At 40.3% G+C, this 144179-nt stretch overlaps 1 protein-coding gene across 1 annotated transcript; it reads right to left on the reverse strand.

Annotated features, from left to right (window-relative positions):
- Positions 1–9030: 9030 nt before the first annotated feature.
- On the reverse strand, positions 9031–102236 carry LOC129776292 (lachesin-like). Its single transcript, XM_055781839.1, has 11 exons — positions 100554–102236; positions 45531–45572; positions 28156–28253; positions 27888–28095; positions 27611–27757; positions 27401–27529; positions 27175–27309; positions 11533–11685; positions 10070–10156; positions 9468–9575; positions 9031–9363 (listed from the first exon to the last, which is right to left on the reverse strand). The coding sequence occupies exons 1-11, from the start codon at positions 100642–100644 to the stop codon at positions 9200–9202; spliced, it is 1362 nt and encodes a 453-aa protein (XP_055637814.1). The 5' UTR covers positions 100645–102236; the 3' UTR covers positions 9031–9199.
- Between the last annotated feature and the right edge of the window lie 41943 nt (positions 102237–144179).

The raw sequence follows: 144179 nt of genomic DNA on the forward strand, positions 1-144179 counted from the left end.
CCAATTACATAATTAAGTGCTGGAATGGGCTGAAAACTTTCCTAGAGTTTCGATCTACAGCAAAGAATATTAAGAACATAAAAGATATTTTAATTATTTTATGTGACCCGAAAGGCAGCTCAGTTTTTTGCTACCATCCAGGATCGTGAAATATCAAGCAGTTCGACTTTTTTACTTGTAAAAAGTCAAATCGCATTTGTGGTTGTTGTCGTATGAAACAACTTTTGTTCAATTTCAACATTTTTTTGCTTTCAAAATATGGACAATATCAAAATATCGAATGTTCACCGAAAATATCAGCAGTTCACAAGCCTGACTTCGCCACCCACAAGAGGGCAAAGGTGGCTGAAAAAATGGTAGCGAAACTTCCAGATCCCTGTGTGTTACACATAAAACCCACTTTGCTTCTACGCGGTACTAAAAGAAGTTCGTGCAAGAGAGAACCGTATTATTTAGTGTTTAGTTAAGAATTCATTTCGATAAAGTTTTGATTTATGGTTCAAATTTTACTACTTTGTTTCACATTCAACACACTGATTATGTGGTCTTGCTTTTGTTCTCACTGAAAACCAGTTGAAAACAGAATTCAGCACGAGTAACTAAACTGCCGGCTAATAAACGGAACATTGAGAAGGATTTTGATTCTCATTCTTGTTTATTTTATTGGAATCTGATGGCGATAAGATTATTCTTTTCTGTTTTATGGTAATATGAGCGATTCCACGCCAATTCAGACGGCCGCTGACCCGACCTTCTCCGATTTTTTAAAACTTGGTACTTATGTTGGAAGCTTCCCAAAAACACAATTTTCATTATCATATGACCAGTTTTAATTGCTTTAAAAAAAAATCGCAACTCAAAATCCAGATGACTGATTAAAATGTTATGTTCGACAAAATTGTTGGAAAATGAATGAACTATTCAGGAAAAATAACATTTCAAATGCACTGTTGAAAATTTTACTCAAAAATTATATTTAATATTAAAAACTTTTATATCTCATAACTAATTTATTAACATGAAAAAATGCTCATTCATTTACTACAAATACTACATTTACATTTGCAAGTAATTCGTGTGTTTGATGATGCTCATACATAATTTTTCTGAATCTATTTTTAAAATTATTATTAACTCTTTGTGGTCGTTGGTCTGCTCTCAGCCACCACAACAAGAAACCATGCTAATCTTATATTTTACTCAACCAAGTATCAGTTTATGCTTTTCCTAAACGAAGCTTGACGTCTTGTGAACTTATTCACGAATCAATACGGTGCGCCTATGAGTAATAGATAACGGTACTCCGTATCAAACAAAGTAGTCACCCACACAAGACAACGCACAGTGCGTTGAATGCATATGATATAACACAGATATAAAGGATATTAAATTGAAAGTTTTTTTAAGTGCCGGTCTAGGAATTTTTCGTAAAGGAAATTTTCTCGATTTCTCTGAATGAGGGTATTCATAGTCAATCCAAAACAAGACTGGCGGTTGAACTTGTGCTCTGGTGGACCACTTGGCTGCAAGGGCCTCGTCGGGACCGTATCGGCTCTGTGGCGGACATAACTGAGTATTGGCTTTTTTTGGACATTGCAATTTCTTGAACTTATATCTGTAAATAAAATCAGTTCGTTTTTCATGTTTGCTAAACTGATTTCAATGTTGAGAAAAATAAATAAATTATCTTTTAGATAACTCGTCTTGCTCAAACCTCTGTAGGGGAAGGAGGCGGGACCATCATCATCATCATCATCATCATCATCATCATCATGTGGGACAAAAATCATAACAGCAGGATTTAGCTATATTTGTGCACCCGTGGCCGAGTGGTTAGCGTCATAACTAACATGCCGGGTGTTCGGGTTCGATTCCCGTTCTGGTCGGGGGAATTTTTCGTCAAAGAAATTTCCTCCAACTTGCACTGTGATCACACGTATTCTAGAGCTTGCCACTCAGAATGCATTCAAGGCGTGTTATTTGGCATAGAAATCTTAACTAAGTACTAATAAAAATGACGCAAGTAATACTACGTTGAGACGGCGAAGTTCCTCTAGGAACGTTAGTGCCATTGAAGAAGAAGAAGAAGAAGAAGGATTTAGCTATAACACTTTGCTGTGATGCAAAAGATTGCTCATAAACATCAGAACTACTGTGAACTAAATGTCTCATGTTATTTGAATAATCGCATGAGTGTCTCAAGCGACGAAATCTTTTTTATATAAAATCATCACATTAAAATACATTGTTAAGTTAATACATATATATAGTTCACAAAAAAATGTTTTTTTCATAATCTTGCATGTATCACTGCTTTTTCAAGAAAAAATAATTACGACCAGTACGACACCCATGCCCAAATTTAATACGACCGCAGAGGGTTAAAATTTCCGAGCTACCGCCACGATGTTTGATCAAATATTTTGACCTAAAAAAAAGCGTTCAAATTTAATAGCATAGGACATTGAAACTACGTAAAATTCCTCACAGATATTAGTGAGACTGATCAAATAAAAATCTTTCAGTTCTTCATGTAGCATCGTAAATTCAGGTTTTTCAGTCTGGAAAACAATTCAAAATTGATCTGGGCTAAAACGTACGTCGCACCGTCCGACACGAATCCTTTCAGACGATCCTTGTAAGGAATTCCGTCCTTATGAAACTGATCAATCATTGCATTGTAAATGCTTCTATGATCAGCAGCACCAAGCGATACTGCGGCGAAAAAGTCGTCATGTACCTCAGTGTTCAAATGTAAGAAATTTCACGCGTGGAAAAAATCTGTACCAATCTGTACTTTTTGACGAAAATCTTTACTCTGACCGTACAGAATCTGTACCAAAAATAACGAAAAAATGTGTACCATTCCAGATAAATCTGCACGTGTGGTTGCACGTGGATCTGCACTGGTTGCAGCTACTACAGTTGTGGGTCCACAGACGAATTTTGTCAAGATACTCCTCGCTGCATTGTAGGAATATTAGTATACGATACAAGCGTTGTCCGGGGCGTTGTTTGAATCTATGATGGGAATGATAGGATTCGGTTTTTCGATGCTAACGAAGGTTTCTTGGTTGACGGTGGTAATAGGTGAGGTGGCGTCATCGAACCTGCTTCCTATGAGTGGAAACAACCTCTCCAGTGGTATTCTTGATCCCTTGTTGGTTGTTGGTACAGCATCGAAACTTTTCGCGCGGACATGCCCGTCACACACGGTCAAAACAAAACTACAAGACCGATTCGGCTGAAATTTTGACAGTAGCCGTTTACGAGAATGTTCTACACGATAAGTAATCTCTCTTGCGATACTGACACCACCGGGCGATGAGGCTAAGTACTTATCGGACCGCCCTCGTATATCGTCAATAGTAAACAAATTTGATACAATTTATCAGGCCGGGCTGATGCCCGGTTGCTCGACGACGGACAAGATTTTACACTGAATCCGATCCTTCAAATGTACCGTGAGTATCAGGACATCCCCGGCAAACTATGAAAATGGCGCCACTTTATACCACTTTATTCGTTTTTTCACTAACTTTGAGTTTCTGATATTTTGAGAAAGCTACTCACTTATACCAAAGTTCACTTTGAGCAGTTTATCCGTATTAAGAAGGTTAGGAAAAATCATTACCAGCTTCGCTTATTCTCTAGTCAAATCTCTGCCTTGCGTGCTTTAACTGAAGCAAAATGATCCTTAATTGCATGAAAATCAAGATCTGCTAACAATTCATTTTCGATCTAAAAAATTGCCAAGCCATTGAGTCGGTCTTGGTTTATTTTAGAACGCAGATAATTTTCAATCAATTTACGATTGCTGAAACTGTGTTCGCATGATGCGCGGTCTGTGCCATTTTTAATTTAGTGTAAACCAGACTAGTAAGCTCTTTCATTCCATCACAAAAATTGCTCATAAATTGCCTTTCAATAACACAGACATTGTTTAGAAGTTCTTATAATGCAGCATAAGAAATAAAGTGTGTTTCAGTTAGAATTTAGTCGCTTATTTTTATTCACTTCAGCGCCCCTAGTTGTCACATCGAGAAACTATTGACAGCGTTTTGATCCGGGTGGTTTATTTATTCAGTAGTGCAAAATTCGTCAAGATTGAAGAATATATCCAAAAGTTATCGACGATGGAACGCGAAAGGCGAAAAAAAATCGCACAATCACATTAAGAACCCGAGGTGGTCTGGAGGAAAAATTGCAAAATTTCTCAAATTTCGACAAATCGACTGTAAATACCGTACTCAAACGTTACCGGGAGGCGTCGAACACCGATGAAAACTTATAGAAAGTGAGAGAAGTGGTGCTTGAAAATCGTCATACCAGCTTAAGAGAGATGTCTAGTGAATTTAGCATTGCATATGGAACGGCACAGCATATTGGTTTTGGGTCGTTCCGAAGGACCTGAATTCCGTGTAAAAACATTATCAACAGACAGTTGCTGAAGAGATGATTTCTCAAGCCCAAAGTGATCCAACCCTCCTGAAACGGATAATTACGGGTGACGAGACATGGCTCTATGAATATGACATAGAAACAGAGCAAGAATCGTCCGAGTAGCGCTTCGAAGACGAGAAAAAACCGCGTCAAATCCACTCAAAAGTGAAGGTGATGCCGACTGTTTTCTTCGATTGTCAACGCGTAGTGCACTATGAGTACCTTCCACCGGGCTAGACAGTCAACCAAGAATATTATTTATCCGTTGTGAAGCGTTTGAGAGATGCTGTACGTCGCCAACGACCAGAAATGTGGGCCGACAATTAATGGATTTTGCATAATGATAACGCGCCATCACACCGAGCACCGAGTAAAAACCACCGAGTAAGTACCGTATTCACCTGATGACCCCGTGTGACTTTTTTTTTGTTTCCCTAGTTGAAGTTGCCACTTCGTGGAAAAAAGATTTCAGTCGATCGATGAGATCAAAGAGAATGTGACGAAAGAACTAAAAACCATCCTTTCGTTGGCCTACCAGGGATGCATGGAGGACTGGGTCAAGCGTTGAAACATGTGTGTTGCTTCAGATGAATCGTATTTTGAAAGAGATAAAATAAATTTACCTGATATTTAAGTCTATTTTGTTTTATTTAAAAAATTCCGGTACTTTCCGATCATAGGGTACGTAAAAATGAATTTTTAGACAAAAAGTCGGTAACAAATTTTACCTTGTCAAGCGTAGGGTAGATTAAAATTTTGCCATTCATTCTATCACACAATGGTCCAGTGAAGTTCTGGCCTGACTTGACAAGCAGCCATTACAGCCGGGATGGCATCAAGTGGTATAAGGAGAACAAAATCGACTTCATTGAAAAAACTATCAACCCACCAAATTGTTCAGATTTTCGAGAGATATTGGACAATATCGAAGGAAAATTGAAGAAATGTGGCAGAACCATCAAAAATACAATTCAAATGTACCACTTTTCCAAGAAAATAACAAAAACAGTTACCAGCAGTAGGGTAGGGCGGGGCTAGTTGGCCATTTTTGAATAAATTTGGTACTAACTTTGCAGTACGAAGTTTTGTGTTAGAATGTTATATACCACAATGAAGCTTACCTTTTACCCTTTCAATGCAAAATAACCAGAGAATCAATTATTTGAGATTTTTCTTTTATTTAACGTCTTTGTATTTCAGAATAAATTGACCAACTAACCCCACACACGGGGTAAATTGGTCTATAATAGGCATGTTCTTTTTGAGCAAATAGTAAGCGTTTTCCCATTACAAGTTTCCTTCATTATAAATAAATTAATTAAATCAAAACAAAAACAGTTAACTAATATCATGAAGCAAGTAATAAAACAAATTAATGAAAATCTTCTTCTTCTTCTTTGTTTTAAGAGACTTTAAACTTTGCAGTTCATTCGCCTCTAAGGTAATGAAAATTTCAAATTATCATCTTTGAAAATTAATCAGACAATCTATTCTAGCGATTTCGTCTCTCTTGCACTTTGTGGCGAACCAGAGATGCCAGGTTTGAAGACATGTCTTCATTTTGAAGACATTTGATTTTGTGAAGACATTTTGAGACATTATGAAAAATGTGAATAAATTTCAGTATAATAGCGTACGTGGATTTTTAAAAGATATTATTTCCATTAAATTTCAACTATTTGCCGAAAATATCGTCAAAAAAATAGGGCTTCAGTCTCAGCGATCGAAACGGTTCGAATACATATTCTCTCTAGAAGACATTAGATCATTTGCGCTCGAAAATTCGAATGATTTTGACATTGAATTTCTATTATTTTGGCCCTACTATACAATAGATTAACCTAGATCTTTCAAACGACCACTTCACAAATCGTAGGTCTTCCGCTCATATGCCTTTTCTACAATTAGTTTCATGGATATAGTTTGTGTTACAACTAAAATTTCGAAGCTAAAATAAACAAATAGAGTTATCACAGTTCCGTTTTTGTGTGAAGAACTTTCCTCCTTTATTATGATGAAGACATTGTCTCGTACCATGTCAAGACTTTTGACAAAAAATCACCTGGCATCCCTGCGACGCACAATCGCTTGCATTTGTTTTGATGACATTTGTACCGTTCGCCCCAAAGTAGATAGAAATAGCCTCCAGGTATGCTACATTACTCAATGCATTATTGTGAGTTCTGGTATTCAATGTAAGCGTTTATTATATTTAATGAAAACTTTACAACAAAAAATATAAATATGACAATTATATTGCAAGTGGTTTGTGTGGTGGTTGTCTCGTTCCAAATACACTGGGTTTAGCATTAAAACATATACCTTCTATACTTGTTTATAGCTTGCGTAATGAAACACAGCATACCAGAAAATTTTATATACGTTGCTCTCAAACGATCAATTTGTGTGACCAACTAGCCCCTCTATATATGAAAAAGAATATTCATGAAAATTTAACAAAAATAATTTTGAAAGCGATTAACACTTTAACACTTAAAGCTAATACGTACACTAAAGCTTTGTTTTACGTTTGAGCCGATTTTTTTCATGGTTATTACCCAGTTTTAGAACACATTTCATAATGCGCAAACCGTGAATGATTTTTGGCGAAATCGGAACCATGTCCGTAGTTTTTAACCTACTTAATAAAAAGTTTTTCCGATTTGCTTATTTTTTTGTATCAGCAATTCGCTATTTTTCATCCATAGATCGCTAATTTTTTGGACGCTCAGATTCCAAGATATCGTCACTGACCAACTTACCCATATGACCAACTAGCACCGCCCTACCCTACTGTGCAGAAAACGATGGGTGGTATCACTCGAAAAGTTCGAAAATTCATCCGAACAGATGACGAATAGTGTTCATGTTTTTTAACCTTTCCGCCGAAATAGGTCATTCACGGCCTATTTCGGCGCCCCTCCGCCCCTCTGTATTGGCTCCATGCATCTGTTTTGCATTGCATGGAGAGGCGCCCAGGTATGCGTAGCGAACAATCAAAACGGTATTGATGTAATGTGGTGTTGGGTGTTTCAATTTAGCGAAAATCAAAGAGAGGTTATTGGTTGTATTAATGTACGGACGGAAGCAACTACTCATGATGGGTGTTTTTTCCTCAATTGAAAGATGAAATATAATAATTGGGAAATATAATTGTAAGAAAAAATGCTGTCCAAAATCTTGGATTTTGGCGCCCAAACGACCCCCGGCAAATGCCGGGTTTGCTGTCCGCACACTACGCCACTGCCTAAGACTACATACATGCTAGCAGGAGGGACTGATCTTTACAGAGCTCTTCTTGGTAGTAGTGTTGTGAACGACGACGACGAGCTCGAGGTGGTAGAAGTGTCTACCTTGGCTCGTTGATAACAACTGACGACAACAAGAACAACCGTGATACTTGAAGACGCATATTCACCGGAAGCCGCGCCTTTTATGGGCACCGCAAATCCATAAGGTTCAACAAACTCTGATCCCGTATGAAGTGTACCATGTACAAATCCCTGATTCGAACGGTTGTTCTCTATGAGCACGGAGCATGTACGATATCCGAAAGGAACTCACAAGCAGTTGGCGTTTTCGAACGCCGGGTGCTCAGAACAATATACGGTGGTACAGGAAAACGATGTATGGAAAAGGAGGAATTGAATTTGATGTTGTTTTTTGAAAAACTGGGAACACTGGGAACATGCATAAAAACATCGTTTTATGAAGAATGGAGTGATGCAACACTTTTGCAGAATATAAATCTCATTGTTATTAGGTATTGACTAACACTTTTGTTTTATTTTTTTGAGAATTAGTTTGTTCTTCCAAACCAGAAATGAGTGCATTAACCCGGCTGAAAGTGTGGTATTAAATTCTTGTACTTGAACCAATTTATTTATTATGGATCTACAAAAAATATATGGCGGAACAGTTATGCCTAGAATTTCAACATGGGCGATTGAGCTTGGTGTTGTTTTCTTAAAAGTTGGGAACGAACAATAACTTTTTTTTTGAGTTTTTCCATAGGCATAAAAACATAGTTTTATGAAAAAAAAGTGAAAATTGTCAAAAAGTAACATGGGACAACTATGCGTAGAACGGCAGAGTAGCCCTGCAAAGATGGTTTTGAATCGAATCCAATAGGAACAAGAAGAAGAGGAGCCCAGTGAGCGAGGTAGTTGGACCAGGAGGAGCTAGGTAACAATCGGTGTAGTCGGGTGTTGTCATTTGTCAGATAAAAGTCATTGGCAAAAAAAGACGACGATTTTGCAGGATTTTTGATTTTCACTTCTCCCATAGTCAAGAAATGCCGCGAATAGCTCATCAATTTTCCAAAAGTTATGCTTCTTACTCCGTTAAAGGTCATCTCATTTCTTCAGCCTTCATTTTCACATTCTCAAAAAGGAGACGAAATTCGAGAAGATACACGAGTAAATTGATAAGAATAATTTCATCATCCAACGTCGCTTTAAACTGACCTCATCTAAATTTGCTAACCGAGAAGTACACGTTTAATGCAATTCAATATTTTATGTGTTGGCAATCGGATGAAGGCTGAAATAAAAAGACTATATTTCCCTTTTAATAAAAAATATTTATTTTACTGTATAACATTGTTCACTGCATTGAAATTTCTCGCGTTTATTTTTTTTTTTTTTTGCTTCTATAATCTTTTTTGTTTGCACTTATCCGATTACTTTTAAGTAAATATCGCAATAGCCTCATTTTTAAATTATATTTTATGTGTTCACTGACGCAGCAAATTCGATCACCTTTGGTGACATAACACTGGCAACGTAACAAGCAATAGAAAATGCTTCAATTCCGGTTGTCGCGTGGCGTCAGCATTTGATTTCATGTCGTTATCGACGAAAGCTTCTTTCTCTCGTTGGTCTTCGAGATTCGCGGAATTTTCTCTGTACCGATCCCTATCTGTAATGAAGAATGAAAAATGATTTCAGGAATTTTGGATTGCTATTAGATTGCGCTAGTTCAAAGAAATTTGCTGACTTAATAGATCTGGTGAATTATTTTACCTTTATCTTTGGATGACTCCTTGTTCCATAGTTCACTACCATCGCTCACGTGAACTTTGTTTGAGGAAGATGAATATTCGTCCAGTGGTCGGTAAATTTTGTTTTTATCTTTAAGAAAAAAAAAATAGAAAGAAATGAACGGTTAATGATTATGTGTCTACAATAGATCATTTGGATCGGTTTTGATAATGGGTGTTGTTAATGAACGTATACCAACTTAAGTTGCAAACTGTCACTTCTTTTGTGTTTAGTTTGATTTACCATTTCATCATTAACAGGATGACACCTTGAATAACGCCTGCAAGTGCAGATTTTTGTTACGAAATCCATCGTTATGCTCGAGAAACTTATTGCGTTCGTCGTCAGTTTTACGGTCGACATAATCGTCCATCAGAGTATTTTGTTCGAGCAATTCACATAAAATATTCACTTGAAACATTTATTAGATGACTGATGTATGTTGAAATATCAACTTAGATGAAGGATTATTTTTCTGATACAAGATTTTTTTATTGAAAGTCGTTCTATTTGACCTTACTTTATAGTTCAAAGTTATTCAGTATATGATATTTGAATAAAAAAACATTTCATGATATACTTACAATTTTTACGATAAACAATTTCAGTCGATGTTGCTATCATTGTTGTTGATGGTGGAAGAGTAGGGGCCATTGTGGTTGACGGTATATCTGAATGTTGTGAAAACATTAAAAACATATGTATAATAATGTTTCTGTGCTTTAAATGTCTTTAATTCTACATATTCATCATCTGAATCGGTTCAGTAGTTCAAAACTTATGATTTAAAAAAAAAGTCAAAGTTGGGAAAAAGGGGAAAAAATGATTTTTTGAAAATGATTACATGAAAAAGGGGCACCCTAATGAAAAAATAAAAAACGGATCTAATATTTTGCGATAGGAAACAAAACTACCACATTGTTTTGTTTTTATCACGTACGAAAACATACATCAGAACAGATCGACGTATACAAAATAATTATGTATATTTTTCTTCATTATAAAAAATTGAGCTGTTTTCAATGCGAGTATGCTTTCATTCATTATTTATTTAAAAGCGGTTGCTCGTCACCGGCTCAACATGTCTTTATTGTCGCAACTATTCAATCCCCATTATCCATAACCTTGGGGCTTTCCATGGGTCATTAAAAGTCACTGCTCGACGCAGTAAATCTATGCATCCTGGTCGTCTCCACGAGCGAAATGCAAGCAAATGTTTGCAGCTCTCTGGTACACAATACACATTTAGGAGTTCATTTTATTGTTTGCAGCACTTGAAATTCATAACCACCTAAGCCGGAGTTATAGTCTGTCGACATGTCGAATAAGCTGGAAATAACAGATTCACAACATTAAACGAACCATGTTTACAGGACGGGTACTATTATACTTTACAAATCAAGTTTCATTTCTGTGGTATAAATATGAATGAAACAAGCCCAAGTACGAATGTGCAAGGAAATAGAGTCATATACATAAATATCTGAAAACTGCTTCTGCTGTTGGAATACTGAGAAACACTTCCTTCCTGCCTCGCTCTGTATACCTTTGTACCAGCAGCAATGATAGCATCAGGTTCATGATCCTCTTTGCGTTACCCGCTTCACAGCAGCAGCAGCAGCATACCACGCATAGCCAGAGTTCGGGGCAAATTTCGAATACAATGTGTTGCAAATACAGACTCAGCATCGCGAAGCAAGAGTAAATAATTTTCTGTACAAGTGGTTCTCTGGCGAAATAGCACAAGCTGTATCGAATTATTTTCGAAATAACACGAGATGCGGGATGTCGAGGCTGTTTCCCTTCTTCCTATTGATTCCCAGCAGAGCATTAATGCCCTCTGTTGTAGGTATGTACGATTTTATTCGACATCGAACAACTTCGAAATAATCAGGATCGGTCATTGCACGGTAATGGGCGACAAATTCATGCAATAATGTTTATGTATTATTTCTTCAAACCAAGAATGTTGAGAGATTATCTGATAGTTGGCATATTCGATGTTCATTCATATTGCGACTGGAAATAAAACCAATTGTTTACTTACGATACACTTTGATTGATCCATCAGTTTCGCCGAGGGAATTCTTAACAACGCATCGGTACGTGCCGAAATCACTGATATCGATTTCCTTGATTATAAGCTTCATCACCACCTTGTAGTTGTTCGCTTCGTGCGTTGTTGGCTCAAAACGTCGGCCTGCAATGGAATGTAAGAAACAAATGTCACTGTTTTTATTTAACAATATTTTTTATTGTCCTGATATATAAGGAATTCAATTCATTCGCGGCGATGAATACTTGCCTTGTTGAATGTAAGTATTTAAAAAAATTACAAAAAAGGGAAACATACTCGACAAGAAATTAGAGGAACACAATCCTGAAGGAAGGTCGGACAATTCGGAAAATTGAATTCCCACATGTTCGAAGATTACATCATAATAAGCGTTGTTAGTCCATTCGATATTTGCGCTATCGAAATTGATCCTTGTTCGTAAGTGGAAATGGATTTTCAGGCGAAATAATGAATTTCCATAGCTTATATCTATAAATAAAATGGAAGGCCAAATGTGTTGATAAGCGCAAAACCCGAGGAAGGAATGATTCAATTTGATTCATCTATATTTCGCTGTATTCGTCTCTTCCCGTAGATCAATATGGCGGAGAGAAAAATCGGAAAATTCGGAAAATTGAATTCCCATATGTTCTACAATAAGCTAAGCGTTGTTAGTCCATTTGATGTTGGCGCAAACTAAATTGATTTTTGTTCGAAAGTGGAAAAGGATTTTTAGACGGAATAACGCATTCCTATTTCCTCTATCTATATAAACAAAAATGGAAGGCCAAATGTGCCCCAAACCCGAGGAAGGAATGGTCCGATTTGAGCTGTCTTTATTTTGTAATATTTTCTGTATCAAACATGTATTTCATGCAATGGAGAAACATGTTATTTCCAAATGCTTGAAGAATCTTGAACGAGAATTTTGTCTGAAAATAATTTCATATTATATGGACGAATTTTTGTAGAAGTGCTAGACAATTTATAGTAAAAGGAATTTGTAAAGGGTTAAAAGGTAATCAATGAAGAGTTCAGTGATTGGACTCAGTAACGTTCACTTAGTAAGAAAACGTGGATGTTTGAAAGTATTCAAATCAAAAAATCTATTTTGGGCGGGACGAAGTTCGTCGGGTCAGCTAGTTTATACATAACAATGTTACGAATTAAACATTAATAGTATTCTTTCAAAAAAAACAATGTGGCCATCGTCCGATGTATGGAAAACTTGTTGGAAATTTTAAGGGCTATTCATAACTATTTTTTCAGAATTTTAAAAGCATATGTTTTCGAGAAAAATGAATTTTTATTTTCAAAATTTTTTTTTACAATGAAATTTTTCTTCAAAAAAATTCTTTGATAATTTTTAACGAAAACCTAAGTAATTTCCTACACTTCATTCTCTGACCAACTTTTTGTAGATCTTATAATTTTTAAATTAAGATTTTTCGAAAAAAAGTTGAAAAAACTCAAAATTAAAAAAAAAAATCTATCAGATCTACAAAATTTTAGTCAAAGAATGGAATAAAGGAAATTATTTTGGATTTCATTAAAACTTACTAAAGATTTTTTTGGAAAAAAAATTTCAGTGACAAAAAATATTTTCAAAATTAAAATTAATTTTTCTCAAAAACATATGCTTTTAAAATTCTGAAAAAAAATTATATAAATAACCCTTAACATTTCCAACAAGTTTTCCATACATCGGACGATGGCCACATTTACATTTTCGAACAACAACTTTTTCATTTTTTTTCTTTCAAAAAATACTATTAATGTTCAATTCGTAACATTTTTATGTATAAACTATCGCAGTTTACATGCTTTGCTAACTTTTCTCTATCTAAAAACATGTCAAGAACATGTCAAATGTAAGAATTTTAGCACAAAAATGTTACGAGCAAAACATTATAACTATAAACTATAGAATAACTATAACTATAAACTATAAAAGATTATAAAATAAAAGATTTCAAGTTGATGTCTTCGACAAAAGTTTATATTTTAACAAGATCAAAAACTTTGTGGAATACATTATATCGCTATCTTGACTTTAAACAAAATTAGGATGAGTTGTATTTTTTTCAAAGAAAACATGAAAAAGTTGTTGTTCGAAAAACTTTTTCCCTGTAAAAGTACCCATCTTCCGATGTATGGACGACTTGTTGGAAATTGTAAGGGCTATTCATATATATATTTTTGGGAATTTTAAAAAAATATGGTTTTGAGAAAAAATAATTTTAATTTTTTAAATAACTTTTTTGTCAGCGAAATTTTTTTCCAAAAAATTTTTGGTGTTTTTTTTTAAAATAAATAATTTCCTATATTTCATCCTCTGACAAGAATTTTGTAGGTATCATAGTTTTTAAGTTATAATTTTTTGTAAAAAATTGAGAATAACAATTTGGCTTTTTCCAAAAAGTAGTCTAATTATTTTTCGAATATTTCAGGTATGCAAAGTTGCTTAAATGACCCATGTATTTACACCCAAAACGTTTCACTCCTATCTGAGATGATGCTGCCAACTCCTAAGACGAGTTGGCATGAAATTCGTCTATGGTAAAATCGTTCAAGGAGACCCAGACGACCAACCGGTGAGCTGACAGTGGAAGAAAAACGAAAACGACCGACCCCGTGAAGGCAAGAAAGATGAGGGATTACTTCAAGCGCAATCAGACCCTTTCGATTCGGGACGTGGCCAAGAAGGTCGATTCTCTCGTCTGGTTCGCCTAGCAGACAATGAAGCGGGCCGGACTTCATGTTTTCAAGGTAAGCGGAATATGGTGGCCAAATCCCGCGCCAGGAAGCTGTATCGCAAGCAGATCCCCGACCTGGAGTTTTTCGTCGGCAAGTCCCGTCTGGATGTTTCAGAGAAGTTCCGAAGAAGATGGTCGATAATTTTGTCAAGAAGCACTTCTTGGTGTGGCAGGCGATATGTTGCAAATTCAGCAAGCCGTACATAACGACCGGCATCATCATTTGGCCGTTTGGCCGTATAAAGAAGAATGCCTTCAGAAGCATTTTCCAGGAACTTCAAGACCTTCCACGATTTGAAGAAAGTGTGTAAGAAAGATGACTCAAGTTATTCCCAGGATGTGATGGGTAGCGTTAAGTCCAAGAGGCGGTCGTATGGCCTAGGAGAGGAGGTTGAATAAATCAACGTTGTTAAAACATGTTAGCGCTTGTTTATTTTTCAAATGAACAGGTTATTTTTCAAATTAATTTAGTTTCAAACATATCTGACACAATGCGTTGAGCCCCGAATTGTTCTTGCTACGCTTCACATTCAGTCCGCATCAACAAAATTTGCACAATTTCAGTGTCAGTGTGTTTCAGTGGTTTATTTTGTAACCCTAGGGACCGACACTGGGTTCAAAGTGTTGAAAAAAAATTTTTGATGATTATTTTTGTCTGTTGCATTTTTCGGGAACAGTCTTTAAAAATTATACAACTTCCGAAGAATCATTCGAAAGAATGAAGCCATTCAAAAAATTGCAAGGGACGAACGATTATCTTGCGTTGCTTTCTTCAGAAATTCAAATGGCTTGCGCCCAAAAAAACAAAACAAATGGATTCAGTATTCTCGGACACCTTTGATTCAGTTTCAATAAAGGTCCTGTCAGACAAATTACACTCTCAGGGTCTGCGCCTCTATTGAATAACATTTTATATAACTTGCTTTGTATTTTAACACTTAAAATTTAAATTTCTATCATGGAAATTCGGCAGTGGTCCGGGTCTCTTACATGGGCCTCCCCCAGGACTCATGTTTAAGCACTCTTTTGTACAACTTCTACGCAAGCGACATTGACAAAATCAGTGCTTGGAAATATCTTAATCACATCAATCTTTTCAGCTGAATTTCCGGCCACATTCGATCATTTTACCATTGCATTCGAAATACCGAAAATGAACTAACACCAAACCTCACAATCACAGCAAGCTACTCACAGTTGATTCATCTAGTTGTCTTCATTCTGTTTTTCGTTCTGCTCTACGTTCACGGAATGTGAGCAAAAGAAAATATCCCTAGTTTTGTCATTCATTGACATTGATATACCACCTCATTCACTATCAGCATCGTTCTCGGACACCGACGAATCGAAGAAATTCGTTGAGGAAGATAAGACAGTACAGAATGCTCATAATAATGACAAGAAATTAAATTGTTCAAGCATGCAAGGTTTCCGTCCAGTTAAAATGCTTTCATTTTACATAGTGAATATGCAATTCCAATTCCACTTGTCAGAAATGCTTCAAGAGAAGAATTCCGATGTAAAACATACCGCCTTGACTCGAATTTGAAACATTTAAATTTTGACTCAAATTCTGAACACACGAACATAAAATGGTGGTGTCCAAGACACGACCGCAATGGGAATATTTCGAGTTTCCTATTGCAAACGGATCAAACTGTGCTATAGGATTAGTGGATAAAATTGTCAACATCCAGCTTTGGCTAAGCAATCCTTAGCTGTGAGTGTGCATGCAGATCTTGCTCTTTTGTTGGCATTTCCGCTTGCGCGGCCGATTTGCGTTGCCATTTCGGAGTAACTTCAAAAATAACTGAATAAGCAAGGCACTGACTCAATGAGAAAATCACACACATATCGGGATATTGAAAATGAACAGTCTCGACATTCCTGACAATTCAATGACAATGAATAAATGTGAATGAATTCTCATGACTCGAGCTTTAAGGAAAGCTCAGGTAGCACAAAATGAATATGAATGAACACAGTTGTAAAGTTGTTTGCCGTCGAATGAATGACAGCAGCATCGACAAACAAAATAAACGCGTTACACTGATAAAAATATATTTTCAATATTACTTAACAAGCTCAATATTTCCAAGCCTTGTTGACAATTACCTTACGCAAAATTGCAGCTTAGTCAACTTGAAGATGATGAAGTGGTGTCTGTCTGACCCTTACAAGATACTTTGAACCATTTTTCAACCTGGGCTATTGGTCTAGAGATTGAGTTCTTCACGGCGAAAACAGAGATGATCGACTTTTCTAGGAAGCATAGTCCAACAAAACCAAAGCTTCAACTTTAGGGTAAACCGATCACTATTGCATGATATTCGAAACATCGAAATTGAAAATCATTGCGTTCATCATTTTCACTAACAATTAAAGCATAAAAATTTAACGTCAACCAATTGAAAGTGAAATCGATGAAAGATAGGGGAAAGCCGTTCATCACATAAAATTCTTGTTTTTGGCAACTTTTTTATTTTATTTATTTATTTATTAATATTACATTTCATCCCACAAGTATGTCTTAATGAACAAAAGTGTAGTGAAACTAGCTGAACACGAAACGCTTAATTCTACTCTTAAATTTGTTTATCGTAATATTAAAATCAAACAAATGGGCAACATCGTTGAAGCATTCCATCATTGAACGTATTGGTTCGTGGAGGGAGTAGTCTCGACGTCTGAACGGCAGGCGAAGGAAGTCAGAGCGACGAAGAGTATAACCAGGAACATTGATGGCGATTTGCGCAAGTACGTTTGGAGCATCAATTTCGGCGACAAGAAGTCGAGCGATGAATATTGCCTTAGCCCGTTTCCGCCTTTGCTTCAGCGTTTCCAACCCTATCAACTGACATCGATGTTCGTACGGTGGCAAATTCAGCGGATCATTCCATGGCAGGAGACGTAGGGCGAATCTGACGAACCTTCCCTGAATTGATTCGATGCGAGCAGCCATAGTGCTACGATAAGGGTCCCATATTAATGAATCGGTTGCTAGAAACAAGGATCTCAGCGTGTAAGGATCTCGGGATTCTCTGCTCAATTTGCTCACAAATCCCAATTGACGACGAGCCTTGTCTATGATGTCTTCGTAGTGGTTCCTGAATGACAGAGCTGGATCAAGGAAGACACCGAGATCTCGAATCGTTTGAACTCGACTTAACACTTCGTCCCCGACAGTGTATTCGAACGACAAGAGGTTCATCTTGCGGTGGAAGCTTATGACAGAGCATTTTGGTATGCTTAGTTGCATCCTGTTTAAGCGACACCATGCAGCGAATTTATCAAGCAGTTTTTGAAGTTTACGACAATCTTCAATGCTGTTGACGACAATGTACAGCTTTAGATCATCAGCATATACCAGGCAACAGTCGGCTCCAAGATACACGATGGCATCGTTGATGAACAGTGAGAATAGCAGCGGTCCCAAATTGCTACCTTGAGGAACTCCGGAGCTGCTTTCAAACCAGGTTGCAAGAACCAATTTTGACTGCTAGTTTTCAAGCGAGGAAATATGAGCGAAGCCATTTAACGAGCCTTACAGAGAAACCAAGTTTTGCTAATTTGGCCAGAAGTATACTATGGTCATTAAAAAGTATAGTATGACTCTTTGACTTTGTTTTATGAACCTACTCCCGATTGTACGGAAATGACATATATCCTCAATTATATGGACAATGGGTGAAAATAACAGACGAGTGGAAAACGAACATAACCTTGTTTTGATTTCCGGTTTAATGATACTGGCTCTAAATGACCAGCAACGGCCAACACTTAACGATGTTGTTGCCTTTCCCGAATCACTGGTCCTTTTTCTAAATATGGAAATAAAAAACGTTTTCAATAAGAAATCACAGCAAGTGATGAAGTTCAACTTGACTTTCGTGATTATCACCTAGAATGATTCACAGTAAGGAAGTTACCTGAATGCAGGCTTTTCGAAATTCGTTCGTGCTGTTTTCGTTCAATATACTAGACAAAGTTCACGCATCTCGACTGTTGTGTTATACTCATTATGACAGATTTCGTGTTTAGTTCCAACAGAAGAGAATTCATTCGACACTGGGAAAAAATTAGTTCCACCATTCGTGAATAAATTTTGATAATTTGTGGCATTGCTTATTCTATGCGGGGCTCTGGCAATCCTATCCCAAGCAACACAAATTGAGCGTAGGCAGCATAAAGCAGGGCTCGCGCTCAGGGGGCCCATGTAGGGGTAGTGGGGGCAAAGTGATCACCTACTTTTTTGGGAGTATAACTATTAACTATAGCTTCCGTATTGATAATCACCTCATGTTTGAAGAATTTAATAACTTTTGAGTCACCATGTACTTCAGTAGAGCTGTCGCATGTCAAAATACAAACAAAAACATAAATTGCTCTCTCGATAACCATTCGGCCATAGTTCTGTGCGCATGGTATCTAAGGAATTTCTCGTGAAATTTAGTTTATTTAATCTGATATGTTGGACAAATCATTAGTTTGGACGATTGTTCACATATTCTAGGAGTGGTGAACAGATATTTTGTTCAATCTCAGCGATTAATTAGCATAGTAATCACTTTGATGTTTGGGGGCAAAGTGGTCATAGGTAAATAACAACTTATAATGTTCCGCTTACTAAAGCTGATATACCGCAACACATTCTGCTCTTGAAAAAGGTCCTTTTGTGGCTTTGACCCTGGATAAATATGCCACTCCAACTATACCAAGCCTCATTATGCGGAACGTTATGTGTTTCTTACTACGTTTTTGTATGCATGAAAAAAAAATTAAATTTAGACTCTAGGTGAATAGGCCAAGCTTATTTCATACATGTACCTACTATACCAAATATAATTCGAACAAATTTCGACGATAAAAACGCATCAATCTATCCCATTTAGCCTGATATGTGCGAGTGATCACTTTGCCCCTACTAGGTAACTACTTTTTTTTCACCTTTTTTTCTAATGATTAATTTTTAAAGTGTACTATTTTGAATTTTTATAGTAAAAGCCGTTTGCTATCTTTAAGAACAGTGAGTTGAACTGTATATTCTTCGAGAAACGGGAATTCAATCGGTGTGTAGACGCTGGAAATGGACATATTCCTTAGGGTGACCACTATGCCCCCACTGCTCCTATTGTTTACTGTTTGAAGTTTGGAACTTTCTTGGCGATTTGCAATTAAAATCACTACTGCAGGATCACGCGGAGCCATTCATTTTTAATTTCAGGTTTTGATTTCTATCCTCATGATTTTCTATGCTGGTTACGAAAATATGTCCGCATAGGACCCACTGATTCTATGTCATTCAAGTATCTTGGGGTCCGGTTCGATTCCAAATGTACTTGGGGGCCCATATTAGGTATCTGAGTAAAAAATTGTTATTATTGTTATTATGATTTATTTGTAACACTTTACCACTGAAGTGCATGGCATTCATGCCATTATACATTTCTTTTACATTTAGTTTTCTCATTAATTATTTATATCTCTTAAAAATTGCTATCACTTAAAAAATTTTAAAGGGCTTTTTATTTTTCAGTGTCGTTAGCAAGTATTTCGCCTAGTGATTCATTGATTCCGTATGATTTTCTTGTAGGTTCATATCCTCTGTAATCCATTAGTACATGTTATGGTTGGTGGCGCTATGATACAATAGATGAGTGAGCCGTGTATGTCCTATAGGTTTGGCCGATCTCGGATCGATTTTTAGAAGATTGATCTTCTCCATTCAAATTTCCGATTTTTTGGATCGATCTTTTGTACTCGAGAAAATCTAGAAAATCAATTTTTTTGCTCTCGATTTTTTCGATCTTGGAAATCTTTTTTTTTTCATTATACATCGATTTTAATTTCACCACGTAACACTTAACTTTTAAACATAATGTCATCATTTCGATCGCTTCTTCTATCATTTACTTCCGTACAAATTCTGACTTCGAACTTTTATCGGGTTTGCAAGCAAAGCACGCCGGCTGTCGCCAGGGGTTCATCGAATCGCTCCGGGACATCCCTGTTCGGGGTCGGCATGGGAGGCTAAATGCTTATCGTATCAGAATATGTTAAGTTTATCTTGCTGCTTGATGGTTTGATTATGAGACTGTGGACTTTATCGTTTTCCTCGACTGTTTGGGAAAGAAGTTTCGGTGGGTTGGCGGTCGATCTGAAGATTTGATCACGGGTTGATGGGAGACGTTCCGGGTCTCCTCACCAAGCAGACTCGCTTCCTCTCCTGGAGGAAGTTCTCGCTTTTTTAAAATGCCTACGGCCTCAGCTAACTCGCGTAACTTTACTTTACGATCGTTTAAAACGAGTTGATGCACTTGTTTTACGATTTCTGGATCAGTAGCCTCTTTGGGCCCTACAGAGCGAGGTGCATCTGCGGTGCTTGTACGGCCCATTTTTAATTCATTGTTGCTCTCGAAGGAGCAGCAGTGGGATAACATTCTGTCAACCACTGCATTGATTGTTCAGGAGCTCTTCCCATCAAAAACAAAGTGTGATCAAAAAACGATATTCCTCTTTTCCCAATTTTCTATACAAATGCTCAGGTAGTGACACTTAAACAACTGTAATTTTTGAACAAATAAACGAAATGTCATCAAACTTCACACATAAGCTAGTGACAGATGAACCTCTCGAAATGAATCTTGTTCATTTTTTAGTGGCGCCATCTGTTGAAAAATCCTGAGGCCGTGTAGTAAATGATAGTACAAAATTAAAAATGATGAAACGGCTTCATAGAAATTAATGTTATGTCCCAAACAATATGCCCATTTTTTCGTGTTGTTCTTTAAGATTTATAGATAACTAGCTGACCCGGAAAACTTCGTCCCGCACAAAATTTGTTTTTTTCTGATCAATACCTTTAAACATTCACGTTTTGTTACGAAGCCCAAGTTCATGAGTCCAATCGCAGAACTGTTCATTGATAGATCTTCTAATCGACCCCGTTGAATTTACCTTTTACTAAACAATTCCTAGTACTTCTACCAAAACTCATCATTATCATATCAGATTATTTTTTTCATATCAGATTATTTTTTTCAAGCACTTGCAAATAACATGTTTCTCCGTTAAATGGAATAACTGTTTGATACAGAAAATATGATAGAATAAAGACAGACCCCTCCCCTCTTCTCCCCTAAGAGAGGGTGGAAGAGTGTCTATTCACCATAGAAACGTTTCGTGCTCCCTAAAATCTTCACATGCCAAATTTGGTTCCATTTGCTTGATTAGTTTTCGAGTTATGTAGAAATTTGGTTTTCATTTGTATGCCAGCCCACCCTAAGAGAGAGGGGAGGAGTATCTAACCACCATAGAAACATTTATTGCACCCTAAAACCTCCAGATGCCTAATTTGGTTGCATTTGCTTGATTAATTCTCGAGTATTGCAGAAATCTGTGTTTCACTTGTATGGCATCCCCCCCCCCTTAGAGAGGGGGGAGGAGTATCTAACCACCATAGATTTATTAATTGCACCCTAAAACTCCCATATGCCATTGGACTCCAAGCTGACATTTCGTGCCCACATTTCCTACATCACGTCTAAAGCATCCAAATCGCTTGGCTTCATTTTCCGCGTTTCAAAGCAGTTTAAAGATGTGCATTGCATAAAGGCACTCTACTGCGCATTGGTACGGCCAATTCTTGAGTACGCTTGTGTAGTATGGTCACCATACTACCAAAATAGCATTCAGCGAATTGAATCAATTCAACGAAAATTTTTCCGATTCGCCTTGCGCAATTTGCCGTGGAATGATCCTCTCAATCTTCCTAGTTATGAGGACCGTTGTAGACTGATTGGGCTGGACTTATTACGTTTTCTAGGAGCGATGTTGCCAAGGCCCTATTTACGTCAGATTTGATTTCATCAAACAGTGATTGTCCTGAACTTCTTCGGTTAATAAATTTCAACATTAGCCGACGTTATTTGCGTACCAATAATTTCTTGTTCCTCCCACCATCACGCACTAATTGCGGTTATAATGAACCCGTTTCTAGTATGTGTCGTGTGTTTAACCGATGTAGTTCCTGTTTCGATTGTCATCTTTCTCGTTCGTCCCTTAAAGCTCTGTACTCTGTAGTCCTCACATAGGTTTAGTTTAAAAATAAGTTAGTTTTAAGAGGTATTTGTAAATTAGTTGTAAGTTTCGATCATTAGGGCACTCATGTAAAGCCTGTTGAAGTTTTGTAAATAAATGTAAATGTAAATGTAAATGTAAATGCCTAATTTGGTTGCATTTGCTTGAACAATTCTGGAGTAATGTAGAAATTTATGTTTCATTTGTATAGCAGCCACCCTCCCTTAGAGAGGGAGGTGGAGTGTCTAAACACCATAGAAACATTTAGTGTACCCTAAAACCTCCAGATGCCTAATTTGGTTGCATTTGCTTGATAGTTTCTCGAATAATGTAGAAATTTGTGTTTCATTTGTATGGCAGCCCCCCTTAGAGAGGTGGTGGAGTGTCTAACCACTGTAATAACAGTTATTGCACCCTAAAACCTCCAGATGCCTAATTTGGTTGCATTTGCTTGATTAATTCTCGAGTATTGCAGAAATTTGTGTTTCACTTGTATGGCGCCACAAACCCCCCCCCCCCAAGAGAGGGGGGGAGGAGTATCTAACCACCATAGATTCATTAATTGCACCCTAAAACTCCCATATGCCATTGGACTCCAAGCTGACATTTCGTGCCCACATTTCCTACATCACGTCTAAAGCATCCAAATCGCTTGGCTTCATTTTCCGCGTTTCAAAGCAGTTTAAAGATGTGCATTGCATAAAGTCACTCTACTGCGCATTGGTACGGCCAATTCTTGAGTACGCTTGTGTAGTATGGTCACCATACTACCAAAATAGCATTCAGCGAATTGAATCAATTCAACGAAATTTTTCCGATTCGCCTTGCGCAATTTGCCGTGGAATGATCCTCTCAATCTTCCTAGTTATGAGGACCGTTGTAGACTGATTGGGCTGGACTTATTACGGACTTATTACGTTCTCCAGGAGCGATGTTGCCAAGGCCCTATTTACGTCAGATTTGATTTCATCAAACAGTGATTGTCCTGAACTTCTTCGGTTAATAAATTTCAACATTTGCCGACGTTATTTGCGTACCAATAATTTCTTGTTCCTCCCATCATCACGCACTAATTACGGTTAAAATGAACCCGTTTCTAGTATGTGTCGTGTGTTTAACCGATGTAGTTCCTGTTTCGATTGTCATCTTTCTCGTTCGTCCCTTAAAGCTCTGTACTCTCTAGTCCTCACATAGGTTTAGTTTAAAAATAAGTTAGTTTTAAGAGGTATTTGTAAATTAGTTGAAAGTTTCGATCATTAGGGCACTCATGTAAAGCCTGTTGAAGTTTTGTACATAAATGTAAATGTAAATGTAAATGCCTAATTTGGTTGCATTTGCTTGATCAATTCTGGAGTAATGTAGAGATTTATGTTTCATTTGTATAGCAGCCACCCTCCCTTAGAGAGGGAGGTGGAGTGTCTAAACACCATAGAAACATTTAGTGTACCCTAAAACCTCCAGATGCCTAATTTGGTTGCATTTGCTTGATTAATTCTCGAGTAATGTAGAAATTTGTGTTTCATTTGTACGGCAGCCCCCCTTAGAGAGGAGGTGGAGTGTCTAACCATCATAGAAACATTTATTGCACCCTAAAACCTCCATATGCTTAATTTGGTTTCACTTGTTTGAATAATTCTTGAATAATGCAGAAATTTGTGTTTCATTTGAATGGCAGCCCCCCTAAGAGAGAGGGAGGGGGGAGTAACTAACCACTGTAATAACATTTATTGCACCCTAAAACCTCCAGATGCCTAATTTGGTTGCATTTGCTTGATTAATTCTCGAGTATTGCAGAAATTTGTGTTTCATTTGTATGACGGCCCCCCCTTAGAGAGGGGGAGGAGTATCTAACTACCATATAATCATTTATTGCACCCTAAAACCTCCAGATGCCTAATTTGGTTGCATTTGCTTGATTAATTCTCGAGTAATGTAGAAATTTATGTTTCATTTGTATGGCAGAGGGGGGAGGGGTCTCAAACTGAAAACCTTCCCCGGTCCCAAAAACCCCCCACACACCAGTTTTCATGTCGATCGGTTCAGTAGTTTCCGAGTCCATAAGAATCCATGTATATATATATATATATATATATATATATATATATATATATATATATATATATATATATATATATATATATATATATATATATATATATATATATATATATATATATATATATATATATATATATATATATATATATATATATATATATATATATATATATATATATATATATAGATCACCATGAGCTTTGGTTTCGGGTGAATAGTATTCGGATAAATGTTATAAAGGGTGTGTCACATCAAATTGCATCACGGAAAAAACGCTGTAGAAATTTAATTTTTAGGAATTATATCTTCAGCTTTCGCTTATAATCAGATAAGAGTGTATAGATCACGTTGGCCATGCTTCACTGTCAATTTTTCGTAAATTTGGAAAAATGTCGTCGAACGAAAAAGAGCGTCGTGAATTAATCCTGCGCACTGCGCCGGGCCTGTTGTTCTTCTCCGCAGAGGACAAATTCAGTGTTCCGGAGGAGATTCGCAAGCAGAAACTATCCAAGTTTGCCAAAAAGTACATGGTGTGGCAAGCGATCTGCTCTTGCGGAAAGCGGAGCACCCCCTTCGTGATGACCGGCACGGTAAACGGGCAGGTTTACCTTAAGGAGTGCCTACAGAAGCGCTTACTATCACTATTGAAGCAGCACGAGGGCCCGACCATCTTCTGGCCGGATCTCGCTTCGTGCCTCTATTCAAAGGACGTGTTGGAGTGGTACGAAGACAACGGGGTCACCTTCGTGCCAAATGAAATGAACCCGCCCAACGCGCCGGAGCTTCGCCCAATAGAGAAATATTGGGAGATTATGAAGCAGGCCCTCCGGAAGAACCCAAAAGTTGTCAAATCGGAGGCGGACTTCAAGAGAAAATGGATTTCTGTTCAAAAAAAACTACAACCTGACGTTGTTGCGTTGTACCTTATGGACGGGGTAAAAAGGAAGGTGTGAGCATACGGGCTTGGGCTCGAAGTATGAATAAAAAGAAAATGCCAAAAGTTGTTTAAAAGTTTTTATTTTACTGTCTAAATTTTTCAAAAGGATCGGTCTACTGGGCGAATTTCTACAGGGTTTTTTCCGTGATGCAATTTGATGTGACACACCCTTTATTAGGCTGTCAAAAAAGTCCTGCGGTATTTTTTTTTAATTTTCATTTGTTCATAAAATTAGTTACAATCATCTGTTTTAAGTCAAATATGCGCCGTTTTGTTCGATGACTTGTTCCCAACGAGATGCCAACTTCATAATACCCCTGTTATAGAAGCTCGCTTCCTTATTGGTAATAAACTCGGATAGCCAATTTTCACAGGCCTCTTTTGTGGCTAACTTCTGACTACCTAGCTACCTAAATATGTCGGATTTTCTCTTTATTTTTGCTTTGCAAACAAAACACTGTCAAGGACTATATTATAGCGCGCAAAAATACCTTTCCAACAAGCTATAGTATGACTCGATACAATGAATACAACTAGAACTACGCGCTTACAACGACACCTCGCGGAAATACCGCAGGACTTTTTTGACAGCCTAATATATCCACGCAAAGACGCGTTGACCGTAGAACCAGACACCGTCCATCCAAATGTCGTTGAATTGAGCCAAAGACGGTTTTTTCCAAGTGAAATCCGTTGCCCTGTATTGAATTCCTAAAAAGACCAATTTCTTCCAATTTGATTTATAATTAGAAATTCTGACATGGTTGGAATTAGTATTCTATTGAATTAATATTCTCTTCCTGCTATCTGTTCTGTTCTGAGATCGCAAATGTTCAACGATATTATAACAAACGCTATTGTTTACAAGAGTAGCGATAAAATATTCTCATTTCATCGTCGTTTCCATCAGAAATTTATAGAAAATTTATTTGTATTGTTCGGCTTGTATCTGAGCTCGATTATGTGCAACAATTCATCAATATGTTCAATATATTTGGCCCAGCGAAGGGGGTGAAGCAAAAATCCTCGAGAGCCGTATCGCATTTTTATGTGACTAAGCAACACGAGGATCACGCCAATCCAAGGTGAAAGCACCTCTCGGGGAAGCAGAGATTATATCCACTGTCCTGTCAAGAAATACGATAATATGTCAAGCAGCTTACGACTCCCCCATTTTTGTGTGTCAACAAGCTACTTTTTTGTTCTGGTTGACGAAAGCATAATAATGAATCCTTTGTAATTTGCCCTCGTTATAACCCTGTCACCGAGAGATTGAATGGGGAAGGAAAATATGTTTCTTCCAACCACTCGACAACACGAAGAAAAATATCCTGCACTGTTTCCTCGAACACGTCTTCTACTTCTCTTCACTTTGATTGAATAACAAGATGATGATTTTGTCACAATTTTTCTTGTTATCAGATTTTGTCATGCTTATTATTTTCATCCATTTGATTTTGTTTCGTTACGCTTAGTCGCCAATTTGCTACTTCACTACCCCAAGTTGTGTTGTGTACCAACGGAAAATAATTCTAGCGTTTCATGCTCCCACAGACATCAACAGCCATTCTCCACTTGCCAGGCGAAAGCGAAAGGGAAACCCGTAATGATGGATGTTGTATTCAGGTTCAAGAAAGCGTTCAGAAGACGAAATGGTCAAAAGCCAAATTTCTGTGTAGGGGCAAAATCCGATTCATCGGTTCATTGGAATTGCTTTGAGATCTGCGTGACTTTCACGTTGACGGATGGATGACGATTCTGTAGGGTTAGAAATCCCCATATGATTGAATCTATTAACCTTACCTTGTGTTATGATTGTGTCATTCTTCATCCAATAATTGATTGATCTGGGGAATGCCTCCGAGTTGCATTCCAGCGATAATCGCTGTCCCAATGCGGCTCCCACCAACTGATCCTGAATCCAAATCATCGGTGGAACTGGGGAAATGCAAAATAAATCACAGAAAAAAATATCAGTGATAATAGATGTCGATGCCAAAGGTAGGATCAGGATTTTTATCACACTTACAGTGAACTATCAGCATCACACGTTTACTCACTGATGGTGGAATTCCATTCGAGGCAATACACAAATAGGCTCCCATATTCAATCGATTGACTCGGGCGATTGAAAATGTTGACGTGTTCAAACTGGAGGCTATGAAAATGAAAATAACGACGAAATCACTGGCTGAATAATTGTTTCACTATGATGATGAATGGAATTTTCTCAAATTACCTCCTGAACTAATTGGCTCGTTGCCCTCTCTGCGCCATATAATAGTCGGTTGGGGCGATCCGGAAGCAGCACATTTCAACGTCACATTGCTGCCCTCTCTCACTACCATATCTGTGCTGGTTGGGTAGTCCAAAATATTTGGTGGCACTAAAATCGAACATAAAATACACATGTTGACCATGCTAAATACATATAATATTTCAACACGAGTTAAGCATGAAACTGAATAAACAAATGATTTGCATTTCAAAGAAAAAATCGCTTGCATTTTACTTACCAACAACATTGAGGAATCCAATCTGATTTCTCATGGGATCGGTGTTCACCTGGCACATGTACCATCCCTTGTCGGATTCCTTGACGTCTTTTATCCGCAGCACCCACTTGCGTCCCTCCACGTGCGTTATGGTCATTCGATGATTCTTGGTAATCACGTGCGTTTGTATCGTTAGAATTGTTTGTGTGTCAACTCTCAGCCACGCCACCTTAACGACATTATGTTTGGCTTTGATTAGAAGTCGACTATTGCTTCGGCATTGCCTTACCTTGTATGTCTGCAGATTATCAATCACGCAAATCAGTATTGCTTCCCTTCCCAGGGCAACTGTCAAATTTTGGATTGGTTCCCCAAACTTTGGCAAATCTAGAATTCGAGAGAAGAAAGGAGAAATATGTGGCCCAATTATTACAATTTATTTGTGAAACGCTTTAATTCGACATTCGCCTGACTGCGAAGCAACAATAAAACCGTTTGTTAATTGTAACCGACAAACATATGTTTGAGAGGCTGAAATGTTACAAGAATCGATTCATTTGAATAAGAGTGCCCCCGGAATAAATATTATAGATTCTAGTATTGATATTCATATAGAATAAATTGCTTTCACCCTTTTTTTTATCGGGATGTAGTTTATTAACTGTTTAATACCAAATTGAAAACACGAATATTTCAGCGGCAAATTGAAAAGTTCTGCTTCTTTCAACTTCCGGCGGAATAAGTAATCTGAACATCACCAAAGGAATGCTAAATAGAGCGTCTAAGTGCATTCATCTTTGCTCCTTCCGGATGGCGTTTTCAGAAGAGTAGCGATAGCAGCGGAGCTCTCGCCGAAAAGGTATCCGTATGTGAACTTTTTCAACGGTGGAAAGCGTGCGAAATAAGTGCCAAGTCGAGGGCACACGAAGGGATACCCTCGACAGAGCAGTGTCAGAACGAAATCCGGAGCAATTAAGTTTTTAACCTAGATTTTCGTAAACTAAGCACGTAATCTGTTGAAAGTTATGCAAATTAACGTTATAGAGAAAGTTTTGTTCCATCGTCGGATAGTAATTTCACCGGGGTAGATTTGGTTGGCTCATTCCGTATCGAATAATGCGGGAAACGGATGGAAAACTTCATCCCTGGAGCTTTTACATGAAAAAGATCGGTTGAGTTCCTTTATTCGTGAGAGGGGGCAGAGAATGGTTTGAGCATTTGATTTTTTCGCTCTTGTACTTGTTCTTTATTTTTCCTATAAAGCCAGGAAAAGTTATAACGAGGTATTGTAGATAAAAATCAGCTAACGTTTGTAGCTTTTTTTCTCATGTAATACTGATTGAACGAAGATTGATTTTGTACCAGCAAGGGTTTAGATGAAATGTGTAGGAATTTGACGAAATGAAGTGGAACAAGTTTAATTACATTTTACGGAATCGTTGTTGAGGGCTCACGTATTCATCAACGAGTTCAATCTTGTTCAGAGTATACTTCTGATGAAACTTTCGTTGTAAGTACATTTATTGGAGCTTTGCTCCATTGAGATCACTTTATCACTTTTTTATCAAGCAATGTTTTCATATCATTTTGAGTCGTACTGAGTGTAAGTTTTCGTAATTTCGTAATTTCTCTGTCTGTATGACTAATATCGAAGACAAGTATAAATAAATAATAAAAAACGAGTTGTAAGGAATTAATAAGGCACCAGACAAACATATACACATATACAGTTTTTTAATTACAACAATAAATTTTTAATAATTCAAAAATCATTATAAAGTATTATTTTCATTCAAGCGTGAAAAGCTTATGTCCTATCTGAAGTTTTAGTCGCAGTTCCGGGAGTGCCTACAGATTTTTACGCAGGACTAAAAATCAAAAATGCAGCACATGTGTTTTGATTTGTCGATTGGACTGCCTTAAATGTCCTTTCTCAAAATGTGCTTCTAAGAATGTTTTCAGTTTTGTTTTTCTTTGATGTTCCAACTTTGATTAATTTAGCTTCGCTTCTATGATCACACACAGAAAAGCGAAATCATGCACACTTCATTCATTTCTTGACTGTTGCCATTAATTTTCGGAAAAAGATCCAGGATTTTTCAAAGAACCTTGGTACGGCTCAGCCATTTAACTTCGGGCATAATAGTAATTCTCCGATATATGATTAACAATCCTCTTTTAATGTTTTGAATGTGCGTCTCTGCAAAGTGCTAACTACTTCTAACTGCTAACTATCTATTTTAACAATTTTGAGTGCCAATTTCAATATTTTTGCGTACAGTGTCTGCTTGTGGATACAATGGTAATTGATAGAATTTTATAAATCCATTATTACTTCTTTCATTAAAGCAATTATTTCAGACTCATTGTTGACATTTTCAAACAATAATTCTACTTCTGGTATAGAGCTTGTACTGACGTGCTGAAGCAGAGCAGAAGAGAAATATCAAACAGGACGTACCGCGTCAGTTTTTCATACCGTTATGTAGAAGGTGTTTGTGTATGATTGAGTCAAACGTAAGCATTTTTGATTTATGTTTGGTCAGGGGTATCATTAATGGGAGCGGAACAAATATAGAATCCTCTGTGGCTGCAGTAGGTGTCTTAATAAATTATAGAGGCTTTAAACTTTTTCAGTTCATTCGCCAATTGGAGAAAAGCAATTTGGAAAACTAAACTAAACTCTCGACCATGTGGAAGACCATTTGGGAAGCCGGATACGAAGAAACCTATATTCCAGCTGAGAAAGCTGTGTTCTTCAGTTGAAAACTGAAGGTCAAAATTGGAAAAAAATTTTTTGATTATTTCTTTGAGCAATGGCGATTTCGTGAGTTACATTTACAACTCCAACTGTAATTTTGTAAGAGGTACTAAGAAACTACTAATGCTGAGTTTTGATAATCTGTTCAAATTCGCTTTTTATTTCTATGCGAATCATTCGAAATGTCGCTCTAGAGAGCCAGCAATCAGTACATATCAATGCTGAATTACAATTTGACAATCCGCCTCAACTGGCATTTTATTGAGTTGAGAACTGCTCACGCTGAATTCACAGGCCCTTGTTAGTGCCATCAAATATATGTATTTTTCATTCTTTAATTTCCATAATGTTCTAGCCGGTGATAATTTCGTAGTCCTATGTTAACAATGCGGCCTTGTGTAGACATCATCCTTCTATTTTTTTCTTTGAATTCAGTTTTTAATGGATTTTTCAAATATCAGTGAGGCATTGTTTTGCAGTTGGGTTTCATCGCACTGTTTATTACAGATAAAGAGTTATTCGTGCCATGTATCAAAATGGATGTGTAGTTTTCATTACCATTTCATTATGGACGAACAACGATTACAAAAATACTCCCTCTCCCTCTCCCTCTCCCTCTCTCTCCCTCTCTCTCTCTCACTCGTAAGGTTGACGTCAAGATGGCACCTCTTGCTAAAAAGTACTTAACTATCACCAATCATCTTCTTTCAATGGATACGTTTCAAAATTTGAAAACAATCGGTCGATTGGTTCGTGAGTTACAGCATTGAGAGTGAAGCAACTTTTGTTATTGTGAACAAAAGGCAAAATCACAAATCAATGAAAAACAATGGCAAAATTGCATGGATTGGACTTCGAATTGCTTCCGCATCCACCGTACTCTCCAGATCTGTCCCCCAGCGACTATTTTCTGTTCGCAGACCTGAAGAGAACGCTCGCTGGCAAGAAATTTAAGACCGATGATGGGGTGATTACCGAAACTGTGGCCTACTTTGGAAAAATCTAAATAGTACTATTATAATGGTATCAAAAAGTTGCAAGATCGCTATAATCGCTGTATCGCCCTCGAAGGCAATTATGTAGAATAACAAAATTGAATTTTGCATAAAAAAAATATTTTTTACTGTGTTGCCTTATAAACTGTTCATCTGAACTGTTATTCCAAATTATTTTAAATTTGTCTTTGGTTGAACAAAAACACAGCCACAAGCAATACAAGAGCTGCCAATGCATCCCGAAAAATGTACTGTTTGGTGTGGTTTGTGGTCCGGAAGAATCCTTGACCCGTATTTCTTGAAAGATGAAGATGAGATCAACGTTACTATAAATGGTGATTATTATCGTGCAATGCAACAATGTGGGATACAAACCGTGTTAACGGTGGGATACCAACCGATATCGTCGAATTCTAGATATGTTCAATTCTAATCTCACTTTTGGGATGTGAGGGTTTTTGGGTATGAGAAATATTTCTATGATGGTATGGCACCCCTCCAAACATGATAATTGAAAATTTTCGGAAAACTCTGAAGAAAAAAGGGAAAATTCGGAAAATTAAATTCCCATATGTTCTACAATTTTTATTTTTCAATTCATCAACGGGCAGTAAGGGCCCCAATGATGTGCTTAAGGATATATAAAATTCTAAATCTACATTTAAATCTAAACATGAATCAAATGACATCGTATTACAATTAATTACATCAAATTACAGTCATCTTACTATAAATAAAATCGCTAAAAAATAAAGCGCGGTCGTCGTGAACAGTCGTAAACGGTCGTAAATGTTCGTGTTCTTGACGTAAACACAAACATAGTGAGAGAGTGAGCAGTGAGCAGCTGCGATGCGTTTTGTGTGTGAGAGAGTGTGTGCGTCTGCGTGTGTTCGTTTGTGTGTACATTTGCGTGTATGTGTTTGTGTGTGCGTGTGTGTGTTTGCGTGTACGTGGGCGTGTGCGTTTGCGGGAGTTAGTTGGTTGGTTGATGTAATCAAAAACAGTGTGAGAGAGTGAGCAGTCAGCCGCTGCGATGCGTTTTTTTGTGTGTGAGACTGTGCGCGTCTGCGTGTGTACATGTGTTCATTTGTGCGTGCATGTGCGTGTATGTGTTTTGTGCGCGTTATGTTGGAGGGCACTACCTAATCGGCGCTCCGTTGGGAAGCGAAATCCTGCGAGGGTGGCTGTGACGGGGCGCGTGTCAAGTTGGAGGGCGCTTCCTAATCGGTGCACGTCTCGACAGGTAAACGGATGCTGTCACGAAGAACAAAAAAATGCCTGCCTGTCAACGCCTTATCGTGGCCTGGATGGAGGAACACTGCGAACATTTCGAAGGAGCGAGCATCATGGAGGAAGCCATCGACAAACTGGAGCATACCCCACGAGAGTAGCTGTGACGGAGTGCGCGTCATGTTGGAGGGCACTACCTAATCGGCGCTCCGTTGGGAAGAGAAATCCTGCGAGGGTGACTGTGACGGGGCGCGCGTTAAGTTGGAGGGCGCTTCCTAATCGGTGCACGTCTCGACGGGTAAATGGATGCCTGCAAAATGGTCATAAGCGCAGTGGAGAGCAACGAATGGTGAATTAGAATATAGAGAAAAAGGGAAGGATCAACGCTAGCTTGCGTTGAAAACTCGTGAAGTGCATGAGCACAGCCGCCCCCTGAAGTAGTCGCCTAGATGTGGTCCCGGGGGGAATGAGGCTACGAGTAGAGGGCTTGGTTTTTGTGGGTGCGATCCCCACTCGACGTCTGGGTTATCCCTTCCCAGATAAGGCTGGAAGAGCGTTCCTCACCTCTATAAAAAAAAAAAAAGAGTAAAGAGATTAGAGAAAGTAGAGAGTAGAAAGAGTAGAGAGTAGAGAGTAGTGAGAGTGGAGAGAGAGTGGAAAGTTTAAAATAAAGAGCAGAGAGTGGAGAGAAGAGAGAACAAAGTACAGAGTAGATAGTAGTAAATGAAGAGTAGAGAGTTGACATTCAAAGTCAAAATTGGAAGAGCAACAATTGATCGCAGAGAAAGAGTAAATGTTCGAGACATAGAGATATTTGGACTAAAAAAGAAACATTGAATAAAAGAAAACAAAATAAGTTGCGAGAGTCTGTTTGAGTGCAACAGCAAAGCTATTCCAATGACTTTGCGGTAAACTTATTAAAACATAGAATTGGGCCGCTAGTCACATATTAAAGATACACTTAAAAACAATAATCACGGGACTGTTTGTTCTGTAAAAAAAGAGCTAAATCTCCGACGAAGAAGCGTTCGGGATAAATGGTAATCGAACAGCATGGCTACCCTGTTGAAGAGTCTTTGTAGACCATTTAATCCACCGAACATGCCGTAGTTTGTACGTAGGGCGGGCAATCGTAACATCAAGTTATTTCGAAGAGCCCGAGGTCGAACGTTGAAATTATTTTTTTCCAGAAGACCGGGACAATCGATGCGTTCTTGTAAGGTATCAGCTATCATCAAAGCCCTGGCTGTGTCTCGACGAACCGACAAAGTTTCCAAGCTGATCAGCTGACATCGGCTCTGGTAACTCGGTAATCGGAGGGGGTCAGTCCACGGCAATCTACGCAGAACATATATTATAAATCTTCGTTGAACTGATTCGATCCTTTCGACACCGTTGTTGTAGTGTGGAGTCCAAACAGCTGCACCATACTCTAAGATGGAGCGATCCTGAAGATGAACCCCAGAGTTCTGGATGCTTTATTCACCATGTATGTGATGTGCGGTTTGAAAGAGAGTTGCACGTCTAAAATGACACCCAGGTCCTTGACTTCACTGACACGCTCAATTTCCGTGCCGAACAGGACATAGTTGTGCAATATGGTCTGTCTCGTGCGCGAAAACGAGATGACAGAACATTTAGCGGGGTTAACCTCCATTCGGTTAAGAATACACCAATCGGCGAAAGCATCCATCTGTCGTTGAAAGAAGCGACAATCTTCAATCGAGCTGACCTGAAGGTAAATTTTTAAATCGTCAGCATATGATAGCCGTGGACCTTCAATTACCAGATTTACGTCATTAAAGTATATCAGAAATATGAAGGGGCCCAGATGGCTACCTTGTGGTATACCAGACGTAGCAGCGAAAAAAGGGGATTGGCAATCACCTATAACGACGGCTAGTCGACGGCCAGTGAGGTATGATTGAAACCATTGTAGAAGGTTGCCGTTAATCCCAAGCCTGTCCAGTTTGGCGACAGCTATACAGTGGTTTAATCTATCGAAGGCTGCAGTCACATCAGTATAAATAGCGTCCGTTTGGGCATGCTTCAACATGCTGTCGGTGATGTAAGAAGTGAGGCACAGTAAATTTGTGGTGGTGGAGCGGCCCGTCGTGAATCCGTGTTGGTCAGTACTTATGTACGGTTTGCTGAGAGCGTCTAGCGGTTCCAAAATAACGAGCTCAAATAGTTTTGCCAAAGCGCAAAGCGAAGGGATGCCGCGATAATTGTTAATATCTCGTCTATTTCCCTTTTTATGGACTGGGAACATATGTGACAGTTTCCAACAGGTCGGAAAAACACCGGTGGCTACAGAGAGTTGAAATATGTGGAGCAGCGGGATCAATAGGTCATTCATGTGCGTTTTGAGAAAAGCTGAAGGAATACCGTCGGGTCCCGGGTTGAACGACGTTTTGAGCTTTGAGAATGACCTTGAAATCATCTCCGTATTGATGTCGAACCTACTCAGAGTTTGGTTAGAACGGGGGAGGTAGCTAGCAGCATGCCTGATATAGTCGTCGGTTAATGTTTCATCGGTGAAAACACTGGCGAATTTTTCTGAAAATAAATAGGTTGCAGATATCCTGCTGAGTAGAGGCCGTATTTCCGTTGAACGTCATAGACGAAGGCAGGCCAGCTTCATGGCGCTGCTCGTTGACAAAATTCCAAAATTGTTTTGGGCGGGATTTGAGTTTCCTCTGTATTCTACGCTGATAATTCAGGAAAGATTGTTTCGCGACACGTTTGTATTCGTAATTGATTCTCGCATACTGGCATTGAAGAGTTTGTGTGCGGTATCTGGTGAACTTTCTTCATGCGGCCCTCTTTATGGATTTCATTCGTTGAAGTTCTCGTGTTTGCCATGGTTTTCGGGACGTATGGAGGCACTTCTTCTTTGGCACATGTCTATCGATGACATATGCCAGGACGTTGGAGAATGTTACAGCTGCAGACTCGACGTTAGCGGTATCTAATATGTCGCCCCAATTGAAGCTAGAGAACAACTGGCTGATACTACGATGGTCAGCATTACGGAAGTCGTTAGAAACGACTACAGGTGAAATATTGATATCCTGTAACAGTTTTGTGCCAACGGCAACCAGCAAGGGTGGGTGGTGAGGTGTAAGTTTCACGAGAGGAGCGGGAGCCTCGCATAAGAATGGGGCTGTATCCTGCGCACTCACAAAGCAAAGATCCAGGCTACGGCTACAATTACATAGTGACATGTGCTGTTAGTCCATTTGATGTTTGCGCTAGCGAAATTGATCTTTGTTCGAAACTGGAAATGGATTTTAATGTGATGAAACGTACTGCTATATCTTCTTCTATCTATACCAAAAAAAGAATCGCCGAATGTCAAAAACAAATTTTGGGAGGGACGAAGTTTGCCGGGTCAGCTAGTCATTGATAAAAAGTTAAAATAAAAGTGGTTCCAGAACGAAACCCTGAGGAACACCGAAGGGAATTGGCTTGAGGGAAGACAGTTTTTCATTGTAGAACACTGTTTGAGTTCTATCACAAAGATTCAAGTTAATCAAGCATGTGGCAGACCGAGAGAAACTAAATTTTTTTAAAAGTTTAGCGTGGAAAACACGATCGAATGCTTTGGGAAAATCAATCAACAGTAACATTGCCCTTTTCGTCAATAACACGAATAGTGTCATCATGTACTTTTAATAAGACCGTTTCTGTACTATGCCCTTTCCGGAACCCAGATTGAACACCACTTGATAAGCTCATATCGGCAATGAAATCAGACATTTGAGATTTAATGAGCTTTTCGAATGCTTTCGATGAAGCATTCAGAATGCAGAATGGTCTAAGATTAGAAACATCGGAGCAATTAGTAGACTATTTTATATTAGGCTGTCAAAAAAGTCCTGCGGTATTTCCGCGAGGTGTCGTTGTAAGCGCGTAGTTCTAGTTGGCAAAGGCAAAAATGCATCTCAAGCTGCCAATAAAATTTGTGCAGTTTATGGACCCGATACAGTTTCCATTTCCACCGCACAACGATGGTTTCAACGTTTTCGTTCTGGTGTAGAGGTCGTCGAAGATGCGCCACGCTCCGGAAGACCTGTCGTCGAAAATTGCGACAAAATCGCTGAATAAGCCGAGAAAGACCGGCATAGTAGCAGCCGTAGCATCGGCCAAGAGCTGGGGATAAGTCATCAAACCGTTATTAACCATTTGAAGAAGCTTGGATTCACAAATAAGCTCGATGTATGGGTGCCACACACGTTGACGCAAAAAAACATCTTTGACCGTATCGACGCATGTGAATCGCTGCTGAATCGCAACAAAATCTGAAGCGGATGGTGACTGGCGATGAAAAGTGGGTCACTTACGACAACGTGAAGCGCAAACGGTCGTGGTCGAAGCCCGCTGAAGCGGCTCAGACGGTGGCCAAGCCCTCTTTAACGGCCAGGAAGGTTCTGCTGTGTGTTTGGTGGGATTGTCAAGGAATAATCTATTATGAGCTACTTCCCTATGGCCAAACGCTCAATTCGGACCTGTACTGCCAACAACTGGACCGCTTGAAGGTAGCACTCATGAAGAAGAGGCCATCTTTGATAAACAGAGGCCTCATTGTCTTCCATCAGGACAACGCCAGGCCACACACTTCTTTGGTGACGTGCCAGAAGCTCCGGGAGCTCGGATGGGAGGTTCTTTTGCATCCGCCGTATAGTCCGGACCTTGCACCAAGTGACTACCACCTGTTTTTGTCCATGGCGAACGAGCTAGGTAGTCAGAAGTTAGCCACAAAAGAGGCCTGTGACAATTGGCTATCCGAGTTTTTTGCCAATAAAGAAGCGAGCTTCTAAAACAGGGGTATTATGAAGTTGGTATCTCGTTGGGAACAAGTCATCGAACAAAACGGCGCATATTTGACTTAAAACAGATGATTGTAACTAATTTTATGAACAAATGAAAATTTAAAAAAATACCGCAGGACTTTTTTGACAGCCTAATATAATTTCCATGCTTGGGAGAAAAAAGATGTTGAAACTATGGAATTAAATAGGTGATTGATCAACGAAAGTGCATATGACAAGATCATTTTATGAACTTCATTGGTATGCCATCCAATCCCGTTGCGTTAGAATAAATAGAAAAAATCGCATTTATAATTTCATAATCTTGTACTTTTCTTGAAAAAAACTATCAGTATTTTCGGGTGAATAAGTAGGGGTTTCATCATAACCCATCGTAAAATTAGAAGAAAAATAGTCACATATGGTATCAGCATTTTCATTGATGCTGGTAATCCTGGATCCTTAGAAGAAACACCCATTTTTTATATTTTTCCACAAATAGTTCTGTTAGTTCTGTTTTCCTATTTTAATCTTTGAGACAACTCTGTTCCTTAGTCTCTTGTAATGTACTCCATCGAACAGAGACTTACTCTTTTTCCAAGTTCTCTATGCAATGTCCCTATCCACGATCGCCTTTTCAATTTCAAAATAAAACCATGGGTTGAATTTATTACGCTTATATAGGCTTCACCGGAACACAAAAATCATTTTTCTTATGTTGTATATTACACAGTAGTCATTTAGGCGTAAGAGTATTTCTATCTCATCGATACACATTTTTATCTATTACAACACATTAGTCGTTTAGGCGTTAGAGTATTCCTATTCTATCGATTCACAACACACATCGCATTAGTGTTGAAATCGCCCATTATAAAAGAAGATTTATACTTCAATTTATATGCGTCAAAATGTAGAAATACTGCATCGGAACAATCCGCATTTGGAGGGTTATTGTAAACTCCAAGAAAAAAACGATCACTACCACTTAGAATTTATAGAAGCCAAAATTCAATCATGTATCGATGTCCATCTAATGTAACATTATTAGTTTTGCTAAACACTTTACAAATTAAACCTTTTTTTAAATAACTACACAGATTCCACCAACATACCTATTACGGTCATTTCTAATTAGAACCATCAATAGCAATCATAGAATCATGGATAGTGCTATTGAGCCATGTTTCAGTCATGCATATTATATCGAGCTTACTATTAAGAAGAAATTTTTAATTTTTAAACGTAATGTATAGCATATCAAAGAAATCTTTGGGAATTTCCGATACGATTAGTATGCAAATCATCAAAATCCGTTTGTGGCATTGTTCGGCATAAGCTTCGAGTAACCGGTCATGTGCTGTGAGCGTCTCCGTTAAAGCATTGTTTTCGGTTACCGTTGGCTGTTATTTTTTTTTATCGCCCGGGTGTGCATTTTTCGCGCGTTTTCTAACTGTTCGAGATATCGTAAAACGCAGTGTGAACTCGGAATTAGTGAGAAAAGCAGAATCATCAAAGCCTGGCAAGGCCAGCCGGCTTTCAGTTTTCGCCGATTTGTCGCCATCGCAATCGAAGTCGGACATCGGTGCTCAGTTGCACGCACACAATACCAGCGCGATTCGCTGCTCACTTACAGCAGTGTGAAGGAGAGCATCACTTCTTAGTGGTGTGTGATAGTGCCGAGCGCTCAAGCGCTCCGATTGAGAAGCAAGCAGCGGTTGCCAGTTCATCAGCACTGGGTGCATTGTGGTGAATAGAAATAAATAAGATATAAGATTTTTTTTTATTTTATTTTATTTTATTTTTTTTAATTATTATTATTATTAAAACAAATTATTAGATTATAAGTACCAATTACAGAATGGCAGAAGGAGGGGGAGGATCTCCAGATATGGAGATCTCTGATGATGACTCCCCTCTGGTTGAAAAAACAAATAAAGGAACAGCGAAGACACTTAAACGCGTTCTTACATCAGAGGATGTTTCGTCCGGGGACGAGTCTGCTAACTCTAGCAAGCCCCCCTCTAAAAAACCTGCAAATATCTCCTCTCCAACCCCCCTCGCTCCTACCCCAGCTCAGATTTCGCCTCCCCATCCTGTTGTCCCCGATCCCCTTCAATCCTCGTCATCTCCTTCTCCTCCTGTTGTCTTCTCTCCACGTGTCAAGGTCTATCCTGAAGATGCACCTGGAACGGGTCCGTGGGTTGTTTTCTTCAGGCCTAAGCCAAACGGAAAAGCACTTAATGTTATTCAGATCATGAAAGATCTGGCAAGATACTCCTCCGTGACAGAAATTACGAAGGTTAGACCGACCAAACTGCGTGTTGTCGTGGCTGATCGGAGAGACGCAAACGGTATTGTCGTCGACCAGAGGTTTACCCTGGAATATCGTGTCTACGTGCCTTCCCATGACGTAGAAATCTCGGGGGTGATAACCGAAACGGGTCTGACGTGCAAATCAATTATGGAAGGAGATGGCAGATTTAAAAAGCTGCCTTTGATTAAGGTTAAAATCTTAGAATGCCGACAACTCGGCAAAGTCTCCCAGGAAGGGAAAGAATTGAAATTTACGCCGTCCGACTCGTTTAGAGTCACTTTTGCTGGCTCCGCCCTCCCTAACTACGTTATGGTGGACAAATTGAGGCTACCGCTGCGACTCTTCATGCCAAAGCCCATGACTTGCCTGAAATGCAAGTCAGTTGGTCACACAGCAGCTTACTGCGCCAACAAGGAGCGCTGTGCCACTTGCGGAGAGCAACATGTGGACAAATCCTGCAGTGCGATTGAGCAAAAGTGTCCATATTGCGGAGGAACTCCGCACGTGCACTCGGCTTGTGAAACTTACAAGAGTCGCTGGGAGAAGTAGAAGCGCTCTTTAAAGGAACGCTCGAAGCGCACTTTTGCGGAAATTTTGAAGGGCGCTTCTCCATTGGCCCAACAGCAACAACCTTTAACCGCAAACAATGTCATCGCTTCGCTGCCAGTTGACGAAATGGAAGCGGATACAGCTAACGAGGGCACACCGTACATCTTCCAAGGGAATCCCCGGCGCAAAAATGTGACCACTCCCAAAGTTCAAGGACAAGCCCCTCCGGTTATACCCTCTGTTAGCATGCCTAAAAAATCGAGTGCAGCGGACAAGCAAAATCAGGTTCCTCCTGGCTTCCGTGGGAATAATTCACCTTCGAACGACCCAGCACTCGAAGGGACATCAAAAACCCCAACTGTCCCTATTTTACCGTCCAGTTCAACTTCCCAATCGGGATTTATAAAGTTGACTGACCTTGTGGCTCAAATCTTCACATGCTTTAATGTTTCCGACTCCATCAGAACCATTGTCATATCAATGCTTCCAGTATTAAAGACAATTTTGCAACAATTGATGCAAACATGGCCCCTCCTTGCAATGATTATCTCTCTTGATGTCTAATTCAAATAGAGAGGTCGGAGATATCACTGTTTTACAGTGGAATTGTCGTAGTCTTATCCCTAAATTGGATACATTCAAGTTTTTAATTCATAAGTTCAATTGTGATGTTTTTGCTCTGTCCGAAACTTGGCTTTCTTCGCGAGATGATCTCTCTTTCCACGATTTTAATATTATACGCTTGGACCGTGATGACAGATACGGAGGGGTGGTATTGGGGATCAATAAGTGCCACTCATTTTTTCGAATTGACCTTCCACCTATTGGAGGGATTGAAGCTGTTGCTTGTCATGCAAACATCAGAGGAAAAGACCTCTGTATTGTCAGCTTGTATTGGCCTCCGAGAGCTGCGGTTAGCCGCAAGCAACTTGTTGACATGTGCTCACTCCTTCCTGAGCCACGATTGATCTTGGGAGACTTCAACTCTCACGGAACTGCCTGGGGGGAACAGTACGACGACAATCGTTCACTGTTGATATATGATCTTTGTAACAGCTTCAATATGACACTTTTGAACACTGGGGAAACAACACGTGTACCTAAACCTCCTGCTAACCCAAGTGCTCTTGACCTCTCACTTTGCTCGAATTCACTATCGTTAGATTGCAAGTGGAATGTAATCCAGGACCCCAACGGTAGTGATCACTTGCCAATCAAAATTTCCATCACCATTGGGTCGAATTCTTCTGAATCTATAAACATGGCATATGACCTCACAAGACACATTGACTGGAAAAAATATGCGGACGCGATTGCTCTAGCCATCAATTCCAGAGATGGTTTAGCTCCATTGGAGGAGTATAACTTCCTTTCTCGTTTGATCTATGACAGCGCGGTTCGCGCTCAAACGAAACCCATCCCAGGCTCCACTATTCGTCGAAGGCCTCCCAATCCATGGTGGGATAGCCAATGTTCCAAGCTTTATCAGGATAAATCGAACGCATTCAAAGCTTTTCGGAAACGTGGAACCATTGAAAATTTTCAATCGTATTTTGACCTTGAAAATCAATTTAAAAACTTGATCAAAGGAAAAAAACGAGCTTATTGGCGAAATTTCGTGGGAGGTTTGTCACGAGAAACGTCAATGAAAAAATTATGGAAAGTGGCTCGAAACATGAGAAATCGCTCTTCAACAAATGAAAGCGAGGAATATTCACATCGATGGATTTTTAATTTTGCACGGAAGGTTTGTCCTGATTCCGCTCCTGTGCAAAAAATTGTTCGAGATATACCACAAGATAGGTGCGATCTTGATTCCGAGTTTTCGATGGTAGAATTCTCTCTTGCTCTCCTTTCATGTAACAATTCTGCTCCGGGATCGGATAGAATTAAGTTCAACTTGCTGAAAAACCTCCCTGATGTGGCGAAACATCGCTTGTTGAATTTATTCAATCGGTTTCTGGAGCATAATATTGTTCCAGATGATTGGAGACAAGTGCGCATTATAGCTATTCAAAAACCCGGAAAACCCGCGTCCGACTTCAATTCGTACCGCCCAATAGCAATGCTGTCTTGTATACGGAAATTGTTGGAGAAAATCATCTTGTTTCGCCTTGATCGATGGGTTGAAACGAATGGCCTACTCTCAGATACACAATATGGGTTCCGCAGGGGCAAGGGGACGAATGATTGTCTTGCGTTGCTTTCTTCAGAAATTCAAATGGCTTACGCCGGAAAAAAACAAATGGCTTCAGTATTCTTGGACATAAAGGGGGCCTTTGATTCTGTTTCAATAGAGGTTTTGACAGACAAATTACACTCTCGGGGTCTGCCGCCTCTATTGAATAATATGTTATATAACTTGCTTTGTGAGAAGCATTTGAACTTTTCTCACGGAGATTCGGCAGTAAGTCGGGTCTCTTACATGGGCCTCCCCCAGGGCTCATGTTTAAGCCCCCTTTTGTACAACTTCTATGTAAGCGACATCGACAATTGCCTTACACAAAATTGCAGCCTAAGACAACTTGCAGATGATGGAGTGGTATCTGTCGTAGGATCAACAGAATCCGACCTACAAGAACCCTTACAAGATACTTTGAACAATTTTTCAACCTGGGCCATTGGGCTAGGGATCGAATTCTCCACGGAGAAAACAGAGATGGTGGTTTTTTCTAGGAAGCATAGACCAGCAAAACCAAAGCTTCAACTTTTGGGTAAACCGATCACTCATGCTATGTCATTCAAGTATCTTGGGGTCTGGTTCGACTCCAAATGTACTTGGGGGGCCCATATTAGGTATCTGAGTAAAAAATGCCAACAAAGAATAAATTTTCTCCGTACAATTACCGGCACCTGGTGGGGAGCCCATCCCGAAGATCTTATAATGTTGTATAGAACAACTATTCTCTCAGTGATGGAGTATGGCAGTTTCTGTTTTCAATCAGCTGCCAAAACACACTTAATTAAACTCGAGCGAATTCAGTATCTTTGTCTCCGTATTGCGTTGGGATGTATGCCCTCAACGCATACCATGAGTCTCGAGGTTTTGGCAGGCCTACTCCCGCTAAAAGATCGCTTCAATTTATTATCTCTTCGGTTCTTCATCCGGTGTAAGGTCATGAACCTATTGGTGATCGGAAATTTTGAGCGGCTGATCGAGCTAAATTTTCACTCCGGATTCATGAGTTCATATCATGAATTCATCTCCATGCAGGTTGATCCTTCTTCGTATATTCCCAACCGTGTTTGTTTCCCTGACTACATCAATTCCTCTGTACATTTTGATCTGTCCATGAAGCAAGATATCCATGGATATTCAGATTACCAACGATCGAGGATCGCTCCAACGATCTTCGATGAAAAATATAGGGGTATCAATTGTGATAATATGTACTTTACTGATGGGTCCACTATAAATGAGTCCACAGGATTTGGAGTGTTCAACGAATTTTTTAGCACCTCACACAGTCTTCAGAATCCTTGCTCAGTGTATATTGCTGAATTGGCAGCAATTCATTGGGCGCTGGACAGCGTCGCCTCACGACCTGTTGAACACTTTTACATTGTAACGGATAGTCTTAGCTCTGTCGAAGCTATCCGTTCAGTGAGGCCGGAAAAGCACTCGCCGTACTTCCTTGAGAGAATACGAAAAATTTTGAGTGCTTTATCCAGACGCTGTTATGTCATTACCTTTGTGTGGGTCCCTTCTCATTGCTCAATTCCGGGTAATGAGAGGGCTGACTCATTGGCAAAGGTAGGTGCGATTGAAGGCGATATTTATCAGCGTCAAATCGCCTTCAATGAATTTTATTCTTTAGTCCGTAAAAATACCATCGCTAACTGGCAACGCAAATGGAACGAAGATGAATTGGGCCGGTGGCTTCACACGATTATCCCTAAGGTTAGCCTCAAACCATGGTTCAAAAGTCTGGACTTGAGTCGGGACTTTATTCGCACCTTCTCCCGACTCATGTCCAATCACTGTTCGTTAGACGCGCTACTCTTTCGTTTCAATCTGGCCGGCAGCAATATCTGCGTTTGTGGCCGAGGTTACCACGACATCGAACACGTTGTTTGGTCGTGTGAGGTGTATCTTGTTGCCAGATCGAATTTAGAGAACTCCCTTCGGGCTAGAGGAAGGCAGCCCAATGTGCCGGTGAGAGATGTGTTGGCTCGGTTAGACCTTGATTACATGTCCCAAATATATGTTTTCCTTAAATCTATCGATGTTCGTGTGTGATTATCCTTATATCCTTATACCCTCCATTTCTTCCTTTGTGAGTAATTGGTCCGCTTGCTATAAACAGGAGAATGAAATGTAAATTCACAACAGATGTACGAATAGATTTAAGAATTGAATTATCAACATTGTAATAATTTCCTTATACCCCATCCTTTTCCTGAGAAAATATCACCCTTTTAATCTCGAGTCCACCACGAGTAATCGGTTTCCCACATTACTAACCATAGATTTAAGAAAATTGTTCATATATATAGTTTTAAAAATATATTTAAGATTTCGGCTCCTTTAAACTTCTGTAACTGAGCCTGTAAAAATAAACGAATTTATAAAAAAAAAAAAATCCGTTTGATGCAAAAATAGTTATTGACGTTAACAGTATTTCATAAAAACATGATATGTTCTCTGATTTCGCATCCTTACTGAAAGACGTGCGGTTTTCAAACGTCAAAAGAATGGTTTTTGAGTTATCAGAATTTAATTTCGATTTTCATGGTTTTTTGAGAAAACTTCTTTTTCATTCTGTATAAGTCTTCGTTAAAAATCTTGAACCAAAATTAATCATGAAGAAATGGAGACCTCATTTGTGGCGATTACTCTTGTATGATGAAAGCTTCAGAAAAATTGAAGAGAGTTATGATAGCACAAGGGTGATCCTGCATTGGATTTCTCATGTGTTTACCACAATTGTAAAATAAAATACAATACAATAGCATAATATCGGGAAATTTTACAATGAAAGCCATTAATAAGATTACCTCTATCTAATATGTAAGCGTTGTTATCGTCCACAGCCTCTTCTGAAAAGAAAAAAGAAAAATAGAAATTAATTTATAATGATTAAGATCCTGGTATAATTTTAAATAATATTGACAACCCTTATGAGCAAGAGATACAGAAATATGGAACATCCACTTCCAGAGTGGATGCAATGCTGCCGAAACAGTGATCATCTGTTGTTTTTTTATTTGTGAGAAAGTAATGAAAACACAGTTGCTTCGCTAAATTGCGATTGTTGCTCCATTAAATAAAATAAACCTTCCGATTACCTAATATTATTTTGGGCAAATGATTGACTTACATTGATATGATATAGGAAAAAGTAAGGATAAAACCAACAAATGGTTCACCCTATAAACATGTTTTAGATTCTATTAATCATACAATGTATTGAAATTGAATATAAGTCCCAAATGAATTTGTAATTTACTTTTGGAGGAAAACATAAAAAAAGGGAAACAACACGATTGTGGGATAGTCTATGTTTGTCGTTGGAATCATTGGAACCATCGTCTATCATATATTAGAGCAAAATCACCTTTCAACTTACTGTGAAGCAATCATCGACTTTAGTTAAGCCAGCATATGGCATAAAGGATTGTTCTCGTAGGATTCTCTAACAGAATCTTGAAAATATGCGCGTGTCACTTTGATCCAAATGATCAATAATACAAATGATTCAAAAATACAACTCTATACTATGCAAAAAAAAATCCATTTTTCTGAATAAATTGAATTTTTTTTAAGTAAAAAATTAACCGCCGCTTAATCTTCCAACAGCTATTTATTTACGTGGTTGAATGAAAAATGGCGCCACGTACGCTCCATCGAACTTTCACCCACACATGGAAGCTAGGGGCATCGACAAGGTACTGGAAACCTTATCGAATAAGCACAATGAATTATTGAAATCCTTCAGATCACACATGCTCGGATAGCAAAATATTAGGCTGTCAAAAAAACCCTGCGGTATTTTTTTGAATTCCCTCCCAATTCACCTCCCATCCGAGCTCCCGGAGCTTCTGGCGCGTCACCAAAGAAGTGTGTGGCCTGGCGTTGTCCTGATGGAAGACAATGCGGCCTCTGTTTATCAAAGATGGCCTCTTCTCCATGAGTGCTGCCTTCAAGCGATCCAGTTGTTGGCAGTACAGGTCCAAATTGAGCGTTTGGCCATAGGGAAGCAGCTCATAATAGATTATTCCTTGACAATCCCACCAAACACACAGCAGAACCTTCCTGGCCGTTAATGAGGGCTTGGCCACCGTCTGAGCCGCTTCAGCGGGCTTCGACCACGACCGTTTGCACTTCACGTTGTCGTAAGTAACCCACTTTTCATCGCCAGTCACCATCCGCTTCAGAAACGGGTCGATTTTGTTGCGATTTACATCGAGCTTCTTTATGAATCCAAGCTTCTTCAAATGGTTAATAACGGTTTGATGACTTATCCCCAGCTCTTGGCCGATGCTACGGCTGCTACTATGCCGGTCTTTCTCGGCTAATTCAGCGATTTTGTCGCAATTTTCGACGACAGGCCTTCCGGAGCGTGGCGCATCTTCGACGACCTCTACACCAGAACGAAAACGTTGAAACCATCGTTGTGCGGTGGAAATGGAAACTGTATCGGGTCCATAAACTGCACAAATTTTATTGGCAGCTTGAGATGCATTTTTGCCTTTGTCATAGTAGTACTGTAAAATATGTCGGATTTTCTCTTTATTTTGCTCCATATTTGCGACACTATAACTCACGAACGACTTAACCAAACAAAACACTGTCAAGGACTATATTATAGCGCCTTTCCAACAAGCTATAGTATGACTCGATACAATGAATACAACTAGAAATACGCGCTTACAACGACACCTCGCGGAAATACCGCAGGACTTTTTTGACAGCCTAATATTAATCACACTATTGTCATCAATCTAGATAAATTATCAGCTGGAGAAAACGCGTATGATTCAATGATTCGAATTAATATTTATGAACATGTAGTTGCATGTCCAGACCAACAAGTCAAAAGGGTCTATCTTCTTTGATCGATTCCCTTCATATACATTCTCTTTCATCAATAACTCAGCAGTAACAGGATTTCCCGATGTGTTCGACGATAAGGAATGTGAAGAGGACTTCGTTTGTCAAACTACATGGGAAAACTGGAGCAAAATCTGTCTGAAAGGCCGTGGTTATCGAAAGAGAAAGTCGGTGAAGAGAATCGATCAAAGAAGATAGACCCTTTTGACATGTTGATCTAGATGAGAAGAAGAAATCCACCTGCGAGAAACTATAAAAAGCAACGCCGACACAGCATTTGCTATTGCCTGGCTGAAACGCAATGCATTGTTATGGAAATCGATAGTGTAATTGCCTCGAAAATTTCAGATCCGTCTACTGATCAACTACTAACCCATATTCTGGAATACGATCGGGTCAGAATAACTCTAACGGATCGCATTTTTCATTCTGTTATCCGTTGGACTCAATTTCAATCAAGTTGTGATAATGTGATAATAAACACACTTTTTGAAAGGCAAATTGCTTATAACGAATTTTTTCACATTCCTCGTCAGGACACACTCGTTAGTTGGCAGCGCATGTGGAGTGAAGATGAGTTCGGTCGTTGGTTACACACGATTATCCCTAAGGTTTCGACGAAAGCTTGGTTTAAGGGATTGAATGTCGGTCGTGATTTCATTCGCGTGATATCTCGGCTTATGTCCAATCACTACAACCTAAACGCGCATCTCTATCGCATTGGGCTCGCAGCAAACAATCTACCACGACATCGAGCATATTGTCTGGTCGTGTATCCGGTTCCATGCTGCTCGCTCTCAGCTCTCTAGAGCACTGAGAGCAAAAGGCAGACAATCGGAGGTCCCCGTCCGGGGTATCTTAGGTAGCCGTAATCCTGATCTTCTGCTTCATCTATACCTGTTCCTCAGAAACGCCGATGTCAACGTTTAATGATGTTTCCTTCGTTGTGTCCCTGTTTCGTATCCCTCCTATCCGATCTATAAACTTTTACTTAGTCGCGGCAATACATACACACACTCTTTACAGATACACGGGCCAAAGGTTGTGCAGTCTACTGATGATTCAACAAAAGCCAAAGGTTGTACCGCTCATGACAACTCTACACGAGCTGATGATTGCGCCGGCTAGTGACCATTCTATCCTGGATTCCTCGAGAAGACGCACCACGCTAGATATGGGGTACAGACTAGGGGGGCGTTGCTGATTAATGGTCAGCTGCATCCCAATAGGAAGTATCCCGTGTCGGGCACAGGTACAGATCATTGAAGACAGCAACATCACAATTACGAAAACACTTGTAATACTAACCTCGAGCCAACCGCGAGTAATCGGTTACATATTACTAACATAGTTATAAGGCAAACATTGTCGAAATATTGAACTCCCGGCCCCGTCAGGTTGACGCCATATGAGCCTTAATAAAAATATATATTTTGGATAAAAAAAAAAGTGATAATGCATTGCAATTTGACATAGACGACATTGAGCTTCGTGTTCTATTTCCGTAAAAATAGAAACGGATTTCCGGGTGGAATAAACACGCTTTTAGAACGAAAAATATTGGTGGAAATTAGCTATACCCTTTCGAATATGTTTTGTATGTAGCACAGTAACACATTTTCTGCAAGTGGGTAAAAATCGTGTACGAAAATTGTTCTTATATTATGAATAAAGTTTTAGCGGAATTGTAGTTGAAAAAATAGAAAAAAAAAGTTGAATTAGGGTCAGGACTATGTCATCTGAGTATTCAACTAACATGAAGTAATAATCTGCTAATCTGATAGAGAGTGAATTGTGCCACAACTTGTATTTTTCATAAAGGCAAGGTTGCCACCTTTTTAAAAATCGATTAAATTTGAGTCGAACAGATTTCAGAATGCAAAAGTCAATTTCGTTCGAATCGTGAAATCCGATCGCTTTCAGACTAATCGGATTCCGGAATATGGGTTAGTGTTTGGTATTGTTCCCACAAACATGGTTCATGGCCATGCGGTGATCTGAAGCTTTTACCACCATCCGTTGCAGATGGAAAACGCGATCACAAGGGATGCACCTACCCTTATATATATATATATATATATATATATATATATATATATATATATATATATATATATATATATATATATATATATATATATATATATATATATATATATATATATATATATATATATATATATATATATATATATATATATATATATGCCATACAAATGAAACACAAATTTCTGCATTACTCGAGAACTAATCAAGCAAATGGAACCAAATTTGGCATGTGGAGTTTTTGAGGTGCAATAAATGATTCTATGGTGATTAGACACTCCACCCCTCTCTCTAAGGGAGTGCTGCCATACAAATGAAACACAAATTTCTGCATTACTCGAAAATTAATCAAGAAAATGCCAAATTTGGCATGTGGAGGTTTTAGGGTGCAATGAACGATTCTATGGTGGTTAGATACTCCACCCCCTCTCAAAGGAGGAGCTACCATACAAATGAAAGACAAATTTCTGCATTACTCGAAAACTAATCAAGAAAATGCCAAATTTGGCATGCGGAGATTTTAGGTGACATAAAACGTTTCTATGGTGAATAGACACTACTCCCGTCTCTATGAGGGGGAAGAGGGGCTGCCATACAAATGAAGCATACATTTCCGCATTACTCGAGAACTAATCAAGCAAACGAAACCAAATTTGGCATGTGGAGGCTTTATGGTGCAATAAATGTTTCTATGGTGGTTCGATACTCCTCATCCCTCTTTTAGGCTGGGCTGTCATACAAATGAAGAACAAATTTCTACATAACTCGAAAACTAATCAAGCAAATGGAGCAAATTAGGCAAATTTGGCATGTGAAAGATCTTAGGGGGCACGAAACGTTTCTATGGTGAATAGATACTCCTCCACCCTCTCTAAGGGGAAAAGAGGGGAGGGGTATGTCTTTATTCTATCATATTTTCTGTATCAAACATTTGTTCCAAGTAACGAAGAAACATGTTATTTGCAAGTGGTTGAAAAATCTTGAACGAGAATTGCGTCTGAAAATAATCTGATATGATAATGATGAGTTTTGGTAGCAAAAACGAAGAAACGGACAACCATTGACAAATATCAGTAACGCAGACGCTGACGGACCGGAAATCATTGGGTAGAACCATGTTCGCCTCAGCTGAGCAAATGTTCATATTGATGTTGAGTTCCGCTGCTCGGCGAAAAGCAGTAAATACAAATAAAAGTCCGTGAATTAGGGAAGCAATATGGCTGTGATTCAAATTCAGAATATCGATGTGATTACTTCTCGATTGACAACGACGAAATATTGCGCCAACAAATCGAGCACCAATGAAGTTGTCTGTCATATCTTTGGTTTCACAATTCATGAAAGGGGCCCAACAGTCATGAACGTGGCTGTCCGTTCAGAAAATCTATTTTTCACTAACGAGATCATTGTTGAACAAAATTAATATTGATTTTCTTTATTTCATTTTCTATTTTATGACAAAAATATATTATTTTCTTTCACTTCATATTTTACATATAAACATTATTTACTTTTTTACTTGTTTACATATTAACACCTTACATCAAACACATCAGTTACGTAAATGGAGTACATTGAAATAAGATGGTTTGAATGATTTGATTTTTTTTATTGTAGTCGGCGGTCATCGTCTAAAAGCGCTCAATTCCTCTGTATGTCATAGCTCTTATCACCACATATTCCTTTGATCTTCATCGACGAATGGATCAAATACGGTAAACCATTCGAACATACAGGGTTTTCCATTTCGGGCTTCTGAAAGTATATAGCCCTGCACTGACAATCGTTTGACAATGCTGTCAACCAAAGCGTCATATCGTTAGTTGAATGTCTGCCATTTTAAAATAAGGATCGTTTTAGCATCGCACAACGTGTTAATTTTGTTAAATTATACTATAAAAATGATGAAAAACCGGCAAATGTTTTTCGAGCATTACGGACGGATTTTGGTCGTCATGGACGGCCTACAGAGCACACAATCGCTAATGTAAAGGGTGTGTCACATCAAATTGCATCACGGAAAAAACGCTGTAGAAATTCGCCCAGTAGACCGATCCTTTTGAAAATTTTAGACAGTAAAATAAAAACTATTAAACAACTTTTGGCATTTTCTTTTAATTCATACTTCGAGCCCAAGCCCGTATGCTCACACCTTCCTCTTTACCCCGTCCATAAGGTTCTGTACAAGGCAGGTTGTAGTTTTTTTTTAACAGAAATCCATTTTCTCTTGAAGTCCGCCTCCGATTTGACAACTGTTGGGTTCTTCCGGAGGGCCTGCTTCATAATCCCCCAATATTTCTCTATTGGGCGAAGCTCCGGCGCATTGGGCGGGTTCATTTCCTTTGGCACGAAGGTGACCCCGTTGGCTTCGTACCACTCCAACACGTCCTTTGAATAGTGGCACGAAGCGAGATCCGGCCAGAAGATGGTCGGGCCCTCGTGCTGCTTCAATGGTGGTAGTAAGCGCTTCTGTAGGCACTCCTTAAGGTAAACCTGCCCGTTTACCGTGCCGGTCATCACGAAGGGGGCGCTCCGCTTTCCGCAAGAGCAGATCGCTTGCCACACCATGTACTTTTTGGCAAACTTGGATAGTTTCTGCTTGCGAATCTCCTCCGGAACGCTGAATTTGTCCTCTGCGGAGAAGAACAACAGGCCCGGCAGCTGACGAAAGTCCGCTTTGACGTAGGTTTCGTCGTCCATTACCAGGCAATGCGGCTTCGTCAGCATTTCGGTGTACAGCTTCCGGGCTCGCATCTTCCCCTCCATGTTTTGCCTTTCGTCGCGGTTAGGAGCCTTCTGAACCTTGTATGTACGCAGGCCCTCCCGCTGCTTGGTCCACTGGACGAATGAACTTGACAAATTCAGCTTATTGGCGACATCCCGGACCGAACTTCTCGGATCACGTCTAAACTGCTTAACTACGCGCTTGTGATCTTGTTCACTGACGGAGCATCCATTTTTGCCGTTCTTCACCTTCCGGTCGATGGTTAGGTTCTCGAAGTATCGTTTTAGTACTCCGCTGACCGTGGATTGGACGATTCCCAGCATCTTACCGATGTCCCGATGTGACAACTCCGGATTCTCGAAATGAGTGCACAGGATTAATTCACGACGCTCTTTTTCGTTCGACGACATTTTTCCAAATTTATGAAAAATTGACAGTGAAGCATGGCCAACGTGATCTATACACTCTTATCTGATTATAAGCGAAAGCTGAAGATATAATTCCTAAAAATTAAATTTCTACAGCGTTTTTTCCGTGATGCAATTTGATGTGACACACCTTTTAGTGTGTAAATTCGAACAAACTGGATCCGTAGCGGATATTGTGAAACCTGTGCATCATCGTAATGTGCGTTCGGCCGAAAATATTGCTGCTGTTGCTGCCAGTGTGGAGGATGACCCGAATGTTTCGATTCCACGGCTCAGCAATTGGGCTTGTCAAACACATAATTGTGGTGGATTTTGCATTTGGACTTGCACCTACATCCATATAAAGTCCAACTGGTACAAAAATTAGAGCGTGGTGACCATGGAATGCGTCGGGCATACGTCGATTGGGTGAACGAACAACAGCAACTAAATGCTGAATTTTCGCATCAAATTTTCTTCAACGATGAGGCACATTTCGAGCTCGGTGGCTATGTGAACACCTAAAATTTCCGTATATGGGGCTCAGAAAATCCACACGTGATTGTTGAGAGGCCATTGCATCCGCCAAAAGTCACTGTTTGGTGCGCATTATGGACTGGTGGAGTCATCGGGCCGTATTTCTCTGAAAATGAGGACGGCGAGACGGTAACTGTGAATAGTGAGCGCTACGGCTGCATGTTAACCGATTTTTTTGCCAGCAGGACGGCGCCACTTGCCACACAACACGACCGAACATGGCCATATTGCGAACAAAATTTGAGGGACGCATAATTTCGCGTTTTGATGATGCCAATTGGCCGTCCAGATCATGCGATTTGAACCCGCTAGACTTTTTTTTGTGGGGTTATGTGAAAGATCGTGTCTATGCCAACTCTCCGCAAACTCTTGAACATTTGAAAGACAACATTCGTGAAGTTATGACCGAGATACCGCCCCATATGTGCCGAAAAGTCATAGAAAATTACCTGTTCCGGATCAAGGTGTGCGAGGAAGCCCTAGGTGGACATTTGAATGATGTTGTATTTCACACATAATGGCATAAACCAAACTTTAATTTGAAATAAAAGTTTAATCGAAATTCGAATTCTAAGTGTGCTTTATTTCAATTTTCTTTCGGAATTTAAAGTTGGAAAACCCTGTACTTACAATCAGTCTTCAGAAAACATACGCAGCGCTGTGCTTGAGTTTTATTTTCATCAGCGCGCGTTCAAGGCAAACACGTGTTCTCTCTTGGTGCGAAGCGCACAAAATTCATAAACAGGACAGCGCAAAATGTACCCGGCGCAGAATTCAGATACCAAGCATCTCTTCTCACTTGTGTGATGCGCGCCTCATTCTATACACACACATACACATCAAATCCTAGCGCTCGCTTCGTCTTCGCTCGCAAAGCATAAAAACAACAACGCGTCTCCATACGAACCGTCTACGCTTGTGTGAAGAAAAATATCTCAACAGAGAGGGCAATCCAGATTCAAGCGCACATTATAGAAATACGGCGCAAAATTCAGGGTAAACTCAGCGAAAAACTGGGGGCAAGAACGGCGCTGACAACCAAACATTTCATCTGTGAGTGTGCTCATTCGCCAGAGCGCAAGTGTACACAAGGAGTAGGAGCTCAACTGGGTACAAAAATCTTGTTGCGCATCAGCGAGTTGCATTCTGAAGACTGCTTACAATATATTAGTTATGGTTTATTCAATCACCAAGGTATTCACAAGAAATAATTTATTTGGCAGAACAACGTTTGCCGGGTCAGCTAGTAAATAAATAAGTAGGAGATGGTAACAGGTGGAATTATGCGTATAAGCCTGAAATTGAACACCAGTTTTCTGTATGGATGTTTCGAAATAAATAAAAAACAACAAAAGTCACGCGGCACGCAGTTAAGACGCATACAATAGTGTAAAAATCATAGAAGAGAATATTTTCGAAGAACAATTAAATTAAAAATTACGGTTGACCCTAAGTTAGAATAGTGACCATCGTAACACGGGATACCAACAAATAATGAGCACAAACATAATTCATGCGCAAGTAGGAGATTTGATTTATTTGTTTAGCCTAGACCACAATATCTATTGTGCAATATTTCCCTCAAAAGCACGAAGACTGTCCTCTGGATAGTCAAATTAAATAGCTAGCCAAAAGTTTTCCCCTCGCAAAAAAAAAAGAGTTTGTCCAGCGACAGCCTGTCACGGTACCGAGCACAGTTTCCGGGCAGTATTCTTTATTCACGTCTCACTGCTTTCTTTCCTGTTCTCTAGCTGCACACCATTTTTATGTGGGTGACCTTTTTATTAATACTTTTGAAATGTCCCGCGAAACAAACGATGAATACGAGTGAATATTATTCAATAAATTGGAGCCATAAAATTTGACAATCATAAAAAGTGTAACAGAGTGGGGAAAGCAGGAAAATAAGTGAAGGAAATTCTGTCGCGCTCTTCTAAATCAGCTCGAGAGCTAGGCTTGCAAATCGAGAGCATCACGGGAGGAGATATTCGGTATAATAAAAGAATATTAGACCTTTTATTTATGTTGACTCTTCTGAGTGAGCTTTACATTTCTTTCACTCTATCGTTTCACATGACTGTATAAAGGAGGGAATCCTTAGATCGAATCGTTTTTTAGCCGTTTGACGCGCTAAAGCACTTTTAGTAAAATTGCTTACACACGAACGAGGTCACAATGAAATTTAAGAATGAGGGGCCCGACATTTTTTTTATTGTGACCACTATTGTTGATGATTTTGTTCAAACAACTCAGTCTAGTGCCTATCTCTTCGACATTAAATTGTGTTATGAGAAAATTTATTTATGAGCGAAAATTACTCCTGGTTATACGGATGAGAAAGCTAGAAAGAGCAAAATGTAGATTCCTGTTATTGCAGAATGATCATTTCATCCTCTGGTTTTTTTTCCTTTAATGGTGATTTTAAAGTATTTTGTATCATACCAATATGGGTCACTAAAAAATTATCACCTGGTACCTACATTTTTTTTGTTTCACAGTTGGGTGTAGTAAACTGGTACCGTTACCACAGTGTTGTATTGTTAATTAGAAAAGGTTTGCGCGTAGAGCGTGTTTTTTCATTATTTTCGCCATTCAGTTTTATTATCACGTAAGTTCACAAGGGGAACAAATTTAAATACATCTTAGTAACAAATCATCTCATTATCTTCAACTGAAAATAGTAAATCCAACACATAAAAAACCTTCCTTCTTTTCCTTCTTTTATGAGCAAACATATTATTATGCTGCCAGTATATTCAAAATGAGTAATGAGCAATTAATGGTATGTAATACATACCCCAGACCTCATAATCCCATCGTTCCTATTTCTATCGAAACTACCCCACCTGTGCGAAAAAGATTCATACGATGTCGTTCCTAGTCCCCATGACATTCCACCGGTTCAAACATAATGCTAATTAAATCGATCACATCATTGATAAATTTAATTATTAGCCGCAAATTTTCCACCTGAATGAACCCAAACGAGTTGTTATGGGAAAGTTGGACCAGGCCGCATCAAAAGGAAATCATAAAATATAAGGCAGCGCTCTGGAAAAAGGCATGCCAAAATCCTTTATTCCATTTAATTAGCAGCTGGCGTGCAACAGGACCGAAACATCCTTTCATCATCACCGTCGGCAGGCAGCATCGTGCTGAGCTCCGGCGGCAGCGTCACCTGAATCACACCAGAGAAGACCAGATATTGTGGGGATGTCGGATGGGTGGATGTGTGGGTGTTTTGGTAGAGCCAAAACGTACCATTGCCGTAACTAATGATGTTTGTGAACAGCCAGTGATTTTGGTCGCTCCTGTGATGTGAAAACCGCGTTTGAATTTTCCTACAAACCATTTATAGAGGCAAGAATTTGCGGTTTCTACGGAGAAATTATAGCGGAATATTCAAGTAATCATTATAAACCAAAGTTTATGGTTATCGCGGGTTGCAGATTCCCTTTTATTCTAGCTTCCCGAGCCTGAGCGTTGATCGCGGTGTGACGTTTGAACTGCAAAATTCATTCTCGGTTCAGACGCATAAAGCCGGGTTCAGACGGTGCGAGTAAGCATACGAGTCGATCTAGTCAGTTACTGCAGTGCAGCTACTCACACCGTGTGAACACATCATGCCAGTTAGTGTCATGTGTGATTCGGCGTGCGAGCTACTTCAAAGTTTTTTGAATTTACTCGCACTCGCATCCCTCAAAACGTCAAAAAACAGAATTTAGCGTTCGAATCAGGGATGCCAAATGTAAACAAATGTCTCTATTTTTAAGATATTTGAAAATATGCGAAGATATTTATAGACTTGAAAAATATTGGAAAAACAAATAAAACCCTAATAGTTTCTAAACGGAATCGTTGTTATTTTGTTTGGCACACTGGCGGGGCACGTTTTCTTATTGAGACAGTTTTATTGGGAATCTAAATATAAAATCATCATCGGGCACAATTTTCATTCAAAATTCACTCACAACTTGCAAAAAAAAGTATTGTTCTAAGAAACAGAATACATATTCGATTTGAAAAAAGTATATTTTCATTCATTATTTTAGTTTTTGAGACGTATTTATTCCTCCGGCGAATCTACTATCATTTTCATTTCACAAATTGGTACACGAAGCTGCTGTCAACGCGAAGTAAATCAAATTTTGAAAAATCTTTTAGACTGCCATTTGTAGCACCACATACTTTCGGAATTAATTAAGCTATGGATGCTTTCGAGGTTCTAAAAAATAGCGACAATAATCTGATATATATTCCATATTCCAGAAGAAAGGCACATCATTTCTAGTTTCACTCATGAGTGTATATTGGCGTTGTATTTGTGGAGCAATTAAATCCAACAGTTTTTTCACTTTTTCAGGTGTTATTTCCAACACTGCTCTGTACTCTCGGGGATCATCATCGTGGAGTTACTCCAGTATTGTATTTGTTACTCCTTTTCTTTGCATCCAATTCCTGGCCCGAATCCTTTTTTCTTTCTGCTTTTTTCGGATAGTACCCTCAGTTCAAAGAAATTCAGCACAAAGTATTTGTAAACACGGCCAGCGTGTGTCTCGCGATAAAATTTAAAATTGTGTAATGATAAATTCAACTGAAAACCTAAGCCGAAAACAGCCAATAAATAAGTTGATTTCGGATCAATCATCTGTCAAATTCGGACCTGATTGCTGTTTCTGACTATTTGATGGACATTTGAAAAATCGTCTGGCATCTCTGGTAAACCCGTACTTAGTATCTAGTTTCTTGTCAGCAGCTCACATTGTGTGAACGGACAAGGCGAGTCAACCATTTGTCAAGCGAGTTCACCGGGTCAGTAGCTGCTCGTTGTGAAGTCAGCTACTAGCAACGTATAAATGGGCCTTAAAGTATGATCAATCTTGTATGCAGACTTGGTGTGCGATGTTTGGTACAGCTCGGATATGCAATCAACAATCTTCGTTCCTCTCTTTGTTTAATCATTTAGTGCAGGGGTTCTCAAACTATTTTGGGCAATAGACCTCTTCTCCAGAATTGGGGAGCATTTTCTTAAAGAGGCCTGGTTTAGATAACTTACCATCAACACGAAAGAACAGTTGGAAGTGCAACGAAGTACTTCAGAATCGTTTACTGCTGTTTTTGCATAAAAACAATGTAATTTGGCATCAATTCATATAATCCGGAATGTCGAGGCATTGTTTATTGAATGGGGGCTTCAGATTCTGGACTGGTCAGCTTGTTTAACAGATCAAAACCCTGTCAAGAACTTATGAGGAGTGATCGTACTAATAGTAGATGCAACTTACAAGCAGTATGGATGATTTGAAGAGCTTAAACTAGCAGTATCCTCTGCGTAGAACTAGATGTACACTACAACATGGCACAACATGGTCGAAACCACCCCGAATGGGTTATTTGAACTAATTGAAAACTAAAGATGACCTACGAATTAGAAACTTATTGCAATTCATGTGAAATTGACGTGATTTTATAAAGGAGTGAGAGTTTTTCCTTCTGGTTCTATAGTTAAGAAACACTGAAATTTAGGTTTTTTAAATGTTTCATGACACAACAATAAAGTTCAAATGGCCAGTCTTATAAATGAAGATAGTTGTTATATCCTACACTATATACATTAGGCTTGAATTCGTTGAGCCAATCAACAGATATTTTTTAATCGTTTACGTACTCCAGCCGTTGTCCAAACCTACACATTTTCCAAGCTCTCGTAATTTGTTGATCAAACGCAACTTTATTCAGATCTTTTAGCATTTGCATGAACTCATTTGTGAAACAAATATCCAATACTGTGCGGAAAAATCGTGAAATGCTCGTAGGTCTTTGAAATAGCTTGTTCATGTTGTTATTCACTTTGAGTATGAATAACAAAAACGTCAAATAAATATTAGTCTACCAGTTTGGCGTTCTCGACTTGATTAATATGTTTCACAAATACAATGTAGATTCGGAGTGGTTCGTATCTGTCAACCAACTTTTTGCACCACTGCTTCCAGTGAAAGCCATCTAGTCGTGCATGGATGCAGCAGTTTCAAGGGTTTAAATTCAAGAATTTCCTGAATCTCATCAGACTTACTAGTCCGGAAGGGACTGCATCCAAGACAGCTATTGGTTTGTACTATAGCAAATACACATCATAATGAAAAGCGATGGACAATCTATTTAAAGGACTAATCTCTTTGGTTCCGTCGGTTATTTCGATATTAACCGTTGAGGATCTATGTACCATACGTGAGAAAAAGCATTAATGTTAGAAGTTACTCCTTGAGTCATTTCCAAGCGATGACATGCGTTGGGAACAGTTTAAAAGCAAGAATCTTGGTTTCAGCATGATTCAAAGTCAATGGAAGAGCGTCATTTTTCTCATCTGTGATCAGCTGCTCCGGCAGAAAAGAAACTCATTGGAACTGCCCGGTCATGCTTATATGCTGTCGCATCGGCTAAATATTTATACTGCGAAAGTTATCTTGTGTAATTGGTAAGACCAAGTCGGTGTTATTTTTTACAAGCTGTTGAAACCGAACGAAACCATCTCTGGAGAACGGTATTGTTTTCAATTGAGCACTGCGTGAAGAATGGCCTGAATACAACCTTCGAAATCGGCTCAGCAACGATACAATGAACGCTATTTTGAGATCAAAAGATTTGATTAAACTGATAGCTGTGTATAAGCATCATCAAACACACGAATGACTTACAAATGTAAATGTAGTATTTATAGTAGTAGTGTACTATTTATGAGTATTTTTTCCATTCTATTAAAATTATTTTTTTCAACAACGATTTCTCTTCGATGGTACAGATTTTTGGAAGAAAAAGTACAGAAGGGAAAAATTTTTAACCCCTCTGGTACAGATTTAAATGTGGCAACACTGGATGGGAAGTACTACTCGACTCTAGGCAGTGGTTGGCCCAACCTACAAGCTAGTTAGATCTTAGATCTACTGCCACGCAGCAAGGTGTGAAAAAATAGAATGATTCTAAATTCCACTGAATGCTCAATCATATCATTCTCGCGTAAACACACTGCAGTAAAATTTGATTCTAAGTTGCAGTATTATATTAGGAGTACCGGTAAGTTTCTTCGTTTTTTTTCAAAAATTAATGCTTTGCAAAAATGCAAAATGGTTACAAATTTAATATTCAAAGTATTGCACATCGCCACATCACAACTTTTTCCCATCGTTCTGGCAATTCACGGATCCCTTTGCGGAAATAATCGATCGAAAAAGTTAGTAATCGGACGAAGTAATGTCTGGAGAATGCGGCGGGTGGTATAGGACCTTCCATTTCAGCGTTTCCAAGTATGTTTTGAACGGTTTCGCGACAAGCGGCCGAGCATTGTCGTGCTGCAAAATAACTTTATCGTGTCTTTGCTCGTATTGTGGCCATTTTTCCTTCAGTGCACGGCTCAAACGCATCAATTGTTGTCGGTAGAGGTCCCCCGTACTGGTTTCATTCGGTTTTAACAGCACATAGTACACCACACCCAGCTGGTCCCACCAAATAGACAGCATAACCTTCTGGCCGTGAATATTCCACGCGGCCGTCGATGTCGTAATGGACCCACCATTCATCGCCAGTAACGGTTCGATGCAAAAAAAAACCCTTCCTGTTATGCCGTTGGAGCAGTTGTCCGCACGTGAAAAAACGGCGTTCGACGTCTCGTGGCTTCAATTCATACGGCACCTAATGTTCTATCTTTCGGGTCATTCCCATTGTCTTTAACGATCGGATATGGTTTGCTGAGCTACTCCAAGTTCATCTGGAAGTTCTTGTTGCATTTGTGACGGATCTTGATAGAGTAAAGCCTTCCAATTCTTCAAACTTTTTTGGCGGTCCGTTCTTCGTACGTTCTTCGTCTTCCAAGTCAAAATTACCACTTTTCAACCGTGTAAACTACGTCTGAAACGTTCGCTCAGTTGGAGTATGGTCACCATAAACTTCCACCAAAATGTGATGACTTTCCGTAGCTTGTTTCTTCGTATTGAAGTAATGAAGTAACACTCTTCGCAAAAACACTCTCGTTGGTACGAAATTCGAAATATTCGTGTTGTTTACGCTTCAACTTTTTGACATTCACTGAAAAAGACGCGCAATGACAGTAGCTTTCCAACGAATGTCTGAAATAACAATCAAGTTACGCTATCTGTTATAAACCCGAATAAGCTTACCGGTACACCTAACATAATACCTACAAAATTTTGGTCAAACAATAGTAAATTGATTATATTTCGTGAAAAAAAAATACATAAAATTTTAGTTAAACAAGTTACACTGAGACAAAAAAATATTTTTAGAATTAATATTTATTTTTCTCAAAAACGTGTTTTTTTTAATTCTCAAAAAAAACTATATAAATTGTCCATATAATTACCAACAAGTCGTCCATACATTGGAAGATGGGCACTTTCACAGGGAAATTTTTTTCTAACAACTTTGTATTTTTTTGTATTTGCCAACAGATGATTTCCATCCCAATGACATTAGTACTTAAACTAACTTAAACTAACAACACAAATTTTAAAACTGACAACACCGTAAACTAACAAAAAAATCGTCTAAATTCGCGCTTATTCGATTCTTGTGACACATTGAAATCAAACACAAAGTAACACTTATTGAAAACACGACACATACTCCGCACTGGTTCATGTAGGACATAGTTCGTTCTAGCATGAGGTATGATGAGAAATGAGTGTGATCGTAGATGACGACGACGGGTATTAATGTGCAGCATACTGAGCAGTATAGGACAATCGATATTGCCCTGCAAGAGATTTGCAACGAAGCATGCTTTCGTTACCTTGCGTCTCGCGTCCAATAGTTTCAGGTTGATGAGCTTACATCGGCTTGTGTAGCTTGGCAAATTCAAAGGATCCCTCCAGCTGAGGTGACGAAGTGCAAACCTGATGAATTTCCTTTGAACAGATTCAATGCGTTGTGTTCCATTTTGGTAGTGCGGTGACCAAACAATGGATGAGTATTCCAGGATAGGACGCACAATTGAACAATATAAGGCTTTTAGACAGTAAACGTCCTTAAATTTTTTGGCAAAGCGAAAAAGAAACCCCAATTGCGAAGTGGCTTTAGATACAGCATATGTGACGTGATCTTTAAAACTCATTTTAGCGTCGATCAGAATCCCCAAGTCCTTGACTGTTGATTCGCGTTTGAGTTGTACGCCTGCCAATGTGTAGTCAAAGCAGAAAAGTGTGTGTTTACGCCCGAATGAAATAACGGAGCACTTCGACACGTTAAGCGACATACGGTTCGTTAGACACCATTCGACAAAAGCTTCCAATTGTTGTTGCAGGAATAATGCGTCTCGCGGTTGCTGTATCACGTAGTAGAGCTTCAGGTCATCGGCATACGAGAGTTTCAGACATTTCATAGTGAAGTTGACATCGTTCATGTACAACAGGAACAAAAATGGTCCTAGGTGACTGCCCTGCGGAAACCGAAAACGGTGATGAAACATGATCTCCAATTTTGACTGCCATGCTACGACCAGTGAGATACGATCGGATCCAGATGACCATTTGGTTACTCATTCCAAGTTTGTCAAATTTAGCTACTGCTATTCGATGATTCATCTTATCAAACGCTGCGGATAAGTCGGTGTAGATAGCGTCTACTTGTAGTCCATTCTCAATTTGATGTATCACGAACGAGGTGAAGCACGTCAAGTTATTGGTCGTGGAACGCTTAGGCATAAATCCGTGTTGTTCCAATGAGATATACTGTGAACACCTTTGCATTAACGCCTGAAGCACGATCAGCTCAAACAACTTCGAGGTGGCACATAATGCAGCAATACCTCGATAGTTCGAAACGCTCCGTTTGCATCCTTTCTTATATACTGGAAAAACATACGACTCTTTCCAGCATCTCGGGAATACACCGGATGATAAGGACAGATTGAACAGTGTCGCTAGAGGTGACGCAAGTGTGTCTACACAACCTTTCAAGGCGAGTGATGGAATGCCGTCCGGACCACATCCTGTGGAGGTTTTCATGTTCTTAGTTGCTGCAATTACCATATCGTCAGTGATAACAAAATCCAGCTCAGAAGCAAGAAGTCGAGGTACGTTTCTGGTAGAAGCAGCAACATCCTGCGGATCGATGTGTTCATTGACAAACACATTACTGAACTGAGAGCGAAACAGGTCAGCGATGTCGGTAGTCGTATCAGCTTCCAATAAACCGTTGGTCAACGTAGATGGTAGACCGGATTCCTTACGTTGGTCTTTGACGTAACGCCAAAATCCTTTAGGATTTACCTTAAGGCGTCTCTGCAGACGGTCTTGATAAGCACTGTAGAGACGATTATTGAGCTGTTTATACTCAGCATTCGTCTTTAGATATTTCGCTCTTGTTGAGTCCGTACGGTGCTTGCTGAACTGTCTTAAAGCAGACTGCTTCACTCTTTTAAGATACTTCAGGGCACCATTTGACCAGGCAGGCTTGGTATCCTCACGTTTCGTCTTCAATGGAACAAACTGATCGATTGCATACAGCAGAATACTCGACATGATCGATGCAGCGAGGTTAGCGTCACAGCCTTGAAAAACATCTATCCACTCGATTTGTGCGAGGAAATTGTTCATCGCGGTAAAATCAGTTTTATTGAAATCGTACGAAACACTTTCAGAAGCATCGTGAAATTGTCGGAAAGGTTTCAAATTGAGATTCACCAGTATAGGAGGATGATGTCGCACTATTTTAACAAGTTGTGATGGTCCTTGCATGACTGTGCAGTGCTCACATAGTTCTTTGTTGACGAAGCACAGATCAAGTATGCGATCGTTTTCATTTTTGATTCCTATCATTTGCCTCAGTCCAGCGGTGCAATAGGAATCAAGCAGTTCTTGTGATGTCAAGCATATCGAGGATTGAGAAGAAACCGGGTAGAGAAAACCATGCGAGTTATGCTGCCAAGAGATTGAGCTCAAGTTGAAGTCGCCCAGGATCATAATGTTGTCTCTCGGTTCTAGTTGTGAAACAACTCAATAGAGAGAGTCAAGATGTTGGTTGATCAAAGGTCCATCGTTTATCCTATCAGGAGGCATGTAAACTGCGCACAGGTAAAGTGTAGCGTCCAAAGTGGTAATAGCGATCCACAGATGCTCTACCGTCGAGCAACTCGGAGGATTGAGCGTACGGGATTTGATCCTTGAGTGAACAGCCAACAATACACCACCTCCCGTGCGTTTGTTACTATTCAGCGACGAACGATCCTGCCTGTAGAGGGAGTAAGAGTTGTCGAACAGCTGACTTGATGCAGTGTTTCCATTGAGCCAGGTTTCGGAATAGACGTGAATGTCGTAGGAGCCATCACTCAGAGCCAATTGGTACTCTACGAGAGAGCTGTTGATACCACCAACGTTTTGGTAGTAAATTAAGATATCCGAGGAATCAGGACTGCCATTTCTCTGTTGTTGCTCATTCCTGTGGGGTGAGTAGACATCAGAACAAGGTTTGCCGTTCCTTATGGAGTACTTGCCATGGGAGGCAGATCGGAAGACCCCTTCGTCAACACTATACTCAGGGCCGGGACGACTTGAAGGACAAGAGTGAAGGTACTGTGGCTGTTCGAAGATAGTTGGCACGACTGTGCAAGGTCAATCAGGGGCTTCCTTACAGCTTTGTGTCGAGCGTCCCGGGTCGGATAACGGTGTTCTTTCAAGATGATGAGAAGAATCAGAGGTGACATCTGTTTTTTGTTTCGCAGTCCTACTGGGTGAATGTACATCAGGACGAGAATTACCATTACCAAGTGAATACTTGCCATGGAAAACAGTTCGGAAGACCCCTTCGTCAACACTATACTCAGGGCCGGGACGACTTGAAGAATAAGAGCGAAGGTACTGTGGCTGTTCGAAGATAGTTGGCACGACTGAGCAAGGTGATTCAGGGACTTCCTTACTGCTTTGTGTCGAGCGTCCCGGGTCGGATGATGGTGTTCTTCCAAGATGAAGAGACGAATCTGAGGTGACATCTGTTTTCTGTTTCGCAGTCCTGCTGGGTGAATGTACATCAGGACAAGAATTACCATTACCAAGTAAATACTTGCCATGAAAGACAGTTCGGAAGACCTCTTCGTCAACGCTATACTCAGGGCCGGGACGACTTGAAGGACAAGAGCGAAGGTACGGTGGCTGTTCGAAGGTAGTTGGCACGACTGAGTAAGGTGATTCAGAGGCTTCCTTACTGCTTTGTGCTCTACGTCCCGGGTCGGATAACGGTGTTCCTTCGAGATGATGAGGCGACGATACGTAGAAAGTTAGTTGCTATGTAGAGTAATCAACCATTTTGTTACGTCTGTCTCGCTGGCTGATGTAAACCGGGCATTCGGTACTCCAGGCAGAGTGCTCGACGTCAATATTTAGCTTTCGTTCTACTCGTATTTTTTCGCAGTTAGCGCATTTTTCTGTACGAGATTTACACTCTTTCACTTGATGGTTTCCACTGCATATAGGGCAAGTCACAATTTCTGCCTTGCAGTCGGCCATCTTGTGATTAAACCCACAACACACCTAGTGATCTGAAGCCCATCTAAAACACGACAACGATTCCAACCGCAGTTCAATTTCCCAACATTCATAACTTTAAAAAATGTGTCTGCGTCGACAATCGCACTATAGTTATCATATCGCCACTTCTCATTGCAATATGTTTTACGAAGTTTGAAGTGTTTCAGACTAGTGAGAGCATCGTTCTGACTAACAAGTTTTTGCTTCAGTTCATCTTCATCAAGTTTGTCACTCATTCCAATTATTTTGATTGTAGGTTTCATACACTCCCTAACTTTCACCTCAAATTGACCCCCCAGTTGCTTGTCGATGTTTTCTTCAAGCAGTTTGATTAATGATTCATCCTTCATAGACATTATAACAGATCCGTCTTTGCCACTTTTCACTCGCCCAACGTTTAGGTTTTGACGTAGGACTACGTCTAACCGGAAGATATAGGGGGTGAAATGGAAATCTAGGCACTGAACAAGTAGGAAAAAATGCAAGATTTGGAACGCTTATAACTCGATCATTTCTCAATAGATCGCAAAGGTTTTTGCATCAATTGATAGGAAATATATCTACGCATCTATCATAACGAATAACATTTCATTTTTCTTGAGATAAATAATTGAATAATTGTAAAATATCAAGCATTGTCAAAATGCACTATGTGCCCATTTTTGATTGGTCCATTTTGTGCTCCTCAAATCGTACCGACCAAAACGGGTAACCAGAGCAGCAGCGAAATAGAATGAAGCACGATTGGAAAGGAAAAAGAAAAAAAAGACGAAACATTGGTCGCAGTCTCACACATGCGTAATTCTCGAGCCAGCCAGTCAGCTTAAAAATCCCCGCTCCGCTGCCGTAACGATCATTCTTTGTGTGGACACCGACTGGACAACATCGTTGCTGGACGGCGAGGAATCGAGTGCCTTTCTCAAGGCAAGAGGGCGGAGGTGGTAGCGCTGGAGTAGAGTAGAGTAGAGTTTTCAAAGGGCCTTCCTCAAGGCTAGAGACGAATGAACTGCAAAAGTTTAAAGTCTCTATAATACAATACCCACCTACCTACCGTAACAATCATTCTCGTTCAAACCGTACACCACATCGGTTCGCATCACAACACATCAACAAACCAACCCAAGCAGCCATGTCTGGACATGGTAAAGAAGGAAAAGTGAAGGGAAAGGCAAAATCCCGCTCGAACCGTGTTGATCTGGAGTTCCCCGCAAGGGTAGCTAGGCCGAGCGCGTTAGTACCAGTGCACCAGTCCACCTAGCCGGCGTTATATAGTTTCGGCCGCCGAAGTGATCGAGTTAGCTGGCAAAGCTGGTCGCAACGATAAGAAAACCCACATTCGGAACAGAACACATTCGGTTCGGTGGACATCAAGACAACAACAGGCAGTTGCGGCGAGTGGCGAGTGGCAAACGCAATCGCAAAACGGCATCAGGTAGCAGAAGAAAAAAGTTTGTTCTTTATACAAACTGCTTTGGTGGCAAATCCAGAACAAGGCGGCATCGAGGGCGCTCGAAATTGTTTTTTTCAAAACCACGAGTACTAAGTTTTCTAAATTGGAACCATTCCATAAAACAAGGCGCTTTTCAGGGCCATTAAACCTTCCAAAAAAGAGTTTAGGAAATACAGTTCAATGCTTTCTAAAACAATATCCAAAATAATAATAAAACACAAATTGATTTTTTCATAATTTGTTTGCCAGGATATGATGAGTATGTGAATTTGGTAGTTGTTCTGAGCTTATTGATTTTCACCAATTCTTAAATTGCTTCTAGATTGAAAGTACAGTAATTTACACTTATCTCGACATTTAGCTAATTGGACGGACCTGCAATGCGACATATTTAGTTGGACATTTTTGTAAACATAGAGTTCGGGGTCCAAATTATGACCCCACATTGAAAGTCGACACTGTACCACTGTCATCGCAAATGTTCAATTGCCATTGAATGTAATTTACTCTAAAATAAGTCACAAGCTGGATGGGAAGAAATTTTCCAACTGTGAAAGCTGTGGCGAGTGGCAAATGCAATCGCTGAACAGAAAGGTTTAGCCGAACAAGATGGGGATATCGAGTGATAACAAAACAATAAACTCTTTAGATTGAAGATAATTTTGTGATCCTAAAAAGGACCCTTTTTAGCCTGCATGTGAATTAAACGAGCGAACAAATCGTAATGAATGTATTTTTTTTGCCATCGCTCCCTTTTAACGCTCATTCGTTCGTCTCGTTGGACTCGCCCCTCTGGCTGAGTTTGCCGATTTGTCTCTATCCTGTGAGTGTGTACCGCTAGAGTATAAAACACGCGGACCCCAAAAAAATATCTTATTTTCTTTCAAACCGTAAACCCGTGTGGTTGTACGGCATCGGCATCGTGGACGTAACAAAGGAGGACAAGTTAAGGGAAAGGCAAAGTCCCACTCGAACCGTACAGGTCTCCAGTTCACTGTTGGTCGCATTCACTGATTGCTCCGCAAGGGTAACTAGGCCGAACGGATTGGTGCCGGAGCACCAGTATACCTAACAGCGATTATAGAGTTTCGGCCGTCGGAGTGCTCGAGTTGGCTTGCAAAGCTGCTCACGACAATCAGAAAACCCGCATCAAGAACAGAGCAGCTTCGTTTCGGCGCTCATCAAGACAACAATTAGTTTCAGTGAGTGGCAAAGTGTTTCTCCGGCAGGTCGCATTAAATGTAATTTACTGAACAATATGTCACAAGCTGGATGGGAAGAAATTTTCCAACTGTGAAAGCTGTGGCAAACGCAATAGCTAAACAGGAAGGTTTAACCGAACAAGATGGGACTATCGAGTGATAACAAAAACACAACACCAAAGGTTCTTTTCAGAACCATCAACATATTCATAAAGAGTAAACAGTAAACTAATCCATTTTTCAGGTATATAGGTAGGTATTCACATAGGAGAAGAAAATAAAACAATATATTTAAAATATATATTTAACAAAAGCTGTCCCCTTTGTATAGTCCTACGTCACTCCGGTTATGTCCCCGACATTACCCACCCGTCTTTTTGATATCCATTTTCTCCCTCAATTCAGCTCTAGCATCTTCAATTATTACACCTTCTTTCGGTTTAATAACGATAACGGTGTCTGGTTTATTCTTCGGTTTCTTTACACGTTCTGTTTCAGTTACTTTTAGATTTTTTTAGCACATTCGCGAAGCTCGTTTTTGGGGTCTCGATCATATTTTCTTTATCCACTACGGATTCAATTCGTCTTTTCTTTGCAGCAGAACGTGTAACTACTCCACGAGTTACATCATCGTTAATGTCAACAGCAATATTAGACATTTTATTCACTCGCACTAATTCGTTTCTTACAATTTGCTTCACCTTGTCTTCGAAGTTTTTGGCAAGTTCAATCACGCACAAAAATTCATCCAATTTTTTGACAATATCACCCAACAGTTTCTCACTGTGCCTATCGTCATAATCATTCAGCGCTAAACACGCGTCGCACACAAACATCGCATTAGGAAGCTTTTTTAACACTTCTATATCCTCCGCTGTCGCGCCGGGTAAGCAACCGACGTGGATAGAAAGCTTACACTTCCCAAAACACTCAACACACGCATCTTGTTCTGCAATAGGCACAGCGCACTGAGCGCGCGGTTGTGTGTAACATTGTATCTCGCTCTTTTCTCCCGTGTCCATATCTTCGTGCATCGCAATTGTATCCAAAAAACAAAAACAGTGCGGGACTATACTTAGCTTCGATGAACACAGAATAAATTGGGCAATTAAGGTGAAGGTGGAAGCTAGCCATAAATGGCTGCCACAATGGCGCTCATTTCTTTCATCTCCCTCCCTCACCTGTCGCCCGAAAATCAATAATTTTGTGAAACAGTGTGAAGAAAATGATCGTTTTCGCACACTTCCCATCAAGTAATATCAACCAAACTCTAATCGATTACTCACAAGATATTAAATTTTCATCTGCTTTCGCACCGTATAGTGAAGAACGTCGGAAAACTCGAGCAAGTACTCTGAAAGTTAAATTTTCGTTTTTCAATCTTCTGCAATGGTTTTGTTTGTATTGGTGGAAGCATCGTTATTTTTTCGACACTGATGCCAAACAACATCATCGAAACAGCTATAAAAACCACTCAATAAAATGTTATTCCGGAGTCATAGCGTCCCATGTCATGAAAATCAATAGAATAAAATTGTGTTGATATCAATACAATTATTATTTTTACGTTTAATGGGTCTATAATGTAAGTTTTAGCAACTTTAACATTGGGTAAGAAAATTGTATTGCAGAGCTCGGAACACTGCCACGGCTGCCTATGCTTTCAAAAACAGTAAACGAAAAAGTATTAAATTCAATCTAAATGCGTCGGCCAACGAAGAGAAGGGTTAAGGCTTTCCAACGTGAATATGTGAAAACAATACGATCAACGAAGGAAAATATTAAGGAATTATCAACATCGAGTTACTATGCGGAAGAACTTGTTAATACCAAAAGTGCTCTAATTCGCATGTGTTATAAATTTGCTCATGTTACGCTCGCGTATAATCAGAATCATATGCAAATGCACCTTCTATATATATTTATATTTGCAATTGTTCATCGGAACATATCGTTCATACATTTTACTTTAGTATTGAATTGTTATTTGTTTTTTTTTCAAATGTATTCAAAGACTTGTGTCAATGAAGCGCCACACAGTATGATAAGATGAAAGCAGTGAATGGCGTACTGTCGATAACCAGGCAGAAAAACGCAAAAAACAGAAGGAGAAGAAGAAAAAAGTTGAGCAGGAAAAGAAGAAACTCGGACCTCGAGTGGAGCGAATCAAGGGCGATGCTTTGATCGTTGAAGTGTCAGCAGGAGTATCGTATGCAGCTATCCTTCGGAAAGTGAGAGACGATCCGGAGTTGCAGACACTGGGCGAGAACGTCGTGAAAACTAGGCGCACGCAGAAAGGCGAGATGCTCTTCGAGCTTAAAAAAGATCCAGCGGTTAAGAGCTCTGCTTTCAAACAACTCATTGAGAAGTCACTAGGGGAGGAGGCGAAGGTGAGAGCTCTCTCTCAGGAATCAACCATCGAGTGCCGGTATCTGGACGAGATCACGACTGTTGAGGAATTGAGAACTGCGTTACAGTCACAATGTGACCTTGGCGATGTGCTAATGACAATCCAGCTGAGAAAGGCATACGGTGGGACACAAACGGCCTCGATACGGCTCTCGAAACAAGCTGCGAATAAACTGGTGGAGAAGGGTAAAATAAAAGTGGGATGGCCCGTGTGCCCGATGAAAGCTACCCCTCGTATGGCCAAGCAAATGGAGAGATGCTTTCAATGCATGGGCTTCGGTCACCAGGCGAAAAACTGCGGTGGTCCTGACAGATCGAAATTGTGCAGGAAGTGCGGGACGGAAGGTCACGTTGCTAGAGACTGCACAAAGCAACCGAGGTGCATGTTGTGCAAGGAGGAGGACGGAAACGACCACGTCACAGGTAGCTTCAAATGTCCGGCGTACAAAAAGGCGATTGCGGGTTCGCAGTAATGGAGGTTACCCAGCTCAACCTCAATCATTGCGACATAGCACAGCAATTGTTGTGGCAGTCAACAACTGAAACTAAATGCGACGTTGCAATGATCGCAGAACCGTACCGAGTTCCTCGCGATAACGGAAAATGGGTGGTGGATAAAGCAGGGATGGCTGCAATACTAGTGATGGGAAGGTACCCCATCCAAGAAGTGGTGGAAAGCTCACAGGAAGGTTTCGTGATCGTCAAAATCAACGGAATCTTCATGTGTAGTTGCTATGCACCCCCAAGATGGTCAGCGGAGCAGTTTCACGAGATGTTGGACGTACTCACGGATAAGGTCAGCGGCCGCAAACCAGTCATCATCGGAGGAGACTTCAACGCCTGGGCTGAGGAGTGGGGAAGCAGATGCACCAACGCCAGGGGGTACAGCCTACTAGAAGCCTTCGCAAAACTAGACGTCACACTTCTGAACGAAGGCACTAGCAGCACCTTTCGAAGGGACGGCCGCGAATCCATCATCGATGTAACTTTCTGCAGTCCATCACAGGCGGCTAACACGAAGTGGAGAGTGTCGGAGGGATACACACACAGCGACCACCAGGCAATCCTGTATAGTGTCGGCCAACGGAATCCCGCAGCGGTACGGAATACAAGAACCTTTGAGCGGAAGTGGAGGACAAAGGTTTTTGACAAGGAGCTTTTCGTCGAAGCACTACGCATAGACAGTAGAACTCTTAATCTGAGCGCCGACGGGCTGACAGGAACATTGGTGAGGGCATGCGATACAGCAATGCCGAGAAGACTGAACCCGACGAATGAACGACGTCCAGCCTACTGGTGGAACGAGACACTCAGCATCCTCCGCGCTAACTGTCTACGAGCCAGAAGAAGAGTCCAGAGGGCACGAACCGATGTAGAGAGAGAGGAGCACCGCGCGTCTTTCCGAGCGACCAGAGCCGCCTTGAAACGAGAGATACGTAGGAGCAAATCGAACTGCTATAGGGAGCTGTGTCGAGACGTCGACGCAAATCCTTGGGGTGAAGCATATCGAATCGTGATGGCGAAATTCCGTAGTTCAACGACTCCCATGGAATTATGTCCGGAAAAACTCGAGGTCATTGTGAATGGACTCTTTCCGCAGCACGACTCACCGACGTGGCCACCCACACTGTACGGTGAGGACGAAGCAGAGAACGCACAAGTCACCAACGAAGAACTCATCGCGGTGGCAAAAGGTCTAAAGTTGAAAAAAGCACCCGGCCCCGACGGAATCCCCAATGTGGCCCTGAAATCGGCGATCCTTGCTTTCCCCGACATGTTCAGGGTGGTGCTGCAGAAATGCCTGGATGACGGTCTCTTCCCTGCGGAATGGAAGATACAAAAGTTGGTGCTGCTCCCGAAACCAGGAAAGCCACCTGGAGATCCAGCGTCGTATAGGCCTATTTGTTTGTTGGATACTTTGGGAAAGCTCTTGGAAAGGGTTATTCTCAACAGACTGGTGAAATGCACGGAGGATGACCACGGATTGTCGAAAATGCAGTTCGGGTTCCGGAAAGGAAAGTCGACAGTGAACGCTATTCGGACTGTTATCGAGAAAGCTCAGGTCTCGCTTAAACAAAAACGAAGAGGCGACCGTTACTGCGCGGTGATTTTGATTGACGTGAAGAACGCCTTCAATAGTGCCAGCTGGGAGGCCATCGCCGAGGCGCTACACAGATTGAAGGTCCCTGGCTACCTGTACAGGATACTGAGGAGTTATTTCCAGAATCGGATCCTGGTATACAACACAGACAGGGGACAGATAGTGAAGAATATCTCGGCGGGAGTTCCACAAGGTTCCATCCTAGGTCCCACGCTTTGGAACATGATGTACGACGGTGTTCTAAGGCTGAAGCTACCCAGAGGTGTGGAGATCGTGGGCTTCGCGGACGACATCGTAACAACGGTAATCGGCGAGACGCTTCAGGAGGTGGAAATGTTGGCGACTGAGGCTGTAGACATGATCGGTAGTTGGATGGACAGCGTAAAGCTCCAGATGGCACATCACAAAACCGAGGTGCTGTTAGTGAGCAATCGTAAGGCAGTGCTGCGGGCAGAGGTATCGGTCGGAGGACATACCATCGTTCCGAAGCGGGCGGTGAAGTACCTCGGAGTCATGATCGACGACCGGCTGAACTTCAACCAGCACGTCGACTATGCATGTGGGAAGGCGTCAAAGGCCATCAACGTGGTGGCGAGGATCATGCCAAATAGCTTTGGCCCAAGCAGCAGCAAGAGGCGTCTCTTGGCAAGTGTATCTTCGTCGATACTGAGGTATGGTGGCCCTGCCTGGTTGGCGGCTCTGGAAACCCACCGAAATCGGAGGAAGCTGAACAGCACATTCCGGCTCATGGCCATGCAAGTCGTAAGTGCTTATAGGACCATTTCGACAGAAGCTGTGTGTGTAATCGCCGGAATGATTCCCATCTGCATCACTCTGGCGGAAGATAGCGAGTGCTACAAGCGACGGGAAAGCAGAGGTATCCGGAAATTGATGAGAGCGGAGTCGTTGGACAAATGGCAGTATGAATGGGATACGGCAGAAAATGGTAGATGGACGTACAGGCTGATACCGGTACTTTCGACCTGGTTGAACAGGAAACACGGTGAAGTTAACTTTTACTTGACGCAGTTTCTGTCTGGGCATGGCTGTTTCAGGCAATATCTACACCGGTTCGGGCACGCAGTTTCACCCCTCTGTCCGGAGTGTGGAGATATGGAGGAAACACCGGAGCACGTCGTTTTTGTCTGTCCCAGATTCACCGAAAGGCGCGAGGGGCTGCCTGCACTTCATGTCGGGAATATTGTGGAGGAGATGTGTCGCGACGAGATGATCTGGAATGCCGTGAGCAGTGCAATCACACAAATCATGTCGGAGCTACAGCGAAGGTGGAGGGCTGACCAAAGTGCTGACAACATCCGACGGTGAAAGGTGAACAACGGCGACGGCTGTTGCAAGAGATGGTACCTCACGAGAGTAGCTGTGACGGGGTGCGCGTTGTGTTGGAGGGCACCACCTAATCGACTCTCCGCTGGGAAGAGAAATCCTGCGAGGGTGACTGTGACGGGGCGCGCGTCAAGTTGGAGGGCGCTTCCTAATCGGTGCACGTCTCGACAGGTAAACGGATGCCGATTTAATAACTACGACGGAGTGAGTGTCAAGGAGGGCGTCTTCAAACTGGTGTATACCCCACGAGAGCTGCTGTGATGGAGTGCGCGTCATGTTGGAGGGCACTACCTAATCGGCGCTCCGATGGGAAGAGAAATCCTGCGAGGGTGACTGTGACGGGGCGCGCGTCAAGTTGGAGGGCGCTTCCTAATCGGTGCACGTCTCGACAGGTAAACGGATACTGCCGCGGAGAACAGCAAAAGGCCTGCCTGACAACGCCTGATCGTGGCCTGGATGGAGGAACACCGCGAACATTTTGAAGGAACGAGCATCAAGGATGAAGCCACGATCAAAATGGTGAATACCCCACGAGAGTAGCTGTGATGGAGTGCGCGTCAGGTTGGAGGGCACTACCTAATCGGCGCTCCGCTGGGAGAGAAATCCTGCGAGGGTGACTGTGACGGGGCGCGCGTCAAGTTGGAGGGCGCTTCCTAATCGGTTCACGTCTCGACAGGTGAGAAACCCCGCGAGGGTGGCTGTGACGGGTTGCGCGTCAAGTTGGAGGGCAATTCCTAATCGGTTCACGTCTCGACGGGTAAATGGATGCCTGCGAAAAGGACATCAGCGCAGTGGAATTAATAACGAATAGAAAGAAAAAAATATTGAGAAAAAGGGAAGGACAACGCTAGTTAGCGTTGAAAACTCGAGAAGTGCATGAGCACAGCCGCCCCCTGAAGTAGTCGCCTAGATGTGGTCCCAGGGGGAATAAGGCAACGAGTAGAGGGCTTGGTTTTTGTGGGTGCGATCCCCACTCGACGTCTGGGTTAACCCTTCCCAGGTAAGGCTGGTAGAGCGTTCCCCACCTCTTTAAAAAAAATAAAAAATAAAAAAATTAAAAAAAAAGCAAAAGGCGGAAATGGAAAAAGGTTCTCAAATGGGGATCAACATAGGGTAGGAGCCTGCCTGTTGGTCTCAAATGTTCCTATCTCACGCCTCCACGAAGATCATATGACGACAGTTTTAGATCGGGCGTGAACTGGAAACACACACCTGGTCTTGGCTCCGAGAACGGGTGTCGAAAGTGGCTAAGTGAGGGGGTGCGAGCGAGTCAGAGCGCTATATCTCTCCCGGAGAAGGCCTCCCGGGTCATGGAGGCCTTGCCAACCCGCTGTCTCCCGGGCAAAGGAGATACACCCAATAAAATGGAGCTACGATCACGAAGAATAATTAGAATGCGATCACCCGAGGAGGGTCCCCGAACTGGAGCTGGTCCTGGAACGGGCGTAAGAGCGAGCGGCCAGCGGCTGGAGGGCGATGTGCAAGAGCGGGCCACCAGCCGGGTTCAACCCGAAGAGCTACCGCCACACGGAAACAGCAGCCATCGACATCACCCAAGAAACGCTGCGCCTACGAGACGTGTTGCGACTGCCAGACGACAGTCGTCCACACTTGCGGGTACCACTAGGCGCCGGATCATGTGGACACACGAAATGAATGAATTCGTGATCCGCGCCTATTACATCTGCACTGCTTTGGAGACGGACATGAGCGGTCGCCCTCGAATACTGAGAAGGAATTGGCCGGCATCCAAAAGTCGGTCATCCTTAGCACCTGCGCGATTGTCCGACAATTTCTCGGTCAGGACTGAAACAGCACGAGCATGCAGATACGTGCATTCCGCAGAGCCTAGTCCCCCTTTGGCATTCAGAAGCCCGGGGGCAGGTGAAAATTCTGGCTAGGTTCGCCTAGTTAAGAAGTGAGATAAGTCTGCCAAACAAAAAAAAAACTACTACGCGATCTGGTATTCCATTACGACGAGGCGATCTCACAGTTCCGCGACACGGACCCTTTGTCGCGCCCCAGGATCCCGAAGTTACAGCATTCCCGCAGGCTGACAAGTGCAGTAAAGCTCATGAACGAGCACGTTCTTCCGCTGCACTTGGTTGATGCTGAGAACATGGAGGAGCTGCAACTTAAAGTTTACTGTGCTGCTGTGGCGACCGCCAAAAGTTTAGGATACCGTATTAGGCCAAGAGGCAGACTGCTCCAACATCTCCGTGAAAGGCGTGAGCCTCCATGGCGAAGGAGATTGGAGCAACGGATCCTAAACAAGCGCGCCGCAATTGGAAGACTGATGGCGTACAAAAGAGGCAGCAGATCGGCGAAATTATGTCGCCAAGTTGCTGTGATCGTGCGGCCTACTGAACTTCGCCAGCTGGGAGCTCACCAGCTGACGGAAAAACTCGACACACTGGTACAGCAATTGAGCGTCCTTACAAAACGGCTGAAACGTTACTCTGACTCTGCAAAGCGCCAGGAACAAAATCGGATGTTCAGAGATAACGAGAAAGCGTTCTACGACCACATTAGCGACGAGAAGCCCGACTACCGCGAAGGTTTGCCAGATATTAGCGATGTGACGAACTTCTGGGCTGGTATCTGGGAGACCCCAGTAGAACATCGCGACGGGCAAATGTGGTTAAGACGGGAGGAGGAGAGTTGTGGTGAAATTGGAGAGATGCCAGCTATCATCGTCGGAGAGAACGATGTCCGCGAAGCCTCGCGGTACCTGAGGAACTGGGCAGCACCGGGCCCCGATGGTGTCCAGAACTTTTGGCACAAGAAGCTGACCGTCGCACATCCAAAGATAGCTGAGTGCTTCAACAAGGTGCTACGTGACCCACACAACCTTCCTGAATTCGCCACCCGTGGCGTCACATTCCTCCTCCCGAAAGACAGCAACACATTGAACCCATCAAAGTACAGACCGATAACGTGCCTATCGAGTCTGTACAAAATGCTGAGCAGCATAATTACCGCCAAAGTTTCTGCTCACTGCGAACAGCATCACATCATCGCAGAAGAGCAGAAAGGATGCAGGAAAAATACGCATGGCTGCAAAGACCAGGCCATCATCGACGCAGCCATAGTCGGCCAGGCGGTATATAACCAGCGGAACCTAAGTATGGCCTACATCGATTACAGGAAGGCTTATGACTCCATACCTCACTCGTTTCTCGTCCGGGTATTGGAGCTATACAAGATTGATCCCGTCGTCGTTAGGTTCCTGCAGCATGCGATGAGGCAGTGGAGCACGTCTCTGCACCTCAGTGATGGGGAAAATGTGTTGCAGTCTAGAACGCTGCAGATAAAGAGGGGGATATTCCAAGGCGACTCTTTCAGCCCGCTTTGGTTTTGTCTGGCACTGAACCCCCTCAGTAGGACGCTCAATAGAAACGGTCATGGCTATAAAATAAGGTATGGCGACGGCGCCCACGAAGAAGTGACCCATACCTTCTACATGGATGATCTCAAGGTCTACGCTGATTCACGTCAGCGTCTAGGTGTAGCTATCCGGGTTGTCGAAGACATAAGCAGGGACATCTGCATGGAGTTCGGCCTCGACAAATGCCGCTGTGTCCATCTGCTGAAAGGGCAGCTTACCGAATCCGGAGGTTACGAGGTCTATGACGGCGAGTTCATAAGAGACATGGTTCGTGGCGAATCCTATAAATATCTTGGATTCCGACAGCTCACCGGGATTCGCCACTCCGACATCAAGACGGAGCTGCGAGACAAGTTCTTGAGTCGAGTGAACTGTGTCCTGAGGACTTTCCTCAACGCGGGGAACAAGGTACGCGCGATCAACACATTCGCGGTTCCCCTACTGACCTTCAGTTTTGGTGTAGTCAAATGGAGCAAAACTGACCTATAGGACCTTGAGAGGAGGATGAGGAAAGCATTCAAAGAGGCCGGAATGCACCATCCTCAATCGGCACTGGAGAGAGTTTCACTGCCACGCAAAGAAGGGGGACTTGGAATAGTCGACATATCTGCACTGTGTGTTGCCCAGGTACGACAACTGCGCGAGTACTTCGCAGAACGCGCCAACCAAAACGCGCTATACCGGGCTGTCTGCGCCGCCGACAGAGGATACAGCGCTCTGCACTTGGCGCAAGCGGAGTACCAACTCAACTGCAATCTGCAGACAGTGGAGGAGAAGATTGCAGCTTGGAAGCAGAAGGCAGTGCATGGTGCCCACCCCCATCAACTGGACCGGCCACACGTCGACAAGGCCGCATCTAATCTGTGGCTAACGCGTGGTGAACTCTCTTCAGTAGTAGAAGCCGACATGATAGCCATCCAGGACAGGATAATGCCGACGAGAAACTGCAGGCGGTACGTCTGGCATCAAGACGTTGATGACATTTGCCGGATGTGCCATCAACCAGGTGAAAACATAGAGCACATTATGGGAGGCTGTCCCGTTTTGGCCAACGCAGCCTACACCGAGCGCCACAACAACGTGGCCCGTATTGTTCATCGACAACTGGCGCTCCAATGTGCTCTACTGGAAGACAACGTACCAAACTACCGGTACCTGCCTGCACCTGTCCTGGAAAATGACCGTTTCAAGCTGTACTGGGATCGCACTGTTCTGACCGACCTCTCGATCCACCACAACCGCCCAGATATAATGGTTTACGACAAGAGCGACCGCAAAGTCACCATCATCGATGTCGCTATTCCACTGAACCAGAATCTGGAGGAGACCCACGGTCGCAAAATCTGCAAGTACCGACCATTGGCCGTGGAGCTCAAGGAACTGTGGGGGCTAAGGGAGGTCCCAAGAATTGTTCCAGTCGTTCTCTCTGGAACTGGAACTGTCCCGAAGACACTTCTGGAAGCGCTAAAGGTGTTGAACATGGAGAAGGAATTGGCCGGCATCCAAAAGTCGGTCATCCTTAGCACCTGCGCGATTGTCCGACAATTTCTCGGTCAGGACTGAAACAGCACGAGCATGCAGATACGTGCATTCCGCAGAGCCTAGTCCCCCTTTGGCATTCAGAAGCCCGGGGGCAGGTGAAAATTCTGGCTAGGTTCACCTAGTTAAGAAGTGAGATAAGTCTGCCAAAAAAAAACTCAATTTGGTTCTCAAATGGGGATCAACATAGGGTAGGAGCCTGCCTGTTGGTCTCAAATGTTCCTATCTCACGCCTCCACGAAGATCATATGACGACATTTTTAGATCGGGCGTGAACTGGAAACACACACCTGGTCTTGGCTCCGAGAACGGGTGTCGAAAGTGGCTAAGTGAGGGGGTGCGAGCGAGTCAGAGCGCTATATCTCTCCCGGGGAAGGCCTCCCGGGTCATGGAGGCCTTGCCAACCCGCTGTCTCCCGGGCAAAGGAGATACACCCAGAAAATGGAGCTACGTTCACGAAGAGTAATTAGAATGCGATCACCCGAGGAGGGTCCCCGAACTGGAGCTGGTCCTGGAACGGGCGTAAGAGCGAGCGGCCAGCGGCTGGAGGGCGATGTGCAAGAGCGGGCCACCAGCCGGGTTCAACCCGAAGAGCTACCGCCACACGGAAACAGCAGCCATCGACATCACCCAAGAAACGCTGCGCCTACGAGACGTGTTGCGACTGCCAGACGACAGTCGTCCACACTTGTGGGTACCACTAGGCGCCGGATCATGTGGACACACGAAATGAATGAATTCGTGATCCGCGCCTATTACATCTACACTGCTTTGGAGACGGACATGAGCGGTCGCCCTCGAATACTAACAATGTTCGAGGAAGCGTATCCAGAATTCGTCGGGAGGCTTGATCAGAACGCGATGAACGCGAGGCGTAGAGCGATTGTACGCAACAATATGCTCTCCCAAATGCAAGTCGACGAGATCAAGCAGCAGGTGCAGAGAGAACTAAGCTCCAGAACAAGCAGAGCAAGCGATGTGTCGAGACGAAGTTCAGTACGGCTGAGCAATTCATTCGCGAGTGGGGCACGCGAATCAGCACCAGTGGAGGCCACAGTACAACAACCCCCTGAGCCGGAAGATCCACAGCCAGATCAACAACTACTACGCGATCTGGTCTTCCATTACGACGAGGCGATTTCACAGTTCCGCGACACGGACCCTTTGTCGCGCCCCAGGATCCCGAAGTTGCAGCATTCCCGCAGGCTGACAAGTGCAGTAAAGCTCATGAACGAGCACGTTCTTCCGCTGCACTTGGTTGATGCTGAGAACATGGAGGAGCTGCAATTGAAAGTTTACTGTGCTGCTGTGGCGACCGCCAAAAGTTTAGGATACCGTATTAGGCCAAGAGGCGGACTGCTCCAACATCTCCGTGAAAGGCGTGAGCCTCCATGGCGAAGGAGATTGGAGCAACGGATCCTAAACAAGCGCGCCGCAATTGGAAGACTGATGGCGTACAAAAGAGGCAGCAGATCGGCGAAATTATGTCGCCAAGTTGCTGTGATCGTGCGGCCTACTGAACTTCGCCAGCTGGGAGCTCACCAGCTGACGGAAAAACTCGACACACTGGTACAGCAATTGAGCGTCCTAACTAAACGGCTGAAACGTTACTCTGACTCTGCAAAGCGCCAGGAACAAAATCGGATGTTCAGAGATAACGAAAAAGCGTTCTACGACCACATTAGCGACGAGAAGCCCGACTACCGCGAAGGTTTGCCAGATATTAGCGATGTGACGAACTTCTGGGCTGGTATTTGGGAGACCCCAGTACAACATCGCGACGGGCAAATGTGGTTAAGACGGGAGGAGGAGAGTTGTGGTGAAATTGGAGAGATGCCAGCTATCATCGTCGAAGAGAACGATGTCCGCGAAGCCTCGCGGTACCTGAGGAACTGGGCAGCACCGGGCCCCGATGGTGTTCAGAACTTCTGGCACAAGAAGCTGACCGTCGCACATCAAAAGATAGCTGAGTGCTTCAACAAGGTGCTACGTGACCCACACAACCTCCCTGAATTCGCCACCCGTGGCGTCACATTCCTCCTCCCGAAAGACAGCAACACATTGAACCCATCAAAGTACAGGCCGATAACGTGCCTATCGAGTCTGTACAAGATATTAAGCAGCATCATAACCGCCAAAGTTTCTGCCCACTGCGAACAACACCATATCATCGCAGAAGAGCAGAAAGGATGCAGGAAAAATACGCATGGCTGCAAAGACCAGGCCATCATCGACGCAGCCATAGTCGGCCAGGCGGTATATAACCAGCGGAACCTAAGTATGGCCTACATCGATTACAGGAAGGCTTATGACTCCATACCTCACTCGTTTCTCGTCCGGGTATTGGAGCTCTACAAAATTGATCCCGTCGTCGTTAGGTTCCTGCAGCATGCGATGAGGCAGTGGAGTACGTCTCTGCACCTCAGTGATGGGGAAAATGTGTTGCAGTCTAGAACGCTGCAGATAAAGAGGGGGATATTCCAAGGCGACTCTTTCAGCCCGCTTTGGTTTTGTCTGGCACTGAACCCCCTCAGTAGGACGCTCAATAGAAACGGTCATGGCTATAAAATAAGGTATGGCGACGGCGCCCACGAAGAAGTGACCCATACCTTCTACATGGATGATCTCAAGGTCTACGCTGATTCACGTCAGCGTCTAGGTGTAGCTATCCGGGTTGTCGAAGACATAAGCAGGGACATCTGCATGGAGTTCGGCCTCGACAAGTGCCGCTGTGTCCATCTGCTGAAAGGGCAGCTTACCGAATCCGGAGGTTACGAGGTCTATGACGGCGAGTTCATAAGAGACATGGTTCGTGGCGAATCCTATAAATATCTTGGATTCCGACAGCTCACCGGGATTCGCCACTCCGACATCAAGACGGAGCTGCGAGACAAGTTCTTGAGTCGAGTGAACTGTGTCCTGAGGACTTTCCTCAACGCGGGGAACAAGGTACGCGCGATCAACACATTCGCGGTTCCCCTGCTGACCTTCAGTTTTGGTGTAGTCAAATGGAGCAAAACTGACCTAGAGGACCTTGAGAGGAGGATGAGGAAAGCATTCAAAGAGGCCGGAATGCACCATCCCCAATCGGCACTGGAGAGAGTTTCACTGCCACGCAAAGAAGGGGGACTTGGAATAGTCGACATATCTGCACTGTGTGTTGCCCAGGTACGACAACTGCGCGAGTACTTCGCAGAACGCGCCAACCAAAACGCGCTATACCGGGCTGTCTGCGCCGCCGACAGAGGATACAGCGCTCTGCACTTGGCGCAAGCGGAGTACCAACTCAACTGCAATCTGCAGACAGTGGAGGAGAAGATTGCAGCTTGGAAGCAGAAGGCAGTGCATGGTGCCCACCCCCATCAACTGGACCGGCCACACGTCGACAAGGCCGCATCTAATCTGTGGCTAACGCGTGGTGAACTCTCTTCAGTAGTAGAAGCCGACATGATAGCCATCCAGGACAGGATAATGCCGACGAGAAACTGCAGGCGGTACGTCTGGCATCAAGACGTTGATGACATTTGCCGGATGTGCCATCAACCAGGTGAAAACATAGAGCACATTATGGGAGGCTGTCCCGTTTTGGCCAACGCAGCCTACACCGAGCGCCACAACAACGTGGCCCGTATTGTTCATCGACAACTGGCGCTCCAATGTGCTCTACTGGAAGACAACGTACCAAACTACCGGTACCTGCCTGCACCTGTCCTGGAAAATGACCGTTTCAAGCTGTACTGGGATCGCACTGTTCTGACCGACCTCTCGATCCACCACAACCGCCCAGATATAATGGTTTACGACAAGAGCGACCGCGAAGTCACCATCATCGATGTCGCTATTCCACTGAACCAGAATCTGGAGGAGACCCACGGTCGCAAAATCTGCAAGTACCGACCATTGGCCGTGGAGCTCAAGGAACTGTGGGGGCTAAGGGAGGTCCCAAGAATTGTTCCAGTCGTTCTCTCTGGAACTGGAATTATCCCGAAGACACCTCTGGAAGCGCTAAAGGTGTTGAACATCGAGAAGGAATTGGCCGGCATCCAAAAGTCGGTCATCCTTAGCACCTGCGCGATTGTCCGACAATTCCTCGGTCAGGACTAAAACAGCACGAGCATGCAGATACGTGCATTCCGCAGAGCCTAGTCCCCCTTTGGCATTCAGAAGCCCGGGGGCAGGTGAAAATTCTGGCTAGGTTCGCCTAGTTAAGAAGTGAGATAAGTCTGATAAGTGAATTGATCTATTTACGTGTGCTTTGCTCTTCTCTCGCAAACACTATTACCCCATTTTTACACGAGGGTTTACCTATACTACTACAATGGCTAGCTTCCACCTTCACCTTAACCGCAGTACATTATGACCACTAGAATTAAGGAAAGGAAAAATATAAATGTATACTAGTAACAATACAGTTAGGAATTTGACTCCTTTAAACTTATACGATATAACGATTTACGATTAAAAAAAAAAAGTTCTCGCGTATGGACTATTTATATGTTCTGTTTTTAGAATTTAAAAAAATACGTTTTTGAGAAAAAAATTATTTCACTTTTTGTAGTAATGTTTTCTCAGTGTTACTTTTTTGAAAATATTTTTTATGAAAATTTAGAAAATTTGCTACATTTCATTCTTTGATTAAAGTTTTACAGGTATTATAGTTTTTGTAAAAAAATAAGAAAAAATCGTTGGTCCTTTTCAAAAAGTATTATATAATTCTCTTTTGATGTTTTTAAGTATGCAAGGTAGCTGACTGTTCCAATTGATCAATACTCTTACACCCGCAACGGTTTACTACAATCTGAGATGGTGCGGCCAATGGCCAGTCGAATTGGCATGAAAATCGTCATATATTGGCATTACATTTTGTACTGGAAAGTAACTGCGAAACGCTAGCTAGCGACACATTGCTTATATACTCAAGAACGATATCTGCAACAGCAAAGTGCTAATATTTCGATGTTTAGGTACCCAATCATGGTATACAGTATTTGGTGTTTATGAGATAGACCCGAAAGATCATTTTCAATGTCTTATCAGAACTCTTGAAAGGGTTCAAAGTATTCAAAACAAATAAAACATGAAGAAGAAAGTTACGAATCGTTCATTCTGAGAGTCGCTTAGGATTTTGTACTTCTGGTACGATTTGCGATTAAATGCTCCTCTAATTTACTCCAAATTTAGAAAGATCGGCTAGAAAAAATGGCTGAACGTATCAATATGAAACGTTTACAAATGTTGAGGGAATACACTAGGCTACAAATTTGCCCGTAAATATTAGAAATTACTGCGATATTTGCAGAATTACAGTGAATTTTGTAAAGCACTATAAAAATCCTGTTCTAGACACTTTTTTGAAATCGATGCAAAAAATGTAAATACATTTTTCTTCGTTAAAGTAATAAATTATCCTTGTGCAGAATTTATTGGAGTTTTCAAAACTACCTTTCGATTTGCGGTGCAATGATTGTTTATTGAATAACTCATCATCAAAAAGAAGGGGTAATTTTTCATTCAAACTGAAATATGGGAAGGTCCTACAGGAACGTTCCAGGAACCAAATGAAAGCCGGCTGATAAGGTTAATTGGATTTACTGTTGATTTGGTTATCAAAAAATTGTGTTAGCCCAGAATATTTTTTTATAACAAAAAAAATCGATTTTTCATTTCTTTCAGATATTGTTGCCTACTACACCTACACACACCAAGATAAAAAATATGCACGTTCTCAGGTACTAGAATATGCATATTCTAGTACCTGAAAGTTGTGGCTTCGAAATGATGTACATCCCATCAGTATGCGTTGATTTTTCACGAAATTGAAGCATGTCAAAAATTACTTAAAATTTCCGACTTCGCACTCTGTTCCTCTAATTTTTTTGTCGAGTGTATGACTGAATAAATTGACCAACTAAACCCACAAGCGGGGTGAGTTTGTCAATATATAGGACATGTCTATCATATAATAGGCATGTTCTTTTTGATCAAATAATAACCGTTTTACCATTAGAGGTTTCCTTCATTATTAATTAATTGATTAAATCAAAAGAGAAACAGTTTACAATTATCATGTTGTGGAGTAAACAAAAATTAAATTCTCATATGTTTTCTATCTGAAAACTACATAAAAATCCTCAAAAGTCTGGCTCGGCTTAGAATGGTACCTTTCGACTTTTTAATTGATAGCGTGGAATTCCGTTGTTGGAAATTAGCATTTCGTCTCTCTTTTATATAGCTGGCATCAGAATTCGGAATTTGATGCGCACAGCCGGTTTCTTGCTTGCATTTTTTTAACACTTGTACCATTCGCCCCTAAGGATATTGAAATTACCTCCAGGTATGCTACATTACTCGATGCATTATTGTGAGTTCTGATATGTTAGCGTTTATGAAAATTAATGTTAATGAAAATTTTACAGCAAAAAATACGAATGTGGCAATTATATTGCAAGTGGTTTGTGCGGTAATTGGTATCAGGTTGTCTCATTACAAATACACTGGGTTTAGCAGTAAAACACATGTTTTCTATATTTGTTTATAGCTTGCGTAGTGAAACCTAACCGGTATACCTAAAAATTTTATATGCGTTACTCTCAAACGAGCAATTTCTACAACAGTGCTATTCGTATGCCCAACTAGCCCCGCTGTTGTGTGACCAACTAGTCTCTCTATATACGAAAAAGAATATTCATGAAAATTCAATAAATATAATTTTAAAACGATTTCCTTTAACATTTAAAATCAATACATACAATAAACCTTTGGTTTTACGCTAGAACCGATTTTTCTCATGATTATTAACCATTTTCAGAACAAATTTTATAATGCGCAAACAGTGAATGATTTTTGGAAAAATCGGCACCATATTCGTATTTTTAACCTACTTATTAAAAAGTTATATTGGAAATATACGAATGATTTATGCTACGGTTTTCAGTAATTCGTGTAGTTCAGTAATTATTTTTTTCTTCTGAAATTGAGCAAGGATAATTCAAAAAACATTATAATACAGTGGCTGGTTAGAAGGGTAAAAGCCTAAATGCCTGAAATCAAAAATCCGATAAAGTTATCAATACGGCAACGATGTTCAAGGAAGCACCAAATCATTAATATTTTTGGGGATTACGTGATTACAGAAGAATTCGTAACGTATCATGCTAATCATGTATTTTGATATCATTTCATTTCCAGCTGTAATTATCCAATTACTGATAGTACCAGATAAAACTTTTGCCACTTCTATTCTAACGTTCATGTTTCTTTCTTTATCTATCTCAAGTTGAGATGAAGCTGTCATGGTATCTTCTGAACAACACAGCATCACGCGATTCAACAATTTCGTGAAACCCTAAAGCAGGAGTGGATTCGTAAATATACTCAAAAAAAAACTAATCCATTTTCTCTGTTCTCACGGTCGAAAAAAAAACAACAAGATGATCGTTCTTATGAAAGGTTCGGGGTTGTTTCGTGCTCCTTTATCACCGATCAAATTATTTCTTCCCCTGCTCAAGTTGATGCTCTTTGCTAGACTAGCGTGTGCAAGAAGAGAAATCTATTATCATACAAAAACATGTGAAAATTTCAACGATAACAAAGCTCTGTGAGAAAAAAATCAGCAAGTGAGAAGGAGTTGAAATTATATTTATGGAATGTAATAAATCACTACAACAGAACACATTCATCTCTTCACCACGCGGACTAATTTAGAAAAGAGGGTGTATCGTCGTCCCTACGGAGCCTTTCCCCGTTCAGTTCAGTTTTGTCGCGTTTGTTTCGGATTCATGTCAAGTCCAGCTTTTTGTCCCCTGTTGGCTGTTCATATGTATTTATTATGAACTGATGGGCACAAAGAATCCAGTCAGCATGATAAATGACTACTTATGGATTGATCCAACAACTGCAAGCCAACTTTTGTTAAACACGTACTCTTGCGATAATCAATCATGTTTGGCATTTGGGGAAGGTGTAAGCTTTCCGTCTCCATCTCATGTGTGTTGGATGCTCAGTTCCATCTGATGCAACACAAACAGGTGTTTGGCGGCAAGGATGTGACTAGCAAAACTGTCAGTACGTTAACAGTTTCGATCTAATAATTTTGATCTGCTACCGCTTGAGAAATGGGACGAAATTTATGACAGGCGAAGGACAACGGGAAATCTAAGTCTGTTCATCTTATTTATTTCGGAATAAATAAATTTTTGAACGAAAAATACACATATCCAACTATATTGCGTTAATCCCTTCACTGGGAATATCTTATCAACGAAGTATAGAATCGATGATAAACCTCGTTTAGAACATAATTCTCATCTCTCTGTTCATTTCTTCGACGTACTCACGCGACGCTTAACCATTTTGCACTTTTGCCATAAAATAAAAGAAGGCATTCGTTAGAATAATTGAGAAATCTTTGTTTATACCTTCACACCTTCACGAAACCACATGAACTGAAAACTATCATAAAGTGTTAACGGAACAGCGTTCTGTTGCCATCGGGTACGGAAGGTGATACAGCTGCTCGTCGTCCATAGGGAGCCAACGCCGAAAGGAAAATTTCATATCTCGTCTGTGTTGATAAAAAAAGTCCCAAGTTCGAGTGGGCTGTTCTGCTCTGCTTTGGCCGGGGCACGGGCGAACGGATGCTGGTACGAGCACAGTATGGATGATATCCTATTGTTTTCTTAGTGAAAATTTATTGCCGTTTTTACCATCTTGCTTCTGCTGCCGTGAAACACGCATATTTCTGGCAAAGTCATGATAAAGCTACCAGGTACTTCCTTTGTACTCGTTCGATATGAATTTTCTCCCGGGACTGCTAATGAAATTTTTTGATCGTAAAACATTCCATAATGAGACTATTGAGATGGGAGACTGCCTAGAACCTTGACGAAGACATTGGACTGGGTCTTTGAAATGTGTTCATTTGAAAAATTTCACTCTTGAGCTTTTTTTTATTTATATAAATCATTTGCGCTTTTGTGTTATATTGCGTGATGCTTCCCATCCGTATTATTTTCAATTTAACTGAATGCTTTCTTATTGTTTACATGATGTCCCAGATTGGAGACTGTTTGAAGATATGATAACTGTGTTTGCATACTAAAGTTTTTCGAGATTATCCTTATTCATGAGCATTTCTCGTATTTTCTATACTTCTGAATAATTCAAAAGGGAAGATGTTGTTTGCAGAAAACAGCTTAAATTGTTGGATATTTTCCGCTGTCAATTGAAAAATTCGAGGGGTTTGTAACGATTTGTTTATATTCAATACAATATCAATGCACGCATTGCACTGAGTATTCAACGAGAGGCATCTTTCGTGCATCGCCATTCAACAAGTATCAAACACGCGTCTAACAGATATACACAGTTGCAGCGATGAAAATGAAACATCGCGAGAATGACCGTTTATGAAAAATCGTTTCTTGACTTTCGATCAAAGCCGTCAACAAAGTTAGGAGCTTGTTGCATCAGAAAAGAGCCGATGCGCACTAGAGCAAATACGAGTGGCAACTAAAAGTATCGAAGGTGTGCTATTCACATGTACAGGAAATGAATAAGTTCAAAATTTCGCGCAACGAAAACAAGCAACACACACAAAGTCAAACACTGATGGCTAGAAGCGTCCTATAATCATTTGCACTCTTCTCTTGCAATGCTAGATGCACTTCAAGTGAAAATTCGCTCGAGGGGAAACATAAAACACAAAACGAGCAGAATAAGCGACCTTTGTTGTTTCGGGTACAGCAAGATTCTGAGAATTTTCCTCAGAGGAGATTCAATACTTATACGCTAGCGACAGCTTACTCACCATGAAAGGGTGGAGTTTATTTCACATTCTCTTTTCGCTATCCACCTACGTTGCTTTTATTCTAGCGGCTGCATAAGTTGCCCGTTATTGACAGTTCTGTTCGGGAAAGCATACAGATGGGCACAACAAATGTATGGGGAAAAAGAAATGCTTCCAATTTTCATCAATTTAAACCATATACCGAATATGGGATTGTAATGTATAGCATATCAAGCAAATCTTAGAAAATTAACGATACGATTAGTGTGTAAATCGTTAAAATCCATTCACAGTAAAAATAGTTATTAACGTTAACTTTATTTCATAAAAACGTGACCTGCTTCTGATTTGGCACCCTTGATGAAAGACGTAGTCCTACGTCAAAAAATACTTCCATTATCATATAATTATAAATTTATATCTTCGTTAGTTTCTGTTCTTAACCCTTTCTCTACGAGTGTCGTCTATAGAAGACATCAGGGTGATACTGCACATTGATCACATCAGCGCGATATGCATACTTTTCGGCGCAATGCTCCGTACAGCGGTATCACTCCGACGAAGCACACTGCCGCAGTGAAAGGGTTTAATCGCATTTTGGTCAGACGAGTAGTTTGGAGATACGAGGTATGGCTATAAAATAACAAGACTGCGCGCCTGGAGGGCGCCCTAGAGGTGTGGGGTGAAAACGATCAGTGCGTTCGGTAGCTTGAAGAGTCTGCTATAAACGTACGAAAACACGTTTTTGAAGATGTAATCATGTGTGACAAAAAATACGAACAACAACGCACCTGCCCATAACGCGCTGTCGGTGAAGCAATTTTGACGTGGGACTACGTCTAACCGGAGTATATGGGGGGTGAAATGAAAACCGAAACACAGAACATGCAGGACAAAATGAAAGATTCCGAATGCTTATAACTCGAACATTTCTTACTGGATCGGAAAAATGTTTGCATCAATTCATAGGGAATATTTCTACGCTTCTATCGCAATTAATAAAAAGTTATTTTTCATTAGATAAACAATTGAATAACTGTAAAATGTTAAGCGTTATCTAAACGCCCTAACTACCTCGTTTTGATTGGCCCGATTTACGGTTTCCCCAACACCGCCATCAAAACCCAGCACCCAAAACCCAGGGAAATCGGCATTGCAAATACATGAAAGTCAGGGGTATTTTTGTTCCGACTGAAATGTGTTTCACTAACACAGACTTCAAATCTATGGAGCGTAAGGAAATTGGTATTGCAAATTCATGCAAAATCAGGGACATTTTTGTTCCGACTGAATTACACAATCTTTTTACTCACAAAGCAAATATATTGAATTCAATTGAATTCGGAATTTTTTTCATTCAAACTAAAATTTAATCAATACAAACAAATGATTGCTAAGCTAAGGTAGTCCCACGCCAACCTTGCGGTTATATCATAGATATAACCAACCCATTTTTTTAGCCGATAAGGGCATTCCAGTGCTCGAACATGCTCCGTACTCGCCAGATCTAGCCCCATGCGACTTTTTTCTATTCCCCAAGATCAAATCCTAGTTGAAAGGTACCCGATTTCAGTCCGTAGAAGAGGCGAAGGAAAAAGCAACGCGGCTTTTGAAAGCCATCACGAAAGAAGAGTTTCAACACTGTTTTGAACAATGGAAAAAACGTATGGAAAGGTTTGTGATGAGCCAAGGGGAGTATATTGAAGGGAAGCATATCGTTGTACCGTAATTTTTAAAATATAACCCTTTTTCGTAACCAGTCTCGTCATTTAATAGCCATACTTCGTACTGCTCGTTTAAGCTTTTCAAAAGACTCATACTGCTTGTGAGCTGCACTTACTATTCGTCCGACCACTCCTCATATGTTCCTGACAAGGTTTTGATTTGGTAAACAAGTTTACCAATCCAGAATCTGAAGCCAGATTTCATCGAACCATGCCATAACCTTCCGGATTTTATAAATTGATGTAAAATTACCCAATTATCAAATTGTTTTTGATGCAAAAACAATTAAGTTCTTCAATGTAAATGATTCTGAAGTACTTCGTTGCACTTCTAACTGTTCATTAGTGTTGATAGTAAGCTATCTAAACCAGGCCTTTTTGAGAAATTTCTCCCCAAACCATAAAAATCCCATTTTCAAAGCTGCGAGTCCAAAAGCTAAAGTAGAAGCTAATCCTATGGGTTTCACTATTTCAGGAGAACTTCTCTGATAAAAAGAAATTCAACTTGAATAGAATTTCTTCATACTGGCAAGACTTACCGAACGTGTCATGTAATTTTTCAACTCGTAACTTCGCAGGCGGCGGTTTGGTGGTTTGGGGAGAATTTTCTCAAAAAGGCCTGGTTTAGATGGCCTACCATCAACACTAATGAAGTAGTTAGAAGTGCAACGAAGTACTTCAGAATCATTCACAGCTGTTTTTGCATCGAAAACAATTCGATTATTGGGTAATTTGACATCAATTCATAAAATCCGGAAGGTTATGGTATGGTTTGATGAATAGGGGCGTCAGATTCTGGACTGGTCAGCTTGTTTACCAAATCAAAACCTTGTCAGGTACTTATGAGGAGTGATCGGACGAACAGTAGATGCAGCTTACAAGCAGTATGAGCCATTTGAAGATCTTAAACGAGCAGTATCCTCTACGTAAAACGAGATGCACACAACAACATGGCGCAGCTTGGTCGTAAACACCTCGAATTAGTTATTTGAACTGATTGAGAACTTAAGATGACCTACGTAATTCATGTTAAATTAACGTCAATTTTGTAAAGGAGTGAGAGTTTTTCCATCTGGTTCTATAGTTATGAAACAGTGGAATTTTTGTTTTTTGAATGTTTCGCGCCTGAACACAACAATAAAGTTGAAATGGCCAGTCTTACAAATGAAGAGAGTAATTGTTTTCTATACTATATACTTCAATTCAACCGATATCTTACATATCTCTGGAAGCTCAGTGTATTAAAATTGATGGATTCGAGAAGATCTAAACAGTATATTCGAGAGAATTAGGTCAGCTATGAAGGTCGCCTTAGCGATGTCTCCTCGAAGGCTCAGTAAATCGAGCCCAATCAAATCACAACGATATTCATAATTTGGAAGGTTTGAAGGACCGTTCCATGGCAAATTACGCAATGCGTGGACTGTAATGCGCCGGTCGATATAGGGTGCTCGCGTTCCCAACGGGAACCGAGCCGGGTGGGAGCGGGAACCGCTGTGTTCCTTCCCAGGAGGGCAACTGGGCCGGACTCCTTGGGTTGGCTTCGCCTCATGAAGCCAACGTCGCAGTTGGACTGGACTAGCGCTTGGCTAGCAGCAACCGCTTGCACTTGATGAGCCTTGAGAAAGGCTTTCTCGTGAAAACTCTATTTACTCTTTTTATTGCGGCAGAGATGGAGGACTGGATGTTCCGGCGGTCGGACGCAAACACTGGAGACTACTATTTACACTTTCATTTTATTTACAACTTTTCTCTTCTTGTTTCTATTTGAATTCACTGTGATGTTCACTGTTCGATGGTTTTATGACGAATGATACGTTCCGCAGTAGGCGCGTCACATTTATGATGTGGCACCGGAACGGGTTTCTTCTTGCCGGCGGTGCAACTTCTTACTGCCGACGATGCAGTTTCATTGCTGCTGCTGCTGTTGTTGTTAATATTCTTGCTGCTGCTGCTGCTGCTTGCTCCGATGTGCACTGCACCACTGCTCACGCAAAACTGAATGCCGTGCCGCGGCAAGCGTGCATTTTTATGCCGTCGAGCACAGCGTGGTTTAGCGATGGCTGGCTCATAGTTGCGCTGTGGGAGGGGTACTCGTGGTTTGTGGTGTGGTGTGCAAATTCTGCATGCTGCTAGATGCTGTCACTTCAGTTCGGTCGGTGTGGAACTGAACAATACTCAAGGATTGAGCGAACCAATGCACAGTAAAGAGATTTAATGTAGTATGTCCTTGAAGTGTTTTGTGATGCGGAAGGTAAGACCCAGTAGTCTGGATGCCTTAGCGGTGATATACGAGATGTGCTCTCTGAATGTGAGTTTCGAGTCGAGGATGACACCAAGATGTTGATGGTGATCTCAACGATACTTAAAAGCACATTGCGTAATTTATACGAAAACACAACAGGTGAACGCTTCCGTGAAAAACAGTGTTGCCCCACATACAGATTTATCTGGAAAATATATATTTTCTCGTTATTTTCGGTACATATTCTGTACGGTACAGGAACATTACATTATGGAAAAATAAAAATTGTCGGCAGCGTTTATACGTAAGTACTAGTATGTGTAGTAAGTAAATCTAGATATAAAGTAAGCAAGTAAATATAACATTTTCTAGTAAACAAATGAGTACTTTTTTCATATTTCATGATTTTTCTATACAATGAATAATTCCAATGGTACAGATTTTTGGTACATATTTTTTGAAGAAAAAGTACAGATGAGAAATATTTTTCCCTTCTGATACAGATTAAAATGTGACAAAGCTGGTGAGAAAGATATGACTGAACATTTCGATGGATTCAGATCCATTCTGTAGATTTTGTATCATACAGCGAAAAGATCAAGTTGCTTTTATAAGAATACTGCATCGTTTAAGCAATTTACGGGAGTGAATAGCTTAAAATCGTCAGCATATGCGAGTTTATGACACTTCACGCAAGAATAATGTAAGGACCAAAGTGGCTCCCTTGAGGTACACCTGATGTTACTCTAAAAGGAGATGATACAGTGTCACCGATTTTTACTGACATTGTAGCGTGCCGAATTCACAGCTACGGTTCCGCCACTGTGCGATGCGCCGGGCTTCCAAGGAGTGTTACTTGTGTTACTTCAGGAGAACAATATTTGCCGAAGCAAATAATGTTCTTTTTGAACCGCGAATTTCTCCAAACCCCCAGTCATGCAGCCAAACAAGTCATAACACAACGATTTCATGCAATATATGAAAATCGTTACGTGCAATTTCCATGAAAACAGTTTGTTTCATTTATACTGAGTCATTATGTTTCAGCATAAGTTTGGCAAGTGTGAATGAAAAAAAAATCACGCACGAAACAACATTTGAATATTAACATAATAATTCCACAAATAAATACATAAATATATAAATAACTGAATAAATAAATAAATAAATAAACAAATAAATAAATAAATAAATAAATAAATAAATAAATGAATCTACCAAAAGTGGGTGAATAAATATATAAATAAATTAACTAGAAAGTAAGTGTATGTACAAGATTGAAAATAATTACATAACACTTAACAGGATATTACAAGAAATGTTAAACACTACAAAACACAAATGTACACCTGTTACAACATCATGCGGTCTGTCAAGTAAGAATCTACCAGCTCAATAAGAACCGTGAAATCCGCGGCGTTGAAGTTTGGCGACCGCGATAGAATGATTTGTTTTGTCGAACGTAGCCGAGAAATCCGTATGAATGAAGTGTATAATACCAAATTTGTTGAAATGGACCATTTGGAAACGGAACCATGTTGTTGCTCGGATATATAACTTCTGCAGGCATGAAAGATGAAATTTGAAAACCATAATTTCAAATAGTTTTGAAACAGAACAAAGATTGGCGATTCCTCTATAGTTTTTGATATCTTTTCTGTAACCCTTTTTGAAGACTGGGAAAACATATGAATTATGAAATTTCAAGCAGCAAGGAACACTGCTGGCTGCAAGACGCTCGTAAAAATGCTTTCTCTGTTTGATGCTTCTTCGCTATCTCGAACCATCACGGTAGGCAGTCCAACTTCGTTTCGTTGGGCATCGACGTAGCTCCAGAAATTCTTCGGGTTGAGACATAGATTGGTTCGAACGCGGTTAAGGTGCACTCTAAATAAAGCGTTGTTTAAACATTTGTGGTTTTTGTTAACGACAGAGTAATCAAATCTCCGGTAATCGGTGCGAAATCTTGAGATTTTTTGACGTAGGACTACGTCTTACATTAAGGTTGCGAAATCAGAAAACAGGTCACGTTTTTATGAAATAAAGTTACCGTAATAACTGTTTCTGCTGCGAACAGATTTTAACGATTTGCATACCAGATTTTGGCATATCAGAATCGAAAATTTTGTGATTGAAGATTTGTGTGATATGCTATACGTTACAATCCCATAGTCTGTATATGGTTTAAATTGATGAAACTTGGAAGCATTCCCATTTCCCCATAAATTTTTTCTGCCCATTTGTGTGCTTTCCCGAACAGAGCTGTCAATAACGGGCAACTTATGCAGCCGCTAGAATAGAAACAACGAAGAGGGGTAGCGAAAAGAGAATATTTGCGAAGTAAACTTCACCCTTGCATAGTAAGTAAGCTGTCGCTAGCGTATAAGTATTGCATCTCCTCTGAGATAAATTCTCAGAATCTTTCTGTGCCCGAAACAACAAAGGTCGCTTATTCTGCTCGTTTCGTGTTTTATTTTTCCCCTCGAGCTGTGAACGCTAGCGAATATTTCACTTGAAGTGCATCTGCCATTGCAATAAACACAACCGTCCGAGCCATGGCAAAGGAGGCAAAGAAAAGTTGATGGGTCTGGGCCTATGGGCACGGACGGTATCTTGACATAGGACATTGTGTGTAGTAATTGCATTTGAATTGTATTTTTTATTTGTTCAAAATCTGTATTTTTTTCTCTTTTGATGCATCAAATGCAAGCCCTGAAAAAACCCGTTTCCTGTATGATCTTGTATTCTTCAAACGGGTTGGTTGAGATAACGTGGTAGAAACCAGAACCACATTCCATAACAGCCATTACTACCCTATCCAATTATACAGAAGAAGACATAGAGTCATCCTGTATCATTTTTAAACAAAAGTCTAAATAGTTAAGTCAAATCTACATGAATATAAGCCTAAATCAAATAAATCTATGACTACAAAATTTGCCCGAAACAGTATTAGTAGGGAGTTGTAATAACTTTATAGACAGGTGATGTATATTGAGTATACTATGAACATGAGTGCTCTCTTCGTGTTCGTTCAGCTGCTGTAGTGAACTGATACCACTGGGTGCTTAGTTCTGCTTATGTATAGGAAAGGGAAAGAAGAATGGGTATGCGCATTCGAGGAAGTGGAGCGGGTTTCTTAGGAATAAATATATGTGGAGCGTAGTCTTAAGATCGCGACTACTCAAGCTATCATAATCTGATATGCGTGAGTATACCCTTTCAATCTTCTCAATCAGCACTCAGTTGAATTCATTAATTGCATTTTTTACATAACCAAACAACATGACCGTTATTATGACATCCTGGACCACAATTATATAAACATTGTGATCTAACGCCCGAATTGATGTAAAAAGATTGCTCATTGCGTCGGGGAGGAGAGCGAGTGGTTAGTTCAATCGAAAGAAAACATACCCTTTTTAATCGTCAAATTGTTACCTTTTTTACTATATTCACTGTTCATGCTTTAAGCAAAAAAAAATGTTGGATAAATTTAGACATAATGGTATATAACACAACATATGTCGCAATAACGATTTTGAGTCATATGCGTTTGAAAACTCTTAATGAATCGTTACAATTTTCGTATAGCTACGCCCCTATATAGAAATCGAAGACATAGTCCTATGTCAAAAGAGAAGAGTGCAAATGATTATAGGTCGCTTCTAGCCATCAGTGTTTGGCTTTTAGTTGACATTCGTATTTGCTCTCATGCGCAACGGCTCTGTTCTGATGCAACAAGCTCCTAGCTTTGTTGACGGTTTTGACCGAGAGTTGAGAAACGATTTTTCGTAAACAGTGATTTTCGCGATGTTTCATTTTTATCGCTGCTACTGTGTGCTTTTGTTAGACGCGTGAAACTTTTTACTAAAGAGGTATTTATGAAATTTCGACGTATTCGCAAATAATATCCGAAATGATGAACGAACAAATTTAAAAAAAAAAAGATTGTGTAGTCTTACGTCCTAAGCGGTCGTGTCTCGAATACAACTCCTCCAATTTTTTTTAAAGCGAATCGTTTCACTCTTCGTAGACGCTTCAATTGATAGTTAGTCCACCGAGGATGACGAGGATCCCTGTTCGTTTTTTTAGGGACAAACTGATCAATCGCATAGAGTAGCACATTAGACATGAACATTGTGGCTTCTTCAATGTCGCAGTGATTCAGAATGTCATTCCAGTTGATAGTAGGAAAGAAACGATTCATCTATGAGAAGTTTGCTTTGCGATAGTTTTAATTGATAGATTTTATGTTATTTGTAAAAATCAGTCACCACCAGATTCAAGGAACGAAATCAGAAGCGATGAGCTTTTTCAATAGGTTTCCGCATCTGCTCTTCTTTCGACGCCATTTTACATTGAGCGTTTGCAATATAAAAAAAAATTTATATTTTCAGAAAGAACGTTTGTTTATTTGTCCACCAATCTGCAAAATATTTCACTTATTTTTAATGCATTTCCGAAGCTGTGTGTGTTTAAGTGTGTTCATATTTTGTCGCGAACAAGCATTTTTGTTGAATTGATTAACATTAATCCGGTGAACCGGGCTAGGACACAAATATCCAAAATACATTTTTTTATTAGGGCTCATATGGCGTCAGTCTAACGGGGCCGGTAGTTCAATATTTCTTACATGTTTGCTTACAACTATGTTAGCAATATGTAATCGATTATTCGAGGTTAGTATTACAAGTGTTCTCATAATTGGGATGTTGCAGTTTTCAATGCTCTGTATGTGTGCCCGACACGGGATACTTCCTATTGGGATGCAGCTGACCATTAACCCATTACTGCCCAGGTGTATAAGAACTTGATCCAAATGGCATAAAACTTTCTAGTCCATCTAGGTTTGTCCCGAAACGAGGGGGGAAACGCAATATCTTGGTTTGGAGTTCTTCGGAAGTTGAGATATCTGACGTACGAAATTTAATACGCTGAGCCGACACAGTATCAAAAATGGAAATCATTTGAATGTCGAACAAAACAGTTTTGTTTCATAAAATTCAACTTCAACAACCATTTTCATGATTTATTAGCACTTTCGTTACTGCCGTTCTACGCATAATTGTCCCACGGTTCATAGGGATTGCATAGAACATAGTACAGTTATGCGTAGAACGGCAGTGTATCGGATTTAGTATCTCAGTGATACATCACATCACACTTCAAGCAAATATACGTCGTACACCGGTTGCAAGACGCATACCTTCGTTGGGTACCAGTTGGATTCTTATTATTGAAATGATTTATTCCGTCAAACCTAACTTCTAATGACTTCGAGTGTCATCTGCATGCTGTGCTTGATCTGCATGATATCGATCCAGGCTGGATTTATGTCACTCATCCGAATTTTAGGTCATTTTTGTCTGGCTCTCCGCTTCTTGCTGCTGCCCGAGGATCATTCTTGTGATTGGCCTCTTTCAATGTTGCTCTCGGCATTCACTTGTTTGCCAAAACCGGAAGGGTCATCCTCCGAGTCACTATCTCCAGCATCAACATCGCTGTCTCCATTAAACTCCATTAAACTCGAACTTTGCAAGCTTCAATACACAACAAAACAACAAAAATGACAGATAAAATGACAATGACACAAAAAAAACACTCTTAAATTGTCATGTGATATCAATTAAAATGCGCTTAACACTTTAGTTTCATCAAAACTAGTCTTTACCCCATATCTAGCGTGGTGATCTTGAATAATTTTTCGATCAAAACACTCAATAGATGTCTTGTTCTTGTTAGGAAATAAGATGAGCGCTTATCAACTTTCATTGAGCGGATTGCCTCTAATGAGCTGAGACTGTCTGAAAAAATAAAATAATGGTCGACGGGCAATGTTTCAATGATCCCTAGTGCGTAGTATGTCGCACCCAGTTCAGCGACATACACGGAACAAGGATCTTTGAGTTTGAAAGAGGCACTGGAAGTCAAGAGATGAACTCGCCTACGGCTGAAAGTCTCTATAATAAAGAATAAAAAAAGGCACTGGAATTTTCATTGAAGATGCCGAAGCCAGTGGGCCCGTTTATGTAGGAACCGTCAGTAAAGAACATTTTATCAGATCTAACTTTCCCATATTCTACCGAAAATATCGGCGGAATAGAATCGGAGCGTAGATGATCTGGGATTCCATGGATTTTTTGTCGCATGGACAGATCGAAAATGACAGAGGAATTGCAAAAGTATGGGAAGCAAACTTGGTTGGAGATGCCTGGTGAAGGGTTCACTTCATGGGTAAGGTACTCATGGTATATAGACATAAAACTTGACTGAGGAATCAGTTGGAGTAGATTTTCGAAGTTATCAATCACCAATGGATTCATGATCTTGCAACGGATGAGAGATCTGTAGGATAATTCTGTGAACCGAAGAGTAAGCGGGGGTACTCCTGCCAAAACTTCGAGACTCATCGTATGTGTCGAATGCAAACACCCCATGGCTATACGCTAGCAACGATATTGTATCCTATCCAACTTGAGAATATGAATCCTGGCAGCTGATCGGAAGCAAAACCAGCCATATTCTAATACTGATAATATCGTTGTTTTGTACAGCTTAACACGTTGAGCCCCTGCCAAAATAGTGGACCGATAGTGGGCTTTTCGTCTGGCCCACATCGGTCCAAACGAATCGATAGTGAACTTTTCTAAATATCTATTTGTAGCTTGGTTGTTGTCGTTTCCAATGCCGACACTCTTCGAACGAAAATTCGACTGTCGGTTCGGTGAGATTGCCACAAAAAAGACGTTAAATTCATTGTCAGTCCCCAGGGACCGACGCGGGGCTTAACGTGTTAATGAGGTCTCCGAAAAATGTACAAATGACACAAATCTATTAGAAATAATAAACACGCCTAACTATATATTCTGCCACATTTCGATATGGAAAATTGCTGTTGAAAGGCTAACAAAACATAAACTCGATCATCTAATTGAGTTAACATAAATTACATAAATTAATTATGATTTTTCTTCAAAAAATTAGTTCACTAGGTTTACGAGACGCGTCATTTTGACGTATTTCATGGATAAAAGTCATTCAAGGGATAATATTAAAATACAAACGGTTCCTTATAAAATGCGAATTGCGCTTAAATGACGCGTCCCGTAAACCTAGTATTAGGATGCCTGGAATTCAAAGGAATTTTAGTTTAAATGCATTCAACCATCAATTAAATGCAAACCCATTCACATTCTCTCATGCATTATAAGGATTCCGATGACAAAGTTCTTTATTCCAAATGCAAGAGTTTCTACGTAATCCTTTGACAAGAAAACTCATTCTAAAATAATCCCCTCCACAAACTGCATTTGATTTCTCCAATCTACAGATTATTATCATCAAAGCAAGTAAAATGCATTTCAAAACAGCGATTAGAATGCAAACAACAAAGTTTCCGTTCTCTTCCGTAGGCAGTCGAGACAGTCCTGTGCTGTGGCGCCGTTTTATTCAGTTATCTATCCCTATGCACATTCATGGATGCATGTTACGTATGTTTGAACGTTAGTAAGCAGACAAGCTTCTTACCTTCTTCACTGTGCGTGATTGTGATGAGAAATCCATTTAAAATCAGTAAAACACTTGCAAGCAGCATTGCACTCGATTTTAATGCTTTCATGCTAACACTTCGGCAAACCCTTCCTTCCTTGACGATGAGATTTTCTTCTTTTTTTCTTCTCCCACAGGGGAAGGAAGAAACTCTAAGCTGTTGAGTACGTACTTATGTGAAGTCCTGTGTGTGTAATTGTACTCCAGCTCGAGAAGGAATAGTAGTTAGTCGAATACTTTTCCGTTGCAGTGGAAACGCTTGCTTTTCGGTTCAGTTCTTCGTATTTGCGCTCAGAATAGCAAAGCTGATGAGTAGTGCTGGTGGTTCCTCTAATGACGACGATGATGGCGGTATTGCAAGCGATGATGGTTGTACCACATCCAAGGATGAGCACTACTGCTGCCCATATTTTGTTAACGTTTTCGATTCATGCACTTCTCACATGGGGTACCCAAAACAGAACCAACACCAGAAAGGGAACGAATGCAGGAAAAATAAAACACTTTGAATTTTCTCACTTCACTTTATCCTTGCATAATAAATATTTTCTTCTCACACTTTCCAACGGCAGCTGGTAGTGTTTATGATGACGATGGTGGTACGAAGGTTTCCGGCATTCATTCGAAGGCGAGGTCGGCGTGGGTGGAGGGATTTCCCTTCCGTTTTATTTTCTGCTTTCGGTTGTTCCACCGCCGGTTTTTACACTTTTGGTTTTCTTTGTTTGAAATGTTTTTATTGCCGATTGTCACGAAATTGTACTTTCCACAAAAATTTATTACAATGGGGAGTATGTCGGATCTCCGCCAATCGGTTGCCACAACAAGTAGAAGTATTTTTTTCGATTCGTAGAACACACCACGTTCACGTGAAACCAACGCACGACGAGGAGGGCGTGCGCCGGCTCAAGTTGGAGCTATAACTATGTGGCACCTATAGAGGCCTTTTAGCTCCTACAGTAGGGCGATAGTTTGATATTAATTCATCCACTTAGTAAATTCGTCATTCTTAATCGCTGTTGCTTCGACGCTTGGTATGCGTTTGCTTCCGTCTGGAGTCAACTGTCTACAAAATGAGGCAAATTCATTATTTGGATTTGATTATAATTAATTTCTTCCTTTCATTTCCATCAGAAATTTATGAAAGGAACCGTAATCGCGCACCGAAATCAATTCGCTCTTTCAATAAATAACGCGTCAATTTATTCTCCTCGGCGTACTTTCTTCGACTGTTTTCTTTTGAGGTTACGCTAACGTAGTAACTCAATACAATACACTATTTTTACTGCTGTATTATTATACTTTATTTTCCATCAGATTTGAGCATTCGACCGGTCGCGTTTCTCACGTTATCTCATCGTGTGCCGCCCGTTTGATAGGAACGAGCCGAACGGAGCGCCAGTTGGTAAAATAAACAAACATCAAATCATACTGTCCTTGTCCTCATCACAATACTATTTACACTCATTTTTATGACCCTCCGAGTCGAGTGTGGCAAAACGGTTGGGAGGATGAGGATATAATCAACACTCAACGTTCAGCGTGCAGTCAACCGATCAGCTGGTGGAGTGAGTTCCATGTTGAGGCTTATCCTCGCAGAGCACCAAAAGCACGAACAATTCAGACCGATCCAATGCGCGCCAAGTTTGACACGATCTAACGAAAGTTTGCGTAAGGACTAAACGAAAGCGGTTTAAGGCAATCGCTTTTGTAACTGAAACACATGGTTTTCTCATGTTTCGTTCGGGAGCATGGAGCCGAAGGAGAATCGAGGGTTCATTTTGGGACGCTACACATGCGCTTTCGTGGAGTCGACATAGTTCGACACACTGAGCTTGGTTCATTTCAGTTCGTTCACCGGTTGTCTAATACTAGGTCATAAATCCGTTGAATTTTGAAACAATACTAAACAAGTGACTCAGACGATGTTGATGTTTAGGATCAAATATCGTATTTTGCAGTTCATTCGCCTTTACACGCATCTCTACCCAGCTACTTTAACCCGGTTTTAGATCTTCACAAGCATCTTTATCATTTTCTTGTGTGTTAGGAGTTTACGAAATTCGTCATTTGCCGGAAATCCCGAAGAGATTGTCCTTCTTCTATGTCTCACTAATTATGATTTAAAAGCTTTTCGTAAAATTGAATGAAGTCTATCGAGACCGATTCACATTCTTGGAGATGTTCTGTCTATCGTGAGAACAACACCGCTGACCTTTATCCCGTGTTCGTCGATATCTTTCGCTGTCCGACAGAAGTTTTCATCGTCTCATCAGGTTCGTCGTTCTACTTTTCTAAAAATTGAAAGCGCGTGAAGTTTCGTTTAGATCTGTCAACTCATTCGTATACCAAGCGACTCTCGGTCGCCATGGCGTTTTACGGCGTTTTCTCCAACCGAGGGGAAATGCACTATTGATTCTTGAAAAGGTTTCTTGGCTGTTGTTATTATTCCATACAGATTATAAAAAGACGCACCAGTACCGATCAGATAGGATAAATATTAACTATTTAAAGGGTCTTTCAGACTGGCACGTATTAAATTGTCAAAATTTTATAGTAAACATTCGACAAAAAAAAACTAAAAACTTCCAGAAGGAAAATCCAAAGAAGAATGAATCATTAATGTAAGGATAGTCGCGATACTGACAAATTATTACATCGCAGAAATGAGTAACGCTGACAGAATACTCCAGCATAGTGTTCAGAAGATGAAAAGAATCACACATATCAATATTATCTGATGATAGCGACAATTATCAGCGTCAAATCGTCTTCAATGAGATTTATTCCTTAGTCCGTAAAAATACCATTGCTAACTGGCAACGCAAGTGGAACGAAAATCCGTGGTTCAAAAGTTTGGATTTGAGTCGGTATTTATTCGTACCTTCTCACGACTCATGTCCAATCACTGTTCGTTAGACGCACTGATATTTCGTATAAATCTTGCCAGCAACAATCTCTGCGTTTGTGGTCAAGGTTATCACGACATCGAGCATGTTGTTTGGTCCTGTTAGGTGTATCTTGTAGTCAGATCGAATTTAGAAAACTCTCTTCGGGCCTGAGAGAAACAACCCAATGTGCCAGTGCGGGATGTGTTGGCTCGGTTAGACCTTGTTAACGTGTCCCAAATCTATATTTTCCTCAAAACTATCGATCTCCGTGTTTAATCGTCAGTAATGTCCAAACCTTCTTATGTCCCTTCCTCTCCATGATAAAAAAGCGAGTAATCGGTTCCCCATCATTCGAGGGCAGTCCAAACTGCTGCCCCATCCACTGTATTCTCCAGAATTGGCCCCATGCGATTTTTTTTGTTTTCAAAATTGAATAAGTCATTCGCCGCCACGGAGGGCTACTTTGCAGACCTCGAGTAAGCATATTTTTCAGCTGGATTGAAGAAGTTGGAGCATCGAGCTAAAAGGAGACTATGTTGAGAAAAAAATCGCCACTTTTTCAAAATTTTTGTTTTCTTTGTAGGCTAAGTACTTATCGGACTGCCCTCGTATTTACCGTTTGGCTCCTTTAAACATATGTAACTGAGCATGAATTAATAAATTATTTCGAAAAAAAAATTGTCTGATTGCCAAATATAGAGAATATTTTCGTCAACTTCAAGATAGATTTTCAGGTTCGAAAATCAAATACAGGTCGAATTCGATTATATACAGAACCGATTATATATGATTCGATTATACGCAGTTTTGGACTCGATTATATACAGTTTGAATTTTTTTTTATAATTCAAATATGACTTATTTCAAGAAAAACGTAACCTTCCAACATTAAGGTGATATTTATGTGGCTATTGTAAGTACAGTGGGGTATCGATTTTGCAGCAAAATTGAGAAAGATAGAAGCTGGCCGTCAAAGTACAAATTGTAGAGTGATTAGAGAGCTTTACTTTGGTTGATAGAAACAATCAAGTTTAATATGAACTTTTGGGAAAAAATTAATAATAACATATTAGAAATAACACAACTTCTAATTTTTTCATTCCCAAAATGTTGTTTAAACCCGCTAATGTAGATTCCACATCTATATCCTGTACTAAATTCTATCATCTTTCAAATGAGCTACAGAATCGTCTTACGTAGCGTACTTTTTAATGTAGGGTCAGTTTCAGGCAACAGAGTCCGAAACAAAACAAAAATTCTATAACTCTGTCATTGTTGAAATTCGAACATATGCGTAGGAGGATTTTTTTCATCAAATATGATTGTCTATCACCTTGAAATTTCATAAAACGTCGAAATCTACTGTCATCTCGAAAAAAAAAGTCGTCAAAAATCGAAACTTTGGGACCTTTTGGAATACGAGGCAATTACTAGTGTCGAGACGTTCAAATTTGAGTTTTTCGAAAACCGAAAAAACATCGGAAATCGAAGTTTAAATCCTTTTTTAAACCAAATGTTTTATAATTGCACGAAACGTCATTGTTTACTGTTTTCTCAGTAATTTCAGTAAAACAAATGTTTTTTGCCTCCCCGTTTTTCCATCTAAAAAGTCGATTTTTGACCAAATTTTTTTTCGAGATAACTGTAAATCTCGATGTATCATGCAATTTTAAGATATTTGGAACCAAGAAGATATTGAAACCCCCGATTTCCGGTGATTTTTCGGTTTTCAGAAAAGCTAAAATTTTAATGTCAGCGACACTAGTAAATGAAGTCCGATTGAGCTATTACTTTGCATTTGGTATATCATCGTGCAAATTAACATGACGCAGCAATTTTCGAATGAAAAATCGAGATAACTATTTTTATTGGCACCCAAAACCATACGTTTTGCCTCGTATTCCGAAAAATGACCAAGTCCCAGAGTGTCGTTTTTTGACAAAAAAATTCGAGATGACAGTAGATCTCCACGTTTCATGCAATTTTAAGACATTTGGCATCATTTTCTTCCGAAAACCCCGATTTCCTTTACTCCCTCTTTGGGATATTTTTTGATTTTCAACTTTTTTAAATTTTGGGGTCGATTTTTCATTCATACATTCATTGTCACCTTAATGTTTATATTATCAATACCCATTTTAACTGTGGGACCTATTCCAGAAATCGAGACGAGCAATTCGTCTCACCTCGTATCGGCTTCAGTCACTGTCGAGACGAGCAAAATATCCGTTTCCAGTACACGAGTTTCATTGACATGATTTATTTGGTAGACTGGAATGACTTCTGACACTGTTGCTCGGTATAATCAGTGATGTCAGGTGTGAAGATATGTTTTTATTTTGAGAAAAACAACAAATATTTCTGAACATGATCAATCGAGACTCTTATCTCAGTGCCAAAATCCTAAATTCATAACAAAGAGGAATAAGTTCCATATATATTATTGTTTCAATGATGTTTTTACCAGAATATAGTTTCATCACTCAGACGTTTCATTATTATTCTTTTTTGTTCAATACGATTGAAGACACTTTTCGTTTCCTGTTTGAATGTTTGAAACAATCACCTGGCAACCCTGGTTATGAAGTTCAATGTTTACATTTGGTTGTGGTGTTTGGATGGCCTTTTGATTCAAAATGGAGAATCAAAACTAATTCCACCTCTTATCGAGATTTTTAAGGCAAGTCTGATACTAGAGCACATTCCTTCGATATGGAGACTTGTTAAAGTAGTTTTCATTCCAAAAGCGGGGAAACGTGACAAATCACTCCCAAAGGCATTCAGACCAATTAGTTTATCATAAAAGTTTTATAGGAATACATAAAGTCTGTATTCATGTCCAAATGCCCATTATCGAAATACCAGTTTGCCTACCAATCAGGCAAATCCACAGTAACAGCGCTCCACACGCTTGTAACAAAAATTGAAAAATCTCTCTCGTCAAAAGAAACCGCTCTATGCACGTTTCTTGACATCGAAGGTGCCTTTGATAATGCTTCTTATCTATCAATGTCACAAGCTATGAGAAAAGACACTTCGATAACTGGTCTCTATATTAATTTGGTTATTCGGATGATAACATTGATTGATACATTACACAAAGTATTGGTCATATTGGTGGAAAAAGTGAAAGATTTTGAAGGTCAATTTCTCTACAATTAATTCCGATTTCGATTCCAAATACACAAATTAAGAGGAAATATTCCTACCTATGTGTTTGTCCGACACATATATAGTGAAAATAGTAAAACAAGTGAGCTAGGTAACGAATAAAAGAGGTCATTTTACTCGTACAAGCAGCATTCCTTCATTCAATTCAATTCAAGAGTAAGCTTACATGTAATCGTTTCTGGGAATGTTGTTGCTATGTCCACTTTCGCGCCGCTCAGAGAATCATGTTGCATCAAAGCACTATGCGTATATAAGAGAAAGACGAATGATACAATATATCCGCTTCCGTATTTTTGAGGACAACCGTGCAAAAAATGGACCGAAAATCGTCAGTTTGTTCACGGCGCTACCACCGGAGAGCTAGCCTCAGTCGACGATGGAAACCTCGGAATCCTTGAGCACAGAAACTTAGAAAAGATCGAAACGTCTTTAGCATCGCCGGGACGCACGAAACATAGCATGATGGAAGCCCCTTCCAGTCCCTAATCAGTCGAGCCGTCCTTCGCGTGATACAATGCAAATTCAACCCGATGCCAGCCATCCCAGCCGCCCTGGCTCTGTATTCGGGGTCCCGGAAAGGATCTTCCAGGCAGTATTCGTGAGTTGCCAGTCAACGACTCTGTGAATTTCAGCTCCAGTCAATCGACCTCACGCTTTTTGGAAATGATCTTTCAACCGAGACTGTCCATGCGACAAAAAATCCATGGAATCCCAGATCACCTACGCTCCGATTCTATTCCGCCGATATTTTCGGCAGAATATGGGAAAGTTAGATCTGATAAAATGTTCTTTACTGACGGTTCATTCATAAACGGGTCCACTGGCTTCGGCATCTTCAATGAAAATTCCAGTGCCTCTTTCAAACTCAAAGATCCTTGTTCCGTGTATGTCGCTGAACTGGGTGCGATATATTACGCATTAGGGATCATTGAAACATTGCCCATCGACCACTATTTTATTTTTTCAGACAGTCTCAGCTCAATAGAGGCAATCCGCTCAATGAAAGTTGATAAACGCTCATCTTATTTCCTAACAAGAATAAGACAACTATTGAGTGTTTTGGTCGAAAAATTATTCACGATTACCTTAGCATGGGTTCCCTCTCATTGCTCGATTCCGGGGAATGAGAAAGCGGACTCGCTAGCTAAGGTGGGCGCTTTAGAAGGCACACTTTTTGAAAAGCAAATTATAATGAATTTTTCCACATTCCTCGTCAGTATACGCTCGTAAGTTGGCAGCGCATGAGTTCGGTCGTTGGTTACACACGATTATCCTTAAGGTCTCGACGAGTGCATGCTTCAAGGGATTGAATGTAGGTCGTGATTTCATTCGCGTGATATCTCGGCTTATGTCCAATCACTACAACCTAAACGCGCATCTCTATCGCATTGGGCTCGCAGCAAACAATCTTTGTGATTGTGGCGATGGCTACCACGACATCGAGCATGTTGTCTGGTCGAGTATCCGGTTCCATGCTGCTCGTCTCTCTAGAGCACTGAGAGCACAAGGCAGACAATCGGATATCCCCGTCCGGGATACCTTAGGTAGCCGTGATCTTGATCTTCTGCTTCATCTATACCTGTTCCTCAGAAACGCCAATGTCAACGTTTAATGATGTTTCCTTCGTTGTGTCCCTGTTTCATATCCCTCCTATCCGATCTATAAACTTTTACTTAGTGGCGGCAATACATACACACTCTCTTTACAGATACTCGGGCCAAAGGTTGTGCAGTCCACTGATCATTCAACAAGAGCCAAAGGTTGTACCGCTCATGACAACTCTACACGAGCTGATGATTGCGCCGGCTAGTGACCATTCTATTCTGGATTCCTCGAGTCGAGAAAGACGCACCACGCTAGATATGGGGTACAGACTAGGGGGGCGTTCCTGATTAATGGTCAGCTGCATCCCAATAGGAAGTATCCCGTGTCGGGCACACGTACAGATCATCGAAGACTGCGACATACCAATTATGAGAACACTTGTAATACTAACCTCGAGTCAACCGCGAGTAATCGGTTACATATTACTAACATAGTTGTAAGCAAACATTGTCAAAATATTGAACTCCCGGCCCCGTTAGGCTGACGCCATATGAGCCTTAATAATATATATATTTTGGATTAAAAAAATTTAAAAAAACCGAGACGTACGTCATCGAATACTTTGGAAATCCCCGAGCCACCCTCTGCAGTCGTGACTATCCTGCCGGCGCTCACAAGTCGTCCCGATCCTGCTGGAAGGTATTGATTGCTGTTTCGTCACGATACAATCGACGATACGCTTCAACAGCTTTGGATCAGGATGGAATATATGGACAGAAGCATTGGAATTCCCTACTTGCCACCAAATAGGATGAATGACATCCCTCTAATTTATCTCCCAACGACATTGTACTACAGTTTGGTGATTATAATCTATGCGATGTACACTGGGCTGTAAACGAAGATGCTACGCGTCAGTTGATCTGGATCACTATCAACTGTGTACTACCAGTAGCTTATTTCTGGATGGCTTCTGCTTCCACCGCTTGTCCCAGATTGACAGCTTGGAGAATACAGAAAACCGCACTTTTGATCTTGGCCTCGTTAACGGCATCGTACTACCGGGTTACCTCCTTAGCGATTCCATAGAAGCGCTCTCCAGTGCCATCCTCCATTCGAGCTAGTCGTCGCATGTCCAACGGCTGTAACATACGAAACAGAACTTAATAATCCTGAATACGATTTCAAACGGGCCAACTTTGAGCATTTGTGTGCAGCATTGCTTGTGATCGACGTGAATACTCTGGACACGATTTCAAGATATCGATAGCTTCTTGTCCAACGTTGTACTTCAGGCGATTACAGCACATTTTTGAGGTCTCATCCGTGTAAACCGCCATGGTCAAATAACCAAAAAAAAAATCCCCCAACTAGAAACGGAATCGAACCCGAACCCCCGGCATGTTAGGCGTGACGCTAACTACTCGGCTACGGGAGCACTGCTTAAGGAATCTCTCTACTGTGGTTCGTTCTATCCTAGAATTTGCCTCTGGTGCCCTTTCTTGGCATTTTGAAAGCGCGTATTGAATCTGTCCAAAGAAAGTTCACGTATCGTGCTTTGAGGAACCTTCCTTGGCGTAATCCAGGGGAGTTGCCTCCTAAAGAGAAACGCTGTACCTTGCTGGGAATTGATACTCTAGAGAGTAGGCGATCTGCAGCACAAGCCATGTTTGTTGCAAAACTACTGAGGAGTGAGATTGATTCCCCTTCCTTGCTAGCTAATCACAATATTTATGCTCCAGAACGCACCTTAGGTCACCGTGATTTGCTTAGGCTCGATTTCAGGAACAGTTTGTATGGCCAGCATGATCCGGTGGAATATATGTCTGCTACAATTAATAAGATTTTTCACTTCTTTGAATTTAATCTCGCCAGCATTGCGCTCCGAAGTAGATTTAAAAAGTATTTTAGAAGATGTTGAAAATCGCAATGCGTGTATATGTAATTGGCTTAAGTAGCTTCCTCAAGACAATTTGATATAAGATGAATTAAATAAATAAATAATAATAATACTAGTTCAATGCGCTTGAATGAACACTCGTTTTTGGAAGCATCTGTTGTCTCACAATAATCTTGCGAAACTAGTACAAAGATGTATTACCGTCTGTGTGTCTCTCCTGTATTCATGTGGTTTTTTTTCCAAACCGATAAAAAAGCTTATTGATTTACAGGTGAGCGCCATCGAGATTTCAATCATTCTTATTGATCAACCAACTTAAATAATTATCCATTTATTATCTACGCTCCGCGCATAAATAAAATACACGCCAATATTCACCGTTCAGTCGAGTCACGACTAATAAATGAAAAGCTCACTCCTGACTTTCTCTAGTAGTGTGTTGGGAATACGATGAATTACCTTCATAGGTAGTCTAATTGTGCACCAGGATCCCTGGGTACGAAACAAAATTTCTGACATGAGCTGTCCCAATCAAGAAAAGAAACGAAGCAAATCAGGTGCAAAACCCGGGCAGAGGCAATAGTGTAGCTCACGGCACGTGGGACCATGGAGCGTGTTCAAATGGCGCTAATTCACCTGAACTAGACTCTCAGCCTTGTTGTCTACTTGCCATTCATAAGTGTTAATTTTAATTGAGACAGCTACCGTCTACATCGCGGCGTAAAAGCACTTGTGGGATACGAGAAAGAAGAAACGTTGCTATTTACCGTACCATACAACGGATATAACATCATTTCAAGCATGGAAGCTTATGCCCACCTACATGAACATGATTGCTATTTATCACGTTAGTCAACTCTTCGTCGTCTATGCCCGTGCCTCACGTATTTCGTTTCGCTTGCATATGTGTGTTTCATTGATTAAACAAAAGTGATGAAATTAAATAAATTAGCATTGGTTCCCACGACCGTCTAGAATTTGTTCTTACCCAATGAACGAACGCTTCGAGAGTCACATCTGTTTGAGTTGGCAATTCAGGGGTTCTCATTTGTTCCCAAACATTGACTTCTTCGAAAGTGCTCAGCAGAACACACATCAAAGGATCCACTGCACATTTGTTATAGCTGCAAATTAAATAACGAGTAAACGATTATGTTTTGATAGGAAAATCAAATATTGGGCCAATCATTATTGACCTGTTGAATCGTTTAGCTTAATGAATTCAGTCGATCAGTGGAAAGTAGTCACATCCTTTTGGTGTGCTTACAGTTGATGAGGGTAACTAATTTGAACATTTTTCGGTTTCGGCAAACCCTTGTTAACATAATTTTGTAAATACTCATGGGATGGGGTGTATGTATTATTGAGTTCATGAAATAATAAGCAGTGGGAGGATCAAAAGTTCTGAAGGACAAAACAATTGTTTATAAATGCTATCAGTCGTTTTTTTCTATAATGTATACAAATTCCTGCAGTTTCTATCTTGATGGTAGTAAAACTTCTGTTTATACCTAGTATAGCCATAAGTTCTGTCAGTCGTTTCAAAATTTATAACCTAATGGAATAAAAATTATAATGTTTATTGAATGTATCTAAAATTAACATTTTTAACAATGTTAACCATTGTGGACCATTAACAAATGGTCCGCTTTTCTTCACGTAAAATCGTAAACGCTTGGTAAACACTTGCAAGGGGAAGTTCGTAGGATGCCTTCTCGATAGAACACTTCAACGATTGTTTTTTTTTTTATGAGAGCGAGGAGTTCCTCCAAGTTGGTCTAAACAGGCTTGGCTCCTGGATGGCCAATCATTTGTGGTGATGAAGACTGGTAGATTTGTTGCATGCCACGTTTTTGAACCGTTTTAGGAGTTTTTTTTTTACATCGTTCCAATCATATTTTTTCAATCTGAGCGCCAATAAATGCTGAAAAGCTTCACGCAAAATAAGACTTTTGCTGCACTTGAAAACGTTTATCTCGACTGCTAGATACTAATGGTTGCGAAGAGGATTGCGCCGAACGCGTTCACGAGCGGCATAGATTAGATTGTGCAGCCGTATCGACTTCGAGCGCTTCTCTCTGGGTCTATTTTCCACATCGGACGACGAATCGTTCATTGATAAAAAGCGGCTAAAGCAGTTCACAAAACTGTTTCATCGTCTCCCCACACTGAAATAACGCGAGAGTTGCCACTCGTTTCTCGTACAGACCTAACATAATTGTGGTTAAGAGAAACCGAATAAATACTGATAGGACCACGACTGCATTGTTACCATGTTTTGACGTAGGATTATGTCTTTGATTTCTATATAGAGGGTCACTTTTTCCTTCCAAAGTGAAGTATAGCATCATAAACTTGTCGCATATGTTATGCCGTTTCCTCCCACATATTTTCATAAAAACATTCGCTAATGGATTACCGTTTCTCAGGTAAAAAATTCCGTAGACCTGTCCTTTTCAAAAATGGTCCAGTCGTTCATTTTTCGGATCATAGTGAGCAAACTTGTTCATTTTGCTAGCAATATTCTTTCAATGATAAATCTGCTGGAGCTCCACTGATACGACCAAAATCCATCAAATATCAAAAAGTCAATAGTCAAAAGCTTCTCGAATCGTTTTCCCTCCATTTTCTATAGGAATAAATGATAGAAAGATCAAGGATACATCAATGCTGTGCTTCGCATCTCAGACGAAATTTCAATATTTGTCAGTCGTAAAATTTTGGCGAGTTTTTTTAATCCTTTGATGAACCGTGTCAGAAGCTATCTAAATTCTAGAGCTTTTTTTCTTCATTTTGAAAAACCAGTTGCAGCTCGCGTAATATGACCAATTCACGTTTATACCGTCCATCGACACAAAAAGAAGTTTGTTCAAATATTTAATTCCCATGCCTTCTTCAGAAGCTGCAAGTTCATTCCTGATGCTTGAGAATAACCCAAGAACATTGATGTCATGTAACGATTCACCAACCCCAACCTCTTCATCCCAAAATCTGACATTCAGATCCATCTGTAGCCTCTTTGTAGTCTTGTTCAAAGTTTCATCGAATCAAAAATCATCATAAAGCTCATTTTATCACGCCCTAGTTAGACCTTCTCAGCTTCCTGGTTGTCATGAAACATTCTTCTCAATACTACCATGTATTTTTCAGCAGTGTGGAGTGATTTGTGCTACATAACTGTTTCCAGGCACCACAGAAGCTCAGCTTTCGTAGTGTGATTTTCAAGTATTAATTTATCGATAGTTTTCGAAGAAGAAAAGGAAGGGAATTGGTTGAAGCTGAACGGCAGATACTGATGCCAAAAATGCCAGAAAAACATCGCGAATGTAAAAGCCGTCTACTTTTGCACTGTTTACCTTTCGGAAGGACTAAGTTCACCTACAGGCAAAAGCGAACTGAAAAACCTACAGAGAGTCAAACTAGTCAAATATACCTTTTTTTTGGTATCATTACCTTTTTAATTACTGCAATAATCGAAATTCTAATTGACGGAATTTAATATTTTTCCAGATTGGTGACGAACTTCCCTGATATTCCATGACTTTCCCTGACATTGTTTGAATTCCCTGATATTTCCTGATTTTCAAGGAAGTCGACATCCTGTTATTATATCACTTAAGTGAGCAGTATAAAAATATTAACGTTCAAAAGATGAATGGGGTGTCCATTTTGATACATCACCGTTGAACTATTATTGGAACTTTTTTCATTTTCAAATTACACATAATAACAAAAATTGAAATAAATAAAATTTTCAACAATAACTAATATAGAAATATAATTTCTTTTACTAATTTGTATTTTCCAAACTATTATATTCTGTTCATATCGAACAGTTGTCTACTTCTTCGTTTTTATTAATATGGCAGAGGGCGGGGAGGATCCCCCATCCACGCCAAAGAATATATCAGATAATGAACCTCCTCCTGAAGAGCAGGAGGATGAAACAGAAGATGAGGAGGAAAATTCTGTATACGAAATAGAAAGCTCTGAAGATGAGGAAAAAGACGAGAAGCAGGATTTTCGTCTAAAAGAATACCCTGATGGCGCCAAAGGCCCATTTATCGTATACTTTAGACGAAAATCCAAACCTCTTAACGTCATTCGCATCTCAAAAGAGTTGACACAGAAATTTTCCGAAGTTACCGAGATTACTCGGATGGGGCCAGACAAATTACGAGTTGTCGTCTCCAGCAGAACCCAAGCGAATGAAATAACGCACTGTGATCTCTTTGCGATCGAGTATCGCGTATACGTACCCTGTTGCAACGTTGAAATAGACGGTGTAATAAACGAAAAGGGTTTGACTCGAAAAGAGATACTCGATGGTGTCGGTCGCTTCAAGAACTCTTCACTTAAAAGTGTGAAGATTCTTGCATGCGATCGACTGAAATCTGTGTCACTTAAAAATGACAAACGAGTCCTCAATCGGACAAACTCTTTTCGTGTGACATTTGAGGGTTCCGCCCTTCCAAACTACGTTGCAATAGGTGCACTTCGTTTACCTGTTCGGTTGTTTGTACCCCGGGTAATGAAATGCAACAAATGTATGCAACTCGGTCACACGGCCGCCTATTGTTGCAACAAAAAACGTTGCGCAGATTGTGGAGAGAGCCATGATGAGAATCCTTGCCCGAAAGAACGCAAGTGTCTTCATTGCGGCGGGACTCCACATGATCTTACTCAATGCCCGGTGTACATACAACGAGGGGAAAAAATCAAGCGTTCTTTAAAAGAACGTTCCAAGCGGACTTATGCAGAAATGCTTAAGAGTCCCGTTCCAACGACTCAGAACAATCCCTACTCCATTCTGCAGAACGACGAGCCTGTTGCTGACGCTCCCAATGCAGGAAGTTCCGGTACATCGCAGGGTGCCATCAGGAAAAGAAAAATTACTTCTTTTCCTTCACTCCCCAGAAAGAAAACCGAAACTTCCCAAGTTGGAATGAAAACTCGAATCGAACGTGCTGAGAATAGACCGAAGCAAGTACCTCCTGGTTTAAGCGGTTCTTCTACGCACCAGGGAGCAGCACTTCCCGGAGCAGCACCCAACACGTCTGCTCCTTTTTCGCGGTCGAGGCAACAGCCACAATCTGGCTTGCTTGCGCTTTCTGACCTGGTGGACAACATTTTAAATGCTTTAAATATAAACGACCCTCTTAAAAGCATAGTTTTATGTTTGCTTCCGATTGTGAGAACATTTTTGAAAGAAAAATGTGGTTTTTTGGCAGCGTTCATTTCCCTCGATGCCTGATTCAGGGCAAGAGGTCAAGGATTTGACCACTGTAATACAGTGGAATTGCAGAAGCATCATTCCTAAACTAGATCAGTTTAAATTTTTAGTTCACAGCTCTAACTGTGATGTATTTTCTCTCTGTGAAACATGGCTTTCTTCAGCCGATGAGCTGAATTTCCACGATTTCAACATAATTCGCCTCGATCGAAATGACTCGTTTGGTGGCGTACTATTGGGGATTAAAAAATGTCACTCCTTCTATAGAGTCACTCTCCCATCGATGACAGGCATTGAAGTTGTCGCTTGCCAGACACAAATCAATGGCAAAGACTTCTGCATTGCTTCGATATATATCCCTCCCAGAACTACGGTAGGCCGCCATCAGTTCTTTGATACTATCGAGGCAATGCCGGAACCGCGGGTAATCTTAGGTGATTTTAACTCCCATGGAACAGCATGGGGATCACTCTACGATGACAACCGTGCCACTTTGATTTATGATCTGTGCGACAACTTCAAATTGACAGTTTTGAATACTGGGGAAGCAACCAGAATAGCCAACCCTCCTGCACGGGCAAGCATGCTAGACATATCTCTATGCTCTTCTTCGTTATCCCTGGATTGCATGTGGAAGGTAATCCAAGATCCCCACGGTAGTGATCACCTACCAATAATTTTATCGATCGCTAATGAATCAAGCTCTCGTGAGTCAGTCAATATTTCGTATGACCTCACGAAGAATATTGACTGGAGAACATTTGCGGAAATAATATCTGAAGCAATTGTTTCAATGCATGAACTTCCTCCACTCGAAGAGTATAACTTTATATCGAGTTTGATTTACGAAAGCGCACTTCAAGCTCAAAAGAAACGTGTACCGGCTACCACTTTCCGACGTCGTCCTCCATCACTTTGGTGGGACAAGGAGTGTTCAAAGGTCTACCTTGAAAAATCATCCGCTTTCAAAAAATTCCCGAAAACTGGATTAGTGGAATGGTTTCTAAAGTACCAAGCTCTAGAAGCCAAACTAAAAGGTTTGATTAAAGCAAAAAAGCGTGGATATTGGCGGAAGTTCGTCAATGGTTTGTCAAGGGAGACCGCTATGAGCACTCTTTGGAATACGGCTAGGAAAATGCGTGGCTGGAACCATACAAACGAAAGTGAGGAATACTCTGACCGTTGGATTTTTAACTTTGCAAGGAAGGTTTGCCCCGACACCGTTCCTGCACAAAACGTCGTACGCGACATTCCACTTCAAAGCGATTATGAGAATTTTTCGATGGTGGAATTCTCAATTGCCCTTCTCTCATGTAACAATTCAGCTCCGGGGTCGGACAAGATTAAATTCAACTTGTTGAAGAATCTTCCCGACTTGGCAAAACAGCGTTTGCTGAACTTGTTCAACAAGTTTCTGGAGCTGAATATTGTCCCGCATGACTGGAGACAAGTGAGAGTGATAGCCATACGGAAACCCAACAAGCCGGCTTGCGATCACAACTCGTATAGGCCGATTGCAATGTTATCCTGTATTCGTAAATTGTTAGAGAAAATGATTCTACTTCGTTTGGACAAGTGGGTTGAAGCGAACAATTTGCTGTCAAATACGCAGTTTGGCTTCCGCCGAGGTAGAGGGACAAATGATTGTCTCGCGCTGCTATCTTCTGAAATCCAAATCGCATTTGCTCGCAAAGAACAAATGGCTTCCGTTTTTCTCGATATCAAAGGGGCATTTGATTCAGTTTCCATGGAAATTCTCTCAGAGAAGCTTCATAATCGTGGACTTTCACCAATTCTTAACAATTTCCTGTACAATTTACTGTCAGAAAAGCACATGATTTTCTCTCATGGCAGCTCGAAATCTTCTCGTTACAGTTTTATGGGCCTACCACAAGGCTCCTGCCTAAGCCCCCTCTTGTACAGTTTTTACGTCAATGATATGGATGATTGTCTAACTAGAGACTGCACGCTGAGACAACTTGCAGACGATGGAGTTATTTCCATCACGGGTACTAATCCCGTCGTTCTGCAAAAGTCGTTGCAAGATACAATCTGTTCACGTGGGCCCTCAAGCTGGGTATCGAATTCTCTACGGAGAAAACTGAAATGGTCGTTTTTTCTAGGAAGCACGAACCCGCCCAATTCCAGCTTCACCTATCCGGCAAAACGATCCAACACTCTATGTTTTTCAAATACCTGGGTGTATATTTTGATTCTAAGTGTACCTGGGGGAGACACATTGCGTATTTGAAACAGAAATGCCAGCAAAGAATCAATTTTCTCCAAACAATTACCGGAACATGGTGGGGTGCCCATCCAGGAGACCTCATTCAGTTGTACAAAACAACGATATTATCAGTGTTAGAATATGGCAGTTTTTGCTTCCGATCAGCTGCCAGGATTCATATTCTCAAGCTGGAGAGAATACAATATCGTTGCTTGCGTATAGCCATGGGGTGTTTGCATTCGACACATACGATGAGTCTCGAAGTTTTGGCAGGAGTACCCCCGCTTACTCTTCGGTTCACAGAATTATCCTACAGATTTCTCATCCGTTGCAAGATCATGAATCCATTGGTGATTGATAACTTCGAAAATCTACTCCAACTGACTCCTCAGTCAAGTTTTATGTCTATATACCATGAGTACCTTACCCACGACGTGCACCCTTCACCAGGCATCTCCAACCAAGTTTGCTTCCCTTACTTCTGCAATTCCTCTGTCATTTTTGATCTGTCCATGCGACAAAAAATCCATGGAATCCCAGATCACCTACGCTCCGATTCTATTCCGCCGATATTTTCGGCAGAATATGGGAAAGTTAGATCTGATAAAATGTTCTTTACTGACGGTTCATTCATAAACGGGTCCACTGGCTTCGGCATCTTCAATGAAAATTCCAGTGCCTCTTTCAAACTCAAAGATCCTTGTTCCGTGTATGTCGCTGAACTGGGTGCGATATATTACGCATTAGGGATCATTGAAACATTGCCCATCGACCACTATTTTATTTTTTCAGACAGTCTCAGCTCAATAGAGGCAATCCGCTCAATGAAAGTTGATAAACGCTCATCTTATTTCCTAACAAGAATAAGACAACTATTGAGTGTTTTGGTCGAAAAATTATTCACGATTACCTTAGCATGGGTTCCCTCTCATTGCTCGATTCCGGGGAATGAGAAAGCGGACTCGCTAGCTAAGGTGGGCGCTTTAGAAGGCACACTTTTTGAAAGGCAAATTGCTTATAATGAATTTTTCCACATTCCTCGTCAGTATACGCTCGTAAGTTGGCAGCGCATGTGGAGTGGTGATGAGTTCGGTCGTTGGTTACACACGATTATCCCTAAGGTCTCGACGAGGGCATGGTTCAAGGGATTGAATGTAGGTCGTGATTTCATTCGCGTGATATCTCGGCTTATGTCCAATCACTACAACCTAAACGCGCATCTCTATCGCATTGGGCTCGCAGCAAACAATCTTTGTGATTGTGGCGATGGCTACCACGACATCGAGCATGTGGTCTGGTCGTGTATCCGGTTCCATGCTGCTCGCTCTCAGCTCTCTAGAGCACTGAGAGCACAAGGCAGACAATCGGATATCCCCGTCCGGGATATCTTAGGTAGCCGGGATCCTGATCTTCTGCTTCATCTATACCTGTTCCTCAGAAACGCCGATGTCAACGTTTAATGATGTTTCCTTCGTTGTGTCCCCGTTTCATATCCCTCCTATCCGATCGATAAACTTTGACTTAGTCGCGGCAATACATACACACACTCTTTACAGACACACGGGCCAAAGGTTGTGCAGTCCACTGATCATTCAACAAGAGCCAAAGGTTGTACCGCTCATGACAACTCTACACGAGCTGATGATTGCGCCGCCATTCTATCCTGGATTCCTCGAGTCGAGAAAGACGCACCACGCTAGATATGGGGTACAGACTAGGGGGGCGTTGCTGATTAATGGTCAGCTGCATCCCAATAGGAAGTATCCCGTGTCGGGCACACGTACAGAGCATCGAAGACTGCGACATACCAATTATGAGAACACTTGTAATACTAACCTCGAGTCAACCGCGAGTAATCGGTTACATATTACTAACATAGTCTAAGCAAACATTGTCAAAATATTGAACTCCCGGCCCCGTTAGGCTGACGCCATATGAGCCTTAATAAAATATATATTTTGGATAAAAAAAAAAAAAAGATGAATCGATTCAAAAGTTTGAATCAATTCCACCAATTCCTTGTATTCTCTCCACCAAGGCGCCTAGAAGTATATCCTAAGGTGGGCCAACTTGCTAAAACCACTCTTCAGCCATCTTGGAAGTCTACTGTGTTTTGTTTGTGTTTGGATGGACACAAATTCAGATTGGGTGACAACCCTATGATCAGCGGAAAGTGACAGCATATCCACACTCAAAATTCATCGCAGCTATAATAATGACCAACACATTTCGATATAATATATTGGAGAGAAGAGTCTTCTACTCTTCTACTCCACCATTCTCTTGAATTCAACACAATTGTGAAAATTTCATGAAGTACAGTCTAGTTCAAACTACGAACCGGTGTAGTACTCTTTTATTATATTCACCCAAAGTCCCACTTTAGTACTCGAGTTTTCAGACCCGTTGACACGGGTTCACCCAATCGTTTCGCACTAATTCAATGATCATACCACTCCGTTCAGCCGGAAAAGAGGTAATAACGTTCAAAACCTTGCATTCCAGCGTTACTCTCTCGTTTTCGAAACTTTGAACTTACACCCCGATACAGAAATGAAAGACGTAGTCCTACGTCAAAATTATTAGATGCCTTGCCGGGCAGCCTCACGGTAGTTGACCGGAACTATAGCCATGATCGATGAGAAGATATTTGTCAGCATGTTCTTCAGATCTTTAGTGGCCTTGGCGATCAGCTGCTTCTCTGTTTGACCTCAAAATTATTGGAGTAGATCCTCCGTTTGAAGTTCGTCCAGCAATTTTCAATCGGTCGCAACCGGGGGAATTTGGGAGAGTTGGTGGACTTCGGTACAACGTCTATATTCAGCCGGTCCATCTCCAGTGATTAGTTGTCATTCGCTCTTTCTGGATGATTGCCTGCTGCTCAGACACGGCTGGATTAGACTGACGCTTCCGCATAAAAATGTCCATTTTAGCCATGTAGGGTAACACGGGGTGAGTTGGACATACGGGGTGATTTGGACCACCCCTTCATCTGAAAAAAATATAGGAGGTTATGTCCAAGATACGACCGCATTGTTGACGTAGAACTAGACTGTTGTTTTATAAAAGTCGCTTGTTTGTACCTTCGGATATTATTCTATAATGCTGTGAAATTTTAGGAACAACTACTCAGCAGAATAATCTCTGAAATGGTTTTTTCATTGTAGCATCAGTTGACGATAATTGATTGATCTCGCAAAACAATACACTAGCTGATCGTATGTCGCAATTTATGTCATGTCAATGCATTGAAAATTTACCTCGAACGAGGGAACGGGGGTTCTTTCGTCAAAGAAATTTTCCTTCGACTTGCACTGTGGTCACGCGTATTCTAGAGCCTGCCATTCAAGACGTGTTATTTGGGTTAAGAAATCTCAACTAAGTATTAATAAATGACGCTAGTTAATGCATACATTGAGACGGCAAAAGTTCCACAGGGAACGTTAACGCCATTCAAGAAAGAAAGAAGAAGAAGAAGAAAATGTGAGTTTTCCCATCGTGGCTTCAAGGTATTTCCCGCTGAGTAAACAAACTTATCGTGTATTTTGCAGTAAAGATCTGTTCGCCTACAGAAGAGGAACAATTTGATGCAGCGAAACTGTCAGTTTGATAACAATAAATGTAATTTTATTTTTTTTCATATTGTGTGGGGTGACATGGACACGTTTCTGTGAGGTGAATCGGTCCTACAGGTTTGAGGTTTTTCTTTGGTCTAATTGATTCCATATGCCGCCGAATTACAAAAAGGGGATGGGCAGACAACGTTGGAAGAAAGAGGTGCTTGAAAGAGCAACGCAGGCCATCAAGAACGGAATTTCTTTGACCAAGCATCGAAAGTGTTTGAAAATGTTCGGACAACATTGAAAAGATCCATGCAGAATTCGTAATGGTCTCAATGCAATTTTGTCGTCAGGAATCTGGTCAAGATACCTGGTATCGATCTCAGAACACTATTACTGATTGTAATATTATCGTGAATTACTTTACATAAACATAAGTATGTTTTTTTGATAAAACACACACTGGCCCAAATCACCGCACAGACGGTCCAAATCACCCCGCATCAAATTTTAATGTCCAAACATATTTTTTTTTATTTTATGATATATTTGGTAATTTGAAGCTTGATATAATGATTAAACATTATTGATTGAGAGAAATCAAGTATAGCTCAGTATATAATGGGACATTTTTAATTCAGACCGTATTGGTTTGCAAATATTAGGCGATTTGCTTAGGGGTGCGAATTTCCCCCATTTCCCCTACTTGTTCATAGTTTGGCCGGTTGCTCCGACCTCCCGGCCCAAGGCGAGCGACAATGAGGCTACCTTGCTGCCGGTCTCCCTCTCCAGTTCCTGCTGCACTTTACGGTTGCTCTGCACTGTTGGACGATCAGAGCCATTGCCACTACGAACAAAGTATCGAGCGTATTCGTTTCAACGTTTCGCCAAGGCTACTGTAAATCAACTGTAGAGGGCGCCGATGTATTTTTGTAGAAGGCCCAATAAACGTAGGATTTAAGAAAAAAAATGGTTCATTGAATTATATTTTGTAGTTTTTTTCTCATCGCCATCCGAAATTTGTCAATTTTTTAATGCATTCGTGAAAAGTGACTTCATTGTTGAAGCAAACTATTGTGAAGCCATAAAAAGTTTTAGGAAAATAATAATAAATCGTATCTCGGACATTATTTATGTAGCGAAAGGTATTTTAAGGACTTGCGACATGCATTGATTAAGTTCCAACATTCCAACAATCATACGGAAAGTTTAGCCAAGACACTGTTATGCGTTACGATTTTGTCGCTCGAGACATATCATTTTGTAGCGCAACACAACATTCACACGCAGGTAATTTGTGTGAGATGAACAATTAATAACTATTGTTTCGCGGTGCCACATTGAGTTATATCAAGTCTCTTCACAAATTGAACTCCGAGTGGAACAGTCAACGTTAAGGAATAGTTTCCTTAATAGTCAATTTATTCTCGGTTATAAATTGACGTGGGTGATAGTAGCAGACTTAACCCATTTTAGGCCAAGCGTTCGAAAAATCGAACAGCAACTTTGATAATTTTTCATGTCTTTGGAAAGCTACCATATGGTAATGTTATTGTACCAAAAGATAGCTTAATTTATTAGCTACCACTTACTATCAAGTTCACTCATTTTTGTATAACTTTATTGGGCAATAAATTCGATTTAAAGCAGGTATGTTTGGAACGTGTTTTTAATTTCAATTAAAACCCAAATAAAATACAAAATTATGTGAACTTTTCTAATGTATTACTTTTCTAAAAGAACATACTTTGCAATATGGGTCGAAAATCATTCGATTGAACCTCATACAGGAAAATAACAACCGGTAAAATTGAGTGTTCGAAAAATCGAACGTTGGCCATAACGAAAATTTTTTCTAATGAATTAACACCAACACATCTAACCTCTGCAGCGCGTTTTGATTCATTTACGGTTCATAATATTTACTTATTCAGTAAATATTATTCAAAATCTGTATGATTTTTTGTCCGTTATAGCCTTAGGTAATGGTGGCCCGTAGAATTTCGTGTGTAGAGGAGCTGAAGGAAATGATCAGTACGTATAACGAGAATTTTAATGAGATTACTGGTGTGAATATTCTTTCGCTGGACCGAATAACCACCCAATCCTCGATTCCATTGTTTTTTCGCATCATTTTGGTACTTTGCAGGTATTGGACAATGTTTTTTCGGGAAATGGATAATTAGAAAGAAATAATTCTTAAGCATAGACATTTGTCCACGGCCAACAATAAATACAACATATGCCTGCCAGTAATAAGTTGAAGTTACATGAAATAAAAAATGTCACATCTCATCTTAGGAGAATTAACTTAGGTTTATACTTAGAGACCTTCATCCTCCTGTGCTCGTTCGTTCGTGAATATAAAATTGATGCCTTTATGAATACCGTATATTTGCTAATTGAACTGATTTTCAGTTCGCAGTATGTTTGTGCTTGCAAAAAAAGTTTGCGGGTTTCGGCCAATGTTCGATTTTTCGAACAGTCATTTCCCGGAAAATGGAAAATGGGAAAAAAATAATTCTTGAACATTGGGGTTTCTTTAGCATCAATAATCCAAATTACACCAATGGCTTTCGTCAAAAAAATATTTTTTACAGCTTGGTCGTTAATGGGTTAAAAAGTAAGTCAAAGTTATTATTTACGCGTAGCAGATTCTAAATTCTAAATTTTAGTTTAGAAAAGTGATCCACGCATCATTTTTTTTTTTTTTTGTAAAGAGTTGATATGCGATTGATCGAAAAAACTCAGGTAGGCTGTAATTGGTCAATTTAATTATACAACCATGCAGATCTGTTATGTTTGTTTGAAGGCTATAACCTTCAAACGAAGGTTTTTTCTTTTGGTTCTATTTTTCTCTGGTGTTACCAGATAGATTTCCACGTGTAAGTGACTGACACGTTATGAAGACCACATGCGAAGTGTGCAGTCTGAGCGCAATCTAGCGTGCGTGACGCTTACGTATTTCGCTTAGCGATTTCCAACGAACCAACGCTCGACAGTCACCGTTTTCACCACGTGTTTGGAGTATCGTCCGTAGGGGAGCAAAGCCATCATCCCTGAGTCAGTGGACACAGCCACTCGGTAATCAGCTGATTCTTGCTGATTCATTATGTTTGTCCGTAGAGGTCCCAGTCAAAAGCCCTGAGTCAGTGAACAACTCTTTCGATAGTTGTTCATCGGGTCGTCGCCTATCCAGGAATACCAGAAAAAACCGTAACCTGAAAAGTTCGTGCTCACGTGCTCACCGTCAGCACCCCACATTGTGACGTAAACGCCTAACCAACAGGAAGTGACCATTCGTCATCGACCATGACCATCATGATGCCTAAAACCAACGCCACCTGGTTGTCAGCAGTAAAGAAAGGTTAGCCTTAATTGAATTTGTTCGTCCTTATATTCTATGCACACATATTTCGATTATATATGAACTATTGAAATCCATTGAATTAAATTGTTGAAGATAACTTTTGAGTAGTTTAGAGGTGCGATTTGTTTAGACATTTGAGTTCTCTTCGAGGGTCGATGGCGCTTAAGCAGAGTAGTATAGCTCGACAGTTATTTCTAGAGAAAGCCTGTCTTCGACAAAGTGATTACATATGATATAGCGCTCATTTTTATGTTATCAAAAATAGGGTGACCAAAATTGTCGATGAAATAAAAATATAACTTTTTTAACTTTATAGATAGAGGTAAACATAGTTCTACAATGTTATAGCCCCAGTTATTTGAGACATTTCTGTAGGACAATTTTTTTTGTCTATCTCTTTAAATAACCGATGTAGCTCTTTTTATAAATTGCGTTAGGGTCACCATGACAAAAACTGATTTTCGCTCTAATTTTTATATTTCAAGTTCTACTTGCAAGCTGTCTTCGGCCCTCTAATACAAACATTTTGCGATACAGAACATGTCAATATCTCAACTCTACTCAAAATTATTGATATTTCTTCCAAAAAAATATGCTCTCTTCATTCGGTTGTTATTCGTTCTGTGGCAAACATAAAAAAATATTTATTAAAAATGCAAAATTCACTCTACATAATGTGTGATTTTCAAAACTATGTTATTTTTTGTATTTGAGTAAATTGAAATCAATATCATGAGTTTTTGAGTGAAAAACCATCAATAACTTTGAGTAAGATTATGCTTGATATGCTATAAAAGCCGTATAAAGACAATTTTATTGTTACGTGACAACTTTTGTGAATCCTGTTTGTCACAAAATAAATGCCGATATTTGCAAGATTTTCGTAAATTTTCCAAAAAACTAAATGTACTGGAATTCGTTTATCTATCGTTGACAAATTATAGTTCATTTGTTTGTCCTAAAATGGGGCTGAAAATAGTACATTAAGGTTCAAGAGTCGAGGACCGAAACATGTCAGGTGTTGTCAAGCCATGAAAGTATTTGACTGATAACACGCAAGTTTAACTGTAAAATACTGAATAAACAAAATCAATCTATTTAATACCAGAATGCAACATTTACCCGAATACAACTTTTACCCGAATGTAACGATTACCTGAATGAAAATTTCGACAAATCAGATTATGAGTTTTATCGATTCTCCTGTTGGTAAATAAGATTAAATCGAAACATCATGAGAGAGCAACAAAAATGCGAAGTAAAATTAAAAATTGTAATAAGGAAATGTGAAATGATGCTAAAGGCTTCGCTGTGTCATTTTTGAAAATTAGTGGTTAGATAATGACCATGCCGTATTTTTCCTTTCCGTATACCCTCTGAGGTTTAGAAATCATTTAGAATTGAACACGGGCTATGGAAAATTTCGTAAATGAAGAAGGTAGTTATAACAACAAAATATTAAAGCATAAATGCCTTGAAAATGTAAAAAGGATCGGTAGGAAAACAATGGCACTTTAGTCGGAAGCGGCGGTTTCTCGCAAGCAAACAATTGTTCCATCGATTGCCCGGTTGGTTTAAAACATAGGAGACGATCCTTTAGTTATGTCCGATCGAGCGTTAGCTGACGTTGAGTTTTATGATAGGAAATCGCTGACCGACTGAGACTGATACTTACAAAATAAAAATATTAAAATATATATGGTTTGTTTCCGGATATTTTACAAAATATGACTACTTTCAGGTCGAATTGACAAATTTCTGTGAATATAAGAAGTATCTTTGGGAGCTGGGGCCGACACTGATATTGTGCAAACGCTCTTGATGTGGGCTGAATGGAAAGCGCAGCAAGAACAATTCGGGGTTCAACATGTTATTTCGTTTTTTTTTTATAGATTTCAATATTTCATTCTATGAATAGTTTAATTAATATAAAGATGAAACTATACATCTTTTTCATAACTTTGAAAAATATAGTACGCAACACCACTCTCTCTTTTTCGTTTTTGCTCTTCCCACGCAATAACGCAATATACGATTTGTTGATACCAGTTAATATAAGAAAGTGATCATTATAATAACGCTTATCAGGATTCAATATAAAAATACCTTCTATTCAAATAGAGCTGTAAATAGTACATTTGGGTAAATGTTACTTTCGGGCAGATGTTTCATTCGGGTACTTGTCGGTTCATTTCATGCTTTTGTTTTTCCAAACGAGAAATGATTTTAAAATATCCGTTTTGTCCCAATACACAAATTGTGTATCACCGCTGGTAAAAATTATGAAAACAAATCGTGAGAAAACGAACATTCATACCTGCCAGCTCTGCAGAACTGCAATCTTTTCGAAAAATTATATCAAATAATACTCCAGTGACTACCCATCATTCTGTTAAATCAGGTTACTAAACGAAAAAACACTACACCAATTTCGGAAACCTTGTTCTGATGTTCCCAAATGTAAATTGAGCTCACAACTTGACGTAAACAGAGATATATTTATTTCATTAGTGGTTAATTTTGAGTGAACAAGATAAGGTTTTTCATCGTATCCCTCAAGATTTGTTTCATCTGTGTGTTCCGAAAAGAAATAATCAAGATGTCTATCTCGTGGAGCAGCGCAAATTATTCTCACCTGGTTTCTGCCTGGCAAAGCTTATATTAAAATCCCTACCAGTGTTTATCATTGGTTGGTTAAACGATTCGAGAGATATCCGAATGCCATTTTTTGTGCACAGTGCAAAAGTTTTTGGTTCGCAAATCGCCGTTCTGTTTGAAAACAAGAATGGTTACATTACTTTTCCGTTTCATAATACATACACACGTATACCGTTTTGCCCACCCAAGTTCCAAAAACTGGTAAACATGAAAAAAAAATCGTGGTAAGTGAATAACGTGCTGAATGATAAGAAGAAATAACAGAGCGCAAACTTGTAAATTTTAGCACCACATGCCAGAGGCAGGATACCATCAGCCATGTATTACGAAACTACGAATCCATGAGGCATCCATAGGCATGGTTGAGTCGAGGTATGCTTTCTCATTACACCCCCTGGAGATACTGGTTGTAACTGAGAGCCTTGAGAGCCGAGCTTCCGCAGGTATGCGCGACATTGAGGGAAACGAAGCGAAAAAATGCGATGATCAACATGATTTATGCACATGTGATTTTTGAAGCACCAACGGTAGTATCGTCATACAACTATGGCCAGGTCGTGTTGAGAATTCCGACAGGAGCAAAAGTGTCTAACAAACAGAGAAAAAGAGAAGAAGCCTCAGAAGGCCGAAGCGCGAAATGTAAATTACGGTGCGGTGGCCTGTGGAAATTCTTTCAGCGAAACTTTTTTATCTTCTTCACGCATTATCTCTCCCGCATAGCGTGTAACGTGGAAGCTAAGCCGTTAATCATAATGTCATCAGGATATGAGATTGTACATTTACCTGTTCTGTTGTTAGGACTGTATTATGAAGGGTGGTATACTCGGGGGATGGGAAAAGTGAAGAGCGTGTATTGCGAGCTGCTCTACGCACAGCACATAGCAAATATCTATATAAAACTATTTTCAAAATAGGCTTAAACTCCATTTGTAAGCACATCCATTCAATTAACTCAATCATTTTAGGGTGAACGTTTCACAAATGCTTTTCATAACATAACGCGTAATTCGCATAAACTTCAATTTATATGATGTTCATTTTTTCTGACGCATTTTGCTATATATTTTTTCAATAGTATTAACGCTAAAATAGAAAATAAAATTATTCCAAAGTTTTCGTTATGGCTGTCATTCTTCTCTTCTAGGACTGGAACGAGAAGGAAGATAAGTGCTCTTTTTTGGACGGTCTGGATTTACTCATGCTCGAAAAAACGTTTAAAATGTGTTTCTAGTGCTTTTATACGAATCTGCAGAACCGATTTTATTTTCATTTCGGCTTCGCTCAAAATTGCACCACAGGAATAGCAACAACGAGATATGTCGTTGACTGCTCAGCTACTAGAAAATGCTTTGAAGTCATGTCTCAACAGGACAACGTGCGCTTTGAAACCCTGGAGGAAACACGAAAGACAGATTAGAGCTCGGGAATCGCTCGTCCTATATGCATCAACATAGTCGCCTCGGTAGAGCTACTCAGTATGAATTTCACGAACAATCAATTCTCGTATATGCAACACGTCGACCATGTTTATGTATCAAAATCTGCATACACACAATGTTGTGATGCAGTGAAAAATACAAGAGAAAGGGCAGGAAGTGAACAAGGCACGCAAAAACGTTTCAAACATTTTGCTGTACATCATGCAATGATGATGGTGTCCAACAATTTCCTCATTTTTTCCATTTTTTTTTTTTGCCCCTACTCAAACACTTTGAGTTTAACGCGGAATTCAAAGACTTCTAGTTAACGTGCTTCTCCGTTTGGCAGGTAGTTTGTGATATTTCATTGGTGTTTGCTTGTTCAGAGTTTAGAAAAACGAAGCGAAAATGTACACATGTGAATTGGTTCCAATAAAATATATTGAAATGAACGTCAAGTTCACAACGGAATGTAAATATTTTTGGGTCTTAATTTCCACATAAAATGTTGAAGGACCCTACTCCAAAATAAGCAATGAATAAGCCATGGCTGTCTACATCTTGAAAGAATATTCATTCCTTTGAAGAAAAATCTACCGATAATACAGCATTTTAAATAAACCACAACAAGCATTATCATCTTACGCCTGACTTCCCGTAGTATCTGGGGATTCTCAAATGAAGCTCGTGAAGAAATAAATCTCAATGATATTCCGTTGCAATATTCTCCATTGAGCGTACAAGATGAACAGCGAGTGTTCTCGATTTTTTTTCACTGTATATACTCGAGTCAAAAAATTGTCTTTAATTGTTTTACATACATATTTTTATTTTATTTTTTGATTATAAAACAATAATTTTATTTTTGATTCATCGTCTTAAAGTAAAAAAAAACCTTTCTTACATTCATAAAAACCCAAATTCTTTCAGGAGGTGATTATATGAAAGATCTAAATTAATGGATTCGAATAACATTTTGGAAGTAAAAAATTGATGGGTCTGAGCCTAGGGGTGCGGACGGGATCTTGACATAGGACTGTGATTGTGTGTAGTAATTGCATTTAAATTGAGTTTTTCATTGTAAAAAATCTGTATTCTTTCTCTTTTGATACATCAAATGGATGCCCTGGAGAAACCGTTTCCTGTATGTACTAGTATCCTTTAAACGGGTTAGATGACATAACGTGGTAGAATTCGGTACCGCATTCTATTCAAAAATGTACACAAAAATACCATTAAAGCCATTACTACCCTTTTCTTCTGTTTATTTAATCATGCAGAAGAAAACAAAGAGTCATCATATATCATTTTTAAACACAAGTCTAAATAGTTAAGACCTACAGAAATATAAACCTGAGACAAATCAATCTATGACTACAAACATATATTATAGATAAAAATAGCATTATCTCCTCCGTTACCACGTTGTCCGGGACATTGTTTGTGACAACTTTATAGCCCTGTAAGATCGCGACTACTCAAGCTATCATAATCTGATTTACGTGGGTATACCCTTTCGATCTTCTAAATCAGCAGCCATTTAAATTCATTTATTGTATTTTCACATAACCAAACAACATACTCGATATTATGACATCCTGGACCACAATTACACAAACTGTTAGTAGTGAGACCTACAAAACATGAATTGAGCACAAATTGATTGGACAACATACAATATAATATAAAATTAATGCCTATTATCGGTAAATGGAGAATAATTCATTTTACGCATCAATTCACAATGAATATGAGCTAACGCCCGAATTTAGGCAGAAAGATGCGTCGGGGAGGAAGCGAGTGGATAGTGCAATAGAAAGAAAACATACCCAATTAAGTCGTCAAATTGTTAACTTTTTTTTACTATATTCACTGTTCATGTTTCAAGCAAAAAAAAAATTGTGGATAAATTTCCTGTCTAATGATATATAACACAACATGTGTCGCAATAACCATTTTAAATAAAGCGGGGTTCCATGGATTTTAATGTGATAAAACGCAACTTCCTATAACTTCTTCTATCTGTATAAATAAAAATGGATCGCCGAATGTGTTGATAAGAGCAAAGCTCAAGAAAGGAATTGCCCGGCTTAGGGCTGTCTTCATTCTATCATATTTTCTGTCTGTATTTTGTGTCTGAAAATAATCTTATATTCTAATGACGAGTTTTGGTAAAAGCACTAGGAAATTTGAAGTAAAAAGTAATTTTAAAAGGTAGATTAGAAAATCAATCAATGAACAGTTCTGCGATTGGACCCATGAACGTGTGCTTAGTAAGAGAACGTGAATTTTATAACGAAAAATAACTTTTGGGCGGGACGATTTTTGCCGGGTTAGCTAGTATATGAATAAAAATGGATCGCCAAATGTGTTGGTAAGCGCTAAACTCGAGGAACGAATCGTCCGATTTGAGCTGTCTTTATTTTATTATATTTTTATATCAAATATGTAGTCCATGATATGGAGAAACATGTTATTTGTAAGTGATTAACCCTTTAACGGGTACTAGCATCTATATATGTATCTCCATGTTTCCCGTGCCTAAAAAAGGTAATAAGTGTAACGTGGCTAACTATCGTGGCATAACCAGTTTATCTGCCGCATCTAAGCCTTTTGAGCTGACAATGCTGTCAATGCTGTCTTTTTCGAAGTTAAGCGTTATATCTCACCAGTACTTTATGCCAGGACGCTCGGTTAGCACCAATCTTCTCGAGTTTTCGTCGTTTTGTATCTCACCAGTACAACATGGCTTTATGCCAGGACGCTCGGTTAGCACCAATCTTCTCGAGTTTTCGTCGTTTTGTATCAACCGTCTAGAGGAACGCGCTCATGTTGATGCTGGCTGAGATCATACATGTCTGCAAGAACGCTCCGTGTCAAGCTCCTGTCTCACACTTCATCACCGTTTGCTGTTTCTTCGGGTGTTCCGTAAGGCAGCAATCTTGGACCACTGCTGTTCGCGATCTTCTATAACGATGTGTCGCTTATTCTAGAATGTGACTGTGTGTCGATATGTGCAGACGACTTGTAATTCTCGAGGATTGCGGACGGTTACAGAGCCTGCTTGACCAGTTCGTGAGTTGGTGTCGCCTGAACAAACTAACCATCAGCATTAATAAATGTGTCATCATGAGTTTCCATCGAAAAAGACAGCCAACAATATTCGACTACACAATCGATGATATTATCTTGGAGAGAGTCAGTCAGGTCAACGACTTGGGCGTAACTCTCGACCCTAAGCTCATTTTCGACGCACACCGATCTGCATTGATATCCGAGGCCAATCGTCAGCTTGGGTTTATTTCGAGAATCTCTAGGGACTTTACTGATCCCTACTGCCTAAAATCTCTCTTCTGCTCGCTTATTCGGCCAATTTGTGAAACTGCATCTGTAGTATGGAGCCCTTACCAACAAATGTGGATCGTCAGGATTGAACGGATTCAAAAATGGTTCATCCGTAGAGCGCTTAGGAATCTGCCTTGGCGTGGCCCGCGGAACCTGCCGTCATATACAGCTAGATGTCGCTTACTGAACTTGAATACTCTTGAGCGTCGTAGGCGTACTCAACAAGCCACCTTCGTTGCCAAACTTCTTAGTGGTGAAATCGATGCGCCTAACTTGCTCGAGAAGATGAGCAAGTTAGGCGCATCGTAGAATTCTACGATCCTCGTTTTTGCTGCAACCCCTTGTACATCGTTCATCGTATGGTCAACATGAGCTGGTCACGGAAATGATCAGAACCTTTTCATCCGTAGAGTAGTTTTATGACTTTGGAGAATCATCACTATGATTCAGAAACCGAATTGAGAATCCCGATGTGTTTAATGTTATGTTTCCATATTTTTGTTCGACTATTTTACTTGTTTTTGTTCATTAAGACGATGTTTTCAGATGAATGTTATATCTAAACAAATAAACAAATAAACAAATATCGCCACTAACAAAAAATATTATTTTCGCTGCACTCGGAATATTATATCAATATTTTACTTAGCCAAAATCTTCTAAAGGTATCTGGCAATGCTCCAATTTTTTTTGGGCTGCTCAAAATGTACGATATTAATTTGGGAGTCATTTTTATGTATCAAAACCACGATTTTAGAGCGCCGACAGAAAATTCGGTTTAAATTCGTTGAAAATGCAACAAGTTGAAAAGTTTTTCCCTGTATACGTACTATTTAGGATCTACTGTGTAAGGCCATGTAGTTTTTTCAATAAAATTAATGTGGTATTTGATGAAAAATTCATTTTTTTCCTTTGAAACTATATAAAAATACAGGTTTTTTTCACTGCACTAGAAATATTGTAAATTGCTAAAATAACTGTTTCAATAGTTAAAATTCTTTCAAATGTAAATATGTGTTATTCCTCATGTAAGGATTATGTTCTCTGAAATTGAAGTCGATTCGTTGCCTAGTTTCCACGACCCGTTAAAGGGTTAAAGAATCATGAACGAGAATATTATAATGACGAGTTTTGGTTGAAGTAAGTTTCCTAGTACTAGTTTCCTAGTAAAAGGAAATTATAAAGGGTCGATTAGAACGTTGAACGTTCGTTTATCAAGAAAACGTGAATGTTTGAAAGTATTCATAACAAAGAATCCATTCTGGGCCGGATGAAGTTTACCGAGTCAGCTAGTATGTATATAAAGTTACTCAGATTCAAAAATCTTACATCAGTCGATTGCATCTTCCTTATAGAGTAAATAACAGTATACCACAAAGGACTGCAACGAAATTTTCTCGTGGTGTAGACCGTTTCCAACAAACGGTAAGAAACGTTTATCTGAAAAATATTTTTTAACGATGTCAGTGATTGAGAAACTTAAGTTAATGGGATGCAATGCCCTTTTAGATACATCTTTGAAAAATCGCGGATCATGCCGTTTCCTACATTTTATCCTTTGACCAGAATTTTGTAGGTGTCATAGTTTTTAAGTTATAAATTTTTGTAAAAAAAATAGGAAAAAATGTTTGGCTCTTCTCAAAAAGTAGTCTCATTCTTTTTTAAAGATTTCAAGTATGCAAAGTTGCTTAAAAGACCCATGTGTTTACACCCACAACGTTTCGCTGGTATCTGAGATGGTGCTGCCAACTCCTAAGACAAGTTGGCATGAAATTCGTATACGATATAAATAATTTTCATGTTTTGGATGTTGATTCACTCAGAAATTCTAGGTGGCATTATATAGAAAAATAAACAACAATGCCTGACCGAATGAATGGTCTAGTTTTGTTCTATAACCTTCAAGGCATCTAGTATCACATATGGCAACAGTGTCCATCACGATTTTCGTTACGATAACGACGTGGCAACGTAGTGTTTGATGCAGTGAACCAATGTAGCGATAAACACCCATGTTTTTCACATTTTGCACAAGTGCTACAAAATACGTTAAAAAATTATATGATGGTAGAGAATTTTATGCTGATTTCGAATTTTTATTCCGTTTTAGTTCAAAAAATGTTGAAGCTATCAAATGAGTGTTTAAAAGTAAGTACATTTTCTACATTGAATTTATACAAAAGTAGACCTACAAAAAACTCTCCAAATATCTCCAAAGTTTTTTATAACAAAATGTCTTCCTTAGGGTCCCCTCTACACTTTCCCTTTAAAACTTCTGACCCCTTCTAACCACTTTGCGAAAAAATGCTATAAATATTTTGATACTGCACACGTGTTTTTTCGAAAATTTTGAAATATCATCCCCACCCCCTGAACCAGAGTTGCCAACCTACCAGTTTTTCCTGTATATTGCCAGTTTTTTTTTTGAGCATGCCAGCGAAACAGCCAAAGCCAAAAATTCTACAGTTTTTTTTATTTTTTCCACAGTTTTATCCAGCTTTTTATTTTTTCGGAATTTTCAAGTATTTTACTCCCCAAAATTATATTCTTTTCTTCCATTTGAGAGGTTTCTACTCCACTTTACTCAAATCGAAGATTTGTATGATTTTTATCGCCTTTCTATATCTTTATCTATCTGTCTATATAGTGTAAGCACACAGAAGTATGGTATAGTGTTTCCTCGCTAATTTGCCTCCCTTTTATTGATATACAGTTCGATCAGCAAAATTATGCCAATTTGGGAAATGTTTATGGGGGCGCTGCTATCGAAATGTTGTTCAATGAATATTTGCCAATATGTAAAATTTCACACAACGCCGTAGCTAATTTCATGACCATTCGATAAATTTTACATTACACTATGCAAGCAAATTCTAAAACGTTTTTAATTTTCAATGATCCATTAATCATCAACATGGCGGTAATTGATCCAACTATTGTCATTGAAAGGAGGCATATGTCAATTGTTCTCCTCCTACAAAATCTTCCAAATATTTGCGATCGAAATGATATTCAGGAAATCGATAATGAATTTAGGGAGATCCGAATTTTACTAACTTCAGTGTAAACGAATGCTTCTTTCTTTTTGAGGTAAAATTCTACCCCAAAAAGGTATGACAGTATACAACTTGAACGAATCAAAACTAGGAAGTAGAACAGCAACAAAAACTATGCGAGTAATTCTGGCTTCACAAAATTGGGTAGAAATAAAAAATAATAAAGATGAATAAAGATGAATAAAGAGCAATTCGCTGACCCGAACCTCTCCGTTTTTTTCGAAACTTCTTACTTATGACGGAAGCTACTCAAAATCTCAATTTTAATCATATTCAAATCACGACTTATTTTCAAAAAGGGCGTATTCAAAATCGTTGATTGGACAGACTTGTGATGCGACACGAACAATTGGACATTTAATCTATAATTGGACATTTTTGTAAAAATACTTTTGCGAGAGTTTCACAACACGATACATTTTTAAAAGTGTTTTCAAGTGTTTCCCAATAATTTATGGTATTACTACAAAATTTTTTACACTTCAATCATGTCATCTACTTAATTACTATTGACTGTTGTTTTTATTCAAAAAGGCGAGTTCTTCATCAAAGTCTCCGAAAGTTGAGTTAATTTTACTAGATTGTGTATTTTACACACTGTGCTAATGATTAGTTGTTAGATTTTCAACGATTTTCATGTTTTAACTTGTTTCTCACATTGTTTTTTTCGTTTGTGTTGTATTTGTTTATGTGTCCAATTATAGGTCACAATCGCCTCTAATGCGGAATGTCCAATTAGAGGCGAAACACTGTGTTAAGTTGGATATACCTCGAGAATATGTCATATAATCTGCATTTAAAATGTTATTTTTATTATTGTTTTCCAACAACTTTGTCAAACATCATATTTTAACATCTGGTTAATGAAAAATATTTGATGATTTTGAATACGCCCTTTCAAAAATCAGTCGTAATTTAAATTGGTTATAATGAGAATTATGACTTTGTGTAGCTTCCATCATAAGTATCAAAATTCAATAAAATCGAAGAGGCGTCAAAATTTGCTGTTTTCGGCTGATTTGGAGTGGAAAGGCTCTAAAACAAGATCAGGATTAGTTAGAAGGAAACAACATGTATAAAAAAAGTTTAATGTTAAAATGTATGATAACAGGTGAATCAAAAATGCAAATGACTTATATTGTCACTGTATATCGTAATTTTTATTGCTAATATAAACAAAATTGAGAAAAAATCGATTCTTACAGCTTTTTTCCAGTTTTTTTTCCAAATTGTTCCAGTTTTTTCCAGCTTTTTCAAAAATTTGGTTGGCAACTCTGCCCTGAACCCCGTTTTGGGTTTTGGGTAAAATGAATATTGAAAACGTATTCATGAAGTTTGAAAATATATATTCGGACACCCCACACGTGGTTTTCCTAAAATTTCAAATTTTACCCCCTCCCGTTGCTTCGGGGTTCATAACCAAAATGACTCAAAAATAGATTCAGCACCTTCGGAAACCCCCGTACACCTAATTTCAAGGAATTTCCATTCATTTTCATATTTAATGCCACCTAGAATTTCTGAGGGACCACTGTGCGCCAGGGCCTTCATGTGTAGGGTATAACATAATAGGGGGATACATACCCCAACATTTGGGAGAGCTCCCCACGACTCTTCATCATATCTTAAACGATGTCTGGAAATCGGGTTGATATAGAGACGAAAGGCGGTCAACCACACGAAGCATCAATATCTTCTGAAGAAACTAGTTCGATACATCCTTTGGTTTTCAGATTGTTTGTCAAACGAGGAACTTTTTCGGATACTTCGACCTCTTGCAGTTCTCCTAGGAACTCTGCAGATCGATAGCTTGTTTTGATGAGCAGACCATAAACAACCGAAATAGCATAGTTTTGTAATTTTTCGCCGTCTAATAGAATATTTAACTCATTTTCCGTACAGGTCAAAAGTATATCTCATCAAAACGCTGGAATGAAGAAAATGTTCACCATACAACCAAATTCAGACATGTGGCGCTATTCGCTAGATCCAAAAGGAGGTCGGTTCAGGACTACCTTCCACTACATATTCAATTTATACTTGCTAGACTAAGGTAAAAATAATTTCTAGAATAATGAATTTATTGATTTATGATGTTATTCATCTGAATTATAACACCTCTTTTATTGATGACTACACTGGAGAAAAAGTTTAGTAAATGCAGTTACCAAATCTTTAGTAGTCAGAACATTGGTAAAATACACAAATGTTTTGTATATATTACAAAAAACGTGTAAAATCAATGTCAGATGCAATGAACATCCTTACTAGAGATTCGTACATTTTACTCGATACCATTAGTAATCTTGTTCTTTTTATCATACCTAGCATCTGTGATGTGTGCACTTTGCGATCGCCATTTTTGTTTTGGAAACGAAGCGATTCGGAGGTAAGCATTCTGCTCTTGTTTTAAATTTGTTTGTAAATATCTCTTTTTCGCTTTCCTTTCAGCTTATTATCTTACCAAAACCTAACAACGTGGTCCAGGAAATAATTGCACTTCCATTCGAAGGTGAGTATTTTGTTTTTTTTTAATTTTTATTTGTATTTATCTTCTTGGTCGAGGAATTAATTCCATCCACCGTGGAGAAAGATTGTATTGTTTAAATATAAATCAACATAATTATCCTCTTTTCTCTTTTTCAGCTAGCATTTAAAAAGTAATATTTGACAACAAACACAATTTGGAGGTAAGTATTGATTTCCGCGATTATTTGTGGGCGGATGATTCGCGGTGCGGATTACACCGGTATACACCGTGCCGCACTGTATTCTTTCATTATTACCGTTTACATCTGATGCCATTGTTGATAATTTCCCAAGAGCTAATCTTTTGACGTCTGCAAAATGTTTTCCGTTCATTTGTCACGTACCCTGGTGTCAAGTTATCGGTTGACGTTGCAAAATAATTCAAAAATAGTTTTTTTTTGTAATCATCGTTACGATACTGTTCAGTGATTCCCGGGAATTTTAATCACGGCAGAAATTAACTGGGCTGGCAGTATATCTTCTAGTTTGAGGAACTATTTTCAAACTTCCGCAGGGGAGAAACATTTTTAATTTTATTTGTAGGGATTTTGTAGAGATACGTTGGTGATTAAAGAATAATTTTGTGCAGATTGTTTGCATTTGAGTTTGAGTAGCTGAACCTAAACAAAAACTTTCAATTCTAATGAGCTTATTTTAAGCAAAGATTTTCATACTTTATTTACCATTCCATGCCAAACAGATATAGTGGTTCTCAGATTTCCATGAAAATTAGTAGTTTAGTTCCTTATCGAAAAATATTAGACCCATATTTTTTTTATTTTTTCATCAGGGTGCCCTTTTCCATCTAGGGTAGCTCGAAAAATAATCTCCCCTATTCCGAGAATGACTTTTTCAAAAATCATAACTTTTGAACCACTGAACCGATTTAGATAAACCACATATTAAATTGAAGGCAATAAGTTAGCCTTTTATTAAACTTTCATAATATGGAAACATATGGATTTCAGTTTTTGTAATTATTGATGTTCGTTTGCTCGGTAGAGTAACTTTCCATATTTCCGCCAGAGAGAACAATAAGTTTGATTTGATATGAATCAAAATAATTCACCTCTTTTTTCTCTTCTTTTGTAGCTGGCCTTGAAAATACCGTCATTCCGAAGGCTCAGAATACATATTCATATAATTAATCTATTATAAATACAGATATATCGTGTATCATTACAATATTTATGTTTCTCTTATTTTGTACAGGTAAATATTAAGAAATGGATGAATCAGGCGACTGGATTAAAAGACAGTACAATTTTGGAATACTGGGCTCAGCATTTGTCACACTTATGCTATCCAGAAAAAATCTCGGGTAAACATGCAAATTTAAATTGGAATGAATTCATCACTTATCACTAACATATCTGTATTTATTTTTATTTATCAGGTAACGGGAGGACACAAAATAAGACACTAAGTGCTTTTTTCTGATGCCTTCGATTGCCGACCAATCAGTAAAGAAAAGCATTGTGGTCTAGCAGGAAAAAGAATATGAATTGAATTATAATGAATTTTTTATTAGTAATTAGTTATTAGAAAATTGTTATTAGTAATGTATAAATAATATGACTATTTGTATCATAATGTGTAATTAAACAAAACAATTTCAATAAAAACTAATTATCAATAATATCATAAGTGATAATTACGATCCCTGATTATTATCCCTTACAAATGAGCAACCTCAGTCAGCTCGCGCAGTCCGAAGCCGCCGGACGCAAAGTTGTTCGTGTCCGTTATTGTGTTGGAACAATACCGTTATCGGTTTCGCTGAAGTGATTGTTTCGCCCTAACGGGGTTTCCTTTATTGCGAGAGTGAAGTGATAAGTAATCACAAACAGCGGAAGGGAGAAGTCCTCCACTGCGGGCGCTGTGAGCGTGTGCCGTTCCATCGTCATCGTATTGTGGTGCGATACACCATTGCTGTTGTGCCAAGCGATCATCACGTGGTTCGATTGGAGCACCGTTACAAATCATCCGCACCGTGTGCTTCAAGTATTTAAGTATATATATATTAGGTTAAGGATTTAGAAAAAAAGAAAAAGCATAATTGTATATCTGCCATAATGGCAGAGTGCGATCCTCTTGATATGGACATTGAGTCTGATGTTTCCTCCTCACTAACTACTGGGAAGGCGCTTAAACGCGTTCCCCCCTCAGACGATGTCTTTTCAGAGGAAGAGTTAATCAACCTCAACAAGCCCCCTTCAAGAAAATTGGCAAACTTTTCCACTTCGCCCCCTCAATCTCCCGCTCCCGCTTCCGATTATCTCCCGAACTTGCCTCCCAGCCCAACTGTTCCCGCTTCCGCTCAACAATCGACCTCGTCCTCCCCCTCAGTTGTCCCCTCTCCGCGTGTCAAGGTCTATCCAGAAGATGTATCTGGATCTGGCCCATGGGTTGTTTTCTTCCGGCCAAAACCCAACGGGAAATCGCTCAACGTCATTCAGATCATGAAAGATCTGACAAAAAATTATTCCTCCGTGGTCGAAATTATAAAGGTTCGACCGAACAAACTGCGTGTTGTCGTGGCTGACCGGAAGCAAGCTAACGAGATTGTTGTCGACAATAGGTTCGTACTAGAATATCGCGTCTATGTGCCCTGCCATAACGTAGAAATTTCGGGGGTGATTACAGAAACGGGTCTGACGAGCGCATTAATAAAAGAGGGAGATGGCAGATTTAAAAAGCTCCCTTTGACGAAAGTTAAAATTTTGGACTGCCATCAATTAGGAAAAGTGTCCCAGGAAGAGGGAAAAACAAAATTCACGCCGTCCGACTCGTTTCGAGTAACTTTTGCTGGTTCAGCCCTCCCTGACTACGTTATGGTGGACAAATTGAGGCTTCCGCTGCGTCTCTTCGTGCCAAAGCCCATGACTTGCAACAAATGCAAGTCAGTTGGTCACACAGCAGACTACTGCGCCAACAAGGAGCGCTGTGCCACTTGCGGAGAGCAACATGTGGGCAAATCCTGCAGTGCGACTGAGCATAAGTGTCCATATTGCGGGGGGACCTCACATGAGCTCTCAGCTTGTGAAATTTACAAGAGTCGCTGGGTGAAACAGAAGCGCTCTTTAAAGGAACGCTTGAAACGCACTTTTGCGGAAATTTTAAAGGGCGCTTCTCCACAGGTCCAACAACAACAACATCCAATCTCCTCACACAATATCTTTTCCACGTTGCCAGTTGACGAAATGGAAGCGGACACAGCTCACGGGGGCACACCGTTTATTTCCCAAGGGAATCCCCGGCGCAAAAATGTGACCACTCCCATAATTCAATCACAAGTCCCTCCGGTGATATCCCCTGTTAGCTTGCCTAAAAAATCGAGTGCAGCGGACAAGCAAAATCAGGTTCCTCCTGGCTTCCATGGGAATAGTTCACCTTCGAACGATCCAGCACTCGATGGGACATCAAAAACCCCAACTGTCCCTATTTTTCCGTCCAGCTCAACTTTCCATTCGGGATTTATAAAGTTGTCTGACCTTTTGGATCAAATCTTCAAGTGTTTTAACGTTTCCGACTCCATCAGAACCATTGTCATTTCAATGCTTCCAGTATTAAAGACAATTTTGCAACAATTGATGCAAACATGGCCCCTCCTAGCAATGATTATCTCTCTTGATGTCTAATTTAACTAGAGAGGTCGGAGATATCACTGTTTTACAGTGGAATTGTCGTAGTCTTATCCCTAAATTGGATACATTCAAATTTTTAATTCATAAGTTCAATTGTGATGTTTTTGCTCTGTCCGAAACTTGGCTTTCTTCGCGAGATGATCTCTCTTTCCATGATTTCAATATTATACGCTTGGACCGTGATGACAGATACGGAGGGGTGCTATTGGGGATCAATAAGTGCCACTCATTTTTTCGAATTGACCTTCCACCTATTGGAGGGATTGAAGCTGTTGCTTGTCATGCAAACATCAGAGGCAAAGACCTCTGTATTGTCAGCTTGTATTGGCCTCCGAGAGCTGCGGTTAGCCGCAAGCAACTTGTTGACATGTGCTCACTCCTTCCTGAGCCACGATTGATCTTGGGAGACTTTAACTCTCACGAAACTGCCTGGGGGGAACAGTACGACGACAATCGTTCATCGATGATATATGACCTTTGTAACAGCTTCAATATGACCGTTTTGAACACTGGGGAAACAACACGTGTACCTAAACCTCCTGCTAACCCAAGTGCTCTTGACCTCTCGCTTTGCTCGAATTCATTATCGTTAGATTGCAAGTGGAATGTAATCCAGGACCCCAACGGTAGTGATCACTTGCCAATCAAAATTTCCATCACCATTGGGTCGAATTCTTCTGAATCTATAAACATGGCATATGACCTCGCAAGACACATTGACTGGAAAAAGTATGCGGACGCGATTGCTCTAGCCATCAATTCCAGAGATGGTTTACCTCCATTGGAGGAGTATAACTTCCTTTCTCGTTTGATCTATGACAGCACAGTTCGCGCTCAAACGAAACCCGTTCCAGGTTCCACCATTTCCCGAAGGCCTCCCAATCTATGGTGGGATAGCCAATGTTCCAAGCTTTATATAGAAAAATCGAATGCATTTAAAGCTTTTCGGAAACGTGGAACTCTTGAAAATTTTCAAACGTATTTAGCCCTTGAGAATCAGTTCAAAAATTTGATCAAAGGGAAAAAACGTGCTTATTGGCGAAATTTCGTGGGAGGTTTGTCACGAGAAACGTCAATGAAAAAATTATGGAAAGTAGCTCGAAACATGAGAAATCGCTCTTCAACGAATGAAAGCGAAGAATATTCACATCGATGGATTTTTAATTTTGCACGGAAGGTTTGTCCTGATTCCGCTCCTGTGCAAAAAATTGTTCGAGATATACCACAAGGAAGGTGCGATCTTGATTCCGAGTTTTCGATTGTAGAATTCTCTCTTGCTCTGCTTTTATGTAACAATTCTGCTCCGGGATCGGATAGAATTAAGTTCAACTTGCTGAAACACCTCCCTGATGTGGCGAAACATCGCTTGTTGAATTTATTCAATCGGTTTCTGGAATTTAATATTGTTCCAGATGATTGGAGACAAGTACGAGTTATAGCTATTCAAAAACCCGGAAAACCAGCGTCCGACTTCAATTCGTACCGCCCAATAGCAATGCTGTCTTGTATACGGAAATAGTTGGAGAAAATGATCTTGTTTCGCCTTGATCGATGGGTTGAAACGAATGGCCTACTCTCAGATACACAATATGGGTTCCGCAGGGGCAAGGGGACGAATGATTGTCTTGCGTCGCTTTCTTCAGAAATTCAAATGGCTTACGCCGGAAAAAAACAAATGGCTTCAGTATTCTTGGACATAAAGGGGGCCTTTGATTCAGTTTCAATAGAGGTCCTGTCAGGCAAATTACACTCTCGGGGTCTGCCGCCTCTATTGAATAATATGTTATATAACTTGCTTTGTGAGAAACATTTGAATTTTTCTCACGGAGATTCGGCAGTGAGTCGGGTCTCTTACATGGGCCTCCCTCAGGGCTCATGTTTAAGCCCCCTTTTGTACAACTTCTATGTAAACGACATCGACAATTGCCTTACACAAAATTGCAGCCTAAGACAACTTGCAGATGATGGAGTGGTGTCTGTCGTAGGATCAAACGAATCCGACCTGCAAGGACCCTTACAAGATACTTTGAACAATTTTTCAACCTGGGCCATTGGGCTAGGGATCGAATTCTCCACGGAGAAATCAGAGAAGGTGGTTTTTTCTAGGAAGCATAGACCAGCAAAACCAAAGCTTCAACTTTTGGGTAAACCGATCACTCATGCTATGTCATTCAAGTATCTTGGGTTCTGGTTCGACTCCAAATGTACTTGGGGGCCCATATTAGGTATCTGAGTAAAAAATGTCAACAAAGAATAAACTTTCTCCGTACAATTACCGGCACCTGGTGGGGAGCCCCTCCCGAAGATCTTATAATGTTATATCGAACAACTATTCTCTCAGTGATGGAGTATGGCAGTTTCTGTTTTCAATCAGCTGCCAAAACACACCTCATTAAACTCGAGCGAATTCAGTATCTTTGTCTCCGTATCGCGTTGGGATGTATGCCCTCAACGCATACCATGAGTCTCGAGGTTTTGGCAGGCCTACTCCCACTAAAAGATCGCTTCAATTTATTATCTCTTCGGTTCCTCATCCGGTGTAAGGTTATGAACACATTGGTGATCGAAAATTTTGAGCAGCTGATCGAGCTAAATTTTCATTCTGGATTCTTGAGCTCATATCATGAATTCGTCTCCATGCAGGTTGATCCTTCTTCGTATATTCCCAACCGTGTTTGTTTTCCTGACTACATCAATTCCTCTGTACATTTTGATCTGTCCATGAAGCAGGATATCCATGGAATTCCAGATTATCATCGATCGGGGATCGTTCCTACGATTTTCAAAGCAAAGTATGGGCATGTCAATTGTGATAATATGTACTTTACTGATGGGTCCTCTATGAGTCCACAGGATTTGGAGTGTTCAACGAAATTTTTAGCACCTCCCACAGTCTTCAGAATCCTTGCCCTGTGTATATTGCTGAATTGACAGCAATACATTGGGCGCTGGACAGCGTCGCCTCACGACCTGTTGAACACTATTACATTGTAACGGATAGTCTTAGCTCTGTCGAAGCTATCCGTTCAGTGAGGTCGGAAAAGCACTCGCCGTACTT

The sequence above is a fragment of the Toxorhynchites rutilus genome, chromosome 3 (genome assembly GCF_029784135.1).
Source record: "Toxorhynchites rutilus septentrionalis strain SRP chromosome 3, ASM2978413v1, whole genome shotgun sequence".
In the NCBI taxonomy this organism is placed as follows: domain Eukaryota; kingdom Metazoa; phylum Arthropoda; class Insecta; order Diptera; family Culicidae; genus Toxorhynchites; species Toxorhynchites rutilus.

What these genes read in the sequence shown, in the direction of transcription:
- LOC129776292 (XM_055781839.1), bottom strand. Translation starts at nt 100,644, where the DNA reads ATGAAAGCATTAAAATCGAGTGCAATGCTGCTTGCAAGTGTTTTACTG. An exon ending in CGAGCCAATTAGTTCAGGAG is followed by an intron (nt 27,530 to 27,610) that starts GTAATTTGAGAA and finishes TCATTTTCATAG; the next exon opens with CCTCCAGTTTGAACACGTCA. An exon ending in TGGATCAATCAAAGTGTATC is followed by an intron (nt 10,157 to 11,532) that starts GTAAGTAAACAA and finishes CACAACATTCAG; the next exon opens with ATATACCGTCAACCACAATG.